This window comes from Peromyscus maniculatus, chromosome 19, assembly GCF_049852395.1.
Source record: "Peromyscus maniculatus bairdii isolate BWxNUB_F1_BW_parent chromosome 19, HU_Pman_BW_mat_3.1, whole genome shotgun sequence".
Taxonomy (NCBI): domain Eukaryota; kingdom Metazoa; phylum Chordata; class Mammalia; order Rodentia; family Cricetidae; genus Peromyscus; species Peromyscus maniculatus.
In genome coordinates this window covers 47,109,251-47,253,429 of record NC_134870.1, presented here as the reverse complement: position 1 = coordinate 47,253,429, position 144,179 = coordinate 47,109,251, and the positions used below count along the sequence as shown (strand labels likewise).

General features: G+C 41.7%; 1 long non-coding RNA gene and 1 pseudogene across 1 annotated transcript; one reads left to right on the top strand and one right to left on the bottom strand.

The window, feature by feature from the left end:
* Positions 1–38,738: 38,738 nt before the first annotated feature.
* LOC121824045 (uncharacterized) lies at positions 38,739–135,529 on the top strand. The gene is made up of 4 exons (XR_006065786.2): positions 38,739–39,235; positions 46,527–46,704; positions 132,054–132,137; positions 133,027–135,529. It is a non-coding gene; the product is annotated as an uncharacterized LOC121824045 (long non-coding RNA).
* On the bottom strand, positions 117,545–117,766 carry LOC121824044 (heat shock factor-binding protein 1 pseudogene; annotated as a pseudogene).
* Positions 135,530–144,179: the final 8,650 nt, after the last annotated feature.

The following is a 144,179-nucleotide window of genomic DNA, read 5'->3' as shown; positions in this document are numbered from 1 at the left end:
TCTGCCTTCTGCTTCCCAGAATTCTCCTCTCTCCTTGTCCCACCTACTTCCTGCCTGGCCACTGGCCAACCAGTGTTTTATTTATTGACCAATCAGAGCAATTTGACATATAGACCGTCCCACAGCAATTTCTGATTATTTTAGACATCATTACCAGCAAGATAAAAAAATGTGGTGGTCTTTGAATTTTAGTTTTTGTAATTGTCAGAAATCTGAAAATAAATTAGGAAAAGGTTACAATAAGTAACCCTTGACTATGTTTCAACATTTAGTATAACTTTCATCTACTTTTAGAAAAATGTGTAATTGGAACTGGGGAGATGACTCAGTGGGTAAGAGTGTTTGCTATGCACACATGGGAACCTAAATTCAAAACCCTCCAGCATTCACATAAAAAGCCAGATGCTTGTCACTCCAGTGTAGTGGGAGACAGAGGCAGGAGGATCCCTAGGGCTTGCTTGCCACCAGCCTACCTCTGTTCTTGTTGATTTTTCACTCTTTTGGGGGCCTGCCACTCAGCTCCCAAGTAAGTCACTCACAGACGCTCATTCTTAATTATGAATGCCGGGCCTTAGCTTGGCTTGTTTCTTGCTAGGTTTCCTTAACCTTAAATTATCCTGTCTACCTTTGGCCTCTGAGCTTTTCCTGTTCTCTTGCTTCTGTAAGTATTATTCTTACTCTGTCGCTTGCTGTGTAGCTGGTCCCCGATGTCCTCTTCCTTCTCTGGTTACTTCTTTGATTTCTCTCCTCCTAGATTTCTCCATCTATTTATCCTCTCTGCCTGCCAGCCCTGCCTATCTTTACTCCTGCCTTGCTATTGGCCATTCAGTTCTTTATTAGACCATCAGGTGTTTTAGACAGGCACAGTAACACAGCTTCACAGAGTTAAACAAATGCAACATAAACAAAAGTATCACACCTTAAAATAATATTCTATAACAACTTCCAGTTTCAGCAAGAGACTCTGTCTCGAGAGGATACAGTAGAGAGACACTTGGCATTCTTCTCTGACTTGTGTGCACACCCTTACTCACATATTATCCCCAACACACAAATATGTAACTGTTCATGTAATTGAGAACAAATTGTGTTTATGTATCTGATTTTATTCATTCAGCAATGCATTATGTTCTTGTACCATAGAATTCAATGGTTTCTCTATGTTCCATGCTATGATTTATAAAATGCAATTAATCACAACTCTTTTGGCATTTCCACAATTATTAATTATGAATACTAATGCTGTGATAGATATTTTCCTGCTTATCAGTCTCCATTTTGTTTTAATCTTTTTATCTTCCAACAATTCTTTTAGAATCTGAATAAAAAACTAAAAGCTATGTTATTTGAACTTTTATGCCAATATATGTTTTCATATATGTACTGGATATATATATTAAAAATAAGATCTAAAATAAGCAGGATGTGGTGCTACATGCCTTTAATCCCAGCACTCGAGAGGTAGTGGGAGGCAGATCTCTATGAGTTCAAGGCCAGTTTGGTCTACAAAGTGAGTTCCAGGATGGCCAGTGCTACACAGAGAAACCGTCTCAAAAAAACCAAAAAAAAAAAAAAAAAAAAAAAGAAGAAGAAGAAGAGAAAGAAGAGAGATCTAGCACTGATATAGATATATGAATTATTTCTAACACAGTGGTGTGTGTATACAAGAGATGCAAAATAAAGATAGCTGATTTTGGCATTTGTAGGTATCTTTTGATCACTTTTGTACTTTAAAACATTTGTCCTTGAAATGTTAAGTTTCTTACTTAAATATCTGAATTGGTAGCTTGTAAACTAAACTGATGGCTCTGGGCTGACACTTCTGCAGGGTAACTGTCTGCCCTGACCAGTAGTAAGCAGCCTCCCCTTTCATATATAGGTCATGCTCCCTATTTTTTTTAGACTCCACAAGCTTCCCTTTCCAGGGACCTTGCAAGAATTCAAGCCTGTGATTCCTGATGTGAGAAGAGAGTTTGCTTAGATAATAAGGGGTTCCTCCAGATGTCACAGAGACACGATCCACGAAGAGTTGAGAATGAAAGCCTCAGTACAGCCTGACTTAGTCTGCCAGGCTGGATCAAACCTATAGAGCATCTGATGCCAGGTGATTTATTGCCAGAATATTTAAACACAATATAATTTGGAAAATGTTTCCTGGTGTAACACAATTTCTGGTGCACAAAGAGACAATAATTACATTGAAATTTGATTCAAAGTACATGTCATTTCTTCCAAGAAGATGAGTTCTAGAAATAGAACTACCTGTTCTAGTTTAAGGGCCTAAAGAAGGAGCTGGTCTAGTCTCAGTCATACATACACCCTAGATGTCATTTGGGCTATTAGCACCTCTGGTCCTGGTTGTGGGAGCTTGGAGGAATCCCTGGCTATACAGATAATATAAGGGTCATAGAGACTATTAGGTATCTCTGGGCCTGGTTGTGGGAGCTTGGATGAGCGCTTGGACGTACAGTTAGTATAAGGGTTATATAGATTATAAGCCACCTTCGGTCCTGGTTATGGGAGCTTGATAGGGCATGGTCCAACATATAATGTAGATCACCAGGCTATTAATCACCTCCACTTTCCAGCCTTCTGGAAAAACTGGTTATAAGTCCTTCCCTTTGGAAGGAAAATCCTACGTGCTTAACTTTCTTGGTTTCATGGGAGATATGTGGGCACAAGGACCTTCATGCTCCCATCAAGACAACACAGAAAAGCCTTTTGATTCAGAAACTTAGATTCCAGTTTAATTGTTTCTTTCTGAAATTCAAAGCCTGCTCAGAGTTAGGCTGTTGTTTGGAAATGACTACAAGAGAAGCCACTGGCAAATCACCTTTGGGCAAGTTAGTTAGAGCCACTCCCAAGCGATGCATCTTGTGTGGAAAGGCCAATAGAGAGGGAACTGTTTCCCTTCTTAAAGATGTGGATACTAAGCCTGAAGGCAGTGGCGCACGCCTTTAATCACAGCACTTGGGAGGCAGAGCCAAGTGGATCTCTGTGAGTTTGAGGCCAGCTTGGTCTATAGCGAGAGATCCAGGACAGGAACCAAAACTGCACGAGAAATCCTGTCTTGAAAACAAACAAACAAAAAAACAAACAAGCAAACAAAAAATGTGGACACTATTCTGGTACAAGAGAAATTAGAAGTTGGTAGAAAATAACTATTTCTAAGCTGTTGAACAGAAAATGAAGTCCTTGTGGTTTCTGGCATTTGAATATATTTGAGTTGAAAACAAGCAGAAACACCTTTCTTTAATAATTCCCCCCTTTGCATTCCTAGCGTGCTCTGAGATGAACTAATATCACTAGCATTTTCCAGTTGATCTTGTTCCCTGTAGTTACTGGAGAGTAAGTTTAAGTCCATTAGACTTTAATGACGTCATTGGGATACTGTTGGTTTTTATGCAGCGGCGCAATGTTATTCATTAAGTGGCACTGTTACTGTGTGAGAAAAGCCATGAGGCACAAAAAAACTCACTATCAAAGTTTTATTAGGAGAATGAAGGGACAGAAGAGAATGTGATCAGGCCTGTGGAAGACCCATGCAGGGAGTGGGGGGCGGGGAGAGAAGGGGGAGGAGTCTGTGACCTGCTTTTTATGGATTCCCCTGTACGTGCGCATATGGGTTATAGAGCTGCACCATGCAAGGGCATAGATTGTGTGATCACATTGCATGCAAATTACATGACCATGCAGTGCACAGATTACGTAGGACGTAAAGCCCTGGAATGACTAAACATTACCGGCACCTTCCAGTGGGATATTCCAGATCCAAACTCTAGAAGTGTCTCATTTAGCGTAATGTCTTTAAGGTTTGCCTATATTGCAGCATACTAATGCTCACTCCTTTCCTATCTAGTAATATTCCAGTATATGGATGTGCCAAGTTATGGTTATCTGTTCATCGATTAGGCAGACATGTGCTATTTCTCTTTGGCACTTGCACATAACACTACAATGGACATTCGTGTACAATTTTTTTTTATGGTCTTACACATTCACTTCTGCTAGAAGCAGAGCTGCTGGAACGCATGCCAACTGCATGGTTAGCATTTTAAGAAACTGCCAAACTATTGTCCAAACTGACAACAGTATTTTTCAGGCCTGCTAGCAATATATGACGCTCCTCTTCCCGCACTTGATCCGTGAAACTTGCTATTGTTTTGGATTGTAGCTATTCTTGTGGTTTTTGTCTCCCCCCTCCCCCTCCCATCCATAGCTAGCAATGCTGAGCCTCTTGCTATATCTTTATTGAGTATTTGCATAGCTTTGAGGAAATTCCTATTCACATCTTTCACCTGCTTTGTCTTCTTAGTGTTACACTGCGTGGACAGTTTTACAGTATTCAAGTTATCAGACATGTGATTGCAAATATTTTCTCCCATTCTATCTATAGGCTGTCTTTTCACTTATTTCCAGCTCTCCCTTTTTTGAGATAGACTCTTGATACATAGCTCAGGCTGATCTCAAACTAGCCATCCTCCTGCTTCAGACTTCTGAATTCTGGAGTTACAGACACATGTCACTACATCCAGCTTGTTGTTTCACTTTCTTTCTTTTTTAAAAACAGTTTTTAAGATTTACTTTTATCTTTGTGTGCATTGGTCTTTTGCCTGCACACATGTCTGTGTGCGGGTGCCAGATCCCTTTTATAGACAGTTGTAAGCTGCCACATGGGGTGCTGGGAATTGAACCCCAGTCCTCTGGAAGAACAGCCAGTGCTCTTAACCACTGAGCCATCTCTCCAGCTCCTCCGATCACTTTTTTTTTATTACATTTATTTGATTTATTAATTACATGTTCTGCCTGCATGTATCCTTGCAGGCCAGAGGAGGGCACCAGATCTCATTACAGATGGTTGTGAGCCACCATGTGGTTGCTGAGATTTGAACTCAGAACCTCTGGAAGAACAGCCAATGCTTCTAACCTCTGAGCCATCTCTCCAGCTCCTCGGATCGTTTCTTAATGATGTCCTTTGAAGCATAAATGTTCCCACTTTGGACAACCAGTTTATCTCCTTTTATTCTGCCCCTTCTGTTCTCATTATGGTTTCACAGAAACCATTGCCCAGTTCAGAGAGATGGGGAGAATATTTTCTCCTAAGAATGTATAGTTCTTAGTTTAGGCTTTGAACTACTTAGGATTAATTTTGTCTATGGTTTAAAATAGGGGTCCAAATTCACCCTTAATATAAGATGGATGTCTGTTTGGTCCAGCATGATCCACTGACAAGGCTGTTCTTGCTGGGTGTGGTGCTGCCCACCTTTAATCCCAGTGTTCAGGAGGCACGTACAGGCAGAGTGTGTGAAGCCAGCCTCCTTGTCTTCAGTTACAGGCCAGTCAGTGCTACACAGTGATGCTGCCCATACCCCAAAAGAAATAAAAGCCTACACTTACCCTGTTGATTTGACCTAGCTTCTCTTAAAAATATAGACGAACCCTAAAGTAAGAATTTACTTCTGAGCTGTCATTCTGTTATGTGTGTATGTCTGTCCTAAAGTCAGTGTTTTGGTACTATACCTCCTTGGTTATTGTAGCTTTTTTGGTACTGTTTATTTGTAATTTGAAAGTATAAATCTTTTTCTTCTTATTTTTTTTAATAGAGTCTCATGTAGCCCAGGCTAGCCTTGAACCTGATATGCAGGTGAGGATAACCTTGAACTCCTGATTCTCCTACCTCTAACTCTCCAGTGCTGAGATTACAGTTTTCTGTCACTGTACCAGTTTCTGTGGTAAGAACTGAACCCAGGGCCTCATACCCAGTAGGAGGACATCCTACCAATTGAACTGCATCTCTAGCTCAGGTTCTTTTGGGTCCCTTGCATTTCCACATTGTTTTTAAGATCAGCTTGCTGATTTCTTCCTAAAAGGCAGCTAGGATTTTGGTGGGCACAGCACTCATCAACTCAGGAGAATTGACATTTAATTTGACATTAACCCTTCTGATATATGACTGTGGAATTCCTCCCACAAAGCACCCTTTAGTTTCCTTCAGTGATCTTGTTGTTCTCATCCCCCCTTTCATGTGGCATGTTTGTCTGTGTATGGGCACACATGTGTATTGGTATACACGCACAGGAGCTGGAGGATGAATGTTGGGAATCAACCTTGATCGCTCACTCTTCCACTTTATTTAGAGAAGATGAGTCACTTGTTTAAGCCCAGAGATCACCAATGGGGGATATGGCTCGTCTCACTAGCCAGTTCCCTGTGGGGATTCCCTCTTTCTGTCTTCCTAGGATGGAATTACCATATCTACTTGGTACTTACGTGGGTTTTGGGGATCCCAATTTTGGTGCCCATGCTGTGTGACAAGCACTTTAACAAACACTGAGCCATCTCCCCAGACTCACCTCTGTTGTTATTTCGTTTGTTACATCTGTTTCAAAATAGTTTTCCTTTTGGTACAATTGTACATGGCGATCATTTTCATAATTTTTACTGTTGTGCATTTGTAGCGTTTTCAAGGAACTTATTAGTTGGAAGGCTTTCATTGGAGAGTGTCCTAAGACTTTCCACACCCAGCATCATGCCATCTCTGACTATAGCTTTACTCCACTTGCGGTGTGGGCGTCTCAAACTCGGTAAATATTTAGATCGAGGCTGTGTGAAGAGGAGAAAAGGCCTACTGGTTTGTATGTGGGATTCCCTGGGCGGAGGGAATTCCCAGAAGCTGTGCTTTTCGGGGCTATCGTCAAGTCACAAACAACTTCGCTTTATGTCTGTGTATCAGCTAAAGCGCCTGCTGTATTAGCAGTTCTCTCTCCCTGCCTGGAGCTTTCATGGTTAGCCCTCTGGGAGATCAGATATTTATGCCATACCTGGATGACAAAGAAACTGTGATCTTTTGCTGTGGACTGTCTCCCATCCCCTCCGAGTGTATGATCAGATTTCCAAGCAATTGCTTTTACATTCAACCTCAACACTTGCTGCCCAATTCTCAGAAGTTCTGTTGCCAGCAGCTTGGATGTGGCAGAGTGCTGATTTAGCTCCTAGGATACATTGAACCCCATCACCATGGTAACCAGCAGACAGCCCTGAGAGAGGCAAGGCTGCAGCAGAACAGTAGCTACAACCCAATAACAAATCAAAGGGAAGCCTTTCAGGAGAGCCTTTCTCATTATCACACGTTTGTCCTCCCAGCCAAACTGGGATGCCTAGGAAATGCACTGGCATGTTTAGGTCACCGAATCCTGTAAACTCTCCTGAGCTCTTGGTGAACTCCACAGAGCCTGCCGCTTCCCGCAGTCTATTGAAATAGAATCTTACACTGACCTTTTTCTTGGAGTTACCATCAATTCCTTAGCCGTGAAAACTAAAACGCTGCTGAGCTTAAGGTATTTTATGGGCAGCGAGGAGGCAATTTCAAACAGCCTCACATCTGGGAGCCTGAGAGCGCGCCCCATCTGCGAGGCTTCCCTGACATCCTGAAGAGATTGCCTCAATGTTTCCCCCCTCTCTGCATTCACTGCAATGTAACTGAACTAACCTCAGTAATCTCCAGTGTGAGCACAGGACAGATGACATGCTTATGTACAAACCCGTGTGAAAGACGTTCTGGAACAGCAGGCTGGGTGACGACGGGTAACATCTACACTTGTTTATGAAGACACGGCTTGAGGGTGCGGGGGGCTATCACTGACAATTTACTAATAATTTGCTGGTGAAATCATTGCAGAAATCCTTTTCTGGCCTGTAAGCATACAGAGATCAAGGCCGTCGAAGTCCAGAGACAAAGAGGGAGGTGACAGACGAAGACCCGGCACCACACGAGGAAAATTCCAGCTGACTTTGTTAAGAGGGCAGCTATGACCTTCTCCTTGCTGCTGGAGTGAGCGGCACAGGCACCTACATTGGCAGGGCTCCTCAGCATCGCTTCCGAATTAATTCATTTCTGAATGGCATATGCTGGAGGCTGGCCTGGCTCACCTTTGTTTGATTAAGGGTGCGTTTAAGGTCAACTACCACTAACTGTGTTGTTAAATATTGATTTAGCCATTTGAATTAATGTAATTTTTAGTCCTTCCCTTACTTAATGTACACGGGTATTCCTGTGACCCAGGTGGACAGAAGATCAATACGTGGACACTTGGTTCCTTCTGAAGCTGAGGCCGGGCTGCCTCCTGTGTGCTTGCTGATTTTTCTGCAGAAGTCGATGTAGTCAGGATAATGACCTACTCGCTTTCCTACTTGCCGCCTACAAAACTGAATGCTTTTATCACTTGCAGGATGGTTCTGACTTGCTTGGTGGTCAGTGTCTCCCTGGGTTCTGGGGCATAGATATCCCTCGGATGGGGGAACATAGATCAAGTCAACTTAGAGACAAGCAGACAAACAAGCTCTGTGCAGGGTCCTGACAGCAAAGGCAGCGTTACATGCATCCATTACAGTTCAACCCTTGAAGGGAAGTGAGCCTGAGGACTATGCTACCCTGCATCTATCTCATTGTATTGGTGCTCTAACAGGATTCAAAGGAGCTTGGAAGCGCTGGGTAGGAACTGTAGCATCGGATTTCCAAATACTCTCTTTTTCTCATACGTATCACACTCTAATACATTTGTCTTTCTGCAAACTGGGGCAAAACAGGGGGATTTTGGAATTATACTCATTACAAATATCATGAGCTAGTTTATCATCGTGGAGACTGAATGGAGACTCTGCTCCCACAGTGCTCTCATGGTCACCATGGCTGGAAATTCTCACCTTGGCTCCTTATTCACTAGGCAACACTAGCTCGGCTCCTAGTTTACTCCATTTTGATATAAAGATTTCCAGAAACTATGACCTTAAGATTGTAATTCGTGGTTGGCACATGGTCTTTTCTTGCTTGGTTCAGTTAAAACCAGAGCTTCCAAGGGGTCATCTTTGCCACTGTATTAAAAAAAGCTGCCTATGGATTCAGGAAACATTTGAGGGAAAAGAGCCCACAGGTGGAAAGAAAGGGGATGAGCCTTGGCAACATGGCACATCTACATCAAGCTGTGCTCCAAGCTATGGGCTCTTCACAAGAATTTATGCTACTCAAATAAGCTTTATTGGTTTGTGTTGAGTTGTTTGAAATGGCATTCACAAGCCTCAACTTCCTGATTTGATGCAAGCTGAGTTGTTCATTTGAAAGATACATGGGTCTTGATGGGTGCAACATCATGTTTCCTTCCAAGTTTCCTGTAACATTTCTCAATGTGTTATCAGGATTAAGTGGAGGCGGTAAGGCAGCATACACAAGCCATCCTAGCTACTGTGGTAGGTTGCTGGTCTTAAACACAGTAAGATCTATCTAAAAATTGTATATAAGAAAGAAAACCATTAAGTACTGGGCCTGAGGTGAGTATTCACATGTGAAATCTTTCACTTTAGTTTATATCTAGACAAATAAGAATCTGACTGTAAACAGCAAGTCACGTTTTACATTCAAAGTCCTAACATAAGGCCACCACTTTGGCCAGGCTACCTGCTTTATTCCCAAGCACAGTTCTTTTAGTTCTTTACCAAACTTAACTTCAGAGGGGTCACATGGTTCTTTTTTTTTTTTTTTTTTTCTTTTTGACTCTGGAGTTTCATTCAGTGGATCTCCGAGTCTAGAAGAAGGTATGGGGCCTCTCGGTGGTGGAGCCTCCCAGGGTGGGGCAATGGGAACTTGATCTTGGAGTCATGGAACTTGATAGCTATCTGTCCGCACTTGCCCACTGCTATCTCTTCCACCTTCATGATTCTGACGGAGGAGGGCTCACCAGCACCGTGCCGGGGACCCACGTCGCCATAGCACTGTGGGACGGTGCCAGCCTTGGTCAGGTCCCAGTACTTGTGGTACACGTTGTGTGTGCCACGGTGGGAGGGGTCGTGCAGATGCCCTAGTCCTTCACCTGCAGCGGCTACTTCAAAACACCTGCCGGCAGTACACTATCCCCCCCCCCCCCCCCATGATTTCCTCTTCTTCAGCTGCAACACAAAATACCAGAAGTGGGATTTGGTCACCACATGGTTGGGTGTGAAAATATGCACGTGCTACAGTGGTGGCTCTCCAGGGTGGGCAGGCAGCTCTCCACCACCTTGGACTCCCCAAAGTGTGCCCGAGGCCTTCATGGTGCTCCGTCTGCATTCTCTACCCATAAAAGGAAGGCAGTCCCAGCAGTTCTTAAACAGAAATGAATTCTCACATACAGAAGCTGAGGATGTGGCTCAGCTGATGGAGTGCTTGCCTAACATAAATGAATCCCTGACTGTATGAACCAGGAATGGTAGTAACACGTGCCTGCAATCCCAACATCTGGGAGGCAGAGGGCAGGAAGATCAGAAGTTCAAGGTCATTTTGTGGCTATATAATGAGTTTACAACCAGCCAGGGCTATGTGAGACCCTGTCATGGCTGTGAAAAAGTCCTTATGTACACTGTGACTATGTAGTACTCTCATTTGGTTATAAAAAGCTGACAGGCTGGTAGCCAGACAGGAAGTTAGGTGGGAAAGCCAAACTGAGAATGATGGGAAGAAGGAGGGCAGAGTCCGAGAGTCACTGGCAGATGCAGAGAGAGCAAGATGGGCACTCTGTACGGAGAAAAGGTACTGAAAGGACCAACCAGACACCATGACAGGCTGCTCAGTCTTCTCTCAGAGATCAGGCCTCAATTTCAGTTTCCTGAGACTTGAGCAAGCAGTTTCTGGGAGGGCCACGAACAAAGGACAGTTCTTGGAGTAACTTCCTCTCTGCATGTACTCTGACTGCTCAAAGTTTAGCCAGTTGTTTATTGTCTGGGACCCCTCACCAACTTAGATTTACGTGCCTGGGTCAATACGAACGAGCGAGGCCAGCCAGCCTCCATGACAGCTCAAGGACAAAGCCTGTGACTTGTCCAGGCCTGCCCCAAAATGATAACTGTAACCCTCAACCACTAAATCCAAAGGTTACACACCTCCCCCAATCATATGATGCAAAGGCTTGTATCACTCTGCTTTTGGATTTTCCTTTTAAAAACTCCTCCCTCTGAGAGCTCAGGGCTGTCCTTCTCCACCTGCTGCATCAGAGTGTTGGACACGGACAAAGCCCGGGCTTACTTATTATCAATAAACCTCTGTGTGTCTTGCATCAGATATCGGCTCTGTGGTGGTCTTGCTCAGGGGTCTCGAGATGTGGGCACAACTGTACCAAGCCACATGGCAAAGTATAGAGAAGAAATATGGGTTAATTTAAATGTAAGAGTTAGCTAGTAACAAGCCTGAGCTATTGGCCAAGCATTTATATAAGTAATATTAAGCCTCTGTGTCAGTTATTTGGGACTGGATGCTGCTATTAGGAAAAAAAAAATCTGCCTACATGCCAAGGACTCTTTGCATCTGTGGTTATCTTCACAAGATCCACACAAGATTTGGTCCATCATCATCATTTCATCATGCATGGGGGATTCATGAGGCCCTCCCCATCACTGAGGGACTATGGGTAGTTAATGGGTGCTGAGGAAGGGGGTGTCATTTTCTTCAGTTGCCCGTGTTTTAGTGCATAACCCTGCACTCATGTTCATGGGAGCCACCTCATTTATATTCAGTGAGGGGAGGTAGGGTTGGGGACAGACATCAAAGGAGGGGCTTTGTTGGGGAAACGATTTCAGTAGTCAGTGAGAGGGCATGAGAGAGGTTAATTTGGGCATGAAAATAACCAAACATTTAAATTTAGTCTATACCTGAATGATATCGTCAAATAAAAATGAAAGCATAGGGATTGAAGTGACAGATTTTAACACTGGAAGAATAACATTAGAGATGATCCCAGATTGTCCTCTACAGCCAGCACTGAACCAACCCTCCCCCCCCCCCTCCGTTTAGGTGACTGGCCTCCATCATTGTGCTGGGAAGCTGTCATTATCCTCCTCATCCCTGACCCCCTTCCTCTCACTTGGCGGTATGCTGGGCAACATCCCTGTGGTCAGGCTGCCCAGGGTGAAAACACTTGTGATGTTTCAGTGGTACAGGACAGTAATGCAATTTACGGACAGTCATCAATGTCATTTAGCTTATACCCACATTTTCAAAGTTCAGGCAAAGGTGTTTGTAGTCTTGGAGGTGCTCAGGAATGTAATTAGAAAATAGAAGTTTAAACCAGGCAAAAAGAATTAAATTAACTAGAACAAACACAATAAACAGAATCAAATCTTTTGTCTTGGCAAGCGCTTCCACAGTGAAAGCCCAGGAATCATTGACAAAAAGCAGGGAGGGGGCCTTTTATGCATCCCTACCTCTGAAAGATGGTCCTGGGAGCAGATGAACTCATCCTGTTTCTTTGGATGGTTTTCATTTGCATAACACAGACCTCCCCCAAATTCTGCACTTTGGTGCAATTAAATGAACTCATGTATTGACACAGGGAGGTGTGAGATATAAAGCAGTATTAGATATTGATGGTTTTTTTTTTTTTGCCTCTTTTTATGTATTGGATGTAGTGTATGCAGAGCAAAGGTCTATAAGAATGATTAGATGCCATCAAGATTAGAGACGGTCTAGATGTGAAGCTCAGAGAGAAAAAAAAAAACCCTACTTTTTTCTTAAACAAAGGTAGATGCTTTCTGTAGCCGGAGATCTCTTTTTCTGTGTTCTAGGCATTTCCTTTCATTTTTTGAAATCTTTAAAGTGCTACATGAGGTACCTGGCCCTGGAGTGAAAAGAGATTAAAAACACCTTGGGGAATCTTAATTCCCTCGAAATCACTTTTTTTTCCTCTCTTAATAAAGAGAGAGAGAGAGAGAGAGAGAGAGAGAGAGAGAGAGAGAGAGAGAGAGAGAGAGAGAGAGAGAGTCTCAAATGAATTGTGGAGCTTTATCTACCTTACGAATAACCTGCTCCCCTCCCCCTCCCCCAGCGCCCCAAGTTCCAGGGCTCACTGACAGATAGGTGGTGATTAAACATTCTCATCATGCCTGTGGGCGGCTCTGTGGCCTCTCCTTTGTCACTCAGCAGTTGAGTATCAAAGCTTTAGCGTCTATGTTCTTTGAAGACTAAGCAGGTTGGACATGCAATTTAGATGAAAAACAATTACCCCGTGTTAGCTTGCTTTTGGCAAGAGTGTATTAAGGCGCATCTCGCTGATGGAAAACAAAAAGCCTCGCTCCATCTTCATGAATTTCAAATGAGGGGGAGGGAGGCGGCGGGGTTTGCTGGTAGGAGTTTTTCCTGTATAACCTTTCTCCATTGAGTTGGTTCCTTTCTCGCTGGAATCCCCTCAGCACTAGCTCAGATAATAATACACCTCTCTCCCAGGCACAGACGGTGCCCAAGATCACACAGCGCGGCTGGCGGGGAGCTTTTGAAGCGGGGAGAGGACTGAGCACTTGAAGGTACATGCTGTGGCGTTTTTCTGAACTCAGGAGCGGATGAGAATCAATAGCCCATATTGCCCTCGTACCTTTGGTTCGAAATGTGTTGAGTGTTGAGAAAGCAAGCAGGCACTGGGCTGGTTAGTGAATCTGCTGGGCTGTAAATTAAGTTGGGCCTTAAGGAAGGTGTTTTTTTTTTTTTTTATCGTCAAGGGGTTGGTTTGGAAAAAAAAAATCTCTGTTCAGGGAGTAATGCTGCATCACCAACTTCCGAATAATGTGTTAAGCATGGCTTCTGATGTCAGAATGAGTCTTTGGCACTGACTGTCGGAGGCAGAGGTTTCTGAGCTGGGTGGACAGTTGTTGAGTGAGGACCTCATAGGCTCCCGAGGTGCCTAGGCTTTCCCACAATTGTGTCCACTTAAAAAGCACGAAGGGGCATGGCCCTACCGCAGTCAGAGTCTGTGTTGGGTGTACAAGGCTCCTGTGACTATCAAAGGCCGTGTGGATGTCCAAGGTCTGGGCCACCACCTGGGGCCACATTAGTATCCGAGGGCCGTGCTGCTGCTGGCGCCATGCCGATCGGAGTGGCCTGTGCTGCCACCTGGTGCAATGGTGACGTCCAGTCCTGGGTACTGCCGAGGACCATGTCTGGGTCCATGGTCCTATCGCAGACAGGGTCTGTGTTGAAGTCCAAGGCCGGTGTTGCTACCAAAGGTTACACGGAAGCCTGGGATCTGGGCAGCAACCTGTGGCCTTGTTGGTGCCCAAGGGCTGTGGAGCTATGATGTTGTCCCGCCCGAGCTGCTGGCAAGGGCCATCTGTATGTTACCATAGAGATGGCCTGTGTTACCATAGGGGGCCGTAGGAACCATGCTTGATGAAATCTCTCAGAGGGCCATGCTGAGCCACACTGCCCTTCACTGGCCCTGGGAAAACTGGCCCCGGCCCTGACTGAACACCGCAGCAAAGAACTGATCCCGCTCCCCCTGCACTAGGGAGAGATGGCCCCATTCCTTACCACAGGCATGCGCATAGGAGAGCTGGCTCTGCCCTTTGCCTGAGGTGGGTGGGGCAGCCCCAGTGGCCTGGACTGACCAGCTCAGCTTCTACCCAGACCCACAGCAGGGCCTTGGGTTGGCCCTCCCTAACATCTATCTACCCCATCTAGGACCTTCTGGAACCCATGAGGGGACTGGTCCTGCGGAACGATACCTGAAGGATCTCTACAATTTGGGGCGGCCATGGGATGGTGAAGATCCATTGATGATGGTGGACCAGAAACCAGAGGTCTTGAACCAGACCAATGACTCATTTGCAAAGAACATTTGCAAGTGAAGCTGATTAGACAAAAGGCTACACTGTGTGACACACTGAGGCTCCCAGTGCCACTAGGATGAATGAAGAGGTGTTGGAGAGGCAGGAAAGATGGAGGAGCAGAGGTTTTTTGTTTTTGTTTTTTTGTTATTTTATTTTATTTTATTTTTTAAATTTTCTTTTCCAGTGGATGCTGTAGGGTTGAGGGGTAAATATGGGGAAAATGGGAGATGAGCAGAATTGGAGTGCATGGTGCGAAATTCCCAAAGAATCAGTAAAAAAAATCATGTTAAAAAAACAAAACAATCCCGGTGGTGGCGGCGGCGGCGGCGGCGGCGGCGGCGGCGGCGGCGCACACCTTTAATCCCAGCACTTGGGAGGCGGAGCCCGGTGGATCTCTGTGAGTTTGAGGCCAGCCTGGTCTCCAGAGCGAGAGCCAGGACAGGCACCAAAACTACACGGAGAAACGCTGTCTCGAAAAACCAACCAACCAAACAAACAAAAAAACAAAAACAAAAACAAAAACCCCCCAAACCAAACCAAACCAAACCAAACCAAACCAAACCAAACCAAACCAAAACAAAACAAAACAAAACAAAATAAAAAAGCCCACAAAGGAGCAGAGGGAGGCAGTTCTCTGTGAGTTAAAGGGCAGCCTGGTCTAAGTAGGGAGTTCCAGACCAGCTAAGACTCCATAGAGAGACCTTGTCTTAAACAAAACAAAACCCACAAAAGAGAGTCTGGGAGATGACTCGGTTGGTGGTGTGCTTGCTGCAGAGACCCTCAGCACTCAAGTAAGAAACCAGACAGGGGACACGCTTGCAACCCTAACCTTGGGGGTTGGGGACAGAGACCGGGCTGCATGTACCCATATGCACAGGTGTGCCTGCCTTCATGCACACTCCAGCGCCCTAGGGAACACACACACACACACACACACACACACAGACACACACAGACATACACACACACACACACAAACACCGTAAAAGAAATATCAGAAGCAGTATAAAAAGGGAATTAAAATCTCCTTATCCCAGTACACATTGTGTGTGTTTGTAGGAATGTACATTGGGAGATTAGGGCCAAACTGTTGGCTATGAGACCAATATAGTCACCCAGGATCAGCTGCGTGAGGACCCCAGTATGGGTAATGCCATGCTGGGACTCTCAGGAAATTTGTGCCACCTTTGAACAGGGAGTCTGCACTTTTCCTTGGCACTAGACCCCTCTGGGTTTAAAGAGAAAAATCTTATTGTGGAGGATGGAGGAGCATTTCCGGGGGACGGCTATCCCTACTTTCTGCCAGACATTTTCAGTTACTTGGTACAACTTTCATGGTGTTAGCTGTGAACTTTAGACCAAAAATGTCAAATGCTCCAAAATCCAAACACCTTTTGGAGCGCTAAACAGTGCCGTAAGCGAAGAGGTTGACGCTGCCCTGTGACAAGTGGTGGTCAAAACATACCATATAAAGTTACTTGCAGTCTACATAGGATGCATGAATGAATTTCATGTTGTGAATCTTGGGTTCCAATACCTCATTATGTGTTTGTGAATTTCAAAGTCTGAAAAATACCCCAAATCCAAACACTGCCTGTCCCAGCGTTTCCAATAAGTGAAATATAGCCCATGTAACCAGTGTAGTCAATGGCTTCCTGCAGGCAGCCTGTTTGTGGTCATCTTCAGGTGAGGGGGATCTTGCTTCAGGCTGCTATTGTATTTCTTTCCATTCCTTGCATGTCACATTCTTTTTTTCATAGTTGAAAACACACTGTATCCCAAGCTCATAGGACGTGGTGACTTGTCTTCAAAATAAGATGTGATAATTAACTCCTGACTAATTGATGGCACCTGTCTTCTAGGAAAGAGACATAGATTTCAGTTTAGGCTATGAAAAAAGTTTTACGTCTGCACGGCACCTACAGTTTTCTGTTAATTTCAGCTTTCTTCTTAGCCTTTAGGCTCATAGGCAACATGCAGCCAAGGACACCTATATAAGCAACTCAACACAAAATGCTAAACTTACTCCAAACACTATGAGATTCTCCCCCCCTCCCTTTTTTTTGTAATATGATAAGAAAGTTTTCTGGGTTGAACTTTGGTGACCATATCATGTTACAATGTTGAATGGTTGGACATGCTATTGAATCAGTAAGGTTATTATTGAATCAGTAAGTTGGAGTTTTGGTAAAACCCTGCTGAGTTCTCAAATGTACCCATATGGTGTAGTGAAAAAGCAGGTAAGGATTTGGTGAGGTCTGCTTCAGGGCGAGCGACGGTATGGCCACAGAGACTCATCAGTGAGGGCAAAGGTCCAGATTCTGGTTCTGCTGGCTAAAGAGAGGTGTGCTTTTAGGAAAGTCATTCCATTGCACTAAGGCTTAGCTTCCTTGATAGGAAAATAAAGACAAAAATATTGTCTTTTAGGATAGTATCAGTATTAAAGGAAGTAATATAGTGATGAAAACAATCTTGAAAGTATTAACTAACTTTATTTTTTTATAGCGGTGTCCTCTTCTTGGGGCCTCCTGGTGTCACTAAAGGAAAAGAAACCTTGGTAAATATAATGAGCATAGTTATAAGTGCCATATGCTAGTTACAGTACAGTGTAAGATATTAGAACATTGTGGCAGTTTCGGAATTTAAAAAAATCAGTTTAGGTGTGTGTGTGTGCATGTGCATCGAGACCCGAGGGCAAACATGGGTATCATCACTTGTGGTTAATTTATTGTGTACCCTAATAAACTTAACTGAGGGTCAAAGAACAGAACAGCCATTAGATTAGATACAGAAGCCAGAAAATGGTGGCACACACGCCTTTCATCCTATCACTCAGGAGGCAGAGATCCACCCAGATCTATGTGAGGCCACACTGGAAACAGCCAGTATGGTGACACACACCTTTAATCCCAGCACTTGAGATCTCATGTCTTGCTTGGGAAAGACACACACCTTTAATCCCAGGAAGTGATGGCAGGAAGCAGAAAGGTATATAAGGCGTGAGGACCAGGAACTAGAGGCTTTTAAGCTTTTAGACTTTTAGTAGCAGTTCAGCTGAGATCCATTCTGATGAGGACTGAGAGGCTTCCAGTTTGAGGAAACAGGATTGGCTGAGAGGCTGGCGAGGTGAGGTAACTGTGGCTTGTTCTGTCTCTCTGATCTTTTAGAATTTACCTAATACCTGGCTCTCATGTTTTTGATTTAATAAGACCGTTTAGAGATTCATGTTACAATCACTTCCTCCTATTTTTTTTTTTTTTTGAGCTAGAGTCTCACTAGCCTACGAGGCTATGCTAGCTGTCTAGAGAGGCTCAGAGATCTGCCCATCTCTGCCTCCTGGGCACTGGGATCACAAGGGCATCACCACATCCAGATTTTTTTTACCTGGGTTCTGCTATCTCTCCAGCTCTAACTTCACATATTTTTAAAGGCTTAAAAAAAAAATCAAATGTTTACTAATGAGCTTATCAGTATAGAGGGTGTACATGGAAACTCGTTTTGCATTGATTCTGAGGAGTCTGTTGGTATTATACAGCTTCTCAAATGTCTACATGGTATCAAGCCCAGGGAAAATAATAAGAAAATTCTCATTTTAAAATGTAACAAGCTAATCGTAAAATCTATAAGAACATCACAATATAAAAAGCCACCATTTATCTGGCCTTTGGTTTCCTTTAGCATCAATTGTGAATGACTATCCCCACCCACCTCTACCGGGTCTTTGCCTTAGAGAGCTTCCTTTTCATGGTTCACAACACAGTGAATTGGAAACCTGTTTCCTTCCTATAAGTGAGACCCTCTGCCCTGTTTAGACGGGGTTATGAAAACACAGGACGTTTACAAATTTCAGATGAAACCTTAGAATTATGTAACTTGAATATGAAAACAGCAAACTGCACGCACCTCAAGCAAACCACTTCGTAGCATTTTCAACATGGTCCAATTTGGGTATCTAGAATTCAGCACCACCATTATCATCTTGGTTTTCCAAGCGAGTGAAAACATTTTCCCTTTGGTATTGAGTATTTCCATCAACTTCTTCTGTGCGAGTAATCCTAAAATGTGAGGTTTATAAGGGTCCTGTAGAGGGCTGGAGAGATGCCTCAGTGGGTAGAGCACTTGTTGCTCTTGCAGAGGACCTGGGCTCAAGTCTCAGCTCCCACATAGTGGCTCACAACCATCTGTAACTCCAGTTTTGTGGATTTTCTTCAGAGGACTTCACCGATGAAGCAGCAATGGTTCAAATTAACATAGCCCAGGAAGCATGATTAAAAATTAAGGAAATCGTCCTGACAATGGGAATTTTTTTGTGTGTATGTGAAATCCCAAAGTAATACCACATACACAGTGTGTATATTTTACAATAAGGATCAAGAATTCATGCTTTCCACAGGGACAAATAACCAAATGAATGGAAACCCATGAACTATGAACCAAAGGCTGAGGGGTCCCCAACTGGATCGGGCCCTCTGAATAGGTGAGACAGTCGATTGGCTTGATCTGTTTGGGAGGCATCTAGGCAGTGGTATCAGGTCCTGGGCTCGTTGCATGAGTTAGCAGTTTGAAACCTGGGCCTTATGCAGGGACGCTTGGCTCAATCTGGGAGGAGGGGACTGGACCTGCCTGGACTGAGACTATCAGGTCGATCCCAGTCCTCGGGGGAGACCTTGATCTGGAGGAGGTGGGAATGGAGGGTGGGCTGGGGGGAAGGGGAGGGGGGCAGGATGGGAGAGAACAAGGGAATCTGTGGCTATTATGTAGAACTGAATAGTATTGTAAAATAAATAAAAATAACTTAAAAAAAAAAAAGAATTCATGCTTTCCCGAGAGCAGATAGCAAGTAAAATCAACATTGGTAGTAACACGTTTCCACTACGGAAGTTTCACATGATGGGCTGAGGAAGTCATGGGATGGCTCAGCTGGGAAACTGCTCACTTTGCAGACACAGGGACATTGGTACCCATTCGAAAGTTTGGTGTGCCAGTCATCCTAGCCTTGGGGAGGCAAAGACAGGAGGATGCTGGGACTTGTGGGCCAGGTAGTCTGAGCAAATTGGTGATCAAATTGGTGAGGGTTAGTGAGAAATCCTGCTTCAAAAATTAAGGTGGAGAGACATTGAAGAAGACATTTGATGTTGACCTCTGGGGATGGAGTATGTGAGAGCTCTCTCTCTCTCTCTCTCTCTCTCTCTCTCTCTCTCTCTCTCTCTCTCTCTCTCTCACACACACACACACACACACACACACACACACACACACACGCCACCTTACATGTTTACATACCAATTCTGTGTCAACATATACACACATTTAACATCGGTGGATAGATTTACTAAATGCATTTTCTGCTTTCCAAGGCACATATAGTTCTTTTAAAAAAATAATAAATTATTTAAATAAGCTGAGTAGTTGGTGTGCTGGGGATGGAGACCAATGTCTATCACTTTTAGAAAATATATCACCTCTCTTTTATAGAGGTGTCCTCTTCTTGGGGCCTCCTGGTGTCACTAAAGGAAAAGAAACCGCGATAAATATAACGAGCATAGTTATAAGTGCCATATGTTAGTTATAGTACAGTGTAAGATATTAGAACAGTGTAGCAGTTTCAGAACTTAAAAAAAATCAGTTTAGGTGTTTATATTTTCAAATTATCTCAGGTCTTGGTTGCTTAAGAGCTATTAATTTTGATAGAAGAATTAGATCTGTTTTATATGCAGCAGGCGTTGACTATAACTAAACAAAGGCTTGGAGTTTTCTGGTTGAATGGATATGGCCAGGAATCGGTGACCAAACATTGTTGTCAAATGAAACACTCACATCAGATATCTGCATTGGCTCAGAAAAACCACGTGATTCTGATTTGGGTATGGTTTTCTGTAACCCTGAAGTTTCAAAGAAGCTGGGAACTGTTTTTGTACTGATTTTTCCCTGTTTGGTTTTAAGGAAACCAGTGATGCCTGCTGACAGTGAACGTAGGGTCGCCTGAGGACGTCGGAGGGGCCTCAGTCAGCAGAGTGCTCCCTGACCAAGCATGAAGCTCCAAGTTCCACCCTCAGCACTGCAAGGGCTTGGTGTCATCATAAATGTCTGTCCTTACAGCACTGGGGCGTGGAGGCAGGAGGATCAAGTTCAAAGTCATCCTTGGCTACATAGCGAGTTCAAGGGCCAGCCTGAGATACAGAAGACCTTGTCTCGAGAAAAAAATAAAGTGTATTAAAAAGATATGGCATTTGCCTAACTTCTAATTCCTATATCTGGGAGGAAAATAGATTCAGGAAATGGTACTAAACACATACTAAGGTAGTTTTGGAGTCTGAATTTATTTTAGCATGGAATCTTAATATTTCCGATAGTAGTCAGTGGAAACCCAGAGTACTGTGTGGTTCTAACACATGCATTCTATTTTTTTTTCTTAAAAAAAAAAAAAACCCAAAAAACCAGGTCTGGGGGGCGATAGAGAAACAGTTTCATGGATAAGAGCTCTTGTTCTTGCAAAGGACCCAGTTTCAGTTCCCAGCACCCACATGAAGGCTCACAACTATTCTAACTCCAGTTTCAGAGGATATGATGCCCTCTTAGGATTTCTGTGGCCATCAGGCATGTGTGGCGGTGCACATACAGGTGAGCAAAATGCTCACACACATGAAGTAAAATCTAAAAAAAACAAAACAAGACAGAACACTCTCCCCACCGCCCCCTCACACTGTCACTCAGCCCCATGTCCCGCCCCCCTCACGCCTGTCACTCAGGACATCACGGGCTGCCCCCATGCCAGGTCCGGGATGGCATCAATGCTGCTTTGAGATAGTTAGGGTGGAGCTGGCTTGAAGTGAAATCTTAGGTTCCTCATATCAGCTTTCCCACTAACCTAAATACTGTTCCTCCAAAGTTTTGACAGAGTGCAGTTATTTTGCTTTTGAGAGGTGGTGTGCGTTTGTTTGAAAAGGTTGCTGGTAAAAGTACCTGCTTCTGATCAGTATTGTGTGCTGAGGTCTGAGCTTAAGATCCATTTCACAGCTGCACTTTTCTAAATAAGCTGGGGTGGGGCTCGATGCCGATGGACGTGTAGCAGCAGCTGGTTCTCGCGGCATTTAGAACTTCCGCAAGGATAGTCTTTGATTTGCTCCCTTGGGTCTTCACAGCCCATGAAGACTCCAAAAGCATCCAAGACAGGAAGTTTAAAAAAGAAGAAAAGAAACCTTCCGTTAAATATGTTCAAGTCTCAGCGGATGAATTTGCTCTCACACTAGTCTGCTGCAACACGCTTCATTTTTCTATGGGTATTTGAATCAATTGTTTGAATGTGTCCAGGGGATAATAAAAAGCTTGCTGATTGTGTGTTACAGATATGAAAATGCCTAGGTCAAAGTGCTTCATCTATGAATAGATATGCACTCTTTTTATGCAGTGTTTCCTGCTAAGAATGTAGATTCTGGGGGCTGGGAATGTAATTCTGGGGGTTGCCTAGTATGCACCAAGCCCTAGCTTTGATCCCTAGCACTGAATGAACCTGGTGTGGTGTGGTGGCATAGGCTTCTAATCCCAGCACTCAGGAGGTGGAGGCAGGAGAATCAGAGATGTGAAAGGTCATCTTTGGCTACTTAGAGAGTTTGAGGCCAGCCTGGGCTCCATGAGACCTTATCTCAACAAAGTAAAATGAAAAGAAGATTCTGGAACCTGGTTTGCAAAATGTGCTTTAAGTAGCTGTTGCACGTGTTTCTCTGCTTGCTTTTGTTTCCTCAACATGTATAATGTGAACATTAGTAGCACCTGTTTCATTAAGAGTCATGAGAACCAGAGGCAGGCGGATCTCTGTGAGTTCGAGGCCAGCCTGGGCTACCAAGTGAGTCCCAGGAAAGGCGCAAAGCTACACAGAGAAACCCTGTCTTGAAAAAAAAAAAGAGTCATGAGAACTAAGTGAACACACAGAGTTTAGAATACAGGGACTTGTGATCAATATTTATTAACTTTTGTATGCATGCACCTATGTGCTTACACATATATGTATTTGTATATATTAATAGTGTATAAGGCAATAACTAACAAATTTAATAATAGATAATGTCATTTTCAGTGTCTTACACCTGCTCCCATCGTTGGTCTGTGAAAGTTACTCTGTTTGGTGCCATTCTAGGGTAGGTTGACATTTTATCACCTGTATAAAGAAAACAGATGTAGAATGTGCTGAGGAAAATGTCGTCAGCTCTTCTCTCATTTTATCCTTAACTACTTCCAAGGTCTGGAGAACACTTAGGAAATTGGGTACACGGTAAGTTGTTGGAAGGAACTCCATGATCATGTGATTACATCACAGATGATGATGGACCAGATCACTGTGAGCAAAAAACATAGCAAAGGACTTGGCATACCTTCTTCATTCTTCCTCTTAATGGGAAAAGAGAAGTGTTGTTTTCTTTTTTCTTTTCTGTCTAACGGCTTTTGCCTTTCCATGGATTTTTGGAGAATTAATCCTCTTGTTCTTTTATATGTCTAGTGGTTCTTTTATCGAAGGGTGGGTGTATAGTGTGTTATATTCTTGTGTGCACGTGAGCATGTGTATGGAGGCCAGAGGATGTGCAGTGTCTTTATTACTCTGCCTGATTCTCTTGACTCATGGCTTTCACTGAACCTGGAGCTCCCTGTTCTGCTAGATGTGCTGGACAACAAGCCCCAAGTGATCCTGCTGGGTCTGCCCTGCCCAGGACTAGGGTTACAAGCATGTGTGGCAACACCAGGGTTTTAGTGTGGCACGTGCTGGGGATGTGAGCTCAGGTCCCCAGGCTTGTTCAGTAAGCACTCTTACCTACTAAGCCATCCTCCAGTCCTTGCGGTTTTTCTGTTTGTCACATCTTGTGACTTGGAACTTGATACAGATGTGCTGTAGGGATAATACACAGAGAAATGGACACAGTGAGACCCAACCTGGAGACACACACACACACACACACACACACACACACACACACACACACACTGCTCAGAGCCCTTGGTTGACAGAGGTGATGTCCCCCATCTTACCAAATCTTAACATGGACTCTTGTCTGAGCTTGTGTGCTTAGCTTCACTTCCTCTGTGACGTTCTCAGATTGAAGGCTTATCACGGAGCCCGAGCAGTGCGGTCCCTACTTTTCCTGTTGCCGGTTTCTCATTTTAAAGATCCAATTACCTCTAGTTCTTTTCTTGAATGCTGCCGCAGGCCTGCTGACCTAATCATTCCCTCCCTTCTCAATTTCTGTCATTATCTGTGCTTACAGCCTCAGGGCATACACTCCTGGTCCTGAGAGCTCCTATGAAGGAGAGACTGTCCCCCCGACTCCTTTGCATGAGAAAGTGGCTCATAGTGTCTTAGTGTGTAGTCTCAAGGACAACATTAAGGTCATCTCCTCATTTTCAGTGGCATTTGTTAGGTGTTATTAGACTTGCTTGTGCCATCCTTAGTTCTGTGGCACAGCTGATCTGCTCTTTAGAAATGCTGAGGCAGGCAGCAGCCTGGGGGGCTTGGAGTGTCCATTGCTCTGAATCTGCAAATTCACTAGCTGAGATTTTTCTCTCTAGAACCTGTGGGTTGTGACTTGCACAGGGGCTGAATATCAGCTACCCTTCCTATTAGATACTTACATGATGGTTCATAACAGTAGCAAAATCACAGTTATGAAGTAGCTGTTGGTTAAGCCATGCCGACAGAAGAGCTCTGGATGCTGCGGTGGCAGAAGAATCACAAGCCATGGTTACCTTCCTAGAGCTTTATTGAGAGAGAGAGAGAGAGAGAGAGAGAGAGAGAGAGAGACAGAGAGAGAGAGAGAGAGGAGGGGAGAGAATACAGAAAAAGAGAGTGCGGAAAGAGAGGACGCAAAGAGGGCACGCCCGCTTTTTAGGCTGGGATGCCGCTGCAGGCTGGTGATGTAATTAAGGACATAATCCGTACAGTAGCAACAAAAATAATTTTATGGTTGGGGGTCGCCACAACACGAGGAGCTGTATTAAAGGGTGGCAGCATTAGGAGGGTTGAGAACCACTGCTCTAGATCCTTGCCTCTTTGTGACTGCCGAAGCCAGCCAAGCTATTTGTTATATAATCATCCCGCTAGCCTATTGTCAAGTCTCTGCTAAATTTATAATTTCTTGTTCTTGGGAACTTATCAATCAGAAGAGATTTCAATTTTCTTGAAAGTGTTTGAAAGTACATCTCTTTGAACTCCATTTCTGGAAGATGTAGTGCTGATAAGATATATTATTGAAACTATTAAAATATTAACAGCTGACAGTTCTTGAGGGGCTCTTTGGTGTCAGACACCATTTTAAGTGTTTCATGTGTCAGACATCTTTCAAGCGACACTGTCGTGTAACAGTCCTGCAAAGTATTTGATTTTACTCCTGCTCTATCACAGAGCAGCTAAACCCAGAGGTTGGAGCATTTTTAAGGAGTGTATTACGGGGGAGAGAAGAAAGCCTCCTGGTGCCAGCCTTCTCCCTGGGCAGAGAGGTATGGCTGCCGGGCTGCTCCAGTGCATTTTTGGGGTCCGGCTTATTTTGTTTTTTGGAGGAAGTGCCTGCTGAAGGAAGGACCCAGTGAAGGCAATGGTGTCACAATGAGCCTGAAGCCTTGTGCTTTTCAGGTGCTTTGGGTCATCTGTCAGTATGCAATCTTCAAAGGAGCACGTGACGAGGATTGTCAGGCAGCTGGGGCTTGCTTTTTTTTTTTTTTTTTTTTTTAGAATGTGCTTATTAGAGGACGTAATCTCTCCTTCTTCTTCCTTCCTTCTCTGTTTCTTGTCATTCATCATTGTCATCACTGGTATCATCATTGTCATCACTGGTATCATCATCATCCTCATCCTCATCCTCATCCTCACCATCGTCTCTGTGTGTATAGGCTATGCATGTATGAACGTATGTGTGCACATGCCTACTGCAAGCACATGGAGGTTAGAGAACAACTTTCAGTTCTTGGTTCTCCTCTCCTTCCACTGTGGGTTTCTGAGACTGAACCCTGGGAGTCAGCCTTGCAGGGCAAGCCAGGAGCTCCTTTTCCCACTGCCCCCTGCCCCCCAGCACCCACATGCATCCTTTCCACCGCCATTCACACCCCATAAATTTTCACTATCTGCGATGAAAAAGTTTATCCTTATTCAGCAGTGACTCCCCCTTCCTCTGTTTCACATTGCCTGGTAACCTGTCTCCGTGAGTGTGCCTGTTCTTGTAGCTCTGCAGCTGGAATCACACAATAGTTCTCTGGTGTCAGGCTTATTCAATAAGAATGTTTTCAAGGTCGATTCATATTATGGCGTATATCAAGATCTCATTCCTTTTTATTGAGAAGCGTGCTGCTACATGTGTAGAACTGCATTTTGTTTTTTTCACTCTCCGATGCTGCTGTTCATCCACTCAACTGCTAGGCCCTGGCTTAGTTTTTAAGGGGAGGTCATTGGCTGATTTCCTTTCCTAAGTCCTCAGGGAATAAATATCATGTCGCATCCAAGGACTGGTGTAGGGCAGTGTGTAGTGATTTCTGGGACTCTGACCTTTATGATGGCGTGGGTACAGTAAAGACTGGTGGTTGGAAACCAGTTTCTACCAGATATTTATTGAAGTTCAAGTAGACATCGGCAGTTGTATTTGTCAGCAGATGATATCTATGGCAGTTCCAGCACCCCCTCTCTGCCCATGTGCATGCACTTACTTCACACCCTGGATATCACTCTACTGCACACAAAGATCCTCAACAAGTAGTCTAGTGACCACAGACATATGCATTCAGGTAAGCCACAGCTGAATTGAGAAGTCCAAAGACAGTTCAGATGTTCTTGTGAGTGGCCAGGTATGCCTTTGCGATGAGCCATATTTTGAAATAGAGCATGGGGGGTGGGTAGGATCTGTGAAGGTCTAATGGGGGTGATGGAGAGTGCAGCAGGAAGAGGAAGCCCTTCGGAATGTGGAATTGGGAAAGGGGGGTTATGTGTATGGTGGAAGGGTCATGTCAGGAAAGAAGTGAGGTGTCACACGTTGGTGAGATAGCAGAAGGTGTTGATTCTAGGTTCTGGCGGTGCACCTCACTAACATCTGGGAGCCCTGGGGCAATGTATGACAAAGCTGCTCTGAGAAGCAGTAAGTTAAGAAGAGCCCCACATTTGTTGAGGGTTCCTATGTTCAAGGGTTATGTTGAGTTGGGTCCTAGGAAAGCTGAAAGGTAGAATCTGGGGAGGACTAAGTTCAGAGGGTGTGTGTGTGTGTGTGTGTGGTGTCTGATTTTGTATGCCAGTCATAACAGAGGGGTAGCAAGAAGGAATCCAGAAGAAATGCAGAAATGAAGGGAAAAAAAACAATAAAAAGTATAATCTCAAAAGCTAGAGAAAGTTGCCCCGAGGGCATGTGTAAAGCTGAAATAACATTTCAAAGAAGGATATCTGTGCTATTAAAAGGAATCTCTATATGTACACAGCATATATGTGTTTATTCCTGTGTGTGGCTACTATGATACATGTGTGGAGGTCAGTGGACAACCTTAGGTGTCAGTCTGGCCTTCTACTATGTTTAAGACTGTGTCTCTCATTGTTCTCCACTGCGTATGCCAGCTAGCTGACCTACATGCTTCTAGAGCAGTGGTTCTCAACCTTCCTAACACTGCGACCCTTTAATACAGCTCCTCATGTTGTGATGACCCCCGAACCATGAAATTATTTTCATTGCTACTTCATGACTAATTTTGCTACTGCTATGAAGTGTAATATGAATATCTGTGTTTTCTGATGACCTTAAGTGACCCCTGTGAAAGGGTCCCTCATGCTTTTGCAGCAAGCTGTTTACGCTCTGAGCCATCTCCCCAGCCCTGCTAATTAATGGTGTTGACCAGCAGCAGCACAGAGGTCCTGTGGTGGGTGGAGTCTCAGAGTAACCTCCAGCAGTGGAGTGAGAGTAAATCCAATATGCAATGGGCTGAAAGTGGAAGGCAAGGCTGAGGAAATACAATCACTGCAGAGGGGAGGCTCTCAAGTGGTTGAAGAAAACGAGGCACCTGCCTCGGTAGCTAGAGGGGTCAGGATATTTAAACTAAGTTGTGAGTCACTGAGAGGTGATTAACGTCATCAAAGAGGGCTTCATTTGGCTTGGTGTTTATTATAATTTGAATATGATTCATCCCTCAGAATAAAACCTCATGTGTTGAAGGCTGTGTTCCTATCTGATGGTGATGCTGAGAGGTGACTGGACCCTGAGGATGCAGATTTCATCAACAGGTTCATCATTGATGAGTTCATGCTAAATGAATGGCTGTTCAGGGGCTGGGGCCTTGTTGGAAACATTAGGCTGTTGAGACTATGTCTTTAAAGATTATTTCTTGTCTTAAGCTCCTCCTCCTTCCTTCCCTCTCCTTTCTCTGCTTCCTCTCTACAATGAGGTGAGCAACTTTCCTTCCTCTAGCTTTCTGCCATGATGTTTCAGCTTAACCTCAGGTCCATAACAATGGAGCCATGAACTGACACCTCTGAAACCGTGATGATATGGTTTCTACTGCACTCCTAATACTGTTCAGGCTGACTCTGACATGACTTGCCAAGGACCACGACAGCAACCCTTAAGAAACAGTAAATTTTGCTTTTCTTTGAATTATGTCCTTGAATATTACAAGCTCTTCCCAAACTAATTTTCCCTGATTACTGTGCATGTTCTTCCTTCTTATTGTGCCTTCTTTCTTCTTTTGAGTGAACAGCTATTAAAAACAGGCTGGGTCCTTAGGGGAAGGGAGAAGACTCAACAGCCCTGTCTTCTGGGACTCTCTGCAAAGCTGGGGAGCCTTGAGCTGCTGCACATGCGCCTGTTCACATGATCATTTTGTTGTCAGAGATGCATTCTCCCCCCCTTCTCTTTGCTTCGGCTTCAAACTTATTTTTGGAGTGTTTTCATGACCTTGAACATGAAATGAAATGGTGATGCCACTCCTTTGGGGAAACGTGTTTAAGATGTGCTGGCTCATGAAAGAGAATCATCAGCAAACGTTCCCTAAGGGCTTAACCTTCATCTGCTTTTCAAAGAGAAAAGCTGCTCCCTTCCAGTCAGGCAGAAAGAGAAAGCTCTCCCCAGGTCCCTTTTCCCTTCTTCCCAAGGCTTTCCTCATAACAGTAGATTTTATTTTTTAAAATCTTTGGATGCGCCATATATAGTTAATAATGAGGTGATTTTTGTTTTGTTTCTTTTTTCTTTCTTGTACCTTCCTGACATCTGGCCAGTTTGTCCCCTTACCGGGAATGAAGGGTGAACATGTTGAAATTCTCTGCCCCGAGTGCTAATTCAGCTGTTTCTCACACTTGGGTATGTGTTTGGAAAGTCTTGGTTTCTATAGTACAGTATGGGATATACTTCAGTGATGGTAGTGATTCCCCCCCCCCTTATTTGTAGGATTCCTCCTGTAAGGAAGAGTCAAGCTGGAAATTCAGCACATAAATACAACTAAGACTTGTCTATTAAAAAATTATTTAAAGAACTAACTTTTCTAAAACCTGAACAAACCCAAAATCCTCACCACCACTAACAAAGGGTGATGTGTTAGGGTTAAGAAGGAAGAGTCACACAGTCATGTTTTCTAGGTGGCAAGCATGCTTGTCTTCACTACTGCAACCCCTAGCCAGCCAGTGATGATGGGAGCCACTGGGTGTCGTTGTTACTTGCAATTTAAATCTTAGTCTGTAGACGTTTGTCGTGCCCTCTGAAATTCATCCAAGATATTATGAAAGGAAAACAAAGTAGTGAGACTTTATGTAGGACTGGATGAAGAGGAGGTTGGGAAGCTGGTGAGTCTGAAGAGCAGAGAAGGAGGTTGAGTGGATACTGCTTGGAGTTGGAATTGCCAAGATGGCTGAAGCAGAGACTACAGGGAGGACGGAACTAGGTCCCGTTGTTCACAACTGGGCCAGGTCTCAGAAGGCCAGAGATGGGGTTAGTCTCCGGGACAACATTTTTGGAATTTGAATTAAAAGAGAAAACAAGACAAAAACAAACAACTCAGGCTGGAGATCTTGAAATCTGCAAGGAGGGAGTTGGATAAGAGGCTGAGAGTCAGCCATACCTGAGTCCCAGGTCAGAAAAGGAGACAGGTTCTGAAGTGGAAGTCTGCATCAATTGCACTGTGTGTGTGTGTGTGTGTGTGTGTGTGTGTGTGTGTGTGTTAGAGAGTAAGGCCCATGGTGTTAGGATTTTGGCTGCTAACTAAAAAAGGGACTTAGAAGGAGAAAAAAAGAAAAAGAAGATTTCGAAGTGAGGATCTGTAAGTGACTGCCCTAAGGGAGGGGCTTCTGGGGGCCACCAAAGCCGACTGCCTCCACCTTCTTTCCTTTCGTATATCTTTTCTTAAATCTTAAAGAGCATTTCCGATGGAAACTTGAGGAGGGAAGATTTATGACTCTATTTCTTAAAATTGATGTGTTAGGAAGCAACAGGAAGTAGGGTCCAAAGCTGGTTCGGAGGGACTGGTCCATAGTAAACAACCTCCACGCCTTCTAATATCTCACTAGCTAATGAAGTTTGTTCTTCTGCTGGAAATTCCATGGGAAAATTGCTTTATGAAGCATTAAACACAAACTTCTTTCAGACTTGATTCTTTCTCAACTGCAAGACCCAAATGATCTAGGATTTTTTTTTCAAATATATCATCATCATATATATATATGTATATATACATATATATATATATTCATGAAAGAAGAAATTACATTCTCTTCCCTGTCCTTTCCTCATACGTAGTCCAAGAATAACCATAATAAAAAATAACACAATCTATGAGAACACTAGCAAATGTGTTAATTTATTTTATGTAGCCAGTGTGAGGATAATGGAGTGGCTATGACTGACAGTTATTACCTGATACTGGTAAAATTCATTATCTGTGTGATGTTCCCTGTACTGCAAGTAGATTTACTACAAACTGGTCCTGTATAGGCAGGCATGTGGGGGAAAATGTAGCAGCAATTTAGAAAGGGAAATGGCCTGGGATGATAGCCCAGCTGGAAATAAGGATGTTCCTGAGTTGAAGCTCAGGGCAGTTAAAAGGATTTAGCAGCCAGATTATGAAGTTAATAGCTGGAGGGCTTAATCACAGGCCTCCCTGTTTCCTCTGCAGCAGTGACTTAAATGGGAAGGACGAAGAAGCAGTCACAATTCCCTGAGCAAGACTGGAATCTCAACTCTGCATCAACCAGGCAACTCAAGACCTGCTCAGGGTGGAAGTGCTGTGGGGCGGGAAGAGGCTGGAGGTATCAGGGGCCCACAAAAGGCCCATGTGCAGAAGGAGGTCAATAACAACCAACATTTGTTTTTGTAGGTCTTAAAGTTCTAGAGAATTCCTCTAGAATGCTAAAGATGCACTCTAGATTTGCAACGAGTTTGAAGTTCAGGGGCTGTGGTGCTTTGAATGAGAATGTCCTTCCACAGACTCAGGTGTTTGAAGATCTGATCTCCAGTTAGTGGTACTGTTTGGTGAGGTGATGAGGCCTTGTTGGAGGAAATCTTTTACCAGGGGCAGGCTCGGAGAGTTCTCAGCCTTGCCCCATTTCCCCAGTCTTGGCTTTAAGCTTGGCTTGAAGATGCTCTCTCTTAGCTTTCTGTTTTGGTACTCTGCTGCCATGCCTCCTCCTCCATTTTAGACCCCCCCATCTCCCCATGCCCCACCCCTGGACCAAACAAATTTTTCCCCTTTAAGTTGTCTCAGTCATGGTGTTTCATCACAACAGTAGAAAAGCGTCACATTTGTTCCGTAGTCTAGAGGTCTATTGCTAGTCACACCTATACTTTAAGTTAAAGCTGTATTTTAGACAAGAAGATGGCAGGTAGAAAGGAATGACCTTTTCTCTTTGAGTTAGAGGATGCAGTTTCGATACCTGAATCTGCTTCCTGCCCCTCTCTGAGCTGGGGCAGTTCACCTAGTCTCTCGATGCCTGTTATTGTGTTTGTAAGATAGCATTATGGCCATTGTCTTTACCTTCTTCAGGACAGGCTACAAGATCAAAGAGGACTGCAGCTAGAGAGCATCCCAACATAGATAAACAAACCAGATTTCCCTCCCTGCATTTGTCTTTATTATTATTATTATTTTGTTCCTTTACCATTTTAATAATTAGAATAATTTTTTGTCATATAATAGGGATACACTGTTGTGCCCTGGGTGTCAGACCCCTGAAGATACCACCAGAGACACGAACCCACTGAAATGCAAAAGCAAGGTCTACTGAAGCAGTTCAAGCCGCAGCAGGGACCTTGTCAAGCCATCCAAAACAGTAGAGGCTGGAGGATGTGCCCGCCCCTCTGCAAGCTCAGGTTTTAAAGGCAAAAACCATAAGGTCACATCATTTAGGGGTACAATTCTGATTGGCTCAAGTTTTAGGGGCTTTCTAGAATTTCTGTGTTATCTTACTTTGTAGTTTTAACCGGTTGTTTGTCAAACTTTATAGATTACCTCCAGCATTGGGTCGTTCTGTGGTTAATCAGTTGCTACCAGATGGTTCTTCAAACATCCTGACTTTGACCTGGGACCTATGTCAGCAGCTCTGAGAATTTTGAAACTCAGGCCTGTTTCAAGCTGGGGTGAAGGGTTTGCTTGAAATGGGGGTATTTTGGTTCTTCATGCACCATTGATCCAGGACATCTTAAATTCCTTTTTTGGAACCTTACATAATACACTTTAAAATGAGCTGCACATATGAAGAACAGGGAGCAAAGAACCTTTACGTTTAATGTAGCCTTTTTCCAGCAACTCAGGGGGCTAGGGTGACAGATTGGCAACAGCCACCAAAGCCACCCCAGGGCCAGTGGCTTCTAGATCCTCTGCCTTGTGAACTTGAGGAATACATTTCAACAGAAGGGTTGTTTTAGAAGCAAGTTTTATTACATGTGGAGGTTTGGAGAAAAGAGGCAGGCCTCACAGCTGCTATCAGGTGCTGTGGGATAATGCTCTTTTATACTGGTTTAATAAAACACTGATTGGCCAGTAGCCTGGCAAGAAGTATGGTCGGGGTGAGCAGATTAGGAGAATACTGGGAAGAGGAAGTGTAGATGTAACCAACCGTCTTATTAAACAAGAAACACAGAACCAATGCAAAGAAGAAAGCCAAGAGGTCAGAGCTAAGAGCTAAAACCTTACCCTTCCTCCTGCGGTGGTCCTACCTCTCCGAATGAGAGCTACTTCCTGTGTTAAAGTCTTTATATAGACTTTCTATTCTGCCTTCTCATTGGTTGTAAACCCAACCACGTGACCGCCTTGTCACTGCCTGTCTGTATAGACCTCCAGGTCTTCTATGGTTGGTATTGAGATTAAAGGCGTGTGTATCCAATGCTGGCTGTATCCCTGAACACACAGAGACTTACCTAGCTCTGCCTACCAAGTGCTGGGATTACAAGCATACGCCACCACCACCTGGCTTTCCTATGGCTTGCTAATAACTCTGACCCCCGGGGCAACTTTATTTATTAACATATAAATAACATTTTAATACAAATAAAATATCACCATAAGGAAGGGCAGAGTCAGGAGTCGCCAGCCAGACACAGAGGAAGCAGGATGACAAGGCAGAACTGAGAAAAGGTACCAAGCCACGTGGCTAAACATAAGAATTATGGGTTAATTTAAGTGTAAGAGCTAGTCAGTAATAAGCCTGAGCTAATAGCTGAGCAGTTATAATTAATATAAGCTTCTGAGTGATTATTTTATAAGCAGCTGCAGGACTGCAGACCCCAGTGGGACCAGAGAAACTTACGACTACAAGGAGTAGGTCCTAAGGAAGGGTTACCATGGAGGGTCCCTGTTGAGAGGAAACAGAGATTTTACTGGGTTGAGGCTCAGGGTATGTGTGTGGTGTGGTGGTGTGGTGGTGATAGTGTGGTGGTATGGTAGTGTGGTGGTGGGGTTGTGGGGTGGTGGTGATGGTGGTGGTGGTGGTGGTGGTGGTAATGGTGGTGGTGGTGGTGGTGGTGGTGATTATGGTAGTGGTGGGGTGGTGGTTGGGGTGGGGGAGGAGAAGCAAGCTAGTGAGTCCAGTTGTCCCATCCAAGCAGTGTCCATGTATCTCTCCATCCTGCTGGCTGGACTAGAGTTTCATTCACACCATCGAGGGCCAAGGAAGTACCCCATCACACATGTCTTCCAGGCTGCCATGTTCATTAGGTTGCTATGTAAAAGGAGAAGACAGAGAAAAAGAAGACACTAGACCATGGACCAGTATTCCTAAACACTTTTACCATTTCCAGCCTGTGGCCAGGACATACGTGTTGGTAGAGCCAAAGGCATCTCTGGCTCCTGAGGAAGACAGCTAGTCGTCAAGGAAAAGAGGAGGACCTGCTCAGTGTTTGAGGTTGATGCCCTAAGTGGCCTGACCAGATTTCTTTCTTCTCCTGTTTCTTATCACTACTTCTAGCACATGGGGGGGGGGGGAGATAGATAGATAGATAGATAGATAGATAGATAGATAGATAGATAGAAGCACAGGATTAACATATGCAAGAGGCCACTTGGCAGAGGACTGGAAACCCTCCCTTCCCACCTGGACCAAATGCGAGGCAGCACAGAGCACAGTCACAAGAGAAGCCGCTCAGTCAGAGAGGCGAGCGCTATGTAACAGCCTATAGAGAGTCTCACGCACCATGGCCCCGTACTTCGGAGCGGATGTCTTCGCCTGTCTTACCAGCCTTCTCTTTCTGAGGAGGGCTTTCCCTTATAAACTGCCTCTATTTTTTTCAGCTACCCTACTCTGTGTCCCTGATGCAGGCATTTGTCCTGTGACAAAGGAAGCTGGAAATTGAAGCGAGTGCTCTCTGAACTCAGATCCACACCCACAAAGCCACCTCTGGCATTCTGAAGTGGGGCTGGGCAGAGGCGGCTGAGAATATGGACTGCTCTCTCACAGAGAACCTCTGTTAGCTTCCCAGCACCCATGTCAGATGGCCTCACAACCAACTGTAACGCTGCTCTAGGGAATCCAGTACCCTCTTCTGGCCTCTGCAGGTACAGGCAGAAGTGTGCACCCATGTACACACGCGGGCACGGGCATGCGCATGCGCGCGCACTCCCCCATTAAAAATAAAAATGAAACCTGAAAGTCCTGAAGTCTGTTATTGTAGCTTCTAGAAATACTCATAGAAAATATGTTTCTAAACTGGTGATTAAATAACATATGCTAATAATATATTTTGCCTCTACACTAGGACGGTTTTTGGAATGCAATTTATGGATTTTGCATATGGCAATACAGGAAAAGAGAAGGATTAGCATTGCTCAGCAATGGGGAAACGTACAGTTGACTAAATCCCTCTCCTGTATTTGTGTAGTGAATGGAGCGCCAGCTAGGAATTCGGTCTGGAATCATCTTCAGGAAGTACTTCAAAGCTCTCACCAGTTATACTCCTGATGAGGTTGGAAATCCAGGCTCAATGGCTGAACTCCCTAGAAAAACATGTCAAAGCCTCTTTTAACGTAGGGAAGTCAAGTCCCTTGGCCACAAGCCTGTCGGCCCTTAATGGAAGGGGCTTGATCGAGAGGGTTTAGAGTGCCCATTGCATTTCAGCATCCTCTGGATGGGACTGAATTTGTGGAGTCGCTTCGCTGGAAATAGGATGCGAAGGAGCTGCTGGGGGGTGGAGCTGGAGTGGAAGAGCTTTGGGGGAGACATCTGTGTGAGATCTGCAGGGAAAACAGTCAGGGAGAAACTCCTGTGGACGGAAACAGCCGGATAACACTTGAGGACTCTAGAAGCTTATTGCATATGTTATAATTCCTCTGTAAGTCCCCAACCCTCAAGAACAGGCTGTTAAATTCAGCATATTCTCTTAGTGCAGCAGTCTAGGGAGTTGAAGAAAGGAGAGTTGTTAATTATATCAGGGCAAGGACAGGATGTCCTGTGGCTTAGCGGCCATGGCTTAGATATTAAATCGGAAATAAAAAATAGCATAGCTAGACTTGGTGTGCTGGCCTATGTTTCTAGCTACTGAAGGGGCAAAGGCAAGAGGATTAAAAGTTCAAACCCTGACTGGGGAAACTAAGTGAGATCCTATCTCAAAAAGTAAAAGAGAGGTGTAGATCTAGCTCAGCAGGGGATACTTACTTAGCATGCGCAAAGCCTTTGCTTCTCTGTCCATTCCCTTAAAATACAAGAGAATAAACACAGAGGATTTAGATGGCTTGGGTCAGTCTAGAGTGGGGACACACAGATCATAGTAGTGGGAAATGTACAATATTTGTAAATAGGTATAAAGATTACTGAATGATAGAGATAGATCGAGTCTCTAGTCAATCAAATGGTCCCTATTCAAGGAGATAAAAATAGACCTTGTCAGGTGGGTTGGCAATGCATGTGATGCCCTCCCCACACCACTCCTTCCTTCCAAGATGACTCCAAACAGCAATTCCCCTTCAACACCTGCCATTTTTGTATCTCTTAGCAAATTCATTTCGACATTGCCAATGTATGTGCGCATTCGCATTCACTTATTGTTCTCGACATCTTACAGATTCTCTTTTTAATGAATGAGGGAAGTGAGATCTTACTACATGTTTTGGAGTAGTATGAGCCATGATCCTACCCTTTCAAGACATCTCTTGTAGTACAGGTTTGCGCTTTGCTAACGTGACCAATTGGATTCTACAGATGACTGAACCCTTGATTCTTCCTTTTCTGACTTTTTCCAGTGATAGCTGTTGAATGACTTGGACCTCTGACCCTTTCTCATGAATTACTGATCCCCAGCTAGATGCCCTACATTCACAGCTCCTATAGAAGGCACAATGGGCCAATGACGAGCCACCGAATTCCCACCCTGAGAGGCAACAGCTGAGCAAAACAAAACAACAACAAACCCCAACATTCCCCAAGTCATAAATATGGATGGATGTACACACATGTATAAAAGATTAGATAGGGCTGAAAAGATGGCTCAGGTTGTTAAACACTAGGCTAATGATGAAAAGAGAAAGATGAGCATAACCAAGTCAGCACCACACAAAAATACTGGGTGCTTGACTTTTAATTCCATATTACGTTTTAGTAAGTTATTGTAGCTACACAACGGTGTGTAAAGAATTATTAAAATAGGAATGAGTTATACTACATGGTGATAATATGAATTTCAATAGGTTAAAAGGACAGAGGTTTCAGGAAGAAAGCCTGTACTCAGCAGGTCATGGGAAGATTTACAAACCCCTTTCTTGCACGCTGACTGACTCAGTACTATGCTTTAGAGAGATACAGGTATGGGAACATATGATTTCCTGGCATATGAAGAGGAGGGTCAGAGTTCATGATCATTCTTGCTCAGAAATGATGAATGGAATCTATTTCTAGCATGCCTAGTCTAATAATAAATATGTTTTATGTTGTGCATTGTAAAAACGTTGACACTTATTGAAGAAATTAATAAAGTGTCCCTTCAGAAATATTTCATTCTCCAACAGTTAGGTGTAACCCAAATATTTGTATCTCTTCAAAATTCATAGGTGGAAGTCCCAAATCCCAAAGTGATGGTAATAGATGATGGAGCCTTGTGTGTGTGTGTGTGTGTGTGTGTGTGTGTGTGTGTGTGTAACTAAGTCATGAACCATTAGTGACCTTATGAAAGAGTCCCTGGAAAGCTGCCTTGCTCTGTCCACTGTCAAGGGCACAGTGACGACACCATGTATGAATGAAGGAGTGGGGCCTCGATGGACACCAGATCTGCCAGTGCCTTGATTTTGGGACTTTGCAACCCCAAGAACTGCAGAAACAGATTTCTGTTATTTTAAGAAGCCAATTCCTCAGCTTGTGGTATTTTGTACAGCAGCCCAAGAACTACGACAATACAATGACCCATTTTAAATGTAGCTATAGGACTCAGAGGTAGTGTCACATTTAATAGTTATCTCATAGTTTTTCCTCTAGGCTTTCAGTGTTTCTCTTTTCTCCAGTTTTGTTAAAGTATCATCTCCTCTGATAATGTTAACTCTGTTTTTAGTACAAAAAAGGAACCATTTTGTAACTGTATCCTCCAGAGTGATCTTGTAAATGTCTGATTACTTCATCTTAAATCTTTAATAGATAGTTGTGGACATTTATGTACAAATAGATTTCATAGAAAGAATATTACTGTTCTTTTGAGTTTTTTCCTCCAAAAATATAATGAGATCTTTCCGTGTTCGTAAACATAAGGTCTGGAGTTGAATTGGTTCAAATCTCTGTCATGATTGTGTGATGCTGAAGTTATTTCACTCTGCTGACCTTCAGGAATTTAATTCACAAAGTAGATAATAGTAAGTCCCTATTTTCCATCTTTTTTTCCCCCAGAACTGAGGACCAAATCCAGGGCCTTGTGCTTGCTAGGTAAGCTCTCTACCACTGAGCTAAATCCCTCACCCCTATTTTCCATCTTGTTATGAGCAAATATAATAATCCCTGTAAAATCTCCAACACACCAAGACATCAGATGAATGTGAGCAGAATTTCTTTTTCATCGTGTTTGTGTTTGGCTAGTTGTAGTGTGAATTCTAATTGGTCTTAGTAATAAAAACCCAGAGTCAGATATTGGGGTAAACACTGAAAGATCAGAGAGACAAAGGAGCAAGCCACGACCACCTCTTACCTCGCCAACTCCTCTGCCTGAAAGGGGGCTGACTGTTTATGCCCCACCTTATCACTTCCTCTTTCTGCCCAGCCATATTACTTCCTGTTTTCTCCTCCCTAGTGCTGGAATTAAAGACATGTGCTTCTCAAGTACCGGGATCAAAAGCGTGAGATCCCAAGTGCTGGGATTAAAGGTATATACCACTGCCTGGCTTCTATGGTTAACTAGTGGCTAGCTCTGCACTCTGATCTCCAGGCAAGTTTTATTTGTCAGAGCACAAACAAAATATCACCACAATTAGTTTAATAGGTTGGGAGGATTTGAGGAGACTGGTTTGTTTTCATACCTCTTAGTGATCATGTAAGGCTTATGTCTGGTAACCTGTCAACCTATCAGCACTCATGAGTAATTCTTCTGGTGCCCTTATACTGGGTCAGTGCATTTGATCTGCCTGTCAGAGGGCTATGGGCTCCATTCTGTGTGACTGTTGCTAGCTGAAGGTGAGTAACAGTGCTTATGACTCAATCAGGCTGCAGCACTCACATCCCAGAGACAAGTGAAGTGCTGTAGTTGGCAGCTGTGGGAATTAGATTTTGGTGGAATGGGGCCATTAATGGTTAACAAAAGAGCTATATGCTTGAGTTCATCTTAATAGCTAAGCTCCTACTGGGTTTCTGGAGATGCAGAAGTCATGGTAAATTAAGTCACGTCTAATTCTAAGTAAAATTTATTGCAAACTGGTCATACGATTGATTTAAAAAAAAAGCCTTTCTTCTATGGCAGTAAGGAGAGTTTTGAGACTGGAAAATACCACATTTCTGGAGTTTGGTCTATTCTGTCTTATAATGATGTAACAATGACTTAAGTTCCATTTAAAAATAAAGTTTAAACAATAGACATGCTTACACGAATAGGGAAAGCCCATCAGGCCTCAACTCTACACAAGGAACACCAGGAAACTAAGGGACACTGAGAGTGGGAGAAATAGTCTTCCCCCGGGAGGAGCACACTGATTGGTTATTCAACACCAAATGGTCAGCCCTGAAAAACAGGTACAAGTAACATTATACAGACGTGTCAGGTTGTACTTATGTAATTAGGTGTGTGTGTGTGTGTGTGTGTGTGTGTGTGTTTGTTTGTAACAACAATTACTAAAAAAAGAGGTCATGAATTTGAGAGTGAGAAATGAAGGCTATATGGGAAGATCTAGAGAGAGAAAAGGGAAGGAGAAAATATTATAAATTATGATCTCAAAAAATAAAGAAATAATTTTAAAACTAAAAAAATAAAGTTTGGCTTGTATTGGTATTTCTTCTCTTTGCCTGCATTGCTGATAATCTTACAGTAATTTGAAAGTGGACTTTAGTTTTCAAGACACCAAGAATTTCATTTTCTGTCCTAATTGAATGTGCCAGCTCATCTTGTTTTGAATAAAGTCAGGTATGTGCTTTTTAAAACATATAATTTTTGATGACATCCTTTTATAGTGTTACCTTTTTTTAAAAAAAATAAAGATCTATTAATTTAAAGTTATTTTTGAAATAGCAAAATTATTCTCAACAACATAAAGGATAAGATTTGGAAGAATAATACAAATTTGAAGGGCAGAATGCCTGGCCACATTCACCCTTCTGGTCAATTTTTACTGTGGATTTCTAGAGTTGGTTATACATTAGAGCTAAGAACTTTCTTCATCTAGAAATGTCCTACAAAATGCATGTATGGCTATAAAAATCTGTGTACATTGCAGACAAAATCCAGTGCTCCTTGAGCTCACACAGGGAATGAATGTGCTTATTGTCATTAACTGCAAATACTTATCTTTTAGGCCAACTAGAAATGAACTCTGCGTTCATGTGCCTCTTGAAGGACTGAGTGGCTTTGAACTCACACTGTTTTCATTGTTATTGAGAAGCGGAAGCACTGGCTAATGCTCCTTTCATGGTTTATCTATGCAGGTCTAGGTAGGTGTTCAAAGATTTGCTTGAGCCCTTTAGTTGTGAGAGTGTAGACATCTCTAGCCTCCTGCTCCTTCCATCCCCTGCCCCAGACCCAACTCTGTGCAGATCTGTATCCTTTCTAGTCTCCACAGAGCTTTTTTCATGACTTATGATATAATTTATATAGATTATGAAGTAATATCCATGAAATGCAGTAAAGCTGTCCTCTGTTCAGTACTTCAATTTCGACATTTTATAGATTTCATTGATGATTTTAACTTTGCTATCCATATGTAAATCATATAGAAAATGAGAAATTCAGCTCTTCATGCCTTCTAATGTGTTGAGAAACTCTTTAGTATAAAATCACACACACACACACACATACACAGACACACACACATCATATATATGAAGGGCAAGCAAAAAGTTTAGGAAGTAACTGCAACAGGGCAGATTCTTGCACATGAGTCACAAATGGCTTTTAAAACAGAGTAGCTGTGTGAGGACTTTCTAACATTTGTGGAGCTATTTGATACTTTGTCCCAACACGAATTAATTAGTAATGTTGAGTTCATTTAAGGCTGTCTTTTGCAGGGTAGGGAGATAGCTCGGTCAAGAAATTGCTTGCTGCTCAAGCGTGAGGCCCTGAGTTTGATCCTAGCCCCCACGTGAAATGCCATTTGTGTCAGTGCTGGGGAAGTGGAGACAGGCTAATCCCCAGAGTTTTCTGGCTAGCCAACCTGGTATAACTGGTGAGCCTTAGGTCCCAGAGAGACACTCTGCCTCAAAAACAAAAAACAAACAAACAAAAAAACCAAACCAAACAAAACAAAACAAAAAACACACACAACAACAAGAACAAGAACAAGGTGATGTCTCTGAAGAATCACACCCCAGAGTTGACCTGTGGTCCATACAAACACATGAACACAGAGCTATATCTGTGTTTGATCACTTTACTTTTTCATAATCCACGCATTTGTTCATGTTTTCAAGGAGACTATATCATTACACCATGTCACATATTTTCTAATATGAAACTGTAATAACCAGAAGGCAGAATATTGAAATAAAAAATGTTATAAGCCAAACAAAAATAGAAACAATCAAACCAATTGTAGAACTTCAAGCATTTGACTTTAACTAAACTTTCAGACTTTTGGTTCTTATAAAAGTTTGCTTTAGTGCTGTTCTTCTTGTGATGATGTCCCTGCAGGTGACAAATTAAGAACTTGTTCCAGCCTGATACCGCTCTATTATTACATGAGCACTTTTCCCCTTGAGATGACACTTGTCACTTGTATACTGTGCTAGTCTGGTCAGTAACTACATGTGCATGATATTACGATGGCAGAAACTTGTGTTTAGTCTTTGAGTTGGTGTTTATGAGCTGTGCTATACCACACAAGTCACCCGATCTGCTTGCCAGGGTTTTCACAGTAGAAAAGGTTTTGTGAAGAGTAAAGATGGAGGACTATAAAAAACATCACAGTGTGCTCATTGTTTCTTAATTTTTTAAAAAATAAGTGAGATAGATGGAAAAATAGAGCCTGTTATGGGTGAATTCTGTCCCACACTTTAGACAAGTGAACATCCTGACTCCGAACAGCATAGAGTAAGTTCTGACTCGGTGGAGTTCATCACAATGAGATTACATTGGAATAGTGTAGGCTTGCTCAAAGACAACCTTTTTGGATCCTATTTATGATTTTCATTCTGCGGCTGCTGTGTGAATTGTGCAGAAAATGGGAAGCTCAGCTTTTCATGATTTCCAATATATTAACATACTTAGGCACATTAACATCTTAAAAAGTTTATTTGAACAGTTATCCGTGAATTGGACAACACCAAATTACAGGCAATGAGGGGAGTGAGGAAAAGCAAGAGAGAGAAGGTATCTCATAGGTTAAGGGGGGCTGTGGCTTTAGGGTCACTGGAAGAGGTTAGCCAGCCATTTCTGATTGGTTAGATGCAAGTTTCATTTTTATCTCTTACAATATGTTGTTTCCATTCACTGACAGTACACCAGAAGCATGGGGCAGCTATCTTAGCTAATGGCCTCCCAGTTAACCTTTAAAACAGTTCCTGAAACGTGACTGGCACCTTTGTAGGAAGAGTACACTTTGGATACAAACATACACAGGCAGGTGGTCATATGAAGACAGAAACACAGACTAGTTTTATTTCTACAGTACAAGGCGTCCTTGGTGGCTACTAGAATCGGGAAGAGAGAAGAATGAGCTCCCCACTTCTTCACTCTCACCCCGAGGCTTTGGAAGGAGCTGGGTCCTGACGACAGTCTGATTCCAGATGCGTAGTTCTAGAACTGGGAGTCACGTTTCTGTGGTTTGAAGCTCTCTGGTTTGAGCAATTTGTTAAGGTAGCCCCAGGAATCGAACATGGTGGCCAAGCAGATTGCTTGCACCTCCTCCTTGGATGACTCTTGGCTCACACTTTATCATACACCACTTTGGTGTCCTGAGAGACTGGTTGTATGCACAGCCAAGGGTGGCCAAAGTACACCACGGTTGTCTGCATAGATTACCACTGATCTGGGGACTGTGGGCACTTTTGAAAATTTTATGAGTGCTTTTGATACCGTGCTAAGGAGAAGCTAGAATCATGCACAAATACTCAATTTTGGGTTGAATTTTATGACATTCTTAATCCCCCTAGGGCAGTGGTTCTCAGCCTTCCTAGTGCTGTGATTCCTCATGTTAAAGAAGGCCCTTTAACACAGTTCCTCACATTGTGGTGACCCCCAACCATAAAATTATTTTGTTGCTGTCTCATAACTGTAATTTTGCTATTGTTATGAATTGTAATGTAAATATCTGATATGTAACTCAATAGTGGTTGAGAACCACTGCTGCATGGGTTTATAATCCCAGGTTAAGAATTTCTGCTTTGGAATTAAATTCTCAATGTTGCTTGTGAAAACAACGGACAAACATAGGTAAACAGCTGTGAAACAAGTGGTACAATCAACTTCACATTTAACAGCAATGATTATTAGAAGTGACTGGATGGAGAGATCACCTTGGGACTTGTATGTTTAAACACAAAACTTAAGGTGCTTGATTTACATATTTGTTTTGTAGGGTTATGGGAACAAGAGCTAATTACCGTTGAAGTTGGTACTTTATGTGTTTGGGTGATGATGTAGGTGCCGTACATTCATTTTCTCAGAGTACGGGCTCATATTTCCTGAGAGGGTGTGAGGAGGGCCAAGTGACCTTGTTCTCACTTGCATCAAGGACTTCAGGTCCAGACTTTTGAGATCATCTCCAAATTAGGCTGTACAGACAGGAACACATGAGGCGAATCTAAGAATATATTCATTATACAGCAGGCCAATGGGGAATTTTGAATGAATATTTGAAAATCTTGAGCATTTGATATGAGAGGTACAATTTTTAAAATGCATTGCTTCAGATATTAGTTCTTGAAACATAAATATTTAAAATAGCTTACCCCATTTTGAAATCATGTTTTCACATTCCCACTTCCAGTGTGCTGGCAGTCTTAGACATTGGTAGTGGTCTGGACCTTTCTTAACCTTGAGAGGCTGCCCTCACTGGGGTTCTTTGAGGCTCTGTGGAGCCAGAAGAAATTACTCTCTAGTTTCTTACATCCTCCTGGCTTCAATAGGGCCTGTGTGGAATCCGGATGATGCATTTAGGTTAGAAGACCATCATACTCCAGGGAGAAAAGCAAGGGTTTGAGCATTCCATTGGGAAGGTTTTGGTACTCCTATGTGGCCAGCCCAGAGTCACTGTGCATGAGAGGCCATGGGAGATACGGCTGAGATTCCCTACAAAGGTTTTCACTTAGAAGATCTCAGAACAGTGAAAGCTGCTTGGCTTCACGGAGCTCCTAGATCAGTTGAACAAACAAACAAGATATAGAAACCTGGAAAAGAAACATCAGGGTCCAGGTCTGTGTCTGAACAGCTTACTACTTAGCTCCTGGTTCATTTGCTACCATGAAAAGGGGAAACTGTTATGACTGTTGTTTCATTGTTCTAAGAGCAAACAATGTGTACAAGTGATCAAAACCCTGAAAGTACTGGAATAGACAGTAGCTCAATTCAAGTAGCACTGCACCAATATAGCAGGATGGCAGAGTAGAAGAGAAAGGACTCTGTGTGTGTGTGTGTGTGTGTGTGTGTCTTGAGGGGAGTAGGGGCAAGCAGATCATCTGGATGGGGCAGGTGGTGCTGAATGCATGCCCAAGGCCGCTGCCATTCCGATAGGGTTACCCTTAAATAGAAGGTGTGGAATCTTGACTATCCACCTGGAAAATAAACACATTAGAAAAGTGCTCAGGGCAAGTGCCCCTGCCTCACAGTTAATTGTTTAAAGGCAGAATTCAGGATGACAAGGCACAAGGGCACGCAGAAGGCAATAATGTTTATTAGGCCTGACAGCTTAAAGCACCAGGAAACGGTGTAGCTATCAGAAACAACACAAAACGTCGAGCTTTCTTTCCTTTAAGCATGCTTCTAGGGGCCGGGAGTGTAGCTCAGTAGTAGAGCACTTGCCTAGCATATATGAGGCCCTGGTTCTATGGCCAGCACCATGAAAACATGTCAACAACAACAGCAACAGAAAAATCTGTTGTCTGTCTAGTGTTGAGATCCACCCTTGTTCAGACAGATAAGTCGGGGCACTGTACCTATGTATTGATACTCCGTAAAATGAGAGTCTATTCTCTCACGGCGGGGGGGGGGGGGGGGGGGGGGCGGGCGTCATAGCAGTCACAACAAGGAGCCGGGTCTGTGGAACAGTTTCCTCAGGAGCTACACTCATTTTGGTCGGACTTGAACTGTCTTTTGTTTGCTTTCCTGGCGAGGGTTTCACCTGATTTCTCTCTCTGCTTTCATCGCTATGTGACTGTGGGTCCTCGGATTTCCCGTGGAACTCTTGCTGACATCCTCATGTAGGGGAGTTAGAGAACGTTATTTAAACAATTAGGATCATATTTCCTTTGAAATAGGATTCCCAGTTTGGCTCTACAGCTGTAATTTGCTGTAATTTTAATTAGTCCTTTTGTTTTTATACAGCTCTATTTATCTTTTCTTCATTTTTCTTATTTAAAGAGAACCGGCTCCATTGTCTCCTCTTACTAAAGACAGCATTAAAGCCACGCTCTTCTTGGAAAAAGTAACTATAGAGATAATTTTGTATAATCCCATGAAGTTTGATGTACATAGTCCATGAAATAACTGTTATACTTTTAGTGCTTTGTCTTCCGGAATATTTATGTATGTATATGTACCCCATATAAAATACACAGTGCACAGCAGTCCTGTGATGGTTTGCATGAGAAGTATGCCCCATATTGCTCAATGCTCATAATGCCCCAAATGCTCAGCTATTTGACCCCAGTGAGCGGCGCTGTTTGGGGATGTTATGGAATCTTTAGGAGGTGCAGCTTTGCGGAAGAGCATACGTCAGTGGGGGTGGGCTTTCAGAGTCCATAGCCTTGCCTCACTTCCAGTTCACTGTCTGTGTTGCATTCGTGGTTGACGATACAGTCTTCAACCTCTTCCTGCTCTTTCTACCTCCCCGCTGACCATTATGGACTTTCACTTTGGAAATGTAAGCCCAAAGAAATTCTTTGTTTTTTTAATTGCCTTTGATCATGGTATTTTTTTTTAACCAAAATAATGGAACAGTAACTAACATATTCTACTCCTTTGTTAAAAATCTTTTTATGTTATAAAGTGCACCCCAAATGCCAATTTTAATGCCAGAAAGACATTTCACCATGAGAATATCCTGCAGTTTATGCCACCCCATGCTGGTGGGTGTCTAGTGTGCTTTGAAGTTTTTATTTCAAACAATGATAAAACATCTTGTGGCTCAATTTTTTACATTATTCAATTCCTTCCTTCCTTCCTCCCTCCCTCCCTCTCTCTCTTTTTTTCTTCCTTTCTTTCTTGGTGTTGCAATGAGCATAGTGAAAAAAAAATGTCTTTAGACATGTAAAATTAGCTTAGTCAGGATCCTCACTACACCCAAGGCTGCACGTTGATAGATTCACAACACGCTCCCATGGTTGGGCATGTCCGGCGGACCTAGACACTTCTGCCTAGCCAGTTCCAGGTCAAAATAGCCATTTCCAGGTCAAGGTGTCGCATGACCAGGACCCTGTGACTTTCCATGGTTTACATAAGAGCGCGCAATGCAACCATGTGATCTACGTGCATGTGTGGAGCAGCCACATGGACCTGTGTACGCATGTGCCACCCAGCCTTTATAAGCCAGCGCCATATTCCCGGTCTTCTTCTCCACACAAATGTCTCTTCCGCAGTCCTGAGCACTTGTCTGTCTCCCTTATCTTAATAAAACTCTTGTTAGCGGATTCTGTCGTGTTTCATGACATTTCCTTGCAGGGTAAGAGCGCCGCCAAATAACTAACACAAGTGACAACCTGAACTCAGTGACATCATTCACTCAAGATAACCAGACACTCCTAGATCCCATGACACCCACTGGACAAAATATAAGCAGAGACCAAGAACAACGCTCTGCACATCTGGAGAGATGTCACCTTGTTCTGCCCTGTGACTGGTGAGTCTCCCCCAGGATCCTGACCCTCAAATCAGGGACTTCTGTTAGAGATTGGACCTGACCTTCAGCTAAGATACATCACACAGGTGAGCAGGCAGCCTTGGGAGATAGACTTGGGAGCATAGTTAGGAATTTAGAGTGTGACTCTTGTGTGATAACCCTCAGCATAATAAAATACAGCTTTTGTTATATTAACTATGTCAAGTATCTACCTTCTTGCTCAAGACAGGTGTTTTCAAGACAGAGTTTCTCTATGTAGTCCTGGCTGTCCTGGAACTCACTCTGTAGACCAGGCGAACCTCCAACTCAGAGATCCACCTGCTTCTGCTTCCAGAGTGCTGGAAAGGTGTGCGCCACCACTGCCCAGCTTTTCTTTTTCTTTTTCTGTTTTTTGATGCTCTGCATTCTATTGCAACTTCTACAACAGCAATTGAAACTTGCTGATGTTTTCAAATGTTTTGAGCACTTTAAGATTCAATAACTCTTTCTTAATCTTTCCTTGAAAGCAGACGGTATAATTATTGTTGATTCAACCTTTTGATCCCGTTGTTGAGCCTTGTAACTGATCAGTAACATCTTATGTCTTTTAAAAAGGCATCTAGACATGGGTCTATTGTATTGTGTGCCTGCTATTTCAAATGACCCTTGATGCAGTGAGAGGTTTGAGTTCAGCTCACAGCACATCGGTGCTCATCCATGCAGAAAAATGTATGAGTGGAGACAAAATGAGAAGCAAGGGCCTGTTTCTCTGCTTTCGCTTGGGCACCCCTGACCTTCCTGTTAGGACCCACAGACAGTATGTGAAGTAGAGATTTCTCAGACATTTTTAGGCCACAACAAAACAGCTATTTCATACAGGACTCAAGCTCCATTGTCCCTGAGAGACAAGTCACTTGGCTTTTGTGAGTCTGCAGAAAGTAAGGTTTATTTGTTTGTCTTTGCTTTGTTGACACTGAAGCCACGTGGCAGGACTTGTTTAAAAAGGTAGTGGTGTCGAACGGACTAGCCAGGAAGCAAATTGAAATGGCCAGAGCGTTAGAGTTCAATAGAGCGTGGGCTGAAGCTGAGATATTGAGTAAACGAATACCTGAGAGCAAAGAGCCTAGAATGTGGCAGTGGAGAAATGTTAATAGACAGAGGGAGGTCAGAGGGAAGAGCTGGGGAGGGGAGGGAGGTGATCCTGTTGATGAAATGCCTGGAGGGGTGGGGGAAGGGCAGGGAAGTCAAGACAATGAATTGGGAGGAGACAAGGAAAGGGCATGGGTCAGCCATGTTCATTCGAGAGAACTAACGTAAAGCTTGAGGAAGCCACTGAGTTCGTCCATTAGGAGAGAATTACCAGCCAACTTTGGGGGCACTGGTTAGTAGAGGTCTAGGCACAGAAAAGAGACAAAGAGTTCAGCAAGGAATGGTTGTTAACGGAAGAGTAGAGCCCATTGGAGGAGCGTTGCTAGCAATGTGCTTTTAAAGACTGATGAAGAAAAGGATAAAAATAAGAAAGCTGATGAGAGACCAGAATCATTTATTTAGTGTGCTGTGTGGGACTCCAGGCAATTGGACACAATCCTGGACAAATCATTATATAAGCGATATAAGCTCTGAATTCAAATGATGGCAGCTGGTTAGTTGTTATTTATTTGTCAACTTGAAACAAACTAGAGTCACCTGGGAGGAGGGAACGGTCCCTGGACAATTGTTTTCACCAGATTGGCCTGTGGGCATGTCTGTGGGGCATCTTCTTGTACCATGATTGATGTATGAGGGCCCGGCCCACTGTGGACGGTGCCACGTATGGGCAAGTGGTCCTGGCTGGGATGAGAAAGCAGGCTGAGGAAGCCGTGGAGAGCAAGCCAGTGAACGATGTTCCTCTGTGGTCTTTGCTTCAGTTCCTGCTTCCAGGTTCCTTCCATGAGTTCCTGTCTGACTTCCCTCAGTGTATAAAATGTAAACCAGTAAACCTTTCCTCCTCCAGTTGTGTTTTGGTTAATGTTTTATCCCAACAACAGAGAAACAAACTGATACCAAACCAAGAATCCCAAACAGCTAAATGTTGGACAAACACTATTCAGGAAGAGCGTGACAAAGGCTGGTCTAAGATGGTTGCTGATATCAAGGAGAGCACGATGACAGAATGCATTGAGGTAGGGGGCAAAGGAAAAGGAGAAGCTTGAACAGGAGGCTGTGGAGAGGTGTAGGACAATAGGGAAGAGCCTAGAATAGGGGGAGGATCCCAGGATGCAGAGTGGGAGCTGGTTGCATGGCCAATCACAGGATAGGGATAACAGCAGGGATAACGGCAGGTCATCTTTTTCTCTATTTGAGGTCCTTTATTCCAGGGTCAATTATGTGGAAGCAAAAACACAGCCCTCATCTCAAAGAGGACAAAAGATACTTTATTCTGGATCCAAATATGAGTGACCCTGACCTGGGAACACAGATTTAGGTCACCCCAAATTCCATGTTCAAATGTAGACATAGTTTCATAAAGCTTTTATAGTAAGAGAACATCAAGGCACTTTTCAAATGCATTGGTAGAAACATTAAGTGGGTTACAGGAAAGTGAAGAATCTCAGCTCCAGGCTTCAGATGCTATCTGATGAAACCTTTGGCCTTTTGGTTGGTGGAAATGATGGTTTTTGATAAGTTGATGCATTTCAAGAGATTCCATCTCTTAGTCACAGGGTGTTAGGTCAGACATGGAGGCAAGGAATGGTGCTGGATAGGGTACAGGTAACCCAAGATAAATTGTAGCTGCGCTCTGAACTTGTAATTCTTCTCAGCCTTTGAAGTTCTAATTAATCAGCTTTGCAATAGGCTCCATAAAGTATGTAGTTTCTTTCCTGGAACTTTGGTTTATAATTAAAGAGGTAGATTGTGGGTCTGCCTGGCTGGGAGCAGCCATCACAAGTGGGAGGAAAATGGAAGACTTCACGAGTCCTGCTTCATGCCACATTAACTGATGCAAGCCAGTAATCATTAAATCTGAGGTCTATTTCATTCTACTGGAGAGCCTGAAGTGCATGTTTCCTGGGGACCAATTCTCAGACCTGCCCTTTTTAGGGGTGTGCCTTGTTTTAGGCAGCAGATGCACTCAAGAGCATCATGGTTAATTCATATTTAAAAAACCCACATAATCAGCTAACCAGAGCTGGTAGGGGCTCACAGAGACTGAAGTGGCAATCATGGACACTGTATGAGTCTGAACTAGGTTCTATGCACATATGCTATTGTTGTGTAGTTGGGTGTTCTTGTGGGACTCCTAACAGAGGAAGTGGGAGGTGTCTATGACTCTTTTGCCTGCTCTTGGGACCCTTTTCTTCCTACTCCGTTGGCCCTTCCAGCCTTGATATGGTGGTTTATGCCTAGTCTTACTGTAATTGGTTATGCTGTATTTGGTTGATATTTCTGAGAGGCCTCCTCCTCCTCCTCCTCCTCCTCCTCCTCCTCCTCCTTCTTCTTCTTCTTCTTCTTTGAAAGGAAACAGAAGAGGAGTGGATCTGGGGGAGAGAGGAGGCTGGCGGGGGGGGGGGAGGGAGGGCTAGGAGGAGGAAACTGCAGATGGGATGTTATATATAAGAGAAAAATAAAAGAAAAAAATCATAAAAATTGAAAGAAATAGGAAACAACAACAGCAGCAGCAGTAGCAGCAGCAGTAGCAACAACAACTTCACCCATTCAAAACCCAGCAGGGAGACTGGTTTTAAAAAGAAATCTATGGAATATCCTTTAATAAAGAACAGCTTTGTTTGTTTGTTTGTTTGTTTTTTTAGGCAAACTTCTCCTCTATGGAAGGAAGTCAGGGTGCAGCTGTGCTGAGAAACTTATTTGCTTACAAAGTCTTTGGACTTGATCACTACCAACTAAGGCCTCTGGAAACAAGAGCACCTCCCTCAGATTCCTCAGTCTGTAAATATATTAGTAGGAAAGCCCCAACTCCATCTTACTCATCTTATTTTATGACATTCTTCAATGTGAGCAGTCCCTGGTTTCATTTTAATTGGAGATCACAACTTAAAATTCTAAGGAAGTGGCTTCAGATGAATGGGGCAGGTGCCTGTAATTGTAAACACACACACACACACACACACACACACACACACACATTTCTTTCCTCATGTTCTGTGTATAGCAGCACAGAGAAAGAAATGATGTCTTTGTGGAAAGCAGGCCATCTATCTCCTTGATTGTTCGTTCTCAGGCAGCTGAGGTAATAGCACTTCTGCAATGCTAGTCAGCTGTGGTACAATTGTGTTTCTGGGGCTTCCAGGGTGACATTTCACAGACATTATCCCCAGAGAAAGATTATAATATTTTTTCTTCTTCTTTTCTTATTGACTTCTCGGTCTACTTGATATGGGATTTATCCAGAGAAGAGGACTTTGCCGATTGCTTCTCTTCTGCTGAGAATTATGGATCTCATGAGTTCTTATTTCTAGTCGAAAGTTTGTCAGGACACTTAACATTTGATTAAGAATAAAACAAAAAAGCACATATAACCTTTATCCAGCCTGCATGATAAGTGTATTAGTCTATTTGCTTTCAGCTACAGTTAGTTATATTAACAACTTGTTACTGTAAAAATGTCAAGAGTATTTTTGTCTCTTAGGATGATTATTTCTCTGCTGAAAGCATAAGACTTGTTTTAAAACACTTTGACAGGAAGGAAAAGGAAAGGAATAATTTAAAGAAATGTTTACTTTTTATGTATTTTTTTGAGATTAGTTAAAAAGCTATGGAGATGACATAAGCAACATGCTAAATAATATGTAGCTTTGAACTGGCCCTTTTTCTCAGTTGGTTTTTACAGAGGACATATAGAACTTTCTCTTTAAAAATTGTGCTTATGTGTCTGTGCAGGTGAGTGTAGATACCGGCAGAGGCCAGAAGAGGGCACTAACTCCTATGGAACTGGGGCTACAGGAGGCCATGAGTTGGCTGACATGGGTGCTGGGAACTGAACTTGGGTCCCCCAAAAGAGCTGTATGTGCTCCTAACCCCTGAGCCATTTCTCCAGCTCTAGAACAAAGCTCTCTTGGTTGGCAACTGCTCTGTCACACTGATTTCATGATCTGTAAACAGGTTTGTCATTTTAAAAAGAGCAAATAAAATGTTCCACATGTGTTCAAGAAGAGACAAAAAAAAATCTTCACCTTTCTCTGCATCAGAACATTAATTCTTCTTGGGCACGACGAAGTAAAGATGTCTTTCCTGTTGTAAGATCACAGGACCTTGTTACCATATGTAGTCAATAGCTCTTGGGTTGAATCGTTATATTGGAAAACCAGAGCACCCATCTCTATATACAAGGAGGAAAATTAATTAAAGCGAGACTGAGAGTAGAGTTTGATTAAGTTGAAGAAAGATAAGTGGGAATCTTTTGACTGTGGTTACACAGGGCAAAAGGAGATACAAGTTCATTAACACCCCTCTTTTGGAGCAAGAAGACTGAGTAAATTGCATGGTTCCTATGACAAAAGGCAAAGGATGAGGGCAAGGACAGAGGCCATGTAGGAAGTCTATGAGTACTTACTTTGAGCATAACAAGTTGCTTGCCCATGAGCTGTGGTTTGTCCTCAAGGTTTATGGTTGGGAGTGTAGTCCCTGGGGTGGAGGTATTATGGTAGAGCACAGAAATTTTAGGGGTTATGTCTTACAGGGACAAGTTTCTAGGCCATTGGGGCTGCTGTACTCAAAAGGAATTGTAGGACTCCAGTTTCTCTGCCTCCATGTTTGGTGTTGGTATTACTTGTTCCCTAGTGTGCATCTAGCACTATTACCCACAAAGAGCTGGCACAGCTAATGATTTTTTTTATGAGCACCTTTACAATGCTATTTGGATACTTAGCATATAAAATTGTGAGCTTAATTAACCTATTTTCCTTATAAAGTTAGCCTGATTTAGATATTTAATTATAGTATTGAAACATACCAGAATTCTCCACTCTGTTTCACAACACCAGGGTCCCAGTACTAATTGCTGAACTTAGAGCTGAAAGTTAAACTGTCCATCCACCCAGCCATCCACCCACCTACCCATCCACCCAGCCATCCCTCCATTCCATGTATTCACATAAACTGATGGCTGCCTTATATAACTGAGAAAGGAGAAAGAAGTTGAACATTGAAAGGCCACGACTGCTGATCTATTTAGAAATTTCATCTAACAAGACAAAGGAATAGTCTAGATATTTATTTCATATATTTATTCACACTGTCACAACTTGAAAGAGGCAGGTGTTCACCATTGTCTTGATTATGATAAATGTTCCTTTCCAGGGAACTGAACGTAGTCATTGACCATTTGGTAACAGCCCAAGAAACAGGAAATGGGAAGTAGTGATGGAAGCTCCCTGGGGTTTGTGGAAACAGGAGGAAGGGCAGTGAGTTAACTTGAGTACTTCTATCAGTCAAGGAGAAGTCTGGCAAAGTATTCCTTCCCCACCAAAGAGTTAATAATGTGAAGAGGTTGACTGATGGGTGTGACTTCTCCCATGGAGAAGCAATGTGACCTACAGAATGCTTGATGATAGAAGGTTCAAGGATTGGGGAGGGCCAAGGAAGACATAAGGCCACCAGGGTATTACTTTACAGTCTCAGCCACTTTTCTATTTCTGCAATAAAACACCATGGCCAAGGTAGCTTATAAAAGGAATCATTTAATTGGGCTTCTGGTTACAGAGGATGTAGTATGAGTCTTAAAAGTTTTTATTAAAAAAAACATGGGCTGTAGATATGGCTCAGAGGTTAAGAGCACTGACTGCTCTTCCAGAGGTCCTGAGTTCAATTCCCAGCAACCACATGGTGGCTCACAAACATCTGTAATGAGATCTAGCACCCTCTTCTGTATACATAATAAATAAATAAATAAATCTTAAAAAAAAAAAAAAGAAAAACAAACCTGGAGCCAGGTATTGGGTGAATGCTGGAAGATCAGAGAAGCGGAACAAGCCACAGCCACCTCACCTTGCCAGTTCCTCAGCTGATCCTGTTTCCTCAGACTGGAAGCTTCTCAGTCTTTATCCAGAATGAATCTCAGCTGAACTTTGCTGCTCAAAGCCTAAAAGCTTAACCAGCCAAATGCTTCTAGTTTCTGATCTTCATGCCTTACATACCTTTCTGCTTTCTGCCATCACTCCCTGGGATTAAAGGCTCACTTCTTGGGATTAAAGGCGTGTGTCATCATGCCTGGCTGTTTCCAATGTGGCCTTGAACTCACAGAGATCCAGAGGGATTTCTGCCTCTGGAATGCTAGGATTAAAGACGTGAGCTACCACTGCCTATCCTCTATGTTTTTTTTTTTTTTTTTTTTTGGTTTTTCGAGACAGGGTTTCTCTGTGTAGTTTTGCGCCTTTCCTGGAACTCACTTGGTAGCCCAGGCTGGCCTCGAACTCACAAAGATCCGCCTGCCTCTGCCTCCCGAGTGCTGGGATTAAAGGCGTGCGCCACCACCGCCCGGCCCCTCTATGTTTAATATTGTGGCTGTTCTCTTCTCTGACCCCAGATAAGTTTATTAGTGTGCACAATATTTTGAAGAACACAATACCACCACATTTCCTCTCTTTTTGTCTAAAATTAAAAAAGCTTATAACTAATACAAGAAAAATTATATCCAATAAGTATATACAATATACACAGTCAAGATTACATTAATGATGTCTAGTCCATTAACATTTGAAAGATACAGACAAAAAACTCCATTAATATATAACAATGTCCAGTCCAGTAACATTTGATAAACTCAGACAAAAAATTTCATTACTTATCTTATTTAAAACAAGTAATTCCTTTTTAAAAGTAGATTCCATAATCTCCCTTTTTATCTTATCATTATTCACCCCCAAAACAAAAACAAAAACAAAAAACCATCAATAATTTCCAGAATTTAAAATCCTGAATCATGACAGGACACTAGTAAAATTCAGGTGTTTCTGGTACATGGACTGCTCTCACCAAATGTGAGGTTGAACTGTTGACCTTGTGTACATCCTACTTCACAAATGAGTCTGTCAGATATGCTAAGCCTATAGGCTGAAGATGATGCCCCAACACTGTGGAGAAACCTCAGGTGACTGTCCAGGTAGCTGGCTGTTTCTGTCAACTCACATTTTCTTTTTTGTTTTTTAGAAGCTGCTTGCATGCACTTCCTGTTTTTATTTTTTATTAGGTAATATATTTCCTTCTTGGGTCTCTGAGGGAGTTGAAGATTAGTTAGTTATAGCTGAAGATTAGTTAGTCTAGAAAGTGAATCAGATACATTTTGGACTTACCAAAATAGGATAGATAATGGAATTATTTTCTCTGAATTTGTCAAATACAAATGGACTAGACATTGTTTAGGTAGTTATTACTTGTATATGTGGTATATAGTTATTGTACTTTTGTATATAGTTTTTCTTATATTAGTTATAACTTCTTTCCTTTTATTAAAATAGGAAAGGGGAAAAATGGTGAGATTTTATTTGTACTGAAATGTGATTTTATTTGTATGTTAATAAATAAAGTTGCCTGGGGGTCAGAGCTGATAGCAAGCCATAGCAGAAGTCTGGCAGTGGTAACACATACCCTTAATCCCAATCACATGACAGGCAGATCTCTGTGTATTCAAGGATACCACCAGCATGGAGACACACACCTTTAATCTTAATACCAATCATAGAAGATCTGGAGGTCTGTATAGATAGGCAGTGATGAGGAGGTCATGTGGTTGGGTTTGCAACCAATAAGAAGGCAGAACAGGAAGTCAATAAAAAGGACAAACAGACAGGAAGTAGGTCTCTTGCTGAGAGGAAGGACAGTAGTGGCAGTGAAGGGTAAGGTTTTTTTTTGGATTTTCGAGACAGGGTTTCTCTGTGTAGTTTTGCGCCTTTTCCTGGAACTCACTTGGTAGTCCAGGCTGGCCTCGAACTCACAAAGATCCGCCTGCCTCTGCCTCCCGAGTGCTGGGATTAAAGGCGTGCGCCACCACCGCCCGGCTTTTTTTTTTTTTTTTTTTTTTTTTTTTTTTTTTTTTTTTTTTTTGTGAAGGGTAAGGTTTTTAGCTCTTAGCTATTGCTCTGACCTCTTGGGCTATTAACTCTGCATTTGGCTCTGTGCTTCTTATTTAATATGACTGTTCATCTCTACAAGAGGGTCAGAGTTCATGACAATGGGGCAAAGGCATGACAGCAGGAATGGCTGAGAGTTTACATCTTGATCCCTAGCAGGAGGCAGAGGGCATGCTGGGTTTTGCATGAGTCTTTTGAAGACTCAAAGCCCACACCCCCCCAGTGACCCATCTCCCACAAGGCCACACCTCCTAGTCTTTTCCAAGCAGTTTGCCCAATGGGGACCAAGTATTCAAATACATGAGCCTGTGAGGACCATTTGCATTCAAACCACCACATTTACAAAGAATGCAGTGTAATTTATTTTCACTGAAGTAATGTGAATTTCCAATGGAAATAGATAAGTTTGTATTTTTTAAAAAAGTGTGTGTGTGTGTGTGCGTGTGTGTGTGCGCGTGTGTGCGCGCGCGCGCGTGCGCGCGCGCGAACATGGTGTCAAAGAGGTTTTCTCTTTAGGCTCTCTGGGAGAGCCTAAATGTCTTCCCCTCAGTGGATCCTGAGTCAGGTGACTCTTACCTTCTGTAGCGGTGGTTCATTAACTCAACAGACACCAAAAGCTACTGGCATTCCGAGTCTGGAAAGGGTAGAATTGCAGAGCAGAAGAAACAAGGAGGATGAATTCATCCGAGGAGTCAGGTAGAGGCTCTGGGAGATAGGTTAGGGGGTGTGGAGTGAGTGGAAAGTAAAGAGAAAGAGGAGAGGAAGGGGATGAGGGTGGAGCCTCCTATGGGTAAGTGCAGCTCTGAAAGACTTCTGTTTGTAGAAAGAACAGAGTTGCTGGCTAGAGACAAACACGGTTTCCCCTGCTTCTTCATACCTCTCTGAATCACTGATCCAGAAGGCTGTGCCTTGGGCTCTGGGCTTCCATCCGGAGGTGGTGTCTGGTCATACTCCCATCTAAAATTGGGAGCTGGGAATACTTGATGCTGGGATCAGACTTGCTTCTCTGCTGATAGCTGTGTGAGGAAGCATGGTTTCAGACACATCTGCGTATGACCTCTGCAAGACACCCTTACCCATCCATGTTGGATTCCTTGAAAGCAGGTGACTGAACTGTACAATAGACAGAATGGAGGATCAATAAAGTCCCTCCCAAACTTTCTTCTCCCCATAGTATTGCTGGAAACAAACTTCTAGTGCCCGGAAAAACAAAGCAAAACAAAACAAAACAGTCGATGCTAAAGGGTGTAATAAAAATAATCCATGTCTTAGTTGAATAACTGCTTTGTGACTAGCATATTATATTATCTAATTTAACTCTTCGAATGACATTGTGTTTGTAGGGATTAATACAATAGTGTATCTTAAAGAAAAAAACAGGATGGATAGTTAAGTTGGTCTAAGAAAAAACAGGTGACAGATGAGTTTACTTACCTGCAAAGTACTGTCATTATTGCTGACCTGAATCATTCACTCAGGGACTGTCTGTGCTCCGCACTGTGATGTCAGTTCCTTAAGGACAAGGGCCTTGTCAACCTTCCTTAGCACTGAGTTTTTGGTTCCAGGGAAGTGCTAAAAACAAACAAACAAACAAACCAACAAACCAACAAACAAACAGGCCAGCACTTCATAAACACTCCATGAATGCTTGGCTAAGTAAAGGCTGTCATGGTGTCCAGAAGTCCCAGAAAATAACAACATCAAATATGTTAGACATCTTTTGCCTCTGCTGATTATTTTTCTGCACTCAAACCATCATTGTGCTCTATAGTCTTCCTCTATATTCATGGCCATCACCCATGTAATCTGCAGCTCCCTTGCCTCACAATGGCTTCCCTGCTCCATCCTGTGCAGTTTCTGCTTCCTGCCATTTGAGATAGTCACGGGGCCTCTACCTATCGTCTTGACCCATCTAGGAACTTCTCTGCACGTCTCCAAAGTTCACTTATCTGAACGTGTCCCAGTAAAGAACATTTTACTCTTGAAACAAGATCCTGTCTTTTAAAAATCCCCTGGGGCTATCAAAGCTGGGCCACCCTTTGAAGAACCCTGGCAAAGTTTCTCAGAGCTGTGACCTGCCAAACTTTGAAGATATCCTGGTCATCGTAGAGTTTTGATGAGGCGGATGATGGCTATTAGATACTTCAAGAGGGGGAAACAAAGACAGAGATTGGATGTTTACATGATCCCAAAGTGCAGAACTATAATTGGGGAAGAAGCTATGTGGAGGCAGATTTTAATTTAGGATACAATGAAACTTTGAAATACTTTGAAGTAATTAAAAGTTTATGAACGGAACAGGCCGCTAGGCTAGGACAGGGGATGGGAGGCAGCCGACCCTGCTTTGGAGGGGATTCAAACATGTGGCAAGTGACTGAGCTAAGTGAGCGTGCGTTCATATCACAATCTGTTGGCTCCAAGCTCCTCACTATGATAGAATGTTCTGCAATACGTCCCGTGCGTAAGTATGACATTCTCTTTTGTATTCAAATTAAGAAACTAGGGTTGAGAATAAGTGTGCAGGCAAGACAGCATGAGAACAAAAGCGAGCATGAGAGAGAGAGAGAGAGAGAGAGAAGTCTGAAGGGGGAGGACAGCAGGGGAGTGGAAGGGGATGTGAAGGGATTTGTATGTAAGACCTAGAAGTGATTTTTTTTTTTTTTTTTGGTTTTTCTAGACAGGGTTTCTCTGTGTAGCTTTGCGCCTTTCCTGGATCTCGCTCTGTAGCCCAGGCTGGCCTCGAACTCACAGAGATCTGCCTGGCTCTGCCTCCCAAGTGCATGCTGGGGTTAAAGGCGTGCGCCACCACTGCCCAGCTGGAAGTGATTTTTCAATTCAAAACTTGTTCCTCCTTCCTAAGGAGTGCACATTCTTTGTATCCACTGTGCCATCGCTATCACACCCACTGTGGGAAGATACAGTTTCTCCCTAGTATGGGAAATGGGGGGCCATCCCTGGGCTGCTTCTTTGGCAATCTAATACCTGGGAGAGACATGCTCTGTGATAACAGAGTGGGGAACCCGTGTCAGCCAGACGCTAGCTTGTGCCGTGTCCTGTAATATTTAATACTTCCATCCAGAACCCTTACAATCACTGCCTGAAACCCACAGCATTGTAAGTGGCGTCATTCCCAAGTCAGGGAGGAAGCAATTGGAGGGATTTAGTGCTAGCTGTGGGCTTCAGGGCTGCAAGCAGAAGCTGAACCTGGCAGTTTCCTATTGGTGAAATTATTAAGGCCACTCCATTAAGGATATTTATTTAATGGCGTAACTCACAAATTAAGGGATAGGTAGCTCGCAGGGTCTGGGGAAGGTGTATCGCAATCCAGCAGTGTTCTCTGGAGCTCTGCTCAGTCCACCTCTGATGTTCAGGGTCCCGGCACAGAGAGAGCGCTGGCCCATTCAGTTCTCGGGTCTCCAGGCACCTCCCCTGGCCCCGCCTCGTAGGCGTGAAAGTTGCCAGAGTCTCAGTGGGGCTTGGAACTTCCAAATCCAAGCTGGAATGGCTACCCACTACAGTTTCCTGCTCTGTTCATCCAGCATTGTAATAGTGCCATTGACACTGTGCTCCCAAATGTCTTTGAAGTCCTTGAGGGTGGCCACCTCTCACTTGGTCCCGATTGTTTAGTCTAAATATAATCCTGTCCTCCCTCCCTCCCTCCCTCCCTCCCTCCCTCCCTCCCTCCCTCCCTCCCTCCCTCCCTCCCTCCCTCCCTCCCTCCCTTCCTTCCTCCCTTCTTAAATTATGGACTTTAAGCCTGAGTGTGTTTGTGGGGATTACTCATTTTTTTTTTTTTTGCGTGTGTTCTAGAATGTGTGTGGATTATCCCTCCGCCCATCCTTTACCCATGGTTCCTTGCTTTCTACTTTCAGAGAAAGACTTCTCATTGTAGCGTTTCAGATAGCAACTTTCTGAATGTGAATAAGTGAAAATTATTTCCTCCTCAAAAAATATTGCCGTACTTACTGACGTTTCTGGCAACTCCTTTTCTACCCACAATGGGAAGTTTTGATAAAGTAAATTATCTTTTGTGCGGAATCATTCTCCTTTGTGTTTCTCCTTGCCTACTCTTCTCCCGGTTTCCTGTTAAATGACAGTTTCTCCGTATTACTTTACAAGTCGTAATTGCTTTGCTCCCCGGAAGAGAAAGGTAGGTTCATTTTCTCCCTCTATCAACAAGCATCTGGGTGAATGCGTTGCAGCACCGCTCATTATGGTAGCTTTGCTCCGCTCAGTGTTTTTTTTTAAATGATAATTGCCCTTGTCATTCTTTGTAATATAAACCATAGAAAGTGTCTGTTAAAGAAGTCAGAATTTATTTTCAAAATGAATTGATAAGGAAATTTTGTGTTTCATTTCAAAGTATTAATTAGATGACAAGGAACTCGTGAAGTGAAATAAACAAAGAGTGGACATACTTGACATCGATACAGGCCATCTGGAAGGGAACCCGGAAGTGTTGAGCTGCCTGTCGGAACTGGGGGCCTCATTCTGCGGTCCTCAAGACTTACAGTCTCTTCGAAATCCTGACACTTGTCTCTGTTTTTCACACGGGTGCTTTCTTTTCATAATTGTCTTCTTCAGATGTCAACTTTCTCTCTGAGTTTGTACTTGTGGGTCTGTGTTTATGTTCGAGATTCTTATAGTCGATCTAAAATGGGCAGGGCGTGCACCAGCCAGCAGCTCCGCTCTGCCGTCCTCGGTCAAGAGCAAGAATTGCCCGTCAAAGCAACCACTGTTCGAGGTGAAGCAGGACACAATGATGCAGCTATGTTTGCTACTCTGGGGCACCTTAAGGAGGTCGAAGAATAAAGCTCGTGGATTTCCTGTTGAGATTAACCATAGGGAAATGGCTTTGCAGAGTTCCACAGTTTCCCTCTTTGGTTCACATTTTCCTCATGCCTAAATTCTGCCATTCTTGCCAGACACTATGGTGGTCCAACTTCAGAGCCTCTCTTTGGAGAAAAGTTTTGGACCCTCTGTGTCTGTTGCTTTTACCATTTTGACCATGGTAAGAAGAATTTATTCTCCCAAGTGGATGAAAAAAGTTGTAGTTTCCAATAAACAGTTTTGTTTATTGGAATAAACAAAAAACGTCTCATTTATGGTTGAACATTTAGCAGTCACTTATTCTCATTACTTTGGTCTGTTATGCGTCTCAGCAGTCACTACAGCCCTCTGCAAAGAGAAACTTATCTAAAAAAAATTGAAAGGCGACACTGACATATGGTCATTAACACAATTATTTAGAAAGCAATTTGATGGGCATACCATGTCCATTTAACAGCATAACATCAGTAGCTTTCCCACTGAGATCTATGAGTGCCCCAGCTGTGGGATTTTGACCAGGTTCACAGTACCAGACATGAATTCCCTCCCCTGGAGCAGGCCCTACTTTCAATCAGAAAGTATTTAGTTACCCCTGTAACAGACTAGCCACTGTTGCGTCACTGGGCAGATCTTGCCTGGCTGGTTGGTAGAGTTGTGTGCAGGGGTCACAGTTGAGTGAGACCCTCAGTGACAGTCCTCCCAAGAAGCCTTTGCGGCATCTCTAGAACTATGTGGGCTAGTCAATAAGTAGGGAGGAAGCTTTCAGCCCAGTTCCAGTTTGATTTCTCTACATCCTGTGACCAGAGTATGTGGTGTCCTCCAAAATAGAAAGAATGTTACTGTATAGTCTTGGTGGGCAGCTAACAGCAATGACAATTATATTTTATATATATATATATATATATATATATATATATACACACACACACACACACATATACATACATACATATATATACCATATACATATACACATACCATATACACATATATACCATATACCTACATATACATATATATATACCACATACACACATATACCATATACATACACATATCATATACATATATGTACCATACACATATACCACACACACGCACATGTCTGCATGTACATCTGCCCATCAGCAGAGGGCATTGGATCCCTGGGACTACAGTTATACATGGTTGTGGACTGCCACATGGGTGCTGGGAATTGAACTCAGGACCTTTGGAAGAGCACCCAGGGCTCTTAATTGCTAAACCATCTCTTAAGTTCTCCAACCCTCTGTTGGTTTTAATGCGGTGGCACAATGTTATTCATTAAGTGGTGCTGTTACTGTGTGTGAAAAGCCATGAGGCACGACAAAACCCACTATCAGAGTTTTATTAGGAGAAGGGAGGGACAGAAGAGAATGTGATCAGACCTGTGGAAGACATATGCAGAGAGGGAGGGGGTGGGGAAGAAGAAGGGGGAGGAGTCTGTGAGCTGCTTTTTATGCATTCCCTTGCACATGCGCATATGGGCTTATGGAGCTATGTCATGCATGTGCATGGATTGCATGATCACATTGAGTGCAAATTATGCGACCATGCAGCTCATGGATTAAGTAGGGCGTAAAGCTCTGGAATGACTAAACATTTGAACAGTGCATGTGCGGCCATGCAGCTGGGGGAGTGGCCAGGAATTCTCTTGAGCCTTCCTACTCCAAGTGGTTCTCTCTAGGGCCTTTTCCCTTCATTCCATACCACACGGGTTCTACTACCATTTATACCCTTAAAGTGTCCTTTTCCTTTCTCCCATGTCCCCTGAATAGTCTGCTAGGCTCTAACAATACTCACTCTCATGTAAATTTACATCTCTGAAAATTAGAAGCTAAAATCTGCATATTAGAGAAGGCATGCTGTGCTTGTCTTTCTGAGCCTCATTTTTCTGTACAGCGAAATAAAATTTTAATATATACATCCATTTTGCTATCATTAGCCATTCATCTGATGATGGATATGTAGGCTGATCCTGTTTCCTTGCTATGGTGACTGAACAGCAATAAACATAGATGTCCAAACATCTCTGTGGTAGGATACGGAGTCATCTGGGTATATGCTCAGGAGTGCTAAATGCTCAGTCATGTGGTAGCTCTGTGTTTTAGTTTTCTGAGATGTCGCCACACTGATTTCTGTAGTGGCCAGACGTGTTTACATTTAGTAAGAGTTTCCCTTTATTCACATCCTTGCCAGCATTTTTATCTTGTTTTGTTCTTGGTGATAGGCATGGCTAACTAGAATGAGATATAATCCTACAGTAGTTTTTATTTGCATTTTTTCTGATACCTAAGGATATTGAGCATTTAAAAAATATTTATTTGCCATCTCTTTCTTTCTTTTCTCCTTTCTTCCTTCCTTCCTTCCTTCCTTCTTTCCTTCCTTCCTTCCTTTCTTCCTGTTCCTTGTATATTCCAGATATTTGTCCTCTGTAGATGTGCAGCTGGCAAAGGTTTTCACCCATCCTATAGGCTGCCTCTTCATTTTATTTACAGTTTCATTTGCTGTGCAGAATTTTTTTATTTTAACAAGGTCCCATTTGTCATTTGTTGGCCCCATTTCCTGCATGGCCAGAAGATTCCTATTTAAGTAGTCCTCATATATACCTGTATCTTCTAGAACATTCCCCCTATGTTTTTCTTTAAGCCATTACAGGTGTTGTATTAAGGCCTTTGATCCATTTGGAGAAGTTTTTGTTTAGGTGGGAGATAGGGGTCTAGTTTCATTCTTGGACATGTAGGTATCCAGTTTTCCTAGTACTGTTTGTTGACGAGGCTATCAGCAGGGACTAGGGTATAGCAGGGCGGAAATGTCATTTTACTCTATTGGACTGCTGTCAAGGACCCCACCAGGCTTTATCACCATTCCCCCTCCGAGAGTGAAATACTGTTCGCAACAACAGTCTCTATCCATGGATAGACCCACTGTGAAAAGAGATTAATAGTCAATCACAAAACAAGTCACTGGCTAAGCCCCAGCTTTGGAGAGTAAAGAGACACTGTTAGACTGTGTATTCTCTAGTCATCATGTGTATGAATGGAAAGAAAGAAAAGAGAGTAAACCATCACACTGGTGATTAATGTGTGAACGACAGAGAGGAAGTAGATGAGAGAATATGAAACTGGCAGAAAAGGTGGCATGGGGAAGATGAAGTTTTGGCACATGTAGACCGAAGAGAGAGGTAGACATGTTCTATCATGTGACGCGGAGTGGCCCTTTCTCAAGATGCCGGGCCACAGAAAACTTGCAAACCATGAGTGCCTGTGTTCTTTGGAGAGAAAGAAGGAAAACAAGGATAATAAAGAGGGGAAAAAGGAATAGTGTAAAAATAGAGTACGACCCAGCTAGTCTGCTAAAATTGTGTTGCGTATTAAATGAAAAAGGGGTGTGTGTGGGGGGACATGGAAAGAGGCTCAGGATATGACAACTGGCTGGTTTGATGGCTGAGTTGTGTCTGTGGTCTCCCGCAGTTCTTCCCTGGCCCCTGGGAACCTGTCTCACACCCACGGAGTTCCTCCGGTAGGGCTCTTCTCCCAATTACCTCTTTATATAGACTTCTTTTCTTCTTCACATATATCGGAGCCACAGTTCTGTTTTCTGGTGAATGATTATTTTTTTGATTCCAACTTGACAAGTTGCAATTGCTTTGGTCCTAATTGTCAACGACCTCCTGCTTTTCTCTCCTGATGAGGGTCCACTGACCATCTGCTTCTGAGTTGTCTCATGAAAAGCCTCCTGAAGTGTGAGTGGCCCTCCTCACCTGGAAGTAAGGTCCCCCTTTATTCAATTCTTCAAACCCTGCTCATATGAGCACCGTTGGTTGTTTTTATCTCTAACACCTAGCATGGAGTCTGACAGAGCCTCAGTAAATACGTGTTGAATAAATAGAAGATATACTTTCTGGTCTTAGGTACTTAGAGCAAAATGAAGGCGCTTATCTTTTCAGTGGCGGAGACCCCAGAATTCTGTCCTTACACTAATCTTTGCCCTTAAAAGTGCTACAGATTTATTCAATGGATGCTTTGGGCTTTTGTGACATTTTGATGTTGCTCAGCCATTCGCGCTAACATCTGGAGTTAGTTCACAATAGGAGGCATGTGGAGCGTGTCTGTGCCAACTTTCCCCTGTAGCCTGCAGTAATAAATTACTTCCTTGCTGTAACCAGAGGCAGATTTGCACTACAGGCCCTGCCTGGTCACGTGTTTGCTCCTGGCTTAAAGACTCCCTTCAGCTTGCTGCTCATTTGTAAAGCAGACATGCCTGATGCATCCAGAGCCCCTTGGCGGAACCAGAGCCAGCAGTAGTGTGTTCTGTCCGCTCACACGTTCTGTTTCTCAGGCCTTTGTGTGTGTGTGTGGTGTGTACAACCCCACATCACTTTCTAGATATTTGCTGTCTGCATCATTCTTACTCCTACTGTAATTGTGGTTAAAGTCAACATCCCACCCTCTTTTTTTGCTGTCCAGGGGACAGTAGGAGTAAGAACAATGGCTATAATGCAGACAGCAAATATCTATTTGCTTATTAGTCTTATTAATAAACACAAACCCAGAGCCAGGTATTGGGGTGAACGCTGAAAGATCAGAGAAACAGAACAAGCCACAGCTAACCTCACCTCACCAACTTCTCAGCTGATCCTGTTTCCTCAGACTGAAAGCTTCTGAGTCCTCATCCAAATGGATCTCAGTTGAACTGCTGCTCAAAAGCCTAAAAGCTTAAAAAGCCTCGAGTTCCTGGTCCTCACGCCTTATATACCTTTTTGCTTCCTGCCATCACTTCTGGGGATTAAAGGCATTTTCCAAGCAAGACATGAGATCTCAAGTCCTGGGACTAAAGGTGTGTGTGCCACCATGTCTAGCTTCTATGTCTATCTGGTGGCCGTTCTGTTCTCTGACCCCAGATAAGTTTATTAGGGTGCACAATATATTGGGGAACACAATATCACCACAACTGTACAACATCTGAATCATACACTACCCACTGTGCATCTCTACCATATAGAGACTTGAAAATAGTACAGGTGGTGTTGGTATGCCTGAGCTATTGCCCATGCCTTTGGATCGCTTTGAAAATAAGCATGTGTTTGATTTCCTGTTCTTGTTACTGATTTTGAAATCCCCTGCTGGGTTTTTTTTTCTCATCTGGATCTGGCAGGTTGGATGTTCCTGGTGTGTGTTCAACCTGTCCTCTGTCCCCAAATTGTCTGATAATTAGAGCAAAACTATCTGGTAGAAATACATAGGGAAAGTCAATAGGTGCTTTAAAGGGTTCTATAAAGTTCTTAATTACTTTCCACAGGAGTCCTGTTATGGTGTGCTCCCTGCAGCACCATTTGCCAGGGGCTTGCAAGCAGTAGGCTGAACCATCAATCTTAGAGCTCTGGTCTCTTGAATTTGTGAGAAAGAGCACCACGGTGTAGATTCAGCCTACACTTGTTTAATAACAGCAGGTAAGCATTTTTTTTGTTATGTCTAGGGGCTACTGACATTTCTTGTGTGAACTTCTATATCTTTTGTCTATGGTTTGGTGGATTGTTGATTTTTTTAAAATATATTTTGTTTTTATTTTTTTTTAAATTACGTGTGTGTGTGTGTGTGTGTGTGTGTGTGTGTGTGTGTGTATCCGTCTATGGAGGTCAGGAGTTGGATCCCCTGGCACTGGAGTTACAGGTGGTTGTGAGTCACCTGATGTGGATACTGGGAATTGAACTTGGTCCTCTGGAAGCAGGCACTCTTAACCTTTGAGCCATCTCTCCAGTCCTGTTATCATTTTATTCTCCCCTTTATTTATTTATTTATTTATTTATTTATTTTTAATTTATTTATTTATTTATTTATTGATTGATTTATCTCCCTCCATCTCTCCTCCTCCCCTCCCTCCCTCATTCTCTTCTTTCTTTTTCTTTTCTTGTTTTTCAGATTCTTTCTGTATGAGGAACATTTCTGCTTTGTTTGCCTTTGATATACATTAGATTGCATATGCAATTCCTAGTGGACACTGAGTTATCTTCTCGCCTGGTGTCTTCCTCTGCTGCTCCATCACAGTACCACTCTGTGGTCTGCCAAGGACAGTGCTTAGCTTCTCCCTTGCCATCCATCTGTTTCCTCGGCTCACCCAAGTTAGGAACTAACGTGTGTGTGCCTCTTAGTTAGGGTTTCTTTTTTATTATTAATGTAATTAATTAATTTATTTTACACCCCAATTAGTTAGGCTTTCTATTGCTGTGAAGAGACACCATGATCATGGCAACTCTCAAAAAGGAAAACATTTAATAAGGGTGGCTCACAGTTCAGAGGTTCAGTCCATTATCGTCATGGTGGGACATGGTGGCATGCAGGCAGACATGGTGCTGGAGAGGGAGATGAGAGTTTATATCTTGATCAGCAGGCAACAGAAGGTGAACTGAGACACTGGGCATGGCTTGAGCATATATGAGACCTCAGAGCCCACCTCCATAGTGACACACTTCTTCCAACAAGGCCATACCTACTTCAACAAATACCTTTTAATAGTGCCACTCCATATGAGCTTATGGGGGCCAATGACATTAAAATGACCACATTCCACTCTCTGGCCCCCATAGGCTTGTAGCCATATCATAATGCAAAATGCATTTAGTCCAACTTCAAAAGTTTCCATGTTCTATTACGATCTCAACAATGTTTAAAAGTTCAGAGTTCATATTCTCTTCTGGGATTCACACAATCTCTTAACTGCAATTTCCTATAAAATCAAAATAAAAAACTGAATCATGGCACAGGATATACATTACCATTCCAAAATGTAAGGAAGGGAGAATAGGGAGGAAATACTGGACCAAAGCAAGACTGAAAACAAGCTGGGCAAACTCCAAACTCTGCTTCTCCATATCTGATTCCAAAATACTCTCTAGATCTCCAACTCCTTTCATCTTTGTTGACTGCAACACACTTCTTTCTCTTGGGCTGGTTCCACTCCCGTTAGCAGCTTTCTTCAGCAGGTATCCCATGACTCTGGCATCTTCAACATCTTGGGGTCTCCAAGACAATCCTGGCTTCTTCACAGCTTCACACAATGGCTTCTGGCCCTCCATTCAGGAATACCCAGACACATGCCTGGCCTCAGCAGCTTTCCTTAGTTGTGGAAGAATATTCCAGAACTCCTTTCTTCTATCTTTGACTCTAAAGCCAGAGCCACGTGGCCAATGCTGTCCAGTTCTGTTGCTTTTTGGGGTGGAACATGGTCCCCTTGTTCAATTACATCTTCACCAGCTTTCTGTGATTTTGCAGTAGATTCCTTCACTGCCTAAGCTTGGCTGTCCTGAAACTGGATCTGTAGACCAGGCTGGCCTTGAATTTAGAGATCTTTCAATACATCTTCACCAGTTTTCTGTTTCCGATGTTTTCCTTCACTGCCTAAACTTGGCTGTTCTGGAACTTGCTCTGCAGACCAGGCTGGCCTCAAATTCAGGGATCCGTCAGCCTCTGCCTCCGAGTATTGGGCTTAAAGGTGTACATTTCTACACCTGGCTCTAAGCTTTTCTTTAATTCCCTTTCACAAATTGAAAACTTAGCTGGGTGGGACCTTGCCCTGAGGTCACCACTCCCTTTATTCCATTTCTAAACCTGTTTATCTCCTTGAACACAGGACTTAGTTCCATTCCACTTTTTGGTGCTCCTTATTCCTCAAATGTTTCCTTGCTCAGCTTGCTCCTTTTCATTATAAATCTTCATTAGAGTCAACACTAGTAACCACATGACAGAGTCTATACTAGGCTGTTTTGAGATTTCCTCTGCCAACAGAATTAATCTCTTCACTTTAACCTCAGGCAGACTCTTTGGACAAGCACAAAAAGCAGCCACATTCTTCACCCAAAATCACACGAACAGTTTCTAGGCCACATATTAATATTCTTCTGGTCTGAAACCTCCTGAGCCAGGCACCCACAGTTCAAATCATCCTTAGTACTACTGTCTTCAATCTTCCTAATTAGTAAAGCCCATTAAGCAGTGCTTAAAACATTCCGTTGCTTTCCTAACTCAAAGTACCAAAGTTCAAATTTCTCCAAACAAAAGCATGATCAGGCCTGTCATAGCAATACCCCAGTCCCCAGTACCAACTTCAGTCTTAGGGTTTCTATTGCCATGAAGAGACATCATGACCCTGGTAACTCTTATAAAGTAAAATATTTAATTGAGTGGCTTTCATTTCAGAGATTCAGCCCAATATCATCATGGTGGGACATGGCAATGTGTAGGCAGACATGGTGCTGGAGAGGTAGCTGAGAGTTCTATGTCTTGTGCAGGCAATAGGAAATGAACTGAGACACTGGGTGTAGCTTGAACATATATGAGACCTCAAACCCTACACAGTGACACACTTCCTCCAACAAGGTCACACCTACTCCAACAAAGCCGCACCTCCTAATAATAGCACCCCACTATGAGCTTATGGGGGCCAATTACATTCAAACTACCACAGTACCCAAGCTGAACTCTCCAATGGTGGGACTTGTGTAAACTTTTGTGTTTCTCACAGTGGTTAACTTCAGTGAGATAACTAATACACTGGCTGAAGTTTTATATCATGGGATTCAGAGCTTATACCTTTTTGCTCTATTTCTGGTATATCTTTGCTCATGTGGTTCTTACTGCCTGGGGTTTCTGTAGACTTGAGATCTGAACTACTGAGATCAGATCCTTCTCTCAAGGCTCATTTTCTGAACCATTTGCTTCCTCTAGGAATGCTTTCCTGGTTTCTTCAAGTGGATCCATCCTTTCTTTAAAGTCTTTTATAATGAATATCTCTTTCCCAGTTCTTACCATGAGTCCCCTCCCTTTGTTTATGTCTTTTGCAGAACTAAGCATGAGGTGACAATTAAAAGCTATTTATCGGATTGAAACTAAATCTGAAGGACATTGTACTTTCTACATTTTATGTTTCCCATCTAAGTTCCTGTTACAAGCTTCTTGAAGATATATCAAATTAGACTCAAAGACTGGAAATATTTCAAACACTCGATTAACACCTTATTAAATATAAATTAACTAGTTTTAAAAATAGACTGTAATAATTTTAGTGTTAGCTGTAGGTCTGATGGCTATTACTTTAGAGGTGGTAATGATGCAGCTGGAAGGTATCATTTCTGGCCCAGAATGAGCCTTAATTGGCAAATAGTAGTTTAATCGAGTTACCTGAAAAAGTTGATTCAATGGTTTAAAAATGATTCTGTTCTTTGCTTTTTCCTCTGCTTAAAAAGTGGGCACAGAATTCATTTCAAAATATTGGGTTACTTGGCTTATAGAGTATTGTTTTTCATAATTGTACAGAGATCTTTGCTTTCTCATTAGTTAGTCTTCACCCCGAGGAGCTGCTCTCAGTCCTGAACACCCTGTATTGTATGCTTGAATGTTGGGTACATATCTTCAGATATGCATATAGCCTTGGAAATTATATAATAGTGTTTTGTATAACTTTGGTTTTGTTTGTAACTATTTTGAAAAACAGAATTAGGGAAAAGTGATCATATAAGCTTTCAGTCTAATGCTTAAGGATCTTGCCCATTCTTTAAAAAATAATTTTTACTTGTATTTTATGCCTATAAATGTTTACCTGCATGTATGTATGTATACTACACACATACTTGGTGATTATGGAGGTCAGAAGAGGGAGCTGGATCCCTTGGAACTGTAGTTACAGACAGATGTGAGCTACCATGTAGGTGCTGGAACCAAACTTGGGTCCCCTGGAAGAGAAGCAAATGTTCTTAACCACTGAACCATCTCTCTAGCTCTGGTTCATGCCCATTCTTATTTGTTACCCTTTGCTGTTGCTGTCACTAAAAGACACCAGTGCCGTCCCATCTTACCTAGGACTTCTATTGCTATGAAGGGACACCATGACCATGGCAACTCTTATAAAGGAACACATTTAATTGGGACTGGCTTACAGTTTCAGAAATTTAGTCCATTATGGTCATGGAGGGAAGCATGGGGATATGTAGGCAAAGGTGGTGCTGGAGAGGTAGCTGAGAGTTTTACGTCTTTGATACACAGGCAGCGGGAATAGGCTGCCACACTGGACCTGGTTTGAGCATCTGAGACCTCAAGGCCCACTGCCAGGGATATATTTCCTCCAACAAGGCCACACTTCCTCCAACAAGGCCTCACTTCCTCCAACAAAGCCAGACTTCCTAATAGTGCCACTCCCTATGGGCCTCTGGGGGCCATTTTTATTCAAACCACCACATGTCCTGATGGTCCCAGGAAGAGGCTGACCATTGTTTCCGGAATGTTGATTTTAATATAATATTTGTGAAAATATTTTGTTTGCTGTGATTATGGAGATCCATAAATAAGTATAATCTTCCAGGTACATGATAAGGAATTCTGTGGAAATTGATTAGGAATCAACTAAACGTGCAGGCTCCTTTGACCTGTCAAGAGGTTTTGGATGAGAAACCCTGCGGTAGGGACTAGCAAATCAAATGAAGGTGGTTCTTGAAGGACCTTGGGAAGCACTGTTTTTTTTTTTTCTTCTGCTTTTCATGTGATGTGAAAAAGGGTAGACATGTAAAAGTTACCTTTCTTCTTTCCCTCACTAGCCTGTTAGTCTTGCTCATTATCTTAAACATGTTAACCACAGCACATTTAATTAGTAGTTTTTTAGAACAGGCAACCTCACGTAGGTTTGTAAAGGAGCTTTGACACTTTGCAAAGGATGGGTGCTTGAAGGATGTTCATCAGGACTCTCAACTACCATCTCTATAGACTGAGTTGATCCTCCTCAAACTCATTTCTATCCCAGAAAAACCTCATCGGGCCTCTCGATGATCAATATTTAAGCCCTTCATCAAAGTCTATGGTGTCTGATTAGCCTATTCAAATAACATTTCTAGTCTTTGTATATACAAAATAGAAAAGCCACAGATGATGTGTCTTTATAGTTATGCAGGGTCTCTTCATCACGAACTATTGTCTCTTCTGCTTGGTCACAGGATGTTCAAACCCTGATGAAGTGCATTTGGGTTTGAGAAGGGCTAATCTGTTTTCCTTCATTGCAACGGAAAACTTTGGTAGAAAAAGCTTTGGTGGAAATAATTTCTTAGATTTTTTTAGCCAGGTACTTAACAAGGATGAAGAGACTGGGTAATTTTGATTACATAATAGGGGACTAGAAATATTAAGAGTACGGATAATTTTAGGGACTTTAAAGGATGCGTCTGGTAGTTTATTTACTGAACCTAACCGCTCAAAGGCAGAACTAGTAGGGAAGAGGGCTAAATGGTCTTTTAGACTATGCTTCTGGACTCATTTCTTCTTTTGTTTTCTTATGGAAGGCAGATGACATTGATAATGGTGTTTTTTTTTCTTCTATTTCTTATAATGGGTGTTTCTGTTTAGCTAAATAATGGTGCATACAGTCCTTAAGTTAAAAGGTAGAAATTTAGGAAATAGTTTGTAACTGCTAATACTGTTTTAGTATAAAAATTAAATAAGAAAATAATTTTACATGGAATCATGTCTCATTTTCATGGTGATTATGAAGTATATGAAGATTGGGGCAGGAATTTGTTAAACAAAAAAGCTTTGCATTTAGATTAGATGCACACACACACACACACACACACACACACACACACACACACACACACACACACAGTCTGATTAGTGTTTGGAGAGAGTGTTTACCTGGAGAAACTCTGGAGTAACTGAGGAAGGACTGGTCATGTGTGAAGATCTTAAAGAACTTGAGCAGACTTCTCATCTGTGCTCTGTATATACTTTGCACATGCCTGGGGGTGTGATGGCAGGTACATGATTGCACTTCTTATTCACCGTTAAGCTAAAAGCAAAACAAAATGTCTCCCAGAATCTGTTTTTTTTTTTTTTTTTTTTTTTTTTTTTTTTTTTTTTTTTTTTTTTTTTTTTTTTGGTGTTATACAGCATTGATCTATTTGTTGTATTTGAATAAAGTAGATTTCTCCCACCCATCCAGGGACTGTTCTTGCTCATTTCTTTAGCTCTTGACTCTACCGTGGTTTGTTGGAGGTAGCTTTTTACTTGCTTCCTTTTGTACCTGGGCATTGAAATTATAGTAATGTATTTGCTAAGACCATCTTATCCAATCTTGGTGGTTTAGGAAGTTGGGAGGTTTTCTGTTTTAGGGTGACCTGTCAATTGCTTTCCCCCATCACTTGTGGCTTTCATTCTTTTTGATTATGTTGTTAATGCTATCTAAGATTTTATTTAGGTTTGCATTTTGCTGACAAATATAGTTAGGATTTTAATGAAGAAGTTCATTTGATTCTTGAATTTTTCTTTAATGTACACTGTCAACTCATTACAAAAAAAAAGAGAGAAAGAAAAGAAAAAAATCTTTGTGGAATAGACAGCTAGGCCTCAGGGGTACCAAGTTGCTTAATAAATACAATTTCATAGCAATTAAAAGTGACATTTTTCAGCAAGCCATCAATGTTCAGTGCTAACACTCATGTTTCTACAGTCACTTATTTGAAGTACCAAAGCATCCTTTGGAATCCATGTCTTAAATTGGAAGTTAGCATCACCTGCTGTTGAGAGACAGCCTCAGGTTTGTCCCTTAATGTGCTTTTCAGAATGCAACAATAGAATGTAGAGTTGAAGCTACTTAGGGATCTCATTTTGATGGAGACATGGGAAATCAAATATATTAGCTGTCAAGAAAGGGCCTCACCAGGAATAACTGGCTTCAACGCTTGACTTGATTTTGTCTCTGAAGGGAATGATTTGTCACAGAATAGGTGTACTTTAAATCTTATTTGACCAGATTCTAGTTAAAAGTCCTTTGACTATCAAGAATTACACTGTAAATGTCAATAATATTTTATTTGATATTAACATGAGCAGTTTAAGTTTAAAATTATGTGATATAATTTTATTAATTGGAAAATGTCTTATGTCTTATTGTCTTTGATATTTTTGTTCAGGGGTAAGCCAACTACAGCTTGTGAGTTTGGAAAAGTGTTTTTTGGTTTGTTCCTTTTTTTTTTTTTTAATACTGACTACGGTAGAGTCTTAGCTTACAAAGTTTAACAATATATTTCTTAGCCTTTACCAGACAAAGTTAGTTGACCCATGTGGTTGGAGTAATGTCTTAGTAATGGAGCCTGTTAGGGTTTTTTGTCCATATTTGGAAAGGGTAAGATTAAATTTACCATTTGTTCTATATTTGGGATCCTTGAATACACATTGTTTTTTCCAGACTGAATTTTCTCTCTGGTTTTTTTTTTTTTTTCCTTTTTGGTGGTGGTGGTGGTGGTGGTGGTGGCAGTGTCTCACCCTGTAGTCCTGGCTGGCCTGGAACTTCATATGTAGACCAAGCTAGCCTCAAACTCAGAGAGATTTGCCTGCCACTGCCTCCTGAATGATAGAATTGAGGGAGTGCACCACCATGCTCAGTTTAGACTGAAATTTATCCGAGTATTGGGGCCCGTGGAGCAGTCCTTGCTAGGTCTATGTTGTGTGTCTCATCTGATCGTCTTGAACACAATGCAGAGGGTTAACTGTGTCCAATCTGTGGAAAGGATTTACTGAGGGAGAGGGGTCAGCGTCAGGATGGGACTTGAATGCAGTTAGTCATTTTCATTACTTGCATTTGCTGTTCCTCTGTTAACCTGTCTCTTCCCAGATCAAAGTCTGTTTTCCATACCGGGTTGTGGTTTGGGACCCAGTCAGAGTTTGGGAAGTGGAGACAGTTGGTATATGAATATGTATTAACTTTTGGTCTTGCTATTACCCAAATACTGTAGTTTGGATCTTCAGCTTCCTCTAGTGGCTCATGCATTAAAGACTTGTTCTCTGTAGAGGGGTTAGCAGGAAGGTGCCTTATCTCATGACAGGTGTTCTGGTCATGGTGTCCGTGGAGATGTCTGTAGATGTAACCAACCGTCTTACTAAATAAGAAACACAGAAACAATGTAAAAGAGAAAGCCGAGAAGTCAGAGCTCAGAGCTAAAATCTCACCCTTCCTCCTGCTGTCCCAGCTTCGCGAAAAGAGACCTACTTCCTGTCGGTTCGTATTTTTAAAGTATGTTGTTCTGCCTTCTCATTGGTTGTAAACCCAAACACATGACTGCCTCGTCACTGTCTGAATGTACAGCCCCCTAGGTCTTAAAGGCATATGTCACCAATGCTGGCTGTATCCCTGAACACACAGAGATCTTATGGGATTAAAGGCGTGTGCCACCACCGCCACACTCTTGCTATGGCTCTAATAGCTCTGACCCTGAACACACAGATATCTATGGGATTAAAGGCGTGTGCCACCACCGCCACACTCTTGCTATGGCTCTAATAGCTCTGACCCCCAGACAACTTTATTTATTAACATACAATCAAATTAATATTTCAGTACAAATCAAAATAATATTTCAATACAATTAGATTACCACCACATTTCCCCTTTTCTATTTTAATAAAAAGAAAAAAAGCAAAAGGTTATGACTAACAAAAGAAAAACTATATACAAAAGTACAATAATTATATACAATATATACAAGTAATAAATACCTAAACAGGTATTTGACGAATCAGAGAAAATAATTCCATTATCTATCCTATTTTGATAATTCCAAGATGTATCTAATGTACTTTCTATCCTAATTAATTTTCAACTATAACTAACTAATCTTCAACTCCCTCAGAGACCCAAGAAGGGAATAATATTAGCTAACAAAAATAAAAACAGGAAGTGCATGCAAGCAACTTCCAAAAAATTTTGTGAGTTGACAGAAACAGCCAGCTGCCTGGGCAGTCACCTGAGGTTTCTCCGCAGTGTTGGGGCATCATCTTCAGCCTATAGGCTTAGTGTATCTGACAGACTCATTTGTGAAGTAGGATGTACACAAGGTCAACAGTTCAACCTCACATTGGGTGAGAGCAGTCCACGTACCAGAAACACCTGAATTCCACTAGTGTCCTGTCATGATTCAGGATTTTAAATTCTGGAAATTGTTGACAGTTTTTTAATTCAGCTGTCCATTCTTCTTGGCTGTGTATATATGGCTTCATCTCAGCATCCCCTTCTTCTCCACATCCCTCTATTAAATGCCAGTCTACTTTTGAGAGGCATGAGCTTTCAGCTGCTGTTCCATTGTACAACAGAATCCATCGGCCCTCTGCCTGTTAAGCTGCCTTCGAAGAAAAGGGCACCGTACCTTTTCCGGATGCGAAGGCCACTTCAGGGATGGGGCCATATTGTCCTGGCCTCAGAAGATGCCTTTTGATAAAGCCATAACCACACTTGTTTTGGCAAGAATCAGTAGTCCCTTGTTTCGTGATCTGTCTGTCCATTTTGTCCTGTTGATTCGAGGATACTTTGTTGTCCAGTGGCTAACTTTTGCCAGAATGAAAGTTGACTCCATATGCAGTTTCTTCAATGCCCATATTTTCTCTAAAGTAGATTGGTACTGCCAGGAGCCGACATGTCTCAAAAAAGAAAAATTTTCTAAGTTATTAAAACATTTTAAATGCCATATTCTGTAGATCTCTGAAGGGTTTGAAGATGACCTGTCTAAAACATCTCTGCTCAATTTTTAAAACATATCTAATATGACTACAAGTTCTATGATAATGTCTAACTACTAGCTTTCATTTCTTTATATCCTAATAGTTGATAATAATAACATTCAAGGATCAGAAATTTGCATTACATTGTTAAATGGATGGAATAAATACAATTAGAAATATACATATAGCATTTTCTAACAATATCAGTTTCAAATTTGTGTACAATATAAAACAATTCAATCCAATGTAAAGTATTTAAAACTAGTAATTGTCTTTTTCTTTTCTTTCTTTCTCTCTTTTTTTTTTTTAAACAAGAACCTTAAATCTAATCTCCTTTGCTTAGCCTTTTTCCTAACCCTTGACAATAACTTGTAACCAACCCCCCTAAATACTGAAAATTATCCCAGACCCAAAACCCATTAAAAAGACCAAAAAACCACCTGCCCCACACCACCTCTTTGGGAATGTGGGCGTCGTATTCTTAAAATTGCTTCCTGCTGGGTATGGGCGAAGTTTTCTTTATCCTGAAAGAAAAATTTTAGGTTAATTGTCAAATTCTAGGAGAGGTAACTATATCCTTCATTATCCAGTCTGTGTATAATGCCAAAGTTGAGGGTTTATCTCAAGTCCTTATTCAAGTAGTCTTTGAGACTGGATCATCTCAGCTAGTCATCTCAAATTTGCTCTGAGCACCTTGTAGTTCAAAGCTGATCTATGGATGATGTTTGTCAGCTTAATGATATTATTATTGTCCACGTGGAATTGTTGTTGTTGTGGGGCCCCATCTTCTTTCTGGAGACTTCAGTTGATGTTAGGCCAGGCCGTGATTTCCTGCAGAAAACTGATAAGAGACTCGAACACAAAAACATATATATGCAGCTAGCCTTTTTTCTAGAATTAGTTAGTACTCTATGTGACCATTCATATCTTAACAAAGTTTAAAATGTATATATATATATATATATTAATCTTGTAAATTTTGATATAAAATTCATACTTTAAGAAAAGTTTAAAGAATCAGAATAGAATCAAAGAGTTGAGATTAGTAATAGAATAGTCCCTTAATTAATTTTGCTTTTGTCCTGTACCATAGCAGAAGATGGCTCTTATTCTGGCATGATACAGGGAGTTTGCATTTTCCTTTTAACAACATGCTTGATTTTAAAGAAGGAGAGAGCCATTCTCCAACTCCAAAGTCAGCTTTAAATTTTAATTGAACTGGGACTATTAGAAAACCAATAGTGTTAAATCTTTAGAGAAAAGCAAAAACAAACATTTAGGAAGACATAAAAATTTTTTAGATAATATATACCCATATACCGTTTCACTCTGTTTCCTGGGATAGATGATTTGTCCCTTTTCTTCAGTTGTCTCATTTGTCCAGTGTTCTTCAGATTCCTTAACCTTCATTCTCCTAAAAGACAAAAACAAAAAACCTTTCCCCAAGACTAATTTTGGGGATGTTTCCTTTTGACAAGTTATTATTTGATTAAATGAAAAGGCATGTGTTATTGATACCAGTTAGTTTAAATTGGATGTTCATGCTGGATGATGAACTATCACCTCCTCTAATTAAGAGGTCTCTCTTGTTCAAATCGAACCTTTATCAATTTTGATGGTACCCACAGCTTATCTTCTCCTGTAGAAACAAAAGCAAAACCTCGTCCCCAATGTAATACATACCCTGGTTTCCATTCTGAGGTCAGCACATCCTTAAAGTATATAGGCTGATTTAATTCTGTAGTTTTTTCTATTATCCAATGTCTCTCTGCAGCTGTTGTTCCTTTCTCATTGGCATTCAGAAAATTCAAAGTTAGAAGAGCATTATGCAGTCTATTTCTGGGGGTTTTTGTTACCCATTTCTGTTTATTTAGCATATCCTTTAGAGTTCTGTTTGATCTTTCTATAACTGCTTGACCTGTAGGATTATGTGGTATGCCTGTAATATGTTTTATATTGTAATAAGCAAAAAACTGTTTCATTTTAACAGAGACATATGATGGAGCATTGTCAGTTTTGATTTGTGCAGCTATACCCATGATGGCCATAACTTCTAGCAAATGAGTGATTACAGAATCAGCTTTTTCAGAACTCAAGGCAGTTGCCCATTGAAATCCTGAATAAGTATCGATAGTGTGGTGTACATATTTCAATTTTCCAAATTCTGCAAAGTGAAACACGTCCATCTGCCAGATTTCATTTCTCTGAGTACCCTTTGGGTTACATCCTGCTGGTAATGGCGTCTGATTGTAGAAGGAACAAGTAGGACATTTCTTTACTATTTCTTTGGCTTGTTGCCAGGTTATGGAAAAATCCTTTTTTAAACCTTTACTATTAACGTGATGTTTTTTATGAAATTCTGAGGCCTCCAGCACATTTCCTATCAATAATTTATCAATTTCATCATTGCCTTGTGCTAGAGGGCCGGGCAGACCAGTATGGGATCGAATGTGAGTTATATATAAAGGATGATTCCTTTTCCTGATTGTATCTTGTAATTGAATAAATAGTGAAGTTAATTCTGAAGCATCAGGGATAAATTCTGCAGTCTCAATATGTAACACCACTCTTTCAGCATACTGAGAGTCAGTTACTATGTTGAGAGGTTCTGAAAAATCCATTAATACCAACAGAATAGCATACAATTCTGATTTTTGCACTGAATTATACGGACTTTGAACCACTTTACTTAAATTTTCTGATTTGTAACCTGCCTTTCCTTCTTTGTTGGCATCTGTATAAAATGTACGAACTCCAGATATGGGTTTTTGCCATACAATTCGAGGCAAGATCCATTCAGCTCTCTTTATAAGATCAATTCTATTGCTTTTGGGATATTTGCTGTTAATTTCTCCCAAAAAATTACTGCAAGCTCTTTGCCAAGGTTCACTTTCTGTCCATAATTTTTCAATGTCCTCCTTAGTTAATGGTACGACAATTTCTGCTGGGTCTATGCCTGCTAATTGACGAAGTCTCAATTTTCCTTTGTAAATCAAGTCAGAGATTTTTTCCACATAAGTTTTTAATTTTTTATTTGGTTTATTTGGTAAAAATATCCATTCCAATATAATATCTTCCCTCTGCATTAATATTCCAGTAGGAGAATGCCTAGAAGGTAAAATAACCAAAATGCAATCCAGCTTTGGATCAATACGATCCACGTGTCCTTCATGCACTTTCTTTTCTACCAAGGCTAATTCTTTCTCAGCTTCAGGTGATAATTTTCTTGGACTATTTAAGTCCTTGTCACCTTCTAAAGTTTTAAACAAATTAGTCAGTTCATCATTTTTTACCCCAACAATAGTTCGTAGATGAGAAATATCTCCAAATAATCTTTGAAAGTCATTAAGTCTGTAGTCTATCTCTCCGAATTTGCACCTTTTGGGGTCTAATTTTTTGTAGCTCTATTTTATATCCTAATTTGTTCATTAATAGAAGTTTGCCAAAAAATTTTCTTTATGTTTTCTCCTGAATTTTCTATTCTCTCTGTTTCATCAACCTGACCAGCATGATTTATTCCAATAGGCATTTGGTTATTTAATCGCTCTCCAGAGCAGGCATTTCCTCTATAGCTGCAGGAAAGGTTTGAACTGGATTTGCACTGGGGGCCTGTGCGAGGCCCCTCTGGGAGTTTCCTGAAGACTGAGGCAAAGGATTACCCTGTCTGTCCTTTGTTGATCTACATTCGTTGGTCCAGTGTTTTCCCTTACCACACCTTCTGCATACTCCAGAAGGAAGGGGCATTCTGTTGCCCTTGTTCCTTGAATAAACATTGCTTCTAGGAATGACCTGTTTACAGTCCCTTTTAAAATGTCCTTGCTTTCCACACCCAAAACATCTAACATTCCTCAAACCTTTTGAAATTACTTCTCCTACCCACGTATCATCATGCTCATCAACCTCAACATTAATTGTTTCTCTAATCCAATCTTCCATAGGTGCAGATCTTGCCCTTAATGGCTTGATTATTCTTTTGCATGCTGCATTCGCATTCTCAAAGGCCAAAGATTCAATTATTGCCTTACCAGCTTCTGAATCCGAGACCGTTCTCTTTACTGCTGAAGCCAGTCTTTGTAAAAAATCTGTAAAAGACTCTTTTGGGCCTTGCTTCACCTTTGTAAATGACTCAGATTTTTTTCCTGGTTCCTCAACTTTGTCCCATGCATTCAAGGCTGCCGTTCGACATAAAATTAGGGTTTGGACATCATATAAACATTGTGCTTGTGCTGAAGCATATTGGCCTTCGCCCATAAGCTGATCCTGGCAAACTTGTACTCCTTTATCCCTCCATTGTTTTTCTATGTTTTTAGCCTCCTCCTTAAACCAAGTCAGAAATTGAAGTCTCTGGCTGGGTTCCAGAACACCTTGTGCGAGGTCCCGCCAGTCCTGTGGTACTATCCTATTATATGTTGACCAAGTGTTTAACATTTGCTTTACATATGGGGAATGCATGCCATAAGATACTATTGCCTCCTTAAACCTTTTTAAATCCAACATTTCAATTGGAGCCCAAGTATTTTGTGTAGCCATTTGATCAGGCATCTGCTGTACTGTTACAGGATAAATTAAGGGTGACTGTGTGAAAACAGGCTTTCTTTCTGCAACCTTATGATCCCGACTTGAAACAACTTCACTGTTAATTTCTTCTGTCTGAATTTTTACAGGTTTAACAAGTTCTTCTAACGCTGTTATCCTGGCACTTAAATTGACTATCTTTTTAAATATTAAAATGTGGATTATTATAGTGATGAGGTGCATAATTCCACCAATACTAATATTATATAGTTGTTCCATTGCCAGACTGCCTAAAATTTCGAACAAAAACCAATTTTCTTCCAATGTACACATAAAACCCATTTGTTTTTTAATGTGGAAAAAAATTCTCTTTTAGATAGTTTCCTTTAAAATATCTGATATATTATGACTTACCAAATCTGCGTAGAACAGTAGAAATCCGAGGGGATTTTCAAAGCAGCCACCTAGTGTCCCAGGTGTAAATCCAGAGAGAGAGAGAGAGAGAGAGAGAGAGAGAGAGAGAGAGAGAGAGAGAGAGAGGAAAGAGAGAACGCACAAGAAAGCGTAGCCGGCTAAAGCTTAAATGCAGCCACGTGTTCCCTCTTGTGCCGAGTCAAGGCTTGGGTCTGGCTTCCTTAAGCTCCGACCACGTGCGTTGGCTTTACAGGCAGGGCCCTGTTCGGCAGGGCAGGTCTGAGTTGTTTGTAGCACCGGCTTTAGGCAAGCTGCTCACAGACCTAGGCCCGGGCTAGAAGTTGCTACCCGGACTAGGACGCCAGCAGCTCGGACTAAGAAGCCGATCGCCGCCGGCCGCCGTGTGCCGCCGCCGCCGCCGCCGCGGGCCGCCTGCCGCCCTTGCGGGAAAGCGGACCTGCCACCAAGCCAAGCAGTTTTTAATGGATTCTTGTCACGTTGGGCGCCAGATGTAGATGTAACCAACCGTCTTATTAAATAAGAAACACAGAAACAATGTAAAAGAGAAAGCCGAGAAGTCAGAGCTCAGAGCTAAAATCTCACCCTTCCTCCTGCTGTCCCAGCTTCGCGAAAAGAGACCTACTTCCTGTCGGTTCGTATTTTTAAAGTATGTTGTTCTGCCTTCTCATTGGTTGTAAACCCAAACACATGACTGCCTCGTCACTGTCTGAATGTACAGCCCCCTAGGTCTTAAAGGCATATGTCACCAATGCTGGCTGTATCCCTGAACACACAGAGATCTTATGGGATTAAAGGCGTGTGCCACCACCGCCACACTCTTGCTATGGCTCTAATAGCTCTGACCCTGAACACACAGATATCTATGGGATTAAAGGCGTGTGCCACCACCGCCACACTCTTGCTATGGCTCTAATAGCTCTGACCCCCAGACAACTTTATTTATTAACATACAATCAAATTAATATTTCAGTACAAATCAAAATAATATTTCAATACAATTAGATTACCACCACAGATGTCTATTGGTGAAATTATTAAGGCCACTCCACATAGTTAAAAGGAAGATTTATTTAGTGGGTAACTTACAAATTAAGGGATAGGTAGGTCGCGGGGTCTGGGGAAGGTGTATCGCAATCCAGCGGTGTTCTCTGGAGCTCTGCTAGGTCCATCTCTACCGTTCAGGGTCCCGGAACAGAAAGCACTCGCTCATCCAGATCTCGGGTCTCCAGGCGCCTCCCCTGGCCCTGCCTCATAGGCATGACAGTTGCTAGAGTCTCAATGGGGGGTTGGAACTTCCAGATCCAAGCTGGAATGGCTACCCACTACAGATGTCTGAGACTGGTGTCCGCCAGTCTCCATTATGTCTCTTCTGTTCCCTGGTCATGCATCTCATGGACTTCTGTCATGATGTGATTTGGTGCCTTGTCATAGTCCCCAAAGTAGTGGGACTAGCTGACAATGGGTGGAGACCCCCAAAACCATGAGCCCAAACAAGCATCCTCTCTTTGAAAGATGGCTGTCTCAGGTTTTTGACTTGGCACCAAAAACCATAATAACCCATTAAGTGGTATTCCCAGTGGAAGAAACCAAGGATGCAAAGGGCTTATGAAGAGGCAAGAGCTCCTGCTGGCTGATGCCCTCATTCATTCCCACCAACACCTCCTTTAGCCAGTTTCCAAAGTGTTTCTCATAGTTATTTAAATAAGATTTGTCAGTTCTTGATTTACTGACCACAGGCAATGTCTACTTCTTAGAGTGAAAGATAAAGGTTTACCTAACTCACCCACATGCTCCTGCTCTTGCCTCACACATTGATGGTTATGTTATTAGTCTTACCTTTGTAATTAGTTTTCTTTATAACTTCAGAAAATAGGTCAATGATTCTGTTTCCTTCTCCTTTTATTTCAGTTGACTGGTTTGATTTTTCTGTAAGCTGGAAAATTGGTCCCCCTGTGATTTTCTCTGCCTCCTTCTCTTCCTACCTCCCTTTAGGTTAGTTTTTACTTTATATTGTTGAGGTTCATAACATTTACATTCTGATCTGCAATTACAGCCACACTATCTGTGTTTTCTATTTTATGCCTTTGAGTTAAAAATAAAAAATCTTTGTATCACTAAGAATTCTTTTTCATTATCATCATCATCATCATCATCATCATCATCATCATGCTGTTAAAAGTTGTAGCATGCTATGATTGTGTTCCTCTGATTCTGATTCTGTTCCATACTCCTAGGCAGCTCATCAAGGTAAGATGGAATCCTTTCCTTCATTTTTATTTATGCATGTATTTATTTATTTTTGTTTTTTTGAGACAGAGTTTCTCTGTGTAGCCTTGGCTATCCTGGACCAGGCTGGCCTTGAACGTACAGAGATCTGCCTGCTTCAGCCTCCTGAGTTCTGGGATTAAAGGTGTGCACCACCACCACCACCACCACCACCACCACCACCACCACCACCATCACCACCACCACCACCACCACCACCACCACCTGGTGGAATCCTTTCTTTGATATCTCTCTGTTTTCTTTTCTTAGGATTTCTGTTAATCAGATGCTGGCTAACCCTTATTAATTTTATGCAGCTCTCTGCTTTTTTACTCAGATTAAATTTCTTTCCTGTTCCGCATTCTGGTGGATCCATACAAATTTGCTTTCCATCCATCTCATTACCTTTCAATATTTCAGCAGCTGACCTTGCTGCTCTGTTTCCTCACCGCTTCTAGAATACACCATCATGAATCGTACTTCTTGCTACAGGCCTCTTCTGATCTTCTCCAAGCAGTGCTCTTCCTCTGCCTGTGAAAAGCCAAGCTACCCTATTTATGAAACCTGCAGAACTCTCTGGTCTACTTATGCCCCACATGGTCTCACCCTATTGTGGCATCTCTTCCTTGTGTCCTTTTAAACTGATATTTAGTGAATGTCAATGGAGAAGTGGCAAAGGAAGGCATGTCCTGGGTCTGCCATCTTGAACTATATTCTGCTGAATTTTCACCTCACTGTTAGTTTTCTGTGAAGACACCCAGACTGTCTATCACTTTAAAATTAGTGCCAACACATTTCATGGCATTTCTTCTTCTATTCTTTCAGTTAGGAAGATATTTCTTCTTGAACGCTTGGTCAGAACTTGGGTTCTTATAGTGAAATGAATGCATATTTTAGTTTTACTGTTTGTAAATTTTCTTCAAGTCAATTTATTTTTTTTTTCATTTTATACACTTACACATATTTAAAAAGCTTGATTGCCTACAGAATTTTCAGTGTGCCATTCAAACTCACTTTTGTTTTTTTCTATCACATGTCAGCCATGGATTTCCCATGCAATCACCCACTGATACAGCTTCTTAACACATCCTGGCCAGGCTTTTGCTTTGTGCCTGTTTCTTCCTGTGATTTTTTTTTTCTAATGAATTTCTTTTCTGACACACTTGGGCACTTGTCATTAGCATTTTTTACAGGATGCTTTAAGCACACATTTGCTTACTTCCCCCTCCCCCTCCAGTATATTTCTGGATGAGAAAATAGTTATATGTTGGTATAGATCTCCAGTATCCATTTTTTCCCTCTTTGCATTCTCTGTCTTTCTCAGTTATTTACACAACAATACTGTGATGAACTGAACTGTCCCCTGCAAGGTCATGTGTTCAAGCCCTAACTCCGACATGACTATATGTGGATACAGGAATGTTATGGAAATAGTAAGTTTGGATGAGACCATAAAAGCAGGGCCCTGCATTGACATGATGAGTGTGCTTACAGGAAGAGATGCCAGAAAGTTTTCTTTTTCCCAATGCCATGTGAGGATATGGAAAGAAACAGTTATTTGCAGGGCAGGCGAGCCCTCCCAGGAGCTGAGCCAGCTGGTACCTTGAGTGTTTTGTATTTTGTCTTGGTGCCTTTCAGCCACATAGGTTCGGGCAGAACTAGTAACAGGTTTGTTGACAGAGCTGATCTGGTTTAACCAAGAGTGGCCCTCTCTTCTGCTACCATACTTTTCTCAGAGAAAGTTCTTTTCCTGCCTTGTGTCTCTCTGGGATGTCTATAGTTGTCTGATCTTTTCATTTGTAAAACACCCTAGTTGAAAGCGGCTGGAAAAAGTGCATCTAGGCACTGCTCAGTGGGTGAATCACTCACTGCACCAGTGTGAGGACTTGAGTTCGCAGTCCCAGAGACCACTGGAAAGTCACGCAGTGCATGCCATCCCTGTTCTTCTATGACAAGATGGAAGGTGGAGGTAGCAGGAGCTTAGGAAGTGGGAGGGCTAGCTGGCATGGCGTGCACAGCAGCAGATGAGACACTTCTCACACAAGATACAGAAAGTGATGACTGTCACTCAGGGTTGTCCTCTGACATCCATATGTGCCCTATGGCAAGGGTGTACCCACACCCCTTCATACACCCCCCCCCCCATTTAGTTTCTGTGCAAACTTCAATTTTCTACTCAACTCACAGATTCTAGATGCCTTTGCAGTCCAGTTCCTTGCTCCCAGCAGGGTCAGTGGGGTGGAAAAAATGAACTTAAAAGGACAAAGGATGATGTGGCTGCTGCTACTACCTGGCCATTGATACCTCCTATTTGTATCAGGGTTCAAACATCTCTCCATCCTCTTGTTTAACTTTTTTTCTCATGTGAGTCAATGCACATGCCCTAGCTACAACCTCAGAATCTTTATGAATCTGCATCTTCCAGTTACGGACTGGGACTTAGCAGCCTGAACAATAGAAGCTAACTTTCCAACTGCTCTGGAGGCTGGAAGTCCAGGAAAAAGGGGCCAGACAATTTGTGTCTTTTCCTGGCCTGCAGATGGTTGTGACCCTTCCTGCCCCAGAGGGATTCACAGGCTCTTCCTGCCAGAGAAAGCTTTTTTTCAGCAGTGAGCTTGTTTACTGTGGACCTTTCAAGGCATTTTCTTCCTTGCTGCCATTTAAAGTATGCTCTGACCACAGGAAACATCACACATCATCACTGATGTTTGAGTAAATGCTGCCCCACTTTGCCCTGTAATTTTTGTTCGTTTGTCATTTACCTGAAACAGACTCCCATTTCGTGCCTTTTACAGGCGTGGAGCTGACATAGGCCTTTGCTGAGTGAATTTCCCTCAACTTTTTAGAGATTTGCACTAATTTCCTCTCAAGAATTTTTTTGCATTCTGTATCAGTATTTGCATAGGACTGACTGCTTATAAATTTAGCCAGAAACCATCTGTAAGGGCTTTCCTTGCCTACAGAAAGTCCAAGGATCGCTGATGAATTCTTTTTTCCTAGAGATGGTGCTCCCATTAAGTGGCAGAAGGGAGGGCACCATACCCAACACATCTTTTAAATAACAGCTTAATTAATCTCTACCTTTCTCTTATGTGGGCTAGAGACGGGGGTGGGGGGAGGAGGGCGACTGGACACTGATGGGCTGTCCTGTCACCATTGATAAGTCTTAGGAGAATAATCCAACATCTCTATAGATGATAGTTTCTTACCACCCTCTGTCCTTTGTGTTCGTATTTCTGCTGGAAGTCTGCAACTGCAAAGAAGTTCCACTTAACATCTGTTACAGGATGTGCATGTCTCACATTTGCTTTGACCCGAGAAGGACCAGTGTCTTCTCCCAGTTAAACAGGAGTGTAGGAAATGAGTGGGAGGCTAAGCGTGATTCTTTCTACGGATATTCACATTCAGTGCGTTCATTTTATATACAAAAAAAAGAGTGTTTTTCTAGCTCTTTACGTTCTGTCTTCTGCCCAGATTTCCTTTAGTAGAACAATCTTCATAGTTATTTATCCCTTCCCAAACAGTAGTCATTTTCCTCCGATGTCCCATACCCATAGCAAAGTGCTGGTTGGGTGATTGGCAGTGAGCTGAGATGGACACGTACCAGCCGCTTAGAAAGAAATTCTGCAGCTCTGAATTGGCTGATGATGTTTCAGGAGAAGCAGGAGGTTGTACTGAGTGTGAGCACTGAATCCAGAGGGGAAGGTTGTGTTTATTTGGGCAGAGAAAAATTGAAAAAGGAAATCAATCTCTTATTTTAGTGAGCACCTCAGAATATTCTGAATTTAGAAGAATCCTAAACTCACTTGTATGACTGCATTAATCTAAAACAAACAAACAAACAAACAAACATACCACCACCGAGGATGATGACGACAACAACAACAACAACAACATGCACTTTATAAACCCCAGGGAGCAAGCACCACTAAAATGCTCTTCTGTATCTACAGACTTACACTGGTGAATCACCTAACACTCTAATAACCCCATCTGTGTTCCATACTTAAAAGGCTGCCCATCATGTACTTTGGCTAGGAGGAACGTTCCTTTAGAGCCCCATACTTTGTGCTTATGTGAAAATGACAAGATCCGCAGCCTCTTCTGAGGACTGCGTGGCAGAATATTATTTACCATGGTAACAGATCTTCGAACTAACAATATGGGAGTGACTTTGCAGCTAGTTCAAGCAGGAGTGCATCTTGACTTGGAGGGAATTGCTGTTCTCTTAAGTTCAGCGATTTGGAGCAGGTACAAGCCCAGCGGAGAAAAATGACATTCTGTATAGGACATTGCACAGTCAGCTTGCTCCAGTTTACAAAGACTTTGTGTGAAAATGTCACATTTGAACAATCTAGTAGAGGCAGGGTGTGTGTGTGGGGGATCTGAGCGAGAGTGGAGGGAAGTGCCACTGCCAGAGAGAGAGAATGAGGGAGAGCAATTGGTAGTGCTTGTAGGGAGGGGGACAGAAGGGAATTGTCTGTGCTTATTGATGTCTAGGCAAACTGATGGCAGTAGTTTCTACCCTACCCTCCAGGATCAAAAGGACAGTAGGCTATCAATGTTCTGTTTATGTAAATATAAAAGCATTAGCTGAAGAAAGACGTGTACTTATCATGCTCTTAAAACATCTGCTCTTGCCAAGCGCTTGAAAATAATCATGCCCCAACAGGAGCAAAACAGCTGTGCAGGAATCCATAGCCACCACCATTTGTGCGCCTAGAATATATGTACGATAAACTGCAGAAATGGACCCCGGGGGTATTTGAATCAGTGGACAGACTATTGATTATGCATAATTTTCCTGTGAGCTGTTGTTATTTAGCAGCGTGGAATAGACTGTGCCTGGAGTCCAAGGGAGAGTTTCTACCAGGCGTGTGTTACTTAAAGCCTTTTAAACTAACTCTTTCCAAGTGCTGCACAAGCAAAAATCACCCTCAAGGGAAGTTGACGAAGCACCGGGAGGTGATGTATCCAAAACTAAGTAGAGCCGTGGAGGTGGAGTTGCAACCCAAACCTTTCCTCTCCCGCACCACCAGCACTAAATTGTATCCCAAGGTTAAATTCTGTTCTCTGTCACCTATGCTATACCCTGTACTGTGACTGGGTTTTCTTGCCTAGCCTCCAAAGGCATAGCCTATAGATTGAATCCATGTACTACCTTCCTCATTCTGTCTTGAAAATGTTGCCACATGAAAATAAGTGGAGAGGTTTGGGAGATAGCTTAGAGGGCACACAGTGTTTGGGGCACAAATGCGAGGACCTGAGTTCAGATCCTCAGTGCCCATGTAAACATCAAGGCCTGGTGGCATATGTCTGTAACCCTAGTGCTGAGGGTTGGAGACAGGTGAACTCCTTGAATTCTGGTCAGGCGGTCTAGCCAACGGATGAGTTCCAGATTCAATGAGAGACCCTTCCTCATAAATATAGTGTGGAGAATGATTGAGTAGGATGCTCCACATTGACCTCTGACCTCCATGGGCAGGTGCACCCACGCACCTGGATGCACATGTTGGAAAAAAGTCAGTGCAACTTTCCTTTCCTTAGGCAATAGAAAGGGTATTTCAGAGAGCGAATCCCATCTATTCTTTCCTCACTGTATCTTTTAAAATCATTTCTGGAAGTGCTCACTCAAAATCACTTTAAAAGCCATAACCTATTATTTAAGGGCTATGATTCCAGTTAACACCTCAGAACATATGGAGCAGCTCATGTCCTTCAGGTACTAATGATAACTTGGAAAAGGATGGGGAAGACTCTGTGTGTCTCCCTCCGCACCCTATTAGATGTATGCTGCGTGCTGTGATACATGGACTGCCAGGTACAGAGAACGGTAGTCCATGGTCCATCTTGACGCTGCTTTCCTTGTGTTGAAAGAACATTCCACATTTTGTCAGGCTTCCCCAGATTCCACCAGGCAGCCACTTGAAGCTGCTCAGGGGAGAATTGTGCTTTTCAGGACTGACATGTGGGAAAGCAATCAGACACTGAATTATACGGCTGGCTTTCTTTGTCTTCATCTGTTTAAAGTACTCAGTGAGCCCCAGTGAAATGACAGAGCTGTGTGTAAAAGCCCTTGGAAAACCTCATTCATCACCAATTTCGTAGAAACTGAGCAAATAGCTGAAGGGCTGCCATCACAAAAAGCGACGACAGACAGTGTTTTGGTGTTTTCAGGGATCCTGCTGTGAACAAGGTTTTGCCTTTTCCAATCCCACCCTCACTTTCCAGACCTTAAACATTTGGACCCTAGGCTTCTGTTGAAGACAGACAGACAGAAAGTGGGCTACTCGCAGGGTAAGAACCATGGTTGCTAAAACACTAAGGGCTTTCTCATCACTTAGAAAGAATTAAATACAGTATGAAAAGAATCTCTCTCTCTCTCTCTCTCTCTCTCTCTCTCTCTCTCTCTCTCTCTCTCACACACACACACACACACACACACACACACACACACACACACACACACATTCTTTTTCTTTTAGGATCTGCCACAAGCAAGTTTAGCTAAGTTCATGTAAGTAGGAGAAAGCAGATTGGCTGGACCACAGGCTGGAACAAATGATGGTTCAGAGCTGGCCCCTGTGGGATTAATGCTCAGTAGGTTATTGTTAGTCCTTTAAAATTTCTTTGTGGCTTTCTTCTAGGGCTCAGCATGATTCTGGCTCATATCCAGGTCTCTTCAATTAGTGTTTAGGCTTAGGAGGATATAAAGAAATGTTAATATTTGCTAAAGTTATATATGAGTTCTGTAATTTGGTTTCATAAAAATAATGTATTATAAAACCAAAGGTATGGTTGGTTGTCTTTTAAAGATTATTTGCAGTTTTGTACCCATACAATGGGTTCTCTATAGCATTACAATTTGAAGCAATTTTAAAAGGGTTAGAAATGAACTGTGAGTTAAGCCTTATCTTGGAAGAGAAGAGTCATTAGTATTGGCTTTCTTAAGATATAACAGAGTCCCTTCTATCTAAGGACAGGTAGAGTGCTGTGGGATGTCTTTCTGTATGCTGTGAATATGTATTGCTCCCACTGGCTAATAAATAAGCTGCTTTGGCCTATGGCAAGGCAGCTTAGAGGCAGGTGGGGGAAATCCAAGAAGAGATACAGGAAGGAGAAAGGCAGAGTCGGGGAGATGCCAGCATGCACACCACCAAAGGAGCAGCAAGATGCCAGCAGACTGGTAACACCACAGCCACGTGGCAACTTATAGATAAATAGAAATGGGTTGAGTTAAGTTATAAGAGTTATCTAATAAGAAACCTGACCCATAGACCATACAGTTTGTGAATAATATAAACCTCTGTGTGTTTACTTGGGACGGAGTGGCTGTGGGACCAGGTGGGACACAGGAAATCTTTGGGTTACAATAGAGTTTAAAGAGAACCTGGGGATAGGAGAGATGGCATTAAATAGGATTCCTGCTTTGGATTTGCAAGCCACTTGGTAGTAGATGTGAGCTGGTGCATGTGTGTGTGTGTGTACCAGGCTTTTCCTTTTGGGCCACCAACCAGCTCCTAAATCATGATACAGAGACTTATTATTAGTTTTGAATGCTCAGCTTAGCTTAGACATGCTTCTGGCTAGCTCTTTTAACTTAAATTAACCTGTTTCTCTTTATCTACCTTTTGCCTCAGGGCTTTTTACTTTTCTTACTTCTGTCTATTTTATTGTCACTGCTTCTCTGTCTGTCTGTCTGGCTAGGGGCTGCCTGGATGGTCCTGGATGTCTCCCTCCTCCTCTCCTCCTCCTTGTTCTTTTTTTCCCTCTTTCTCTCAAGCCTAGATTTGTCCTCCTATCTATTCTTTCTGCATGCCAGCCTTGCCTATCCTTTCTCTGCTTAGCTATTGGCTATTCAGCTTTTTATGAGATGATCAGGTGCTTTAGGCAGGTAAGATGAAACAAATCTTTATATAATTAAACATCCATCCTTACATCATTAAACAAATGCAGCATAAACAAATGTAACACATCTTTGCCTAGTTAAAATAATATTCCACAATGTGTGTGTGTGTGTGTGTGTGTGTGTGTGTGTGTGTGTGTGCATGCACGCACATATGTGTACATAAACATGTATACTGTAGTGGACTGAGTGCACATTCATGGAAATCCCCATCTTTTCCTATTAGTTGTCTTTTTTTTTTTCCTTATTGGTTGTCTTATTTTCTCTGTTTTCTGCTGCTGTCATAAGACATCATAGCCAATTTATAAAAGAAAGAGTTTAATTTGGGTCACCATCCCAGAGGGTTGGAGTCTATGATGGTGAAGTGAAAGCACGGAACAGTAGCTGGGACCTCATATCAGATCCACAAGCAGGAGGCAGAGACAACACTTGGAATGGCATGAGTCTTTTAAAACTTCAAAGCCCTCCCCCAGTGACACAACTGCTAATCCTTCCCAAACAGTTCCACCAACTGAGTGGAGACCAAGTATTCAAACATATGGGCCAATAGAGACCATTCTCATTCTAACCACTGCATTCTACTATCTTAGAATATGACCCTTAGGCTTATAATCATATCGAAATGCAAAATGTACCTAGTCCAACTTCAGGAGACCCCATCATTTCCAGTTTGAATATTAAAAAACAAACAAACAACAACAAAAAAAAAACCCCTAAAGCTGGGCGGCGGCGCACGCCTTTAATCCCAGCACTCGGGAGGCAGAGGCAGGCGGATCTTTGTGAGTTCGAGGCCAGCCTGGGCTACCAAGTGAGTTCCAGGAAAAGGCGCAAAGCTACACAGAGAAACCCTGTCTCGAAAAACCAAAAAAAAAAAAAAAAAAAAAAAAAAAAAAAAAAAAAAAAAACCCTAAAGCTCAAAATCTCTTCTGAGACTCGAGGCAATCTCTTAAGTGTAACCCTTTGTAAATTAAAAAAGCAAAGTACATACTTCTAACATATGAGGACACTACTATTCCAGAAGGAGAACTTGCTGCATAATGAGGAAATGTTCCACCAAAGTTAAGTCAAAACCTGGAATGCAAACTCCAAAGCCCGTACCTTCAAGTCTGATGTCAGAGGGCTTCAGTGGCTTAGCCCTCCCTGGTTTGCTTCCTGAAGCACACTCTTCGCTCTTGGGCTGGTTCCACTCCCTGTCTGTAGCTCTCCTTGCCAGATATCTCATGGCTCTGGTGTCTCCAACATCTTGGGGTCTCCAACTCCAGTCAGGCTTTGCTTTCACAGCTCCACACAACGGGCTCTTTGGGCCTCCACGTAGAGGCCCGTCTGCCCAACACCTGGCTCCAGCGGTTTTCTTTCGCCAGGGGAGAAGGTCCCACAACTCCCTTACTCATGCATCCTACATGACCCTAAGGCTAGTACCATGTGAACAACGGCGCCAAGCTGGGCTGCATGTTTGAGATGACCTGGCCCCTTGAATCGCCTTTGCAGATCTGACTTTTGTTGTTGCTTTTTAGGAGCAGAAAACTCTCTAGGCCATTTTGTTTCAAAAGTTGGAAGCTTAGCCAGGTGGAGTTTATCCCAAGGGTACCCCTACCCCCTTACTCTAATTCAGATCAAGCTTCTCTTTCATCTCCCAATTCTTTCAGCACAAGCCTGAGTTCCAACATTACATTTTTGGGTGCTCTCTATTAATATTCTGACCCGCCCCTTGGCGCCACCCTGCGTCCTGACACAAAAGCCTCATTTTAAGGAAAAACCCTCTTCTTCCTCTCTTCTCTTCTGCTTTTCCTCCCATGCGGTGTACACCCTCAACCCCCTCTCCTCCTCTCTCACTCTCTTCTCTCTCTCTCCTTTCCTATCTTTCTCCTTATCTCTCTATTATAATGAACTTATTTCCCTGCAGATGCAGTGTCTGAGTTGTCAATATCTACCCATCACTGCCACAGTCATGCCCGAATGGCATGTCTGACTCATCACTGCATCTGCCCAGCATGCCACCCTGTTTCCCTGCATGTGTGGGACACCCTGTTCCGGCCAGCTGAGGTCCCTCACACAATATATCACAACACCCTTCTTGTCCTCAAACTGTGCAGTTTGTATTTCCTTTTGGCCCACTTGCCCTTTTTCATTGTAGACCTGCATAAGAGTGATTGCTAATAACCACACGACAGAGTCAATATCAGGCTGTTCTAAAATTCTCCTCCATCAAGGACTCAGTCCTTTACTTTTCAATTTAGCTTCAGGTAAATTCTGAGGCACAACATCCCAAGAATGGTCTCTAGCCCAGTTACCGGTGTTTCCTTCTGCTGACTTTTGAGCGGGGCCTCCATAGTCCATACTGCTGCCAGCACCATTGTCTTCTGAGCTCCTACTCAGATGGCCCATACAGTTCTGATTATTACAGCATTCAACAACTTTTCTGGTCCAGTGTCCCAAAGTTTTCCCCATTCTTCCCAAATACAACATGGTCAGGCCTGTTGTAGTTATAGTCTACTCCCTTGTACTAACTTCTGTCTTGGTTTCTTTTCTATAAGACACTATGATCAAAGAAAGAGTTTCGTTTTGCTTATAACTCCAGGGCCTTGGGGCTTATGAGGAAAGAGTGAAGGCTAGCAACAGGTCTCTGGAACAACAGCCAAGAACTCATGGAATCCATGTGCGCAGGAGGCAGACAGCATGTTAGGAGTAGTTGGAGTCCTTTGAAACTTCAAAGGCTGCCCCCAATGATGCACCTCCTCCAAGAAGGCCGCCCTTCCTCATCCTTCACAAGTGATTCTACCAACTTGGTGGGGAGCAAGTATTAAAATGTTTTATATGAGTTTATGGAGTCCATTCTCACTAAAACTACCTCAGTTTTGGGTTGGATGGAAAGGTAGTCAACTTGTCAAAGAACGACTCTGAAAGATTTCCTATCATCACATCATGCCCGAAGATAAAAGTTTAAAAATTTAGTGAAGCCATTTAGGAAGAGATGTGCTACATCAGTGCCAGGTGTGATGCGCTTTCGAAGATAAGTGAGTTTGAGGAATCCCATTGGAGCATAAACATCCTAGGATAGTGTCAGCAGTTGTTGGGCGTAGGCCGTGATAGATTACTTTAGAGAGAAAGAAAAGGATATGTCTGATATATGAGGGTGACACGAAGCCAGGATAGCAAATGTGTTCATGCGCAGAAGACCATCAACAGTGCTTGGACTGTTCTAAAAGAAATCGGTTTCAAACTGACCCAATCAGAGGCTCAACTGTAACGATTTGAAAGACACAAGGAACCAGAAGTTGCCACTTATGACTGGATGAGAAGTTCTGCCATGTGTTACTCTGCTTAATCATGTAATATGTAGTCATCACTGAAAACTAAGTTCAAGTCTTCGAAAGCAATCCTTTTCTTTGTAGAGTTCAGGGCTAAAGAAATAGCCTAGTGCACACTGATGAACCGGGTTTTGTTAGAGGTCTGAGGGTCTGAGTGAGAAATGCGACTGTGTAACGCTATTCAAAAGGATGTTTCCGTAATGAAGTGCAGTTTCCCCAAGGATGCTTTTGCATGAACTGATCGTATCTTTATGTGCTAGTCTTTGAGCTGTTTCTCTTCTGTGGTCTTCTGTCCACCTTAGACCTAATAAATTATGAGACCCCCAAGTAACCAGATATAATCCAGAATGATCTTTTCTTAAAACAAAGAAAAAATATTGTCACTCTATAATAGAAATAATACTCAAAATAATCAGTACATATTGCATGATAGAAAGGACATTGAACTAAATGACATTTAATCCCTGCTCTGCGCTGTTAGGTAATGGGCCACAGTGGTCTCCTAACTCATCTGAATATCATTTCCTCACTGCTAAAGGAATGAATTTGAAAAAGATAATGGCAGTTCATCCCTTATCTATAGAAATTATGTTCCAAGATCCCAGGTGGAGGTCTGACACTATGGATGGCTCTGAGCTCTGTATATACTAGATGTTGTCCTATATTTGAATACCTGAGATAAAGTTCAATGTATAATTATTACAGGCAAGGAAATGAGAAGTGATAGCAATGTCAATCAAAAGCTAAAATGATATACTCACGCTTTGGGACCATTGTGGAGTGGAATAAGGATTATTTGCAAGCACCGTGAAGCCATGATAGTCAATCTGATAGGTGAGAAGAGCTATTAAGTAGGAAATGGGTGAATAGCACATGTATATTAGATAAAAGTGATTAAGTCCTGGGGAGGATGGGGACAGTGTGAAATGGTGCCATGCTACTCAACACGGTGTGTATTGAGGCTTGGGGATAAAATGTCCACTATAGCCTGATGCGTTTGCACGCTTGGTCTGCAGCTGGTGGTGCTGGAACGTTGGGAGGTGGGGTCTGGCTGGAGGAGGGCCTTGCGTTTTAGAACTTGGTCCTGACTACGGCTCCATCTGTGCTTCTTGGTCCATCAAGATGTTAGCTGTGAAGCTGAAGCCTTAGGTTGCAGCAGAGACTGCTGGTATTGCAGATGCCAGAAACATGTGGTGTCAGTCAAAGAAGGCTGCAAGCGCTAAATGGAGCAGGCCCAAGAGAGGTCATGTGCCACAGGCAACGGGACTAGAGGGATATGGTGTCGGGAGGGCTACTCAACTCAGTTAGAGCCCAGCTGATGCTATACTGAGCTCCGGATGCTCAACACAGAGCTGCAGGTAGTTTTCATCTGATCTTTATTTACTGGGTTCCCCATCCCATTCTTTGAGGATGGGAATGCTTACTCTGTGCTTTTGGATACTGGACGTACATTAACTTAAATTGTCTTTTTCTCAAAAAACATGTTACAGGAGCTGACAGGTAAGAGAGATTGCATCAGGTCTAAGAGACGTTAGAATTTTAGACAGCATTGACATGTAATACTGTAGCAAAGGCTGAAGGGGAACAGAGTAAGTTTTGCATCAGGATAAGGCATGAGTCAATGGGCACTAGAGGTGGAACGTCATAGTGTAGATGTGAAATGTGGGTTCATATGAAACACTCGGTCCCCAGCTGATCGCACTGTTTTGAGAAGGGTGAGGTGGACCTTATGTTGCTGTTTGTCAGGCATTTGGTCAGTGTTGAGAAAAGTAACCAATGCAGTGTGCACTTAAAGATGAATTCACTGGTTGTGTGTTGCTGGTTTTTTTTTTTGTTTTTTTTTTTTACTTTTTTGGGGGGGTCTTATTTGGTCAGCTCCAAAATAAATCATACACAGAGGCTTATTCTTAATTATAAATGCCTGGCCTTAGCGTGGCTTGTTTCTTGCCAGCTTTCCTTGACTTAAATTATCCCATCTATCTTTTGTCTCTGGGCTTTTCCCATTATTTCTGTAAATCTTACTCTTACTCTGTGGCTTACAGTGTAACTGGGTGGCTGGTCCCTGGGTCCTCATCCTTCTCTGACTCCTAGATCTTAGATCTCTCCTCCCAGATTTCTCCTTCTATATATTTCCTCTGCCTGCCAGTCTCATCTATCCTTTTTCCTGCCTTGCTATTGGCCAGTTCTTTTTTAGACCATCAGGTGTTTTACACAGGCACAGTAACACAGCTTCACAGAGTTTAAACACTTGCAATATAAACAAAAATAAAATACCTTAAAATAATATTCTATAACAGTTCTGGAATTTTCTGTTTAATATATACAGACTAATTTTTCAAGGTTAGGTAAAATTGCCCAACAATAAACTAGATGATGAGAGACTACTGTATATTTTTATCAAATCTTCTTTTTCTGCTTAAATCAGAAATGAGATATATATTTATATATTTCTCTATCTACACATACTAATAAAGTATTGCTGTATCCATATATATGTGAAATTCCTACTTTAAATTAATAGATTCTGACACTGACACAACTTGATAGAAGTGATCAGCCTATGTAATGATTTCTTTCTTATATTTCATTCCCTACAGTCAACAAGAAGGGTGTGCTATGCAATAAGGTGTTTGGGAGCAAAGTGTTAGTCACATGACAGTTATTACCATATTTTTGTTATAATTGCTCAATTTTATTATTGTTGTTAATCTGTTTTTATGCACAGATAAGGGATTGAAGTTTGTTAGATACGTCTGCAGAATAGATCAGATTTGGTATTATTCATGGTTTCAGACATCAACCAGAAGCTGTGGAATATACCCCCTGCACAGATTGGGAAAACCACAGTAGCTTTAAAACTTCAAAAACCAGTTGTATGTTTATACAGGAGGCTGTATGGAGAGCAGCAAAAAACATGTGGAACCTAGTGCCACAGAAGATGTCCCGTGAGGGCACCGCTGCTGTTCCCTGTGAGTCAGGGCTGTTCCACACCTGTGAGCTGCATTTCCTTGGCTCAGTCAGTCTTCTATGTGTGACAATTCACAGGTTCCACCTCTTTGCACACTGCCCTTTGGTTTAAAAGGCAGAGGATGAAGAGTCAATCCTGGTCTGTAAGACTGAGAATGTTGCTAATTGTCTAGTAGCTGGTTATGAATACAATACCCCAGTTTGTGGTGAGCCCCTGAATTCATGGAATCCAGGAATGGCCACTGTTACACTTTATAGGAAATATTGCAGTGCTTCCACACATCAAACGGGCTCCAGCTCAAATTGGAAAATGCCACGACGATGCCATAAAACAAAACACAAGGCTCCCGACTCCAAGCCTGAAGAAGAGCCAGGAAAATGACTGCTAATAGCGTATTGTCAGTGATGTAAAGTGGCTGACCTTTAGGTGTCAGAACTGGACCTTTTCTGAATTTATTATAATATCCACAGAGGGAAAAACGCTCATTCATAGCTAGTGCTCAGAGCATCTGGTAAGGTAACCTCTAATTCTGCTTAAATGGAAATTGACAAAGCAGGTGCATGTTATCCTGGTTCTTGCAAACTACTCCCAGGAGATGGCTCTTCCAATTCAGCGTTCCTGAATTATGTGCCATCATCAGAACAAGGCTGGGACATGAAATGACACTCAATGGTTCAATTGGTGTAAATAAATCTAAGCTGTATGACTTGGACACAAATTGCTTCATTCAGTGAATTGAGTGATTGCAAAGGACTGGCATGGCCTAACGCTGCTTATGTGTTATATTGGCATTGCAGATCTAAAGCCCTGCTTAGGCAAGGAAGTAAAAGCTCATGGCCATGAGGTGTTCATATTGCATTTTTAAAAAAGATTTATTTATTTATTATGTATACAGTGTTCTGTCTGCATGTATGTCTGCACGCCAGAAGAGGGCACCAGACATCATTATAGATGGTTGTGAGCCACCATGTGGTTGCTGGGAATTGAACTCAGGACCTCTGGAAGAGCAGCCACTGCTCTTGACCTCTGAGCCATCTCTCCAGTGTTCATATTGCATTTTTAATACATAACACTGTCTAGTCACATTACAGACCCTAGCAAGAATATGAAGCCTTAGGTAGGAAACGATTCCTTCCATTAAGGCAATAGTTGTTATATATAAGGACTCATCAGGATCTTTCTGTCCTTGAAGATACATAGGCAGCAAATAGTTCTTTTTTCTTCAGTGGTGTAGCTGCCCATAAATCTCCTATGTCCCCATAAGTAACTCTATAAAAAACATTGGTTTATTAAGAACATAAAAGTATACAAATCTGTAAGAGAGTGAAATGGCTTCCCTTCACAATTCTTGATTCTTTAGCTGGACTAAAAACTTGACAGATTAATGAGAAAAGGTCACATTTAGTTATACACACAAGGGAGTCTCCACAAAACATCAGGCACAAAGGGCTGATGATTGAAGTTCAAGAAGCATCCTGAGCTACTGAAGGGACTTGGACCCCTTCTTCTCAACAAGCTCCCCTGCTTTCATGTCGTCTTTGTGTGTTTGGCCTGCTGAGGTTAACTAATTTCTTGTCTAAGCCTGGGTGAGGGTAATTTACTGGAGAGTGGGCAACTTATCAGTGGCCACACCACTAAAGAAAATGGTACCCCTCACCCAACAAGCATTAACTGCCTGTAGTCCTCAGGGAGAGATGAAGTCTCATAGCTCGCTTCCCCATTCACAATGCAATATTCATAGGCTCCTTCTTGTGCTGGCCTTGTGCAGATAATGACCTCTGTATTAAGTCCTTGAGTGGAACAGCTGTGCCATATCTATCAAGAAGACATCGTTTTGCTGCTTATCTCCCCATCCTCTGGCTCTTACATTCTTTCTGCTCCCCTTTCCACCTGTGTTTTCAGAGGGGTGACATAGGAGGCCCTATTCAGGGATGAGTATTTCATACTTACCACTTACTCATTCTTGACATTTTGGCCAGTCATGAGTTTCCACCAGTTGTAGAAAGACAGCTTCATCAGAAAGCTTGGATGAAGGCTGGGCACAGTTACCAAACTGCCTTATGAATGAACTGGATCTCTATGTCTAGGTTCAATGATGAATGGGTATCCATGTAGAAAATGGAGTAAATAGGGTTTGAGTTAATGGCAGCAATACATTTGAGAGAGAAACCGACCAAGAGCTGTTTGTTCATATTCTTCTTGGCTTGTCTGTGTGACGTTTCTTCCCCTTAGATATGAGACTAGACCCTTCTGGAATGAGGAGCTTAAGGACAAAGACAAAAGAAAGCAGTAACCGTTGCTGTTTGCATGTGAATGCCCCCTGTGTGGTTCGTGGGTCTGGACACTTGGTCCCCAGGTGATAATGGTTTGGAAAGTTAGAGACATGGTAGCCCTGTTGGAAGAAGTGGCTCACTAGGTCTGGGCCTCGAGGTGTTTCTGGCCATACTTCGTTCTCTGTTTCCTGGGTTCAGTGTGACTATCTGCCTTGTGTTTTGACGGCCATGACTTCCTTGCCGTGGTGGACTGTGTACCCTCTTAAACTGTAAGCAAAAGTGTTGCTTGGTGTCAGGCATTTGGTCATAGTAATGACAAAAGTCACCAGACAGTGATCTTTCTCGGTCTCAGGGTCTGCTTTCTCCTGGAAGAGCTCCTGCCCTGGGGAAGGAGAATTCTGGTTTCTGTGACTCCCTTCAGGGAGGTAGGAAGGCTGGAGAAGAGAGGAGCAAGAAAGGCTGTGCAGTCCACTGCAGTTCAAAGTTCTGAGCAGGACAACGTGCTGTAGTTTTGGGTAGTTTTTCTGAGTTCCAACATGGTAGAATGCTAAATGGTGTATTTTCTAGGGGCCAGGGGTCCTAGTCCAGCCTCCCACCTCAATGTGTGACCAGCTACCAGCCAAGGCAACTTGCACAGCTTTATTACTGAAAAGACAATATCATGGTTTAATCCATGGTTGTATCCTTTTAGATATAATATTTATGAATTTAACAGTAGTTAATCTAATTTTCTCATATCCTGCATTATATAATTTTGAAGTTCTTTAATGCAGAAATTGTGTTATTTGATTTGTTATCTTATTACATATAGAAGCCCAATATAATACCTTATATATAGTGGGTGCTCAAAATATTTGTTGGATTTTGGTGGGACTACCAGGACTTAATATCATTAGAAGGAACTCTTTTCAGGTAAGAAAACTTTTAATAAATCAATATTATAGGTAAGGAAAACATAAATAAAAACTCATGAACCCATATGTTTTCAGGAGCCAAGAACTTCCTTTCTGAGAGCACAGAGGGTCACATTGGATTTTTGTTCCAAACATAAAGCAGATCCCCAGTGAGGGTCTGTGAACAGAATTTGAAAGTGTCCAGAACAAACTCAGTGTGCGCTTGGGCCATTTTTCATGGGGTAGAAACACTGAGCAAAACAGCGGTTTATTTTTCTTCTCCCTCAGAAGTAATGTTTTCCAATTTCTCACTATGGAAGTTCTCTCTTATCATCCTTTCGTATGTGGGCCAGGTGGGCTTAGTCTTCAAAAGACTGCATGAAATCTGAACAGATAAAGATGTGAAGGTGCATTGCCGGGTGGTGGTGGCGGCGGCGGCGGCGGCGGCGGCGGCGGCGGCGGCGGCGGCGCACGCCTTTAATCTCAGCACTCGGGAGGCAGAGCCAGGTGGGTCTCTGTGAGTTCAAGGCCAACCTGGTCCACAGAGTGAGATCCAGGACAGGCACCAAAGCTACACAGAGAAACCCTGTCTCGGAAAACAAAAAAACAAAACAAAACAACAACAAAAAGATGTGAAGGTGCGAGAGCTTCATATCTTTTTGCCTTTACTTCTTTATTTTTGGAGAAGTGTCTCCAAGTTGCCCTATTGTTAGGGGCATTGTTTCTGTGCATCACTGGGAAGTTTAACCTTCACCTTCTCAATCTTTGTATCTTTGTAACAATAGAGTTAACTGCAAAATTTGGGGTTATATGTATACATACACAAATGCATAACATTTTATTTCAGAAAGTTAATTAACTTTGAAGTAGCTTCAATGAATACAGTTCAAAGAAGAACCAAACCATAAAGAACAATATCTTTATTGAGTGGGAAAATGTCCAGTGGGCACGTGTGAGCAATGAGCTTATCATCAAGCAAGGCTAGAAGATGACCTGGGGCTTGGTGGATGAGAAAGTTCAGTAAAAAGGATAAGGACTTTAAAGTTGTAGAATTGTGTAGATAACTTTGTGTATGTCATTCCTTGAAAGGTTGAAGCAGGTGATTTCCCTTCTAGGCCTTCCTACATCTTTATATTCCTACTCAGGATCTGAATATCCTGGTGCTGTCTACACATCTACACAGAGCACTGAGTAGAATAGCAACCAAAATGATGAACGGTCAACATTATCATTTGTGGAGACAGAGGAAAGGACAACTTATCCCTGGATAATTTGGAGAAATTTAATCCCACCGAGGCATAAAAATTCCCCTTGAAGGGGTAGGTTTTTAAAAGCCGGTCCACAGAGATACATCAAGTTTATTTTCTCCATGCATACTGACATTGTGTTAGATTGTGTTAATCCAATATCCTGCCATTTTTCCATCTTGTAAGAGAATGTGGGATTTTCTTCTAAAGACCTCACTCAGGTCTGAGGCTGTCACTCTCTAATGATGAAGCTGTGAGCAAGTCTATTCCAACTATGGCATGTGTCCCCAGGTGAGGACATGGGTGTGCACTGTCCACTTTTGGGGGAGCTGTGTTAAGTGGAGCCACTACATTGCTGTCAGAGCTACTGTTGGACTATGACCCCCAAATAGTCCTCAATCCCATCACTCTTATCTTCTTTGCCAACACCTGTAAAAGGAAACTGGACTCTTAAAGAATGCAAGAGTTATAGCAAATATATCTTGATTTCCTATTATCATAAGGAATTGAGTATAAAAAGAGAGAGGAAATGACTGTTTGAAGTTAACCTCCATCCCCTCACATATTCCTGAATGTTCTTGACAATGATAATCACCCTGAGGCAAACAGACAGGCGAGCAGAGAGCCGCTTGCCATTCAAGGTGGATGGTTAGCAGCATATGTTTATTTATCCCTATGTATATTCATATTTTACATTGGTTTCTTGATAACTGTGAATATAAAAAAGGAGCATTTAAATTTGCTACAGATGTTTCATGAAAACCATTATTAGCATGAAGGGAAAATGCCTTTGGAAGCAATTGTGTAGAGGTTTAATTTTTATTTCTAAAGGAAAATGTGCACATGCAGTAAAGTAATAAAGGAGATCTCAGAGTCCCCCGAGGTATACGAGGCTGAATAAAATCTGCCGCATTATCCTTCAATCAACCACTTAAAATTTTTTAATTGTATAGACTCTTAATCACTGGGAAAGCAACCTTTGCAGGCACATTGCTTTGTCTCAGGGTGGGGGAGGGCATGTAGTCCTTTTCCAGTTTCTTAGGAAGAATCTTTTTTTAATGCAACATTTTTGAGTCCTCCCATGTTTTCTCAGTCTCCAAGCATTGACTTTCAGGCTAGTTAAGCTGCACTGCATAATAAAAAGTCCAAGCAGTTTTGGTGCTTAGAATGTGATCCCTTTGGAAGCAAGAGGACCACAAGTTCAAGGGTATCCTGGGTAGGATTTGTCTCGAGTGTGTGTGTGTGTGTGTGTGTGTGTGTGTGTGTGTGTGTGTGGTGTGTGTGTGTGTGTGTATCTTTGCAAGTGTGTATATGTGCATGTATGCATGTGTGTGTGTGTGTGTGTGTGTGTGTGTGTGTGTGTGTGTGTGCGTGTGTGTGCTGTGGATATTACTCTATGTAAATAAAACACTGATGGCCAGTGACCAGGCAGGAAGTATAGGCGGGACAAAGAGAGAGGAGAATTGGGGAAACAGGAAGAAGGAGAGAGAGACTGCAGCCACCGCCAGGAGAAGCAGCGTGTGAAGACGCTGGTAAGCCACCAGCCACGTGGCAAGGTATAGATTTATAAAAATGGGTTAATTTAAGATAAAAGAACAGTTAGCAAGAAGCCTGCCACGGCCATACAGTTTATAAGTGATATAAGCGTCTGAGTGATTATTTTATACGTGGATTGTGGGACTGCGGTGCTTGGGGAACCTGGAGAGAAGCCCTCCAGCAACAAATGGCGCCCAACGGCTCGAGTTTCCACCTTAAACCTGAGAATATTTAATAACCAATTCTAAACAGAGCCAAAACCAGGTTCCTGCTTCTTGTCTCATATGAGCAGCTAGATGGCGCAAAACGCAGGTTTGAACACTGGCGGGTTCCTGGCGTGTGCGTTTGACCAGCAGTATGGCGGGAATGAGGCGTCTGCCAGCGGCACATTACGCTGTGTAGTAGATTTAGTTTTTACTAATATTAAAAAAAAAAGAGAGAGAGAGGTTTCTGGACTACACGCTGCTTTGATAAAAGCTTAGACCCACTATTTCTGAGAATTGATGGCTCCCAGAGTTGGCAGAAAACGTACCACTGCCATGTTGGGAAGCTGAAGTGGGCGGAGCCAGCAGCCACAGCGCCGTTTCAGGCTTAAAGAAAAAAATATATACCGTTATATAAACAAATAGTATCTAAAAATAAAGTGTTTAAAAAAAAAACAGTAAAGGTAATAAGCCACGTAAAGATGGCTATCACACATAGAATCTGGATTATGTTCTCTTTGATATTCGTAACTGAAGAAAAACTTTTGATTACAAAAGCTGTTGAGTTATGCCAAAATGTATATTTTAAAGGTACCTTGACTTCAAAATTTGGATTTAAGGATATGTTACTTTGGAAAAGAGGTTCTGCTTTTGTTTCCACAGAAAGCCAGAGGCTGTGGATTTGTTCCAGATTAAGATACATCAGGTTTCACCAGCTAAGACCCCCTGAAAGGTCTCCGATGACACCATGGCCCAGATGATCCAACATCCAGAATCGTTTCAAGGTAACTGGTTCACACAATACAGCCTCACGGACTACCCCATAGGCCTAAAGTTTTCTTTGCGTCCCCATAAGATACAGCGCCCCCCTCCAGCAGGAAGTAGTAAGAGATGCTACGCCCAAATTCCCAAATATACCAAGCTGGCTTTAGAGGTGGAATTGGCTCACTCCCCCTCTAAACCCAGACATATTGCTTTAAAAAAAAAATGGTTAAGAGATTCTTGGGTCCCAAATCAGAAGAGCCCTCTGGTGTGGGACAGAGAAAAACCAATATTTTTATTTAAAATAGGTTGATTATAAATGTGATCTCTTTCTAAAAAAGAAAAGGGGATATGATATAGATATATAGGAGGATATAGAGATGATAAGATAAAAGGATAGATTAATCAACCTACTTTTAAAGAACAACTTGTTTAAAATGTTTTACATTGGTATAGATTTTAGTTTATTGATACAAACTTAAAGTTAATTTTGTTATACTGTATATATATATATATGTATATATATATATATTCTTGTTTGAGGTATTATGTTTATGTAACTCATTTAAAATTGTAATGGATAATTAAAAATAGATTAATAATTAGTCATCTATGATAATCATATTTGTAGCCATGTTAGTTAAGTCTTCTAGATATACATAGATATATTTCAGATAGATAGGTAATCTTCAAACACTTCATAGACCTAGAGAATATGGCATTTAAATAACTTAAATTCTGTTGACATGAGATCCCGAGAGAATGTTGGGCTTCTAAGACATTTCCATTTGGAAGTTTGTCTTCTTGGCACAAAATGGCCTACTGGGCAAAGAACTGCCCTTGCCTTGATGGCTGACAGTACAAATGCAATGCTGTCCTTTCTGGACAAGCGGGACACAAGGAAAGCGACCACTGTACTCTGCCAAGACAGGGTAAGATGGTCTTTCAGAAATCCTGCTTCTAAAAATGGTCTGTCAGATACTCTAGGCCTGTAGCCAATTTGAATGCACCAACAATGCTGAGAAACATTAGGTGACTGTCCAGGTTGCCAGCTGTCTTGGTCTACTCTTGCAAGATTCCCGAAAGTTGCTTGCATCCATCTACCATTTCTCAGGTACCATTATCTTCCTTTTCAGGTCTTTGATGTGGTTAAAGACTAGATAGTTATAATTTCCTCAGTTATGATAAAAGATAAGTTAGATATAAAACCTTAAACTCACAAATATAAGATAGATAGGACATCTTCTTTAATATTGTAACTATAATTCTTACTTGATAATTGTTTTGTTATATGTAATTTTACTATGTTAAAGTTAAAACCTTCCTTTTTAAAAAAAAGAAGAAAAGGGCAAGTGCTGTGGATATTACTCTATGTAAATAAAACACTGATGGCCAGTGACCAGGCAGGAAGTATAGGCGGGACAAAGAGAGAGGAGAATTGGGGAAACAGGAAGAAGGAGAGAGAGACTACAGCCACCGCCAGGAGAAGCAGCGTGTGAAGACGCCGGTAAGCCACCAGCCACGTGGCAAGGTATAGATTTATAGAAATGGGTTAATTTAAGATAAAAGAACAGTTAGCAAGAAGCCTGCCACGGCCATATAGTTTATAAGTGATATAAGCGTCTGAGTGATTATTTTATACGTGGATTGTGGGACTGCGGGGCTTGGGGAACCTGGAGAGAAGCCCTCCAGCAACATGTGTGTGTGTGTGTGTGTGTGTGTGTGTGTGTGTGTGTGTGTATGCATGCATGTGCATCTTTGCAAGTGTGTACATGTGCATGTATGCGTGTGTGTGTGTGTGTGTGTGTGTGTGTGTGTGTGTGCATGTGTGTGTGGAGGCGGGTATTGCTCTTGGCTGTCCCGAGAGCTTTACGCTGTAAGGCACTGGAAAGGCATCATGAAGCTGCTTTGACCTTCCCTGCCTTGATGTGCTCTGGCCCCTTGCTCCTGCTAAAGCAAGCCATAGAAACTACCAACTGTTCTTCTCTAAGTCAGGTCATAGAAACTGGCCATTACTCCAACCCTTGCACCCTGTTCTGTGTAGGAGCTGCCAATAAAGACATCATTGACTTTCTGGTTGTGAGCCGAGCTGGTAAAGTTGAACCATAGATGGCAATAGGACCCTCGCTCCAGACATGGAAAGAACTTTTTCACCTAGAGACCACACAGGACAGGGACAGAAAGGCCCTGCGGGTCTTTGTGCCCCCAATGCTATTGGCCTTTTGGTCCATTATCCTTCTCTACAGCTGACTATTCACTGAATCCAAACACAATAGACATGCTCCCCAGGTCTTTGGATCTTTATTTCTGAGTACTCCTGTGCCAGGTAATATTTAGATCAAGTCTGATGTGGTGGCTCTTTCCTTTAATCCCAGCATGAGGCAGGTTGAGGCAGGAGAATTGCCATGAATTTGAGGTCAGCCTGGGCTACAGAGGAAGATCCTGTCTCTAAATAAACAGATAAAACTAAAACTAAAACTGAACTAAGCCAAACCAGAATAACAACTTTCCCCCAAACCAAACAATAAGACCTTAGATGAATAGCTTTGCTGTTTTTCCTTATTAGTTCGTGTTTTGTTATAGAAGTGAAGGTTGTGAGCCTTGAGTATGGGGAAAGGCACATACTGTTCTGCCCCCACAGCAGTAATAGCAAAGCTTAAAGTAAGGAGATACACTCTATGTACGTGCACCTGTGTGTGTCCGTGTGTGGAAGTCTACAAGGATGCACCTGTGTGTGGAAATCTATGTGCATGTGCCCGTGTGTGTAAGTCTATGTGCATGCACCTGTGTGTGCCTGCGTGTGTAAGTCTATGTGCATGCACCTGTGTGTACCTGTGTGTGAAATCTATGTGCACGCACCTGTGTGTGCCCATGTGTGGAAGTCTACATGCATGTATCTGTGTGTGTCCATGTGTGGAAGTCTGCATGCATGCACCTGTGTGTGGAAATCTATGTGCATGTGCCCGTGTGTGTAAGTCTATGTGTCTGTGCCTGTGTGTGTAAGTCTATGTGCATGCACCTGTGTGTGCCCATGTGTGGAAGTCTATGTGCATGCACCTGTGTGTGCCCATGTGTGGAAGTCTATGTGCATGTACCTGTGTATGCCCGTGTGGGAAAGCTAGAGATCAAGGTTGCAAGTCTTCTTTGATGACTCTTCACTTTAGTTTTTGAGACAAAGTTTCTCCCAGAATCTGTAGCTCACCCTTTCTCCTGGGCTGGCCAGGAATGAGGTCTAGGAATCTGTCCATCTGGGTGTACCCCCTCGGCAAAGGGGCAGGCCTACAGACACGCTCCAGGGCACCAGGCTTTTCATGTGGGTCTTGGGGACTTGAGCTCATGTTTTCCTGCTTGCACAGTGGGCACTGTGACTGAGCCATCTCTCCTCTCTCCAGCACCCCCTGCTTTTTTATAATGACACAGTCTCTAACCACACACAGACATCGAGCAGAGCTGCCAGCCTTTGTCCATTCTTCATCCTCCTCCAGCTGCAAGAGTGACAGTTTAGGAAATCCCCTGCAAGACGGCATGCATGCAGATCTTCTGATTTGCAGTTTATACTTTCAGTAGCAATAAAGAGAGCTGCAGAATGAGCTAGTATTCGGTGGTGATGATTTCATGATGTCCTGATTTTAAATACGTATCTAATGCAAAACCTGCAACTGTTGAGATTCACAATTTTCTGGGCTTGGGATGAATTTGGAATCCAGGGGGATGATGAAAATCAATGAGGTGACACATCTGTGATCCACATAGTGTGTGTGTGTGTGTGTGTGTGTGTGTGTGTGTGTGTGTGTATGAGAGAGAGAGAGAGAGAGAGAGAGAGAGAGAGAGAGAGAGAGAGAGAGATACTAACCAGATAATGTCAGTAAAGTATGTCTTTGCTTAACTCAGGTTAGTACTAGTGCTGCTGCTTTGTGCTAAGTGTCTTTCTGTGTCTTTGCAGGATGACACTAGATAGTGAGTTGCTGGGCTTCAGGGGGGCTTGTTGCAGAAGTTTCTTGATTTTTTTTAAACATAGCTTTGTGATGCAATTAAATACAATTCACAGAAAATAGTATAAGTAAACAGCTTGGCATGCTTTGACATGAGGATATAGGCATAAAACCACCATGACAACCAAGAGAACCAACAGAATTGCCACTCTGACAAATTTCTTTTGGGGCTGAAGAGATGGCTCAGCAGTTAAGAGTATATATCCTTTTGCAGAGACCCAAGTTTGCCTGTGATGGAAGGCTTACAGCTGCTAACTCCAGCTCGGGGGGTACCTGATGCCTTCTCCTGGCCTCAGGTGGACACACACACACACACACACACACACACACACACACACACACACACACACACACACACTGTTTTATCACAATGGCTCCAGTATGACTATGTAAGGTGTGGTGATATTTTTTGCATTATTCTTACTACTCAGGATTAAAAAAAATATTCTGGGTCTTTTGTGTATCCATATGAATTTTAGCATTGTTTTTCCCAATTTCATGAAGAATGGAATTGGAATTTTGATAGACGTTATAGTCAACATGTAGGTTGATTTTGAAAGGACAGCTATTTTCACAATTTTAATTCTTCTAATCCATGAACATGAGAGGTCTTTCCATCTTCTAGCATCTTCCTCTATTTCTTTCCTTAGTGTGTTAAAGTTTTCATCGTGTATTTCACTTTCTTGGTTGTTTAGCCAGGGTTTCCCCCTTCCTTCCTTCCTTCCTTCCTTCCTTCCTTCCTTCCTTCCTTCCTTCCTTCCTTCCTTCCTTCCTTCCTTCCTTCCTTCCTTTCTTCCTCCCTCTTTCCCTCCCTTCCTCCCTCTCTCCCTCCCTCCCTTCCTCTTTCTTTTTTCTTTCTTTCTTTCTTGTGAATGGGTGTGCACAGATAGCTTTGGCAAGGGGTGCGTGTGACAATTTGGGATAGCACACCATTTGTTCTTAGTGTTTCCTCAGCCAACAGCCAATGAGCATTGTTGACAAGCAGTAATCTGAGCTGGCATCCCATGTATTTTATTTTTCTGTTCTCAAGATAACTTTAGCTTCCTGTTGGTTGAACATTTTGGCATTTGTGATCAGTACATCACATCTTATTTTGTTGACTTTTGGACTTGGCAGAATCAAAATCATGACTCTGCAGTTTGATTGCTGTGTATTTTTCTATCTGCTCATTAGTGCAGCCAATAGGCATTTAGCCCCAGTGGTCCGTAGATGACACTAGCCTCTTGTGTAGTGTATGTGTCAGGGTAACTGACACTTCAATCAGTTGCCTTGGATACATGATTCACAAGTTCACACCCCAGAGATTCACAAGCTCTGTGGGCACATTTGGAATGGATGGTATATGCTATACTTCCTGGTGTTTTCTTGACATCTAGCCCTTGACTAAATCCCGAGAGGGGGAAAAAGTACTCTGAGCAGGTGTCCAGTGGGCCCTATTCATGAAAAATGACCTTCGCTTTCTAAAATACTGTTGTTTACCTTGTATCTTCTGCCCTAGAGGGCAAACTCTATAGAGGCGGTCACCATGGCTCTTTCAATCCAAGTATTTCCACAGTTTCCTGTGAGACTTTCGCATTTGTTGAATGAATGAGAGTTGCCTCAGCAAACTTGTTAGCGTGAATTCTGTGGTATTCTTGAGTGCAGTCGTAGATATATAATTTACCTCAAAAGAGTCGTTCCTTGATCTGATGCTACATTGGGAATTGAGACAGTGGTGAATAAAAAAACTCACAGATTGGCGTTAGAGGTTGTGATTAACTGTTTTGAAGAGATGTGATTAATGATGAGAGATGGACTGGAGGGAATGGACAAGGCCAGGCAGAGAATTAAATAATCAGAACAAACCAGCTGCATGCAAAAGCTAGAGGTGGGCATTGCAGGTAGTACAGGGATGTGTGGGAAGCATAGAAGACTGGCATGGCTAGGGGGTGATGGGTAAAAAGATGGGATGATTGGGGGAGATGGTAGTAGGCAGGATTCTCCAGAGAATACAGTGCTGGTGTACATTATATTCATATAAAGTACTGAATTTGACAAGCTAAAAACCCAACTGTATACTGGTATATAAGTTCCATTATAAAATAAAACAATAGTGATTCCCCTGTTCAAAAGGCAGGCAATAGTGAGATTCCTCTCACAAAGTTTTAACTAAATTAGGGAGGGAAATCTACTCATTTTGGTTCATGGTTTAATCTCTTTCCCAGACATTCTCATGTACACCTAGAATAATGAGTCATCAAATGTCTGGGTACCCTGTGACCCAGTCAAAATGACATTAAACTAATTATCACAGAGGGACAGATTTTGTGCGGCAAATGCTAGCTTGTGTGTGCATATAAAATTAAATGTTTTATATATGCTGGTATTTTGCATATATGTATTCTGTTGGAGATTCTGATATTTGATAAACACAAGAGTTTGAATTGTGTGTTTGGTGTAGAAGTTGAGGGAGCAAAGGAAAGATCTGAGCTGGAGGCGTAAATGTAGAATTGTGGCAGAGAGATAGTCTGTCCACTGCCACTGAGTATCTTTCTTCTCTTGATACCTATGAAGACAATTCTGACTGTTTTGGTAACATGAAAGGGTTCATATTTAGAAACTATAGTCCTGACTAATGCAATATATTTTTGGATTGTTGTATGGCACTTACAAGAAGGCTCTTTTAGTGAGACAGATTATCATTGACTTTGGCTATTCATTCCTCTTTTTCTCCCCCACTGTTCAAGGTTTATTTGGTGTTTTCATTGGCATGACTTGGGTAGTTGGTTGTATCATCCATATGCACATCTTACTTTTTATATATTTCAATGCATACTAGATGCCACGAACTGGTGCCAACAAGGTGAAAAGAAGGTCACTGGAGGGTAAAGTGCAAGAAGCCTGGGCTAGGTGTTACTGTGTCATCTTTGGGCTGTGACTACCTCTAAATGTTCTGTTTCCAGAGAAAAGCTGGACTCCTAAAGTGTTTAGACTACTGTTAGAGAAACTTGCATTCTTTCTGGCTCATTAATTACTAATACTAAGCTATCAGTCAGTGTGTCTCCAGCCGCAAATAAAAGAAAACCTGTTTTAAGCAGTGAGTTAAAAAAGTATCTTACCTAACCAGAAGTGCAGAGGAAGAAAGGCTTCCCAGACCACGTGCTCCACACGCTGAGCAAGGACACCAGGGACTGGTGTGTCTTCCCGTCTTTTATTCTGCTGTCCTTTTATTTCCTTCCTGTTCCTGTTCAGTGGGAGAGAAAACACCTTTCCATTGAACAGTCAGCATAAATGCTCTTCTTCATTCTGCTAGAGACAGTGAGGGACTGGTCTCATCCCTAAATCAATCACTGGCTTAGAGACAATTAGCTGATTGGTTTGATCCTGGGTTTTGAACTAACAACCACAAATAGGAACAGAAAGTCCTCATTTACTTGGGTAACTGAGCAAACTGAGGATCAATGTTTAAACTCTAATGCTTTTAAATAGTGAGGAGAATTTGTGATAGATGTTGCAGATTTATTCAGACATTAGATCAAATTTATATTTTTATTCAATATCCAAATTTAGCACTAACTCAGATAATTGAAAAGCATCACACAGTGGTCACACTGGCCGGGACTGCGTTTTTCTCCCCTCAGTTGGGACACCTCAAACTGTCAATTGTCATGACCCTGGTCTGTGACTGGGTTGCTGAGTCTCTCATCCAGATTCAGAGTCTCCTTGTATTCACTCTGGAAGTTTCTCTGCTTCCAACTTAGCTGACATAGAGGAGAAGGAACAGTGTAGCACGGGGAAGAGGTTTCTGGGAGCAGGGCAGTAGCACATAGGACTTACTAGCATGTAGCAGAAACCTGCAAGACACAAGATTTCCTGGTCGTGTACTGGCATTCTGCACCACATACAGCAGCATCTAGCTTTGTTCTGTGGAATAAAGTCTTCCAATCTTCTCTATCACCACATATGCTGATGCCTAGGGAGACCTCTCATCCCCATGGTTTCATGGTTTTCATGCAAGATGGATGCCCATTCTGAAGACCCAGCTTAAGCAACTTCCTTTTTGTGGTGTGTGGATGGGGGATTAAAGACTAAGTCAGAGCTCTTCAGGGATGTGCTTGGGGTTTCTTTAATTTGTGATGTCCTTCTAATTTTAGGAGACATGTATTTGTAATTTACATTACATACATAGTAACGGTGCCAGGAGATATTTTATTGTGGCCATGACCTTTGAGTTTGGAACTTTGGTTTCCTTGGCAACAAGTTTCTTTTTCCTAGAATCTTAGTTTAATGGCTTCTCTTTATATTTGGTCAGTTCCTGGAGGAGATCCCAAGCAATAGCAAACAGCATTGAATTCCTTTTAGGACAGCAAATGTTTATTATGGGAGTTGTCTGATTCTGTATTTATCTTATATCTCAGTACATCCTTATAAGTCACCCACCTCCCCATCCAGTGTTAGTATCAAAACTTGCTAAGGTAAATAGTTAAGAGTTTAGCATACATAATTTCATAATTTTGGATTACAGAAGCTGGTTTTCTTTGCCCTTATGCTCTCAGTGGGACATACTCTGCCATTTGCCTTTTTATATACAGTATTTCATTCATGGCTTCAACTAAACATTTTTCTTACCAAGCTCCTGACCTACATAGCTTTGGTAGGAAAACTGGTTTTACAACACAAAAGAGGCCAAAGTTCGAGTCCTTCAGTTGGCTCTGAGTGCTATTTATGGTAAAGAAAATAACACAGCTCTTTCCTCCACCCTTTATCTTTGTTTTCTATAGAGTCTTGTTGTCTTGTGTAAAAATCTCTATTAGCGGAAATGCGCTTGGCTGAAAATAACAAATTTTGTAGTAGAGGCACAGGTCTCATTTCAAGAGAGGGCCAGCATGTGCCACAGGCCCACGGAATTCTACTCTCTTCAGAGTGGTCTGTCTTCATGGCAATCACGATCGATCAGGGTTCTATGTTGCAGCCAAGCTAGCCCATCTAGGCAGGGAGAATCTCTGGAGATTATGGTCCTCGAGCTGCCAAAGGCCATGATATGAAGTCAGCAGCAGAAGGCAACTCCGTAGAGGAAAAGCTGGGAGCTGGAGGGGAGCCAGGCTGTGATGCCATGCCTGGTCTGTGATTCTAATCCTCAACGGAGGCCTCATTGCTTCTGCCCTTTTCCACTCACAGAAATGATTTTTTTTCCTTTTCAAGCTTATTTGAACTGGCATGTCTGAGTTCACTTTAGTAAATAGATTATTAGAAATCACTAAAAAGTACCTGGATAATTTTGGGGGGAGGAAGAGGCCATTAAGATTTCTCAATGCGGTCTCTGTATTTGGGGTGAAAACTCACATGGCTACTGAGCTGAGAAGTCATCTCAGGTGTCCTTTCTCCTGGCTATTCCCAGGAGCATTCAGGATTTGATGGCATTTAAAAATGACAGATCTAGTGGGGGACACTCCGTATTAATCTTTCTAGAAGCACCTGTTATAACAATTAGTCTTGTGTCAATGGTGGATCTGATTTCCATACATTTCTCAGCTGGGGAGATTTATCTATGTCAGCACCTTGTTTCCTTTTGGCCTCTTAGACGTTGTTTTCAAACCAAGTGCTTACGACAGGAAAATATGTGTTTGCTTTTAGGAAGTTTTTAAAATAACTTCTTTGTTCTAAAAGAGCTTTTAGATTTACCGACTTCGTAAGGATGATCAAGGCCTCACATTACTGAGCTCAATGTTAGGATCAGGTAGAATCCCAGTACAGCCAGGACTAGAAGATTAGCCTTGGTGAAATTCTTTTAAGCAATAGGATTTATTCAGATTTCTCATTTGTTGTTTCATGTCCCTTGTTAACAATAGAAACAATCCTTTGTAAACTTGTCTTATTTCTCAATCAAGAATTTAAACAATCCTTGGTAACAGCCATTGTAACAGATGTGGGGGTGCTGGTTTATTATAGCTTTAATTTGCATTTCCATAATGATCAGAAATCAGATCATTGTCTTCTTTTTAAATTGGGTGATTTTCTTGCCCTGGAGTTGAGTTTCTTACATGTTTTGGATATTTGACACCTTACCTCTCAGTGTGTGGGGTTGTCTATACTCTGCTCCCTCCTCTGTACAACTTTTTAGTTTGACACAATCCTACTTATCTACTTTTGGGTTAGTTGCCTGTTCTTTGGGAGTCCTAGCCAAGAAGCTATTGTCCAGGCCCATGCTGTAAGCATTTTTCACTCCTTTCTTCTAGTGACATCATAGCTTCAGGTTCTAAGTTTACATTTTCTATTCATTGTGAGCTGTCTTTTTGTCAACACGATGTGAAACAAAGACACAGTTTCCTTCTTCTGTAGGGGGATTCAAATTTTTGCAACCTGATTTATTGGTGAGATTGTGCATTCTCCTACTGTATATTCTTGGAACCTTTGTTGAAACTCTATTGACAGCAAACAATTGGGCTCAATTCTGTGCTATTTTGTGGGTTTATGTAACTATTTTTAAAGCCAGGACCATGCTGTTTTGATTATAATATCTAGTGATGCAATGACTTTATTATCCACCTAAGAGAACTTAGAATCACCTAGGAGACACACTTTGAGTGATATCTGTGAGGGAACTTCCAGAAGGTTTACATTATATGTGTGGGTAACTGTGGTGCTGCTTGAGAGGGATTAGGAGGTGTGGCCTCAGTGGAGGAGGTGTGCCACTGGGGGTGGGCTTTGAGGTTTCAAGGGCCCAAGCCTGGCCCAGTGGCGCTCTCTCTTCCTGCTGTCTTCAGATCCGCATATAGAACACTCAGCTTCTCCTCTAGCACCTCTGAAACTGTAAGCAAGGCCCCAGTTCAATGCTTTCTTTTATGAGGGCTGCCTTGGTCATGGTGTTCCCCCCCTCCCCCCAGTAATAGAACAGTAACGAAGACAGTAACATAATTCCATGGGCTGGGGTTTTGGTCTGCAAATTGTAATGACATGCATTGACCCAAAATACTAAGATTGAAAATACGAGTTTATCAAGAAGTGGTGCTAATTACAATGTGTCGAACGAAGGTTTTCCTGCCCCTCCCCCGCTTTCCCACTCTCCTCTATTCTTCCCCCATTCCCATCCCTCCAGAAAAAAAGCTGTAGTAAACTGTTTTTTTTTTTTTTTTTAATTGCTAGGAATTTTAAAATTCCTATATCAAGCGTGCTCCCAAATGGCAGTGCTCCTGACAGGGCCCAAAGATGGCGACCAGAGTGGGATTCTGACCAGGTAAACAGAAACCTAAACTCAGCATTCCTCGGAAACCTTCCAGTGCGGGTTTCTGTTTGTCAGGAAATCCACTACTTCTCTTCTCCACCCTTGATGCTTGACGACCACAGGCAAATGCGTTCAGTTCTCGATTCTCCAGAACAGTTTGCGTCGGCTCAGAGAGCCCACCATGCTGACTATCATACGCACGCCTTTAATCACAGCACTCGGGAGGCAGAGGCAGGAGGATCTCTGTGAGTTCGAGGCCAGCCTGGTCTACGAAGTGAGTTCCAGGAAAGGCGCAAAGCTACACAGAGAAACCCTGTCTTGAACCCCCCCCCCCAAAAAAAATCCACTTGCTCCCCCCTGAGCGGCTACCCTTTATTCTTATGAGACAGCCCTGCAAATTGTTCCCCTATAAACTGTTTGTTAATTAATTAATTAATTAATTAAAGCTATGGAGTGGTCTAGTTTGTTTGCTTTTTTTTTCTGTGCTCACAGAAATAACCAGGCCAAAGGTTACATGCGAGCTGTTTTTGTAAAAATCTAATAGCGCCCAAAGCTTCACCACAGAACCAAGAATATTTTGTCTTTTTTTTTTATATCCCCAGTTTCCCTGTATTTCTCCTGCCCTCTTTCCCCTCTTCATAATAGAAAAATTAAAACTCTTTTACAACTTTCTGACTTTGCCTCCACGTTTCTAAAACAGATAAGCATATAATGCTTGATTCATTTTCAGCCGACTTTATTCTACGGTAGCCGAGGACTTCCGCTTCATTTTCTCCTCACTCGTCCATACATTACAATTGTGTATGATTTAAAAAAACGGGGGCTTGTGAGATGGTAAAAATGCTTGCCACCAAGCCTGATGACCGGCGTCCAGTTCCTGGAGCCCATGTGATAGAGGAGAAAATGGACTCAGGAATGTTGCCTTCTGACCTCTACATGAGAGCCTTGGCATGCAGGTTTCCTGCCCCACCACCCAAAACAAAAGTTTAAAAAAATCTAGATTCTTAATAATAATATTTTTTAACTTTTCTAATTATTCACATTTTTTATTATTGTATGAAATCACTTTGTGGGGACAGTGACATAGATTACCTTCCAGGTTGTCGAAAGGGGACTCGAGGCTAAGCCTCCAGACACTGGAATTCCGAAGGTAAAGAGTTTATTATCTGTCGTCTTAAATGAATAGTAGAATCCACTGCGCAAGACTTGAGGCAAGAAATACTTCAAACCAGAGCCTCCCACCAGTCACTGGGCATTTCTCAGCCACGTGACCAGCAGTGGACTCACTCTTTTGGTCGCTTCCCTTTCTGTTAGTAGCTCGAAGGGAGGACAGGGTCGCTGGGTTCTGACATCCCGTGGCTGAGCACTGTAGGATCTACCAATGCTACTGGAATCTCACGCAGAACTCTGACAGTCTATTCGGCACCAACTGTTGTTAAGTGTTCTCAGCCATTTGGAAAAGTATTTCTGACACTTTACTGTCTACCCAACTGTCACTTTTGTGCTGAAAATGAAAGAACCCTAAGGTACACATCACGGCTTCCGCCAAGGGGAGGAGCTGTTAGTCACCTGATTGGAAAGTACACTCTGCCACTTCATCTAACAGCAATGACCACAAAAGGGACAGTGGGGAAAAGACTTCAGAAAGTCACTAAAAAGATTGACAATTGTATGCAGAAACCGCCATTTTCATGTTTAATAATTAAGATAACTGACCAAGATGTGGAGATAGCAATTTGAGAAATTGGGGGACTACATGGGGTACCCTGTGTAGAGTATGCAGGCTGTGGTAAGAGTGCATGCTTTATAAGCCTGTCAACACATAGCAGTTAGTTGCAGAAAGCCGCTTGGTTTTCTCTTGGCTTAGGAAAGCAACATTATGGATTCAGTGCGAATAACAGCAGCTTTCAACTCCTATGTGCAGTTGGAATCTTTTTCACCTTCCAGGTCTTCCACTCCAGCCTGCGTCATGAGGTCAGCAATATTTTTCTCCAGATGGTCAATGCGACTGCTCATGTCATTGATCCTTCCAATGATCTGGTCCAACATGATCTGAAACTTGTCTTGCATCTGCCGCAAGAGCGTCTCCACCACCAAGGTGATATCCTGTATGGCTTTGGGGTCCATCTCTGTCATCTCCCTGGTGCCTAGCTTGGTGGTGATGTCTCAGAACTGTCACCTACATTTCAGTTTCTCCAATAATAATTATTTTTAACACTATTTTTCTTAGTTAGGGTTACGATTGCTTTGATGAAACATCATGACCAAAACCAACTTGGGGAGAAAAGTGGTTATTTCACGCACATGTAACAGTTCTTCATCAAAAGCAGTGAGGGCAGGAACTCAAACAAGGCAGGAACCCGGAGACAGGAGCTGATGCAGAAGCCATGGAAGACTGCTGCTTCGCTTACTGGCTTGCTCATCATGGCTTGCTCATCTGCTTTCTTACAGAACCCAGGAGCACCAAGGATGGCACCACCCACAATGGGATGGGCTCTCTTCCATCAATCATTAATTAAGAAAAATACCTTAGAGCCAGGTCTTATGGAGGCATTTTCTCAATTGAGATTCCCTCCTTTTAGACAATTCTAGCTTGTGTCAAGTTGACATAAAATTAGCCAGCACAGGATGCAAAATACCGATGAATAATTTCATTTTATTATTTAAAGTCATGTTTATCTTGGAATTAATAATGGCCTCATTTTTTCATTAGCCTGGTTTTGTGTTTTGAAATATTTGATAAAATGATCAAATGTTGCACCTGTTGGGGAACTGTGGGAAATGACCCCTTTAAATGAAATTTTTGTAAGAGGTAAGCCTGTCATATATCATTCTTATGCTTTTTCTTGTAAACACCTTTACTGTAGTTTCCTGTGGAATATAATTTTAAAAGGAGTATTCTAGGATTTGGGTCTAGGTTTACAGATTTTTACGTAGTTGAAAACCTAAGTGCCTGAACTTATTTTTAAAACATGAAGTTTTTTTTACACACACATTACTAAAAATCCTTTAGTAAAGGTTCTGAATTAAGGCTTTCGGAGATTTATAAAGACAAACACTCTCTCTGATAGGGTCTAGTTCTGACACTGAGGGAAATGAGATCATCTCACAGGCAATGGTGAGGTTAGCAACATGATTTGCACTCATGTAGTAAAGAACTTGAAAGGATTTTGATATTTTTGCAGCTTTTATGAGAAGGTAAAGAGCAGGAAACTCAGAAAAAAGTGCAGACCAAACTTGACAGGCGATTCTTTTAGTCTACATGTAATTGTCTTTGAATGGTTCTGTAAGATAGGAAGTTACTATTTCCTGGTGGCGATTTGTTCCCTTTGTCTTATTCAGCAAGAACCCACACTGACAAAGTATAGTAGACTAGATGAGATTGCGAGTTTTAAAATAACTGCTTGTATCGGGCTCAGTACAGTGTTAGTTATAGGTACACATTTTACCCCTCCTGATTCTTGTATAGTCTATTGGATGGAAAATCAAAGTCCTCTATCTTATATAATCTACATAAGTCAAGCCTGGATCAGCACACACATACCTTTCTTGATATTTTTATTATATTTTAATATCCTTTTAGTACTGGACTCAGCTATTGTTTCTTTGAGGTAATGTGTAAGGTCAGGAATACAGTTTCATCATTAAGTTAGCTATTCTTTGTAAGCTACTGTTCAAAATTTGGGAAAATAAGGCCCATGCAAGAAGACAATTGCCTTTATTTAGCATATAAATGATTATAGTACTTTGGATTAGCTGAGGAATTCTTTGAATGGCAATGACCTGAGAAAACTTGGATTTGAATCCAAATTGCTCATAGATTTAATGGCATAGCAAGCATAATTTAAAGGTTGATAAAAGAATTCTAATTAATTGATGCATTTTTATTGAAGATAATATTACAAATTCCAACCTGTTGAGTATGTGTTCCAGAAATTAAACCCTGAGTATTTAAACTGATGACTTTATGTTGAGGCTGGGGCCTAGTGTGTATAAATAAGTATCAATATGAAACAGAGTTCCTGCTCCAAAGGGAATAAGATATTTATTAGTCACAGAACAAAAGCAAGTTAAAAAAAGAAAAACCCACAAAAATTCTCATAAAACACAACAGGAAAACCCAATGCATTATTAAATACAAGGTTGGGGGCATCAGGTAGGCGGATTATAGCAAAGCTAGGAAGCATGTCCTAGACTACTGATGCTGGCTTAATCATCCTTAGTTATTGGGGGGTGGGTAGAACTTAGCGGTCTGCTAAATTCACATACTCCAAAGGATTTACTTGATAATCACAGAGTGTTAGCCACAGAGGCCAGTGTTAAATGACTGTTAAGGAGAGCAAAGACAGCCCAAGGTAATTTTGGCTCTTCATCTGTGGCTCCTCATATTCACCAAGTTCTAGTTAGTAAGTCTGCAGTCACAGGTGTGACTTCTTCAGGGACTTTTAGTTGACATCAGTAGACTGAAATCTAGTATTATATAGTAGTAGCAGCGCTGGAGAGCACTGCACAAAATTTTCATTTTTAAAGTTAAACCCAAGAAGAAAAGATTAAGTAACCTGCTCATGTCAGTTACGATGAGTTTACTCAGAAAGCAATTGTTCAATTTAAATGTGCCTTTTTGCTTTTTTTCTAAGCCTTCAACTTAAAAATCCCTAATGATTTGAAGCCTTTTCAATAACATAAAATTGTATAAAAGTAATACTTAATTTAAAACAAATTGAGTATTAATTTAAATTTTCAGTTCAGTTAAACTCAACAATAGGAATGTAATAAATGCTCATTGAAAGAACAAATTATCATGAAATAAGTCAGACAAGAAGCATAGTGCTGAATGCCTGGGGTGACAAATTGTGACACTTGCTTCAGGAACTAAGTGACAGCTCTGACTTCCTCCTCCTTGTCTCTGGCGCACATGCAGTAATGACACCCAGGACTGAAAAAGATACGTTCCAACTCTGCAGAGACGTCTCTCTTCCTGTCTTCGTCCCATGTCTTTCTCATACATATAGCAATAAATTCTTCACCACAACCCACTGCCATCATACCACGCACTATCAAAGAACTGTATCTGCATGTCTCCGGGCCTTTCAGGCTCCTGGGAAGTCCATTTTAATTTATTTCACAATGATAGACTGTCTATGTTCCCCAGCTTAATAATTTTCAGTGTACTATTGGTGGAGAACTTATGTCAGAGTAGCAAAGACTTTTGTAAAAATGTACATTTTATTTATTTATTCATTTTAGATTTATGACATCTCTATAAAGAAATTCATACTATATAAGTTGTAAACTGTAAAATAAAAGAACAACACATTTAAGGCAAAAAATCCCCCCAGACCTCATTGCATCATAAAATAAAAAGTACAAAGGTAAGCAACAAGCCAGAGAAGGTATTTTCAATAGTATAATAATAAAAAAGTTACTAATCCCTAAGAGACAATAATCCAATAGGAAAAATGAGGAAAGGAATAAAGAACTATTTAATAAAAGTAGACATATGAGTGATTAAGACAAAACAAATCTCAAACAATTATGCAAGTCAGTACAGAGGGATATGCCCTTTATGCCCTTGGATATACACAATCACTGTCTACTGAAAATGCTGTTGGAATGAGGACCAATGTGTGGCCAGGAGCCTACTAACCATAAAGATGCACATTTTAAAATACATCTCTGAACTACTGAGTCAGTTTCTTGGTGGTGGGGCAGTTCCAGATGCCGGCCTTTTCCAAGGCAACTGTGCCATACCCGAACTCTGGAAATCATTACTCTACTCACAATACAACTTTCTCATACTCATCACTTCAATCATGGACAAAACGTAACCTGATGTAGACGTGTGTCTTCCAGTTTATGCTCTAATTCAGATACACGAGTGAGCAGGGGCAGTTGTTACAGTAGGAAAGGGGTGGGTGCCACAAAATGGGAAGAGCTGAGCTCCTTCAGATCAGGAAACAGAAACTCTTGGGTGCTTTGTGAATCTTTGATGGTTGTGTGGTCTTTCTTCTCTTTTATATATAGAACCTTCCTGTTTTATCTCCATGCAAAATATTTCACAGCATATGTCTATGTTCCTGCTGCCGTACTTGCTCTTCTTATCCAGAGAATGATCTAATACTCCTAAGTAATATAGTAAATATGTATGAAAATCCAAGAGACATTTCTACTGAAAGTCAACACAAGGAAGCATGGCTTGCCAGTCACCCTGATGTGAACAGGATTTGAATTATATTCTGGTCTCTAAACAGGTGTCTATTAAATGAGCCATAGACCTGGAATGTAGGAGTTTATGTAAGTTTAACATTAATTGCAAGGGTGTTCGCAGGGGATACTTTTGGGGACCTATGACTCTGTTATTGCATTTCAGGTGTGTGGGAAATTTTAGAATATAGTCAGTCTGGATGTCATATGTTTGTAAATGGGTTACAAATGTTTGTAACATCCAGATAAACACAGAAAATGTTAGAAATAATAGAAAAAGAAGCAAGAGATAACACCTGTCAAAGTAGAGCAGCCCTAAGACCGATGCTGTTCACTGTGCCTGCAGCCCGATGGTAAGGTACCAAGTGAAGTCAAGTACAGGATCACTTCATTTCTTCTTGTGAAACATCATTTTGAGTGAGAAAGCCTTCGGAATCTGAATTGTTACGGCTTGTCAATGACATGCTGCTTCTGTTCTGTTTTGAAGACTGTTTTCTAAATTTTCCATCTTCAGATTTTTGGTTATGACACAGCAGAGCATGCATTTCTTTGTGTTTATTTCATTTGAAATGGTTTATTTTTTTTCCTGAAGATTTATATTTTATTTAGCTAACTAGGGAATTTTTTCAGTTATTGTCTTCAAAGACAGTTACATATCACGTAACAATAGGAATGTATTCTGAGAGATGCCTTGCTAAGCAATTCTGTCCTTGTGTGTATGCCATGGCAGATACTTCCACAGACTGCAGGGTGTGAGCCAACAACTTGAAGTGGTCTCCCGAAGCCATCAAGAAAAGTAAACAGGAGATGTATGAAGCTGCTGTTGGTGCAACACAATGTACTGTTTTGCAGTACACAGTTAACAAATATAAGCAGCAGTCCAATCTGAAATAATGGCAAAAAGTCTAGCATTACAAATACATAAACCAATGGTGTAGTTATTTATTGTTGTGCTGTGTATGCAGCATGTAATTATGTGCACTCTGTAGGCTGGCAGAGATTTGCTCTGGCATTGCTGACATTCAGTCATTGAATGATGATGTTCCAATGGCCGCAGTGTCACTAGATGAGAGGGATTTGTCAGGTAATAATAATCTTATGGGAGACCATTGTGTATCTGATCTGTTGTTGGCTGAGACATCCTTACACACAATTGTCTTTAGACTAGAGGTCCCTAGTCAGTCTTCAGGTTTTTTTCCCCTCTATCATTTATGCTCTTTTGATAATAACAATCAGCACTTAGCTTTTATATTCTGACCTGGATATTTAGTTGTAATTAGTATGATTGGAGTGGAATGTTCTTCTTGCAGCATCTATGTAGAAGTTGTGACTCCTCTGGTGTTGAGGTTATGTCAATCTTTTTAAAGGAATGAGTGGGATGTGAAGCTTTAACTTAACTATCTTCACACTTATAATTCATTTTAAATTAATTACCCAAAATGAAAGCAAATCATAATTTCAAACATTTTATAAACTAAGAAATATATAAATATGATGTCATAAATTTGTTAATTTAGGCTTATAATTTTTATCTCACTTTACTTAAGTAGGCTTCTTGGGCTCATAATACAATCCTTTGTACACACAAATATATAAAAATTATTTCCTTCCTCTCTCCTTCCCTCCCTCCCGTCCTTTTCTTCTTTCTTTCTTTCTTTCTTTCTTTCTTTCTTTCTTTCTTTCTTTCTTTCTTTCTTTCTTTCTTTCTTTCTTTCTTTCTTTCTTTCTTTCTTTCTCTCTCTCTCTCTCTCTCTCTCTCTCTCTCTCTCTCTTTCTTTCTTTTTTTTCTCTCTCTCTTTCCCTCCCTCCCTCCCTCCCTCCCTCCCTTCCTTAGAATTAGAATTCATCCCTACATGCTAGCATCTTTGGTACAGAAAGGTACTCTGCATACTGCCAAAGGAGAATTGTAAACACCAACCCAGCCACAAGCCCTTTGATCCACAAGGGTGTCCTGCCTGGAAGATCTGCTAGTGCAATGCTGGCACAAAGGTTGTGGGTGTAACTAACCAATATTTGATTTGACTTAAGACCCACTCCACAAGATGGAACCCATACTTGACACTGCTTGGGTGACCAAGAACCAGAGACTAAATAGCCTAGAGACCTAGGGTAAAACCAGATAATAATGGTATAAAAAGAGAAGAAGAATTGGAGGAAGAGGAAGAAGAAAAAAAAAAAAGAAACAAAAATTACACAGAGTGAGAAAATGACTCCTCATGATATTCTACTTTACTCACAGAGCAATGTCTTCTTCAGCCATCATCAGAGAAGCTTCCTCCCACAGCAGATAGTAATATGGAGACCCATAGTCAGACATTACACAGAGAGCGAGAGACCTTGGAACACTCAGCCCTAAAGGAGACATCTCCATCAAATTCCATCCAATTCCTCCTCTCAGGGTTCAGGGAACCCTGTAGAAGAGAAGATGGAAAAGAATTTAAGAGTCAGAGGGGATGGAGGAAACCATGAAAACAAGGCTCTCTACATCAACACAGTTAAACCTCATAAGAACTCATGGAAACTGAGGCAGCATGCACAGGTCTGTATCAGGTCCTCTGCATGGATATTATGGATTTCAAGTTTAATGTTTTTGTGGGATTCCTGTGTGGGAATGAGTGGGCCTCTGACTCTTGTGCCTTCTCTTGGGCTCTTTTCCTTCTGCTCATTTGCTTTGTCCAATTCTGTTGTGTTAGTTTTTGTTTTTTATCTCATTACATTTTGTTTTATTATTATCCTTCAGAAGCCTGTCTGTTTCCTAATGATGAGACTGAAAGGGAGTGGATCCAGATGGGAGGAGAGGTGGTGGGGGTGACTGGGAGGAGAAGAGGAAGAAGAAACCGTAATCAGGATATATTATGTGAGAAAAAAAAAGTCTATTTTCAATGAAAAAAATGTAAAAAAAAATTATAGAAGTCTAAGAAAATAACACTCATCAGGTCCTCATCCTCTACCACACAGAGGTGAGCCCAGGCCAAGACAGGTCCCAGACCCCATGTTCCACCCTAGGATTTGAACTGTGCTTCAGGGGCTTTGCAGTTCGCCCGTGCTGGCTGCTAAGGACCCTGTACAGAACTTTTCCCTAAAAGTAGATAGAGCTCGGTTCAAGGAATTGTGGGTAGGATGTTTACTTTGGGAGTGGGTTTCAAACAACAAAAGCATGGTCCACAGTAAGGACAGGAGGAAAGCCTACCTAGGATGGCATTCTCCAGCTCAGTTCTGTCCTAAGGCTTTGATCTTTCGAGGGACCAGATTCTATCTTGTTTAGGGCAGGACAGGGTCATTACTCCACCACCGACTCATGTCCCGCTGGTTACAACGTGAGTGTCCAGCTGCTTCACACTTGAGATTTCTGTGCCCCTTGGTATCAGGAGGCGTCCCATGAGTTAGCCAAGCTCCCGTAGGGAATGTGCTGTCCCTTTATACCTGTCTTCACTTCCCGAAGCAATGACTAGAAAAAAACTGATCCACAAACCTGTGAGGTGAGGCCAAGCCAGCATCACCTCACACTTCCAGCAGCTCCAGTCTTGTGTTCTGTGCCCTTCTTCCAGTAAATCCAGTAAACTGTTCCAAGATCAATGTGGAGCAATTATTTATTTGCTTAGGCTAGCCAGAGCGAGTTTCCGTGGATTGCAACTGAAGGGCCTTCACTGACACATACTTTAATTTGCTGCCTTTCAACTGGGTGATAGCTTTCTCAGGAGTAAGGCCTATATATGCAGCAAAATCTTGGCATATCTGTCAAAATGCTTAAGTTATGTCTCCAAGGCCATCTGAGTATTGTTAAAATAGGATCTCCGACCCAAGATACTGAAAATTTCCATTTAGCTTCTGATCCTTTACGGTCACACTGAACTTATGCGTATGGCATTTAATAACATGCAGTGCTTCAGGTTTGAATAGATACAAACAGGCGGTGGATTAAAAAGACAAGTTAAAGAGATGCAGGTGGATGCTATCCCATAAACAGCGTCTGATTTCCTGAAATTACAAATGTGACACTCCCAGGTGATCGCCAGTCCCACTGTATTATAATGTGACAGAGGAGCATTGCCGTGATTTCTCCAGCGATGCTTGCCGGTGCTTCCTTGTCATCTTTAATCACAAAGCAACCGGACAGGTTCAGTTGAAATGATTTATTCTCTGTGAATGCTCCAGTCAAAGCATGCCGTCACAGGAACAGGGTAAAGCTTCTCTGCTTGGAGATGGCTCTGCACCGTCAGGGGGTGTGGTGAACAGCTCCCTGTCATCCATTATGTCTGTGGGTAACACAGTACGTGAATGTCTGCTTAGGAATTCATGAGAGACCTTTGTGGCTCCCCGAGTCAAAATTAAAAAAAAAAGCTAATTATGCTAATGCACCGCCATTTGAATAAATGCACATAGCGTCAGTGTAGATGATAACCCGTAAAGCAGTCCCATCAGCACGCCCAGAACCCAGGTCGAGATACAAGACCTCATCAGTACTCCAGTGGCCTTTGTCAAGTCACAGGTCTGTGTCTGGATAACTGCTATCCTGAGTTCGTGTGTGTTTTTTTTTTTATTAGTGAAATCTACCTATGCACTGTTTTTTTTTTGGGGGGGGGCAGTGTTGAGGTTAGAAGTGAGAGTGTTTTCTTATGCCGGATAGGTGTTCCACCCCTGAGATAGATCCCTAGCTGTGGTAAAATAAATCTTAATGATGAATTTTATGAGTTCTATCAAAATAGAAAACAATTCCCACCACCCCAGGTTTTCTTTTGCTTTTCTGTAGTTTCTCAAACCAGTGGATTTCTAATATTCCCCATTATACATTAATTTTTTCCTTGTTCTTCAAAGGTACAGAAATGGATTCAAGAAGCATAGGCTCTTATATGTGGCTTCTCTTTGGTTAGCATACCATTTTGGTTTTTACTTCTTTATGATGTTATTTGTATACTTAATCCACTTTCACTATTGATGACCACTATTTCCTGATATAAATATCCAGCAGTTTGTAGATCCACCTTCCTTTTGGTGATGGTGGCATAGTTTCAAGCTTTGGGCATAGAAGGAAGATGTCTCTATGCTGGTTCTTGAAGACATCTTCTGGTAGAAATAGATTTTTATTTTTAATATCTGCAATTTCTGGCTCATCAGCATCTGTCTAACTGTATCAAACACTTCCAAACCATTTTCTAAAATGGTTACTCCATTTTAGTCTTCCACCAGTGACACATAACAATTCTTATTATCTTCAGTCCTTGTCAGTAGTTGGCGCTGTTAGCCCTTTTTTTGCTATTCTTCTGCATGTGTTACAGTATCTCATTGTGTTTTTCAGTTACTGTTTCTCAGTCATGTACTATTGCTAACAATGTTAAGTGCATCAATTGTTTTAATATTTATGCTTTAGAGTTCTGGGTAAGATGATGTTCTAGAGCAGTGGTTCTCAACCTGTGGGTTGCAACCTCTTGGCAACCCTCTGGCTCCAAAAAAAATTCCATAATGATTCATAACAGCAAAATTACAGTTGTGAAGTAGCAATGAAAATAATTTTCTGGTCGGGAATCATCACAACATGAGGAACTGTATTAAAAGGTCATAGCATTAGGATGGTCGAGAACTGCTGTTTTAGTATAAGGTGGTAAAGGAGAAAGTCAGGCTTTACACACACACACACACACACACACGTGCGCGCGCACACACACTTTTTCTCAAAGAGAGAGATGGAAGAAGAGCTTTAGAAATTCATGAAGTGAAGGGATACCGAAAAAGCAGAGAGAGAAAAAGACAGAAATGAACAGAAATAAGTGAACTCTTGGCAAGAGTTCCCTGGTAGGGAGAAGGAGCAAATGCTTCCAGAAGAGAAGCTCTTGAAAGTCGTGTAGTCTTGCTCTCAGGAGCAGCCATGTTCTCTTACAAGTCTTGTGGGTTTTAGTGACAGTGATTTCTCTGATGAACAGGTCAGTTGTGGAAATAAATCTCATTTGTTTTCCACTAAATGACTCAGAAGCCAGCGGTGGGGGCCATCTTGGGAGAGAATCCATTGTTAATTTTGAACTACCTTGCCAGTCTGAGATCAGGGAACAGGCACAGGTCGGGAGCCTCACTCTGCCCTGTCACAGTGTTTGGGGGACGGAAGGCACAGAGAGGCAGTTATGGGGAGCAAGGTCTCAACATTGACAACATGCAGGTGCCAAAGAAAACGCATAGGAAGACATGTGCCCACTTTTAGTGTACTTAATTTTTGTTTCTTATTTTCTTATTTTTATTCATACATTAATACATTTGATTTGTGTTTCTTCCTTTCCCTTTTACTTAGTGGTATTTGTCTTTATTTAATTTTAATGCTCCTATGTTTTTAAATCTGGATCTCTCTTCTTACATTTGTCTACTTTTGTTTTTGAACTTTTCCATTACTGGTGCCTGGTGCACGCAGAGGCCATAAGAGGGACGTGGATCCCCCAGAACTGGAGTTACAGACAGTTGCGAGCTGCCCTGTGGGAACTGAACCTGGGTCCTCTGGGAGAGCAGTCAGTTTCTTAACCTCTGGTCGTCTCTAGAGCACCCAGGAAATCTGTTTTCTACTTAATCTCAGTTTTATTTTTCTGACCGCTTTCTCTGTCCTTTCTGTCCACAACTTTCTTTCCACTTCTCTTCTTATGGTTGCTTAGCTTCTTCTCATCCAGTTTTCCCTGTCATTCCCTGCTTTCATCTCTTTTATTTACTCTTAATACTTAACCTAAATACATTTTCAGCTCCACAGCACATTGGACAGTAGTGCATTTTCAGTTTCATAGTCATTGCTGAAGTATCTATGGTAGGTGACTAATCTTAAGTACATTTCTACATCTTATGTGATTTGGTATGTTGCTTTTTACTCTCTGAGTAGTACTGGGTGTGAACTTTCAAATGTGGACTATGTAGTGAGATGATCTCTACTCCCCCTTAACACACACACACACACACACACACACACACACACACACACACACACACACACCTCAAAGACATTTTAAATTATGATACAGAAATTCAAGAAACAGGAAAAAAAACACAACAAAATATGAAAGACCACCCCCCCCCAAAAAAAAAACCGCAAGAAAGCAGCAGGAATCTTCCAAAAGATCCTTCTTCCTTAAATACTAAACACAAAAATGCTAAAGTAGGTAAAATCATATGATGATTTCAAAGAGACGCACAAACAAACAGATATATTCAAACTTGAGAGGAAAGTTTGCAACCTATAGGAAAAGATGAGCATAAAAGGTGAGAAAATAAGCAACAGGGTTGAGAAAAATTGACATCATAGAAGAAAAATCAGCCAGAAAACTGGAATTTCAAAAATGAACAGCAATATTAGAAATAGAAAAATCATGGAAGGGCTTGGAGATGGCTCTACAGATGAAGACACTTGCCACCAAAAAAGATCAGCTGTGTTCAGCCCCTGGCACTCGCAGTGGAAGGAGTGACTTGCAAACAGTTTGCTGACCTCCACAGGCGCACAAGGGCGTGCTTGCTGCCCCAACTTCCCTACACCTCTATGTGCAATATATAAAGTCAAAATTAAAAAATGAAATCAAGTAAACATGGTGAGATGCATGATCAGTACAATTAGCCAAGTAGAGGAAAGAGTATTGAGGATGGAGCACAAGGCTGATGAAATGCTGCCTTTAGACACCAATGGCGAAAAAAATTTGCAAAACCTCAGGGTGCAAGAACTCTGGATATGATCAACACACCAAACCTAAGAATTCACAGGAGAGAAGAAGGGGCTGAGATAACTACCAAAAGTGTAGGTAAAGCATTCCTCCAAACCTAGAAAAAGAAACAGACATTCAAACACAGAAGGCATTTAGAACTCCAAACAGACAAGAGTAGCAAAGAACCTCCCTATGGCATATTTATAGTCAAGATGTCAAAAACTCAAAGCAATGAAACAATATGAAGTTATGTAAGGGAATATGCCAACCCACAAAGGCAGAAACATCAGAATACATCATCTCATTCATCAACAACCCTCAAAGCTTTGGTATCATGGAATGATATATTTCAATCCCTGAAAGTAACTGGAAATAGAGAATGCTATACCAAACAAAGCTATCTTTTAAAATGGATGGGTAAATAAGGACATTTCAACACATATGTAAATGAAGGCAGTCCATGATCCCTAAGCCATCATTGTAGAAGATGCAAAAGGAGTACAGAGAAGAAAAAAGATCCCAAATAACCTCAATTGTGAGACTAGAGAACAGACTACAAGAGAAGAAAAACGTCACAAATGAAAGCTAGGAAGGAACTAATTATGTCTAACACAATTAGCTTATAAACCCCTGACACTAATAGGAGAGGGTGTGAAAGACAAACAATAATCCAATGAACCAGAAAGAGAAAACAATTACAGAATCCATACATATCTCTCAATAATAACTTTAAGTATACATATGCAGATATCTGCAGACTAACTGATTGGTGTACAACAACAATTAAATCCAACTATGTCACCTCCAAGAATCACACTTCATTAGCAAAGACACCCATAGACTGACTGTCAAATTATCAAGGGCCCAAGGGAGCAGAAACTGAGTTGGTTGTATCCATTCAAATACTGACAAAGTAAATGTTAAATCAGTAGTTGCCAGAAAAGATAAAATCATTCCATATTAAAAAAGGAACAATTCCTTAAGGAAAATATAACAGTTATAAGTATATGTGCACCAAACATTGAGGCTTCTAATTTCTCTTGTAAAATGTACACTTATAAACATAAGAGGACACTAATAGATAACCATAGTAGGTGATTTCTCTATCCCACTCTTATGTCTATTAACAATGAAACCTCAGCATTAAACTACATCATAGATCAAATGGACTTAGATACATACAGAGCATTCCATCCAGTAGTAACAGAATGCATATTCTTCTTAGCATCCCAAAGAGCCTTCTATAAATTAGATCAGTCTTAGGCACAAATCAGGTCTCACTCAAATGCAAAATAATTAAAATAACCCCTTGTATTTTTATCAGATCATGGTGGCATAAAATTAGAAATCAGTAGCAAGAGAAATCACAGAAACTACAAAGTACACAGGTACTAAATAGCATACTCTTGAATTAGATAAATTAGTATGGAAATTATTAATTTCTTATAGTCAAATGAAAATGAAAACACAACTTTTGAGATTCAGCTAAAGAGATTCTAAGAGGAAAGTTCATAGCTGTGAGTGCATCCAATAAAAACCAGAAAGATTTCAAGTCAATTACCTAATGATGTATCTCAAGGGCCTATTGAGAGAAGACCAATCCAAATCTCAAAACAGCATATTGCAAGAAATAATAATGGTCAGAGTAGACACTTGAAAAAGAGCCCAAAGGAACAATACATTCAGTTCTTTCAAACAAAGAGTTGTTTCTTTAAAACGAAATAAAGATAATTGACAAACTCCTAGCTATGCTATTCAGAACAAAGAGAATACATCCAAATTAATAAAATTAGAGATGAAAAAAAAGGGGGAGAGAGAGAGTTTACTACAGATGATGCTGAAATACAGGGAATAATAAGGGAGTGCTTTGCAGACTTACCTTCTAAAAAAACTGAAAATGTAGATAAAGAAATGGATAGTATAAGTTACAAATGCAATTTTCCTAGACACACGTGACCTACCAAAATGAAATCAAGAAGATGTAAACAACTTAAACAGATCCATAGCAACCAGCAAGGCTGAAACAATTATAAAATTTCTCCCCAAGTTCAGGACTAAGTGGGATCACTGCCAAGTACCATGAAACCTTTAAACACGAGCAAACACTGCCGCTCTTCAAACTGCTCCATAAAATTAAAAGGGTGCTGCAGTGTCGAAACCTTACTCTGAGGTCAGCATTGCCCCATACAGAAAAAAATCTGTAAGGACACAAGGAAAAAGAATATTACAGATCTATTTCCTCAGTGAACATAAATACAAAACTTTTCAATGGAATTCCTGCAAACCAAATTCAAGAACACACCAAGAAGATGATACACCATGGCCAAGTGGGTTTCATTCTAAGGATGGAGAGTTAACTCAAAATATGCAAATCAGTAAGTATTATTCCACACACAGTTACATTTAGGGCAGAAAAAACACAATTGATAGAGAAAGGGACTTCGACTAAGAGAAACATTCCTTTGTGAAAACTGTCCTGAAGATTAGCAATAGAGGAACATATCTCAATAAATGCTGCATATGAAAAAGCAGTAGCCAACAGCTTTGTTTGTTCATTATAGGCAAAAACTGGATACGACCCAAATAGCAATCAACATATATCAGACAAGCTCCTGTTCACATAGGCAGAAACATACAGCAATGAGGTAAGGATGATGTGCAACAAAATGCGTGAATATTTTTGCTTGCTTAATTATTTTATGCATATGAGTGTTTTGCCTGCATTTATGCAAGTTATGCACTTGCCTGGTGCCCATAAAGGTCAGAATATGTTCTCAAATCCCCTGGAACTGGAGTTGTGGATGATTGTAAATTACCGTGTGAGTACTTGGAAGTGAGCTGGTCCTCTGTAGAGCAGCAAGTGCTCTTAACTGCTAAGACATCTGTCTAGCCCCAAGATGCTTGAATCTTAAAAAAAAAAAAAAAAAAAAAATCATTCTTAGAACATTTAAACATGGGGCAAAAAAGTATGTGTTAGATGATTCAATTCATTAAGTATGAAACAATGCTAATGTATGATTTAAAAAAAACAAATGTTTACGTGGAATTGGGAAAATTATTTGATTGGAAAAGAGTCTGCAGAAATATGTGTGATAGTGAATATGTTTCCTACATTGTGTGTGAGACACACAGTGGGTAGTGTAACTGTCAAAATTCTGTGCGATTTATTATGTACTAATTTTTAAGATATCATGTGCTTTCCATTTGTCTGATACCTTAGTTCTGTCCAGTTTTTATTTTTGCAGTTTGAATATTCTTGATAGAGATTTATGCATTTAAGATTTCCTTTCCTTCTCCAGATGACTGTGTTGTCCACTAATGATTATTACTTTTCTTCTTTTCTTGGGGAGGGAGTAGACAGGGATAGTGAGTCCTCTCAGTCTCATGCCCTAGTTTCAGTTTTATTTTAGTTTTGTCTCAAATCCCTAATCTTGGTCTGTGAATAAAGTCATAGTCCAAAGTTGTAAGATGTGGCCTTTTGGGGTCTCAGCTGCACGACGGATGTTGCACTGTGATGTTTTTGCTCCTTGGCAGGTCGAGAACACTGTCATTTCAGGCAACTGCCTCACCAGAGTCTCCATTCCACCCTACTCCCCAGAAGCAGCTGGATTGAGGACAACATGAAGTTTATTGTTCATGCTCACAACTCAGCTGTCAGCCATGGACCAGATGCAACCCTCACATGGACTTCTGCGACCTTTGATTCCAGCTTTCCCCTCTCTTTTCCTCTCTGTTCTGCTACACACACCTAGCTGTCTCCGCAGACCTGAACTAGCCACTTAGGTCTCAGCTCTCTACCACCCTGTGCTTGCCCTAACCTTTATGTGCACAGCCAAGACATCTTGCAGGGTAGCAGGGCAGCAGTCTGAGTCAGTTTTGTACTGTTGTCCATTTTCTGAGAAAAGTTGCTGTATATGCTTTGTGTTTCTAGAGGGTTTTATTTAATGTAAATCCACATCAGCTGTATTTACATTATCACGATCAGAAAGAAAAGTTTCCCTGACATTGAAAGGTAACATGCAAAGTTTATTTACTCCCCCCCCCCCAAAATGTGATTCCACTCTAAAGATGTGCTCGTGTTTCGAGGAGGCAGCCATGCGTTGACTGTGGTCAAGTTTCAGTTAGATGTCAAGATGGATATTACTATGAACTGATGTACTTGACACTGTAACTCTGTCACTCAGTATCAAAGATGAAGCAAATTTATCTGCTAATAGCAGTCATCAGACTGGGGATCTTATAAAGAGGTCAGGTTATTTTACTGCTTGGTATGGCTAGCTACATGTCAGGAAACATAAGCAAGGGAACAGATGCCCGGTATTAGAGAAGGAGGGCAATCAGAAAACCTAAATGCTGGTGAGTGAGATTTACCTTAGTGACATTTAGCGATGCCAGGAGACGATTTTGATGATCTCAGTTGGCAGGTGGGTGCTGTTAACATGTAGTTGTAATAGCACAGAATAGCCTCCACCACCAAAAATAATTTGGTTCAAATTGTCAGTAGGGCCAAGGCTAAGAAATCTTGCTGTGTTCCCAGACTTGGATTCAGATTCTCGGTTGTGCTCCCTATTGTCTAGGTTATCTTGAGAAAATTGTTGAAGCAGGACTTGCACTTCCATATGGTGAGGGTTAGTGATAGATAGTAAAAACAATGCTAGAAAAATAATACGCCTTTCATAGTTAACTGCTACTGTTTCTTTGTGTCATATTAGTCTTATGTTTAGGTGACAGGCTCCTCAATGTTCAGTTTGTGGTTGTTTTACCTTTGGGAAGGAAGAGAAAAATTTAGTGCAAAAGATATGAGTTTGCATTTAAGAGGTTTCCACTGTTCTCTTGGCTTAAAAACAAAAACAAAAACAAACAAACAAACAAACAAAAAAAACCCCAAAGTAACAGAAATACAGAAAAGGAGGGGAGGTAAAGTGGAGGGAGGAGGAGGAACAGAAAGTATGTGGGAGAGAGAGAATCTTCTACACTTAAAGACTTCTCCTAGACAAAGAACAACTGAGAATCTTGCTTTAGTTCAGTCTGTATAACAGATGATCAACTATAGTATCAAATAGGAGCTTCTTACAGAAATGGGCATAGTGTCTTAAGGTTGAGCTCTGATGGTCACCGCTGAATGCTATACCCGAATAAGGAGGTCTTTTCCTTCCTTGGTGTTCACGCAGTGTCTGCTGTTCCTGGTCCTGACTAGCAGGTAAATTAAAAGCATCTGGTGACAGAGGCAGGGTTCACTGCAGTATAATAGGAAGATGGAGTTCCAAGTTACAGAAGTCCTGTAGAGGAAGGTGAAGGGCATCCAGCAGAAACACCCATACTCTTAGCAAATTTTGAATTATCCTCAAGATGATTTGTACCATTTCCTCGCTTTGCTCATTTCTATAAAGAAATCTTTAGTAAACCTATCCCAGTCATGCTTCAGGCACGTTATGCATCTGGAGAAAACTATAGATAAGATAACCATTGTATTTTTAGGAATTGGTGGTTTATCTATTTCAATGACCAATGGTTTTTTTAAAAAACGAAAAGTTGCTTCTTCTCTTGAAAAATCACAGAGGAAGAAAAAAAAATCCTATAAATTACTTGCCGATCAAATTAAATCATCCAGATATTATGAGTGCTACCAATTATACGCTGGTCTCTTTGACAACCCTGGGCTCGGCCTGCCATTTACAATCAGTGGTTTCGGGATAGGGAGGCGACTCCCTCGCCATCACTAATGACCTCCGTGTCAGCACAGTCTCCTAATTACATTGTGGCTTCCTTGCAGCAGAACGCTGTCTCTGAGCAGAAGGCCCATCTTTTGCCATCCATTTCTAAAATCAGTTCTATTCATTTAAATACCCACAAAACATATAATTTCCTGTGTGGTCTCTAGTAAATACAAATTACAGATTGATTTAAAAATAGCAGGCCTCAAATTCAATAATAAATTTTTATAAGTGATTATTTGAAATTTCATTAGTCAAGACTTAATTGCTGTAAGTTCTATATGAGTCCATTGCATAACTTCTAAACATATCCAATTATATGTAAATTTTAATGACTAATAAGAATGGTTTTATTAATTTTAAATTAAATGTACCTGTACTTTTGAAAATAAACTTCAAGTGCCACTACAAATAACTCTAGAAGTGACTTCAATCTTACATATACCTTAGGATGTTTGCTACTGTGAATATCTTTTTTTTTTTTTTCAGGAAGAATACAGATGGCTGATAGAGTGAATGTTTTGTGTGGTCCGTATATGTTAGGCCATTGGGCACACTCTGCGTGGATTCTTTAACTGGCCTGGAGTGGGAGAAGCAGGCCGAGTGTTAAGTCTAACATGATGTGAACAGCAGATTTGGAGAGGCTGCATGCTAAACTCGGACTCACTCCCCTGGGTTGATGAGAGGATTTAAATTTGAGGGCCACTGTTTAACTTTGTTGTTGGACATTATTACTTATTTATAACTAATTTACAGTTTATTGGTCACCAAAGCCTGAAATATTCTTGTTGAATACATTACCGAGAGACCTTGGCTTTTTCAATAATAGCAAACTGGAGGAAAGGAATGAAAGCTGAATGCTTTTGTTCTTTAGAAACTGGTGTGTGTCAGCGGGCCCGTACTGGACTGCAAGAGCCAGCTGGGAAGTATTAAGCAGTACACCACCGAGTGCAGCGATCACCAACAGTGAAAGTTCAGGATGTGTGCTGGGAAAGCAGGTTTCTGATGTCCTCCATCTGCGTTAAGTGGTCATAACATTTCTTGATTATTCAAGTGTTGCCGAGGGTTTAACCCTTGGCAGACATTAAAAATGTCTTCGTACTTTGATGTTGGGTCCAATCACAAGCCAATCTTAACTACATGCCCCACGGAAACTGAACAGAACAGAATCCTTTTCTACAGAATGATTTCACTTTTGTAGGCCCACCTCAATTTTACTCATGATTCACTGTCGTTAGTACCACACACTCATGTCTAGGAAGAGCGCCCTCTGAGGCAGGTAATAGTGGCACAAGCCAACACATTTTTAATGGTATTACATATTTTAATGTGTAATATTTAACAGCACTGTAGAGAAGGACACACACACACACACTACACATTACACACCCAGGTACACACACCCATACACCCATACACACGCACATACATTATACTGATTCTAAAACAAGATGTCTCTAGCCTTGAGCAGCACGGGAACGTCTTTGGACCACCCCACTTGCTCTTCCTCCCTCTCCCGTTTCCCCTTTCTTCCACCTCCATTTTCTTTTTCCTCTTTTTTTTTCTCCCCAGTTTTCGTCCAGTAACATAAACACCATCTTAGTGGGGAGAAATGAGTATGCTGTGGTGGGCTGGTATCAGTCTACAAAACCACTGAGGAGGTTTGAGTGCCTCTTAATTTTGTCATCTAGCACAGCACACTCTTGAAACAAGTAACATGTTTCTATGATAACTGCCTCAAGTTAAGAGCATGCATTGCCTCTAAGTGTAATAACTGATTTTCAAATGAATGCCCGACATACGGTCTATGATGTAGACAGAGGACTGGTTGAATAGGAGAGTTGTCATGCACAGTTTCTGTAGAAAGGCAGCCTTTTTGGGTTAATGTGCTTACGTTTCTGTGCTAAAATATTCAGCTATTGAGAGCAGCCTTTATTGTACAAAACTGTATTTTCTTAGTACTTCTATGTGCAGTACTTGAGGAAAGCCTTATCTTGGACCCGTGGTTTGGAAAGATTCTTCCTTGAAATAAGCACGATTAAAACCTGAGATACTGATTGTCTTAGATTGATCTCTGCTACAGCACATTAGCTGGAGTTGACCGTCCAAACTGTGTTGTAAGAACAACTACTGTTTCACAGACAATCTGCTTTTCCAAACAGATACAGCTCTGAATCCAAGCCAAGGAACATGACAGCTTATCTCTTCAATAAAATGAGAATTCCTGAGGGTCTAGAATTCCAGGTTGTCAGTGCTTGGGGGCTTAATTCTTACAGCAGATTGCTGTTTTCTCTGTAAACTATTACTTTGACTTTCCAACAACATAAAGCTTCATCCTTGTTCTTCAATGGCTTTGGTGGCCAAAGACAATTTTTCAACAATTTCAGTTCTTTGATGAGCAATGTTATTGCTTATATTTTGTCATAGTGATTGATGGTCAAGTCCATTTAGAATAATTTCCCTTGATGAGTTTATCCTCTTGGAAGCTTGTCCCATACATTGGAATCATTCTTAATGAGAAATATGCCTTATGTTCACTAAGAACCCAGCCCTTATCTTTGAATAATATCCTATTTTTTCCTTCCATGTTTTCTATAAAGATGCAAAACATCTGCCCACTGATTTTTCTGTAGTGCAGACTTCCATGGTGACAGTTAAGCTGTCCACTAGCCTTTCCCTTCTTAGCCTTACATATTTTTATCTTTTGAAGAGTAAACAGTTATCTTAGCACTTTATAGAATGCTATGTTTTCCATTCCAGTGTTTTAATTATTACCCAACATGGAGATAAAGTTTTCAAAGTACTCTGATGTATACAATTGTGTTTCCTTTTACAGAAGGTTTGGGAATCATTTGGTAAGCTTCATATTGTTATTGATTTTATTTGCATAGTGGAAAATATTATCCTCAAAGTTATACACTCAATGGTATACAAACTAGAACTGAAGACCACTCTCTTACCTGTTATTTTCTTAACCCCTCAGACTTCTTTGCATACATTTTGAGATAAAATGCTCTTTTGTATTCAATATATAAAGTTCATAAATTTAGGCAGTCTCAACACATATTTGCTAAACATTGAACAAGCAATGGATCTTGGCCTCCTACACAGTTAAAAATGGGAAAGCACTCTGAAAACACTCATGGCAACAGGAGAGTAGACTTGGAACTACAAAGTGTGAAAAGCTTTGGGGAGGCACTAACTGTGAGGGTGTTTTGATGGCAGTGTTGACCAGCCTATCGATTGGTGTGACTGGACTAGTTTAGTGGGCTAGCTGGGCATCAATTTTTCCCCTTCTCCTCTTTGCTCCAGTCAGAGCCTTCAGAGTCTTCTCACAAATGACAAACCTTCTAACTGGGACAGGACTACTCATAAGACAGAAGTATATCAATTTTCATAAAAAGTATTGTAGGGGCAGCTCAAGGAATGTCGCTTGGACAAATCTTTGAAGCAGGAGCACCATGTTGACAGTGAAAGATGAAGTCAGGTGTAACAGTCCCCTACATTACAAGGAGCAGCAGAGGCTCAATGGAAAGATCCACAGCGTTTCAGAAGGTGGAACTGTTAGAGCGGTAGGAATGGTTGCAACATCTTTTTCTTAAGAAGTGAGCTAAGAATGCATTAATGTTGACGGAACTTGGGGATCATTCGTAGTCAAGAATTTAACTTGTGGAGTTAGCAGCCACAGAGTGTTTACAGGGTGGCAACAAAGGCTGAAAATGTTAATGGGAAAAAGTAAAAGAAAATTTGGGAGAAGAGATGAGAGCAATGTTGGAGCTAGAAAGTTGCTAAAACATAAGTAGGAAATAGTCACATGACATGTAGTTGGTATTTGCAGAGTCACCTGTGTGTGTCCCCTACCTAACATGGACCAAGTTCTATGATAAATCAGGACCTTAGTTAGTCCTCCAGGAACTAAAGTGAACTACAAACCTTAGGCTACTCCTTAAAGTATAGTGAATTTTAGCGCCATGAACAGCACAAGTATTATTTCAGAGGAGAGAACATCAAATTTAGTGTGGAACAAGACCATTCTTGTTTTGTTCTTGTCTTCGACTGTGAGTGCTCAGAGAAAGCCACCACCCCCTTGCTGAGAGCTGTGCATTGCAGTATGAGCGATGTCAGGTTAAGGAATGCTATACTGGTATTTACATGTACATGGGTTCGCTTTACCCTTGTGAATGTGAGTGGGCCTTAGACTCTATTTGGTGTGGGGACAGTCCATGCTCTTGAAACTATGTTCCTCAGGAAGCGATTTTAATTAGCAGGAAAAACATCTGTTTAAATCTGGATCTGCTAATAATCACTGTATAACAAACACAGCTCCACAATCCTGCCTTTTATTTCCCTGGGGCTTAGGCTTTCCTTGTGGTTAGTCATGTGCAAAACAGAAGGAAACCTCCACTGTCAATTTCTGCTGATTTCCATCTGCTGTGAAAGGCAACCTCTGATCTCTCCCGTGCTGGGGAGTTCTGTTGGGTTCTTGTTGCCATTTTACCAAGAATCTGCAGTCACTTTATCCTGCGCCTCTCACCCAGTTCTGAAGGAGAGGCAGCACTCGAGAACAGGAGACCAGATGATCTCAGGATGCAAGAATCCTTCAGATGTTTGCCGAGAGCCATTGAAGGATGCTTCAGCTTGACAAAAGCAGGAAATGTTAATTTTCAGCTCGTTTATAAATAGAGGGATGATCTGTGAAGAGAAAACTGTTGTCACAGCAAATGTACACTTGAGTGATTCAAACCTAATTAGTGGTTATATGATTCACTTTGAATATATTTACTGTAACAACTGGTAAACTGCTTTTCAAATTCAGCTGTTGAATAGATGGCATTTTTCCCCCCTCCTTTTTCTTTTCTGAAAGCAGCAAAACAACTCTGGAATTTTACTTTCAGGTTTTCCTCAACCAAACCAAAACCTTCCTTACCCCCCTGTCCCCCGTGGATGTGACATAGGTGACCACAGGTAGCTTCCTGTTCTTCTTCTGTCCCGAATTCACCTTTCCTGGAGCATTTCCAACATGTTTAATTGAAGAAAACACAATAGCATCATTTGCTTGTTCTGGGCAGTGTTGAGGACATAAATATTAAGCAGCTTAAGTTTGGATTAACAATAGATTTATATTTTTGCTTTATTTTAAATTTTATGTGAGTATATTTTGTACACTGAGTGTACCCCCACACCCCTTTTTTTCTATCCGTCCCCTTCCCTTCTTATTAACCCCTTGGTTCCCCAGATAGTTTTTCTGTACTTTTGTGTAGTACATACATCCATGACTTTTTTGTGACAATGTAAAAATGGAGGAATTATTTAATTAGGAATTCCCTAATGTCCCACTAAAGAAAATATTCAAGGCAATGGAGGTATTCTTTGCCATATCTTGTTTTGCCATGTACAAGGTTTGAATGTCCAAGAAAAGAGATATTCAAGCAAAATGGTGATTTGGTGACTCTAACTGCAAGTGATTCACACTATGCATAATCAGAAAAAACCCTCATATGAAGCTGATGTGTGCATCTCTCAGTTATACCACACACTTACCTTGAGGAGAGAAGAGGCTCATTCTGGACAAAAATTTTAAAAAATCCAGGTAATAAATGCTTTAAGCCAGTTATAATTGGAGAAAAAATTCTTCCTCAGTTCTCTACATGTTAAAAATAATCTGATTGTAAAATAAGCAAACCGGTGGATGGGAAGATATTTTGGGGAAAAATGAGGGGAAGAATAACCCATGTAATTACACAAGTCAGAATGTTGGGAGGTATTTTGTTCCCTAAATGTTCACTTTCCGAATGTGTGAAAAAATGGCGTCATATACACACGATTTCATAGGCTGCTTTGAGAACATCCCCCTCCCCCCCAGCACCTTTTGTGTTTCTGTACCTCCCTGGGCTCTTTGAAAACCTCTCTCCCCTTTCCAGAGACAGACACAGATCCACAGGAGTGCCACTGTGTCAGTGACACACCAATAGACATTTTTTTGAGAAATATGCAATGTTGCTTCAAAACAGTAACTTTAGCCGCTGATTCTGTGAAGGTTTAGACGTTAGAAGTGAACAACTTTTAAAAATCATCATATCAAAAATGCTACGTTAAAAATTCCCCTAGGAGGAAGGCACCTAGCAGGTTCCTTAGATGGTGAGGACGGGTTCCCTGAAAGATGCCACCACCTCCCCCTTGCTCCCTGCCCTCTAGAGTCATCAATGATTAGGAAGTCCGAGCTAGCTGGGGTGTAAGCATCACAACTTCTCCTTCACAGAGAGCAGAGGTTTTGCACTCGGCTAGGTCCTCACATTGAGGGACCCGTAGAGGAATTACCGTGGGAGATGTAAGGATTGTGGGAATGACACGATTTGTCATGTGTAGACCAAAGCTCTGGGCAGGAAATAAAGTAAAACTCCTCTCCCTTTTGGCGGTGACTGTTTCAGCACTGTTGAGGTTCTTTGTATCCCTTTGTACTTCATTTGAACTTCTGACAAACATAAAATAAAATAAAAAAAAAAAAGGACCACACTGACAGAAAGAAAATTACATGGCGGGTGGATAATGTGCTATGAGGCCAGTCCCTTAAATACTGTGGTTGGAATCTTAAAATTTTTTTTCATAAGTCTGAGTGATTTTTATTACCGCTAATAACCCTTGTGGCTCTGAAAGCTAAAATAATTTGGGTAATCAAAATTTATGCTTTGGCAGGGAGGCTGATTCTCTACAGATGAGAGGAAGGAATCCTTCTCTTCCCAATGCTCTCTGCTAACTGCACTGTGGGCGAATAGCTGCACAGAGCCCTTGGCTGGCCATCCTGTGGTGGAGGTGGAGCATCCATCCTTTGGAAGATGGCTCTGTTGGTGGCTGTGGCAGTGACTGAGTAATCAGAAGCCATGCTCAGGAAGGGAACACACTGGAGACTGTAGCAGGGGAAGGATGGGGACTAAGAGACTCACTTGCCCTCCTCTTTGGAGAGTTCATTCCTCTGACTGCTGAGGTTTTGTTTCCCCATAAGATCATGGTCCATAAACTGCCATTTATGATGAAGATCATATTTACTTCACTGTACTGTGTCTTGACATTTTTGAGGATCTGTCTTCCTCACGTTAATTCAGATGGCTGGCTTAAGGATTTTAAAATGCATTGGGGAGAATAGAAATGTTTGCTAGGCTTAATATGGATTCAGTCAAAGACAGGGCTTTTTGTCTTTGTGTAAAAATGAACAACTTCTGTTTTGGGATTTATATCCAGATAGTTAAAATAAAACAATCCATAGCAGAGCCAGTAGAGTATGCAAATTTCCTCCGTAATGTTTGGTGAAAAGAAGCACATGATTTTTAAAAATAAATCTGATTAAATACAATCTAGAGCTTTTGTAGGGGATAAGAAATCTACTCCTTCAGTTGAAACCTGTTTTTTTTAAAAATGATTTCTATTCCAGTGTTTTCCTCCAACTTAGAAAAGTAATCTCAAAAAGATTCTGAACATTTAGAATGCTAATGTATTTATTATAAAATGTGCAAAAAGAAAAATAGACATATACAATAATCATCTTAATCATATTTTAATTTTTATCATTAATGAAATAAACCTTCATTGCGATTATTTATCAAGTTACTAGTGAATGAAACTTGATTGAACATACTTCATTGATTTTAAAAATTTTAGTTGAAAAGTATATCTATGAAGATAAGCAGATTCAGATGCATAGAGTGTACACTTGATGCTGCTCATGAATTCTAGCCATTCTTCACATTATCCAATAACATTTTGTCAAAATTAATTTTGACTCATCTCTGTGTCTGTGGCATCAGTGAGTGAGCAGGCACATGCCTCCTTGTTACATTGACTTAAGGTTAAGGTACCTCCTTTGCCTTGTGTATAGCATGCCACTCTAATAAAGAACTAAAAATTCCAATGATTTTTAAAACAGACTTGAAAATTATATTTCCATGTTTCTAAAAATACAGATATGAATTTTTAAAAGTACATGACAAGTATACTTAGTTTTGGCAGCAAAGTGATAGGTCTGTTTTGTCCCCAGACATCTATTTTCAAAATGCTTTCTACATAGCTCAAAAATTCTTTGAATATATATTTATTTTCCCCCCACTTAAAAAGTGTCTCCTTTACCCTGAGAGAACAAATTTGTGTCACTATTTTTGAAAACTCTTTTTGAAAGTGTCAAAATGTCAGTAACTTAATGCCGATATTTATAAGGAAGGATAAAAAAAATGAATTGCCATTTTTTTCCAACAATATTTTTATTGATTATTTGGGAATGTCACATAATGCACCCTGATCACACTCACTTCCCAATCCTCCTAGGTCTGCCCTCTACCCTTGTGAGCCCTGAAAAAGAAGAAACAAACATACAAATCACGCCCCCCCCCAAAGTCCAATTTGTGTTGCCCATATACTCACTGGAACATGGTCAAACTCCTGGTGACCAGCCCCTTAAAGATAATGAAGTCCTTCCCCACCTCCACCAGAAACCACCACTTGTGAAGAGCTACACTTCAGCATCCTTACCACATTTTTAACGAGTTCTCTTCAATGGCTTCCTGTCTAGGCTGTTACGTTTTTAGGGTGAAGTGAGGTGGAGGGAGGGGTTATCGCAGAAGCCTTCTGTGATTCTTTTCTCAACTTTGCTTCTGGCGTCATCACTATCACTGAAAGAGTAGCTTCCTTGCCTTTTACAGTCAGTGAGAGCATGGACAACGGAGATCCACATGGCCTCCCGTGTCAGCACGAGCCACAGACACCAACATAGCCTCAAGGGGAATATGGGTTATTACTGGTAGCCTTTGGGAGAGCATGCTCCAAGACTGCACCCAGGGTATGGAAACAAAATCGGCGAATGGGGCAAAGACTAGACTTTTTCTATTTGAGGGGCAATAAAGAAACACATGCCTTCTGATGGTAACTTTCTCTTTCACTTTATCTTAAAAAAATTCTTTCTGAAAATCTGTCTCCACACATGTACAT